The sequence below is a fragment of the Emys orbicularis genome, chromosome 1 (assembly GCF_028017835.1).
Source record: "Emys orbicularis isolate rEmyOrb1 chromosome 1, rEmyOrb1.hap1, whole genome shotgun sequence".
NCBI lineage: Eukaryota > Metazoa > Chordata > Testudines > Emydidae > Emys > Emys orbicularis.
This window is the reverse complement of record NC_088683.1, coordinates 330,111,481-330,255,659: the sequence shown is the minus strand read 5'-3', so window position 1 is coordinate 330,255,659 and position 144,179 is coordinate 330,111,481. Positions and strand designations below refer to the sequence as shown.

Genomic DNA, 144,179 nt, shown 5'->3' with positions numbered 1-144,179 from the left:
TGCAAACTTTTGCAAGCTGTATCTGTTGGTCTGTACCTGTGCCCTAGATCTCCTTGTGTTTCAAAACAAGTGTATAAGGGGCAGGATGGACCAACTGCCTCTCCAGTTCCTTCGCTACCACAAATCAGAGATTATCCGAAGCAGTGGAAGGAGGAGCAGGTAGTGGAATAAAAATAGGGACCACACATCTTTAAGTACACCTATTAAAATAAGTAATTTCCCATTGTTTTTGAGTGCTGGTCCTTATGTGTCCTCCTCTGTGGGTGGCCGATGAGCAGTACTCAGAGAGGAGTTAGTTGCAAGGATGCAGGTGGTAGAAATTCTGTCCCAAAAGAGTGTATCAGCAAAGGAGTGTTGGACCAGGGACAGGACCAGTGAATGTGTGAATAGAATGCTACATAGCTACCCCGCAAATGTGAAGCAGGGGTACCACTTGGAACAATGCCACTGAAGTCACTTGTACCCTGCTAGACTGAGCCCTTACCTATGTGGAAGAAGAAACTGTGCCAACTAAAGTAGCATACAACCAGAGATCCACTTCGATTCTCTGAGCATAGTTTGGCCCCAGATTCATTCTGCTATAGCAGCAAATAGTCTAGGTGATTTTTTGATGGGTTTTGTCCTTTGCAGGTAAAACACCAGTGCTTGTCACATGTTGAGGAAATAATGTCCCCTCTCCTCACGACACATGGGGCTTCAGAAAAAAACACAGGTAAATTAATCTGACTGGCTTACGTGAAAATCTGAAGCTATCTTAAAGAGAGAATTTTGGGTGTAGTCATAGCAAGACTTTGTTTTTATGGAATAGTGTGTATGGAGGACCAGCTGTTAGGGTCCTGAGTTTGCCTACCCTTCTGGTCAACGTGATGGCAATGAGGAAGGCAATCCTTCTTGACAGGAGGGACGGGGAACATGTAGCTAGTGGTTCAAAGGGTTGACTTAGTGAGTGCTGAAAGTACTAGGGTAAGGTCCCAGTGAGGAGTTGGTTTCTTCACTGGAGGGAAGGTTCTAATGAGATCCTTCAAGAATCTGTTTGTTACTGGGTGAATAAAAATTGAGTACCCATCCATTGATGGGTGACAGGTGGACCTGCAGGGAGTTCAGGGGAAATTGTTGTTTTGAGCAAAAGAAGATAGTGTAGAATAACGCGAATAGCCACTGCTGCTGGAGATGTATGCTTTTGCTGGGCCCAGATACCAGAAACATTTCACTTGGCTAAGTTGCATTTTCTGGTGGGGTCCTTTCTGCTCTTAAGGACAATTTACATGGCTTCGGAGCAGGGACATTCTGGGCTTGATGCCCAGCCAAATACCAAGCAAGGACATGAAATGTTGCGGTGTTGGGATGCTGGACCCTGCCACTCTCCTGGGTCAAGAAATACATGAAGGACTGACCATTGATCAGCAGGCAGGATGACCTTCGTAGAAGACTTGAAAACCAGAATTGCCTGGGCTGTCTGGGGGTAATGAGGATGACTCGTGCCTTATCCTGTTGAATCTTCTGTAGGATGTGAGGCAGTAGTGCAATGTGAAGGCATGATTCAAGGCATTAGGAGAACATTCCCTCTGGAGTGCTGCCTTTGAGCTCACCTGGAGCAGTAAATGCATTTCCTATTTGTCTGATAGGTAAACAAGTCCAAAGTGGGGCATTCCCCACTCAGAGAAAATGTTACACAATTCAGTAGTGAGCTAATGTCAGGGTGGCCCCCCCACTCATTCCCCCCACTTACTCCATCTCCCTAGAGCGTGGGAGGAGACACGACAGGGCTTAGGACAGAGGGAGCATGCTGGCAGCAGCTGCTGTCTCAACTTGCTGATCTACTTAAAAAGGCAGTGTACTTAAAGTGGGGTCAGCGTACTTAAAGGGGCAATGCGCATCTCTCTCTCTCTCACACACACAGGGTGTGTGTCTCCGTCTGTCTGTCTGCCATGCTGTCTCCCCTCCCTCCATTTGTGCTGCCTTGTAGAGTGTGAGGCTACATTAACAATGTGTTAACCCTTGAGGGCTCAGCTGTTCTAGTTCATCATTTAGTAGTAAGGCATTCCCTGGGAAATATCCCACCCTCTTACTTCACCACCTCAACCAAGCTTCACAATCATCATTGCTGTGTACAGTATTGTGTGTATACAACTTTGTGTGTGTGTGTGTGTGTGTATATATCTATCTATATCTATATATCTATATATATCTCTATCTATATCTATATATATATCTATCTATATCTATATATATATCTATATCGTTCCTCCTCTACCTTGGTGGGTCCTGCACTTATTGGTGGATTTGCTCACCTCAAAGATCTTCCCCTCTGGTGGAACCCACAGTCTGGGTTAACTCCTCCTGTGTCTGATCAGGAGTTGGGAGGTTTGGGGGGAACCCAGGCCCACCCGCTACTCCGGGTTCCAGCCCAGGGCCCTGTGGATTGCAGCTGTCTATAGTGCCTCCTGTATGACAGCTACAACTCCCTGGGCTACTTCCCCATGGGCCTCCTCCAAACACCTTCTTTATCCTCAGCACAGGACCTTCCTCCTGGTGTCTGATAATGCTTGTACTCCTCAGTCCTCCAGCAGCACACCCTCTCGCTCTCTGCTCCTTGCGCCTCTTGCTCCCAGCTCCTCACACGCGCACCACAAACTGAAGTGAGCTCCTTTTTAAACCCAGGTGCCCTGATTAGTCTGCCTGCCTTAATTGATTCTAGCAGCTTCTTGATTGGCTGCAGGTGTTCTAATCAGCCTGTCTGCCTTAATTGTTTCCAGAAAGTTCCTGATTGTTCTGGAACCTTCCCTGTTACCTTACCCAGGGAAAAGGGACCTACTTAACCTGGGGCTAATATATCTGCCTTCTATCACTCTCCTGTAGCCATCTGGCCTGACCCTGTCACAATAAAATATATATATAATAAAAAATATATAGTCTTTTGCCTGGTGAAAAAAATGTATATATGTAGTCTTTTGCCTGGTGAAAAAAATGTCCCTGGAACCTCCCCCCCTCCCCCCATTTACATTAATTCTAATGAGGAAATTGGATTCGCTTAACATCATTTCGCTTAAAAGCACATTTTTCGGAACATAACTACAATGTTAAGCAAGGAGTTACTGTGCTAGAAACACTTCGGTTGCTGGGCCAAATGGGAATACTCTTTATTGAAAGTGGTTGGTTGGTGCCCACCATAAACCTGAGGAACCTTCTTTGGGTAGGATGAATGTCCATGTGAAAGTAAACATCTTTCATAGCGAGAGTTGTGAACCATATGTCCCATTTCCTTAGAATGGTATTATTGATGCCAACAGAATCATACAAATCTCAGTTTACAAATAAAGATGCTGTTAGCGGAGATTGAGAATGGGTAACCCTTTTTTGGTACTAGGATATATGTCTAATAGTACCCCCTTTTCTTGATGTTGAAGAAATATCTACTCTATAGCTTACCGTTGAAGTATTCTACCTCCTGATGGAAGATCTCGTGAGAATGGTCACTGAAAAGGGGCAGGGGAGGTATTTTCATTTTGGAGGGGATAGGGAGATAAACTATTGTGTAGTTGGAATGGATAATATCTAAGGCTAAGATTGTCACAGAAGTCATGGGTTCCGTGACATTTTCTGCTTCAGCCCCAGGGCGGCGGGGCTGGAGCTCTCAACTGACAGGGGCCTTGGAGCTCTGAGCCACAGTTCCTAGCTACCGCCATGGGGGCCTGGACCTCCCCCCCCACCCCCTTCCCTCCTGCAGCAGGGCTCAGGCTCAGCCCCATTTTGTCAGGTTTTTTTAGTAAAAACTAGGGACAGGTCACTGGCTTCAGTGAATTTTTGATTATTGCCCGTGACCTGTCCTCACTTTTACTAAAAAGAACCATCACAAAATCGTAACCTTAATATCCAATACCTGTTTGTCCGTTGTAATTGCGCTCCAGTTGTGGAAAAAGAATGCTAGGAGCCACCAAAGGATATGTGGGGTTGATTGGGATGGCAAAACTAGTGGTTTGCAGCTCCTGAGTGTCCTGTCAAAAATTATATTTTAGCTTGGGGTGGGGAGGTGAGATGGAGTTGTTGGCTCAGGAGGAGCAGTGTATCATAATTTTTGTACGCTGTCTCTTATGAAGCAGTTCATAGGACTGCTGGTGGTAGAACTGTTGCATTATAGGCCTTGGTTTGTAGGGTGTTAGTGGTATTTCTTCTTTGGGGCAGGTGTGTGTATATATATTCTTAGGGAGCAGACGGTTGCCCTGGAGTCCTTTAGAGAATGCAAGGACTCATCAGTGTTTGTGTTGAAAAGGTTGGCCTCATCAAAGGGCAAATCCTCAACAGTGTTCTGGACCTCTCAGGGGAATGACTCGGTGCATCACAATGGTAGTTGCCATTGACTTTGGTGCTGTGTCTGCTGCATTAACCACTGATTGTAATGTGGTTCTAGTCACCAGTTTGCCACCCTTGATAAGGGCCTGGTATTTGGCCCTGTTGTCTTGGGGTAGCTTGTCCATGAAATCCAGATACTTCGAATAGTTCACGAAATCACACTTAGCCACAAGTGCCTGATACTTTGATAGTCTAAACTGAAGATAAGTAGATATCAAAACCTTCTTCCCCAACAAATCTAGACATTTGGAGGGGGTGGCCTCCTAGACCTCATTTAGGTAGCCTGAACAACCAAGGAGCTCAGTGCCACTAGAATTCTACTAGAATTATTTGAGGGGGTCAACAAGCATGCGGACAAAGGAGATATAGTATATTTAGATTTTCAGAAAGCTTTTGACAAGGCCCCTCACCAAAGGCTCTTAAGCAAAATAAGTAGTCATGGGATAAGAGGGAATGTTCTCTCATGGATTGGTAACTGGTTAAAAGATAGGAAACAAAGGGTAGGAATAAATGGTCAGTTTTCAGACTGGAGAGAGGTAAATAGTGGTGTCCCCCAGAGATCTGTACTGGGCCCAGTCCTATTTAACATATTCATAAACGATCTAGAAAAGGGGGTAAACAGTGAGGTGGCAAAATTTGCAGATGATACAAAACTACTCAAGATAGTTAAGTCCCAGGCAGACTGTGAAGAGCTACAAAAGGATCTCACAGAACTGGGTGACTGGGCAATAAAATGGCAGATGAAATTTAATGTTGATAAATGCAAAGTAATGCACATTGGAAAACATAATCCTAACTATACATTTACAATGATGGGGTCTAAATTAGCTGTTACCACTCAAGAAAGAGATCTTGGAGTCATTGTGGATAGTTCTCTGAAATCATCCACCCAATGTGCAGCGGCAGTCAAAAAAGCGAACAGAATGTTGGGAATCATCAAGAAAGGGATAGATATAAGACCGAAAATATATTGCCTCTATATAAATCCATGGTATGCCCACACCTTGAATACTGCATGCAGATGCGGTCACCCTATCTCAAAAAAGATATATTGGAATTGAAAAAGGTTCAGAAAAGGGCAACAAAAATGATTAGGGGTATAGAACGGCTTCCGTATGAGGAGAGATTAATAAGACTGGGACTTTTCAGCTTGGAAAAGAGGTGACTAAGGGAGGATATGATAGAGGTCTATAAAATCATGAGTGGTATAGCGAAAGTAAATAAGGAAGTGTTATTTACTCCTTCTCATAATACAAGAACAAGGGGCCACCAAATGAAATGAATAGGTAGCAGGTTTAAAACAAACACAAGAAAGTATTTTTTAATGCAATGCACTGTCAACCTCTGGAACTCCTTGCCAGAGGGTGTTGTGAAGGCCAATACTATAACGGGGTTCAAAAGGGAGCTAGATAGATTCATGGAAGATAGGTCCATCAATGGCTATTAGCCAGGATGGGCAGAAATGGTGTCCCTAGCCTCTGTTTGCAGAAGCTGGGATTGGGTGACAGGGCATGGATCACTTGATGATAATCTTTCTGTTCATTCTCTTTGGGGGACCTGCCATTGGCCACTGTCAGAGGACAGGATACTGGGCTTGATGGACTTTTGGTCTGACCCAGTATGGCCATTCTTATGTTCTTATGCCACATGAGTAAAAAGAAATTCTACTGCTTTAGCCGGGATGAAGTAGTGCTTCTCAGCCCTCTTTGGGGTGGGGGTACATTTAGCTGGTGTATGGCACACAGCTCTGGCAATCTCCAGAATGTCCTCATTTACTTGAAGTGCTGTGCAGCTGGACCCTATAGGTTTCAGAATGTCTAGGAGTTTGTGTCGTGTAGCCTGGACATCATCTAAGAAGATCAGGGTGCACAGGAGCTCCAGCATAATAGCTCCCAAAATTGTTACAGTTGTCTGGAGGAGATTGACATGCTGGGGTGGCTGTTTCATCTGGAGCTAAGGATAGCCTTGCTAGTTCCAGGAGAAGTGGTTTGTAGTCTCTCTTCTGTGGGATCAAGTGGAAGTTCTGGCTGTTCCCTAGGAGGGAAGGTATGGAGAGACTCCCTGATGGATCACACCCACCTGTGTGCCATGAGTATGGGTCCCATGATCTGCAGTATGGCCAGTAAGAGGGATTGAGGAGGGTCCCTGAGGTCTGGTACCACTGCCTGAGGGAAATGTCTCGACACAAAGTGATACCAGGAGGCTTTCAACCTCCTGCCTGTGCTGATGTCCTTCAGAGGAGATGATGACAGTTCCTCCTGTGACTGATTCTGCTGGAGCCAGTCCCATCAGAGTGAAGCTGTGATTGGTAGTGGGGATGGGGGATAAACTTCCCTCATAGCTCATGTCCCTTGATGGAGTCAAGGTCGCTCTGGTGAAGGACAGTCCCAATAGCAGGGGAGATTAAGGATATGGGAGGACAAATATGTTCTCTGGTGTGGTATATGTCTTCATTCTCCTTTTAGAGACTACGGTTCCATCTGCCCATACCAACGGAGCAAATATTGGGAGACTATGTGCTGATGATGTACAGGGTTGTGGTGGTACCATCAGTGGTTGAAGTTCCTGGTGGGTATTCTTCACTGGTGCTGTTGTCTCTCAGTTTTTTTACTTGAGTGATATCATTAGCATCGGTGAAGGAGGTGCAGAGTCTGTACTGATGGAGCCCTGCTCTTATGAGCCTTTTTATCATGGCTCTTAGACTTACGACATTCTGAGTACTTGGGGGCTTAGGGCAAAGACTTAGTTGATTTGGGCACGGTTGATTCCGTTCTCTTTAGAGTAGATATGGAGAGCTTTCCCTACCTTCCCAATGAGACCCTGAGAGTGAGTCTATGGGTGTATATACCCTCGCTCCTAAGTCAGACCTCATGGTAGGAGGCACGCTTCTTGCTGATTCTAGCCAATGCACAGGGGTGTGGGTCCACTGGCTTGGGTCACAGCCTCATAGCCTTCTCCAAGAGGTGCTTTTAAAGCTGGAATTCCCACACCTGGCAGGTGCAGCTAAGGAAGGAGTGACACATACTGCACCTGGCAGAGATATGCACTTCCCAAGCTATAAAGGCATTGGTAGTGGTAGTCACTGACTGAGAAGGAGCAGGAACAGGAAGCAGTTTTTAAAGCCTGGTGTTCTGGGCATAGTGTGATACCCATATTGGGGTACTGTGGGAAGAGGTGTTCCTTGGTGTGAGGACTCTAACTTCCCTTCCTATAATACTATTAAAAATTCATTGAAAATTGTTTACCGAAGCTATACTAAGGAAACAATGGAGATTAATTATCTGTAACTGGAGATTCAAGATGTGTGGTCCCTATTTGTTTTCTATATGTGGCTTCACTTGTGCACAATGCACTTGAGATCAGAGATTTGTACTAAGTAGTGTCCGTTGCTCCGTGTGTGTGCAGTTGCTCTTCGCATGCTCTGAATGGATGATATATGGGGCAGTGCGGATCAACGCATTTCCAATTCCTTCTCTTACCATGAATCCAGTTGTGATCCACAGCAGAGGGGGATGGAGGTTGGATAGTGGAATAGACAGGGACCACATATCTCTCAGAACCTCCAGTTACAGGTAAGTAACCTCATTTCTTCTTCTAGTGATGGTCCCTAAGTGTATTGCACATGTGGGACATAAGCAGTAGTCAAACAGGAGGTGGGTGTGAGGATGTCAATAGCATGGATGTCTGAAGTACTGCCATTCCCACAGCTATATATGCAGTAGAGGTTTGGACCAATCCAAAATGTTTTGTGAAAGCATGGACAGAGCTTCTACATATATCTAGTAGAGGTACATCTCAGAGATCCTGTAGAGGTTGCTTGCACTCTGGTAAAGTGGTCTCTTACTCCTCAGCGGGTTGGAGCAGGGCGTGCTTCAGGCTAGTTGGCAACAAAGAATGATGCAGCCAGAGATCCATTTAGAGAGGTTATGTGCAGGTAATGCATGATCTGTTGATCGCTCTGCTACAATGATAAATAGTCTAGGTGTTTTCTTAATTGCTTTCGTTCACTGCAGATAGAATGCCAGCACCTGTTGGATGTCTAGAGAACAATGCCTTCTCTCATCAGAAGCATGAGGTTTTGGGAAAAATACTGGTAAGCAGATGGTTTGATTTTGTGAGAAACTCGGAAGTTATTTTAGGAATGAATTTTGGATGAAGGTGAAGAGAGACCTTCTCTTTATGAAAAGTGGTATATAGTTGGATCTGCCATGAGGGCTCTGACTTTTCTCTGGGCTGTACATAAAGGTTCGCTTGGCAGAATTCACACCCTATTACTACTGTAAAAATCTTTGTACAAGGTATGCCTTGTATCATTCAAAATTTGCTGGTCAGTATTGTCCTAATAAAATGTGTGGCAACATTGTATGTGAAGTTATAAGATTTCCCTGTATGATATTAACGCATGTTCCAAACCCCACAGCCCTACCCATGCAGAAGTCAGGCCTGTCTTGAAGGAATGTGTGCTTGCCTTAATTTGCATTTAAGCAGGAAACATGGTCATCAAGCAGTGAGGGAAAACAAAAGAAGTACAAACTGGTGGGAAAAAAACAAACCAGCAGGGAATATTCTTCCACGTAAAGTTTGTCTCCTGGGTCTCAGATGGAAATATTTTTCCAGAGGGGGACTGAAACTATAAAAAGGAGGTACAAACACTCCAAAGGCACTCATCTCTTGCTCGCTCTCTCCCTGCCCATCACATTCTCTGCACCTGAGAAGATAAAAGAAAACAGCTGTTGAAAAGTTTGGTCAGTAACTTTTATGTCTCATTATTTATACTCTCTTTTTGTACTTAATAAACTTGTTTTACTGTTCTATCTAATCCAGTGTGTTTTAGTTGAAGTATATGGATAACCATTTAAGGTAATAAAGTGGCATATTGTTCCATTAAAGGAATAATGGGATTAATATATTTGTACTCCCAGCCCTCTCCTGGACAGTACAGGACATACATTTCTGGGGGGAAATCTGGGACTGGGGGTGTGTTGGGATCACCATGCAGTATAATCAAGGCTGGTGAGAGCCAGGGTGTAGCTGGCAGACTGCAGTTATATAGACACTCAGGGTGTGGCTTGTGGGAGCTACTTCAGCAAGGCATTGTAAGACATCCAAGGTTGCAGGGCAGGGGTAACATAGCCGCCCACTAGTCTAGGTTGTACCCCTGTATGTCACAGGCTCCAGCTCACTAACCCTTATGGCTGATGTGATGATGACTAGGAAGGCAACTTTCATCGAGAAGTGGGACATAGCACATGTGGCTATTGGTTTGAAGGGAGGTCTGTTAAATACTGAAAGGAAAAGATCAAAATCCCATTGTAATGTTGGTTTCATCACCAGTGCGAAAGTTCAGAGGAGTCTCTTCAGGAATCTAGTTGTTTGAGTGAAGATAGTATGGGCCTCAGGTGGCAAATGAAAGCCGCTGATTGCTGCAAGGTGGACCCATAAGGAGCTTATGATTAAGGCCTGATGTCTTAAGGGTGAGTAGGTAGTATAAAATGACAAGAATCCCTGTGGATTTTGGAGACGACTGTGCTGTTGTGACAAAGAGAAATGTCTCCTTTTGGCTAGATAGCATCTGCTAATAGAATCTGTGCTGCTTTGGTTGAGAGTGGATCCGACTGATACCGAACACGAGCGTTCTGTACCTGATGCCTATCCGAATACCAGGCCATGAGTTGTAGAGGGCCTGGGTTGGGATGCCTGGTTACATCAGTAGATCTGGAAGTGGTTGGATGCTGATGGGAGGATGGATTGAAATCCTCGGCAGGTCCGAGAACCAGAACTGAAGATGACCTGAGCTTTGTCACGACAAATCTTTTGCAGAGCTTGTGGTAGAATCATAGATTAGGGTTCGAAGAGACCTCAGCAGGTCATCTAGTCCAACCCCCTGCTCAAGGCAGGACCAACCCCAACTAAATCATCCCAGCCAGGGCTTTGTCAAGCCAGGCCTTAAAAACCTCTAAGGATGGAGATTCACCACCTCCCTAGGTGGCCCATTCCAGTGCTTCACCACCCTCCTAGTGAAATAGTTTTTCCCAATATCCAACCTAGACCTTCCCCAATGCAACTTGAGACGATTGCTCCTTGTTCTGTCATCTGCCACCACTGAGAACAGCCGAGCTCCATTCTCCTCAGGTAGTTGAAGGCTGCTATCAAATCCCCCCCTTACTCTTCTCTTCTGCAGACTAAATAAGCCCAGTTCCCTCAGCCTCTCCTCATAAGTCATGTGCCCTAGCCCCCTAATCATTTTCATTGCCCTTCGCTGGACTCTCTCCAATTTATGCACATCCTTTCTGCGGTGGGGGGCCCCAAACTGGATGCAATACTCCAGATGTGGCCTCACCAGTGCTGAATAGAGGGGAATAATCACTTCCCTCGATCTGCTGGCAAAGCTCCTACTAATGCAGCCCAATATACCATTAGCCTTCTTGGCAACCAGGGTACACTGTTGACTCATATCCACCTTCTCATCCACTGTAATCTCCAGGTCCTTTTCTGTAGCACTGCCGCTTAGTCGGTCCCCAGCCTGTAGCAGTGCATGAGATTCTTCCGTCCTAAGTGCAGGACTCTGCACTTGTCCTTGTTGAACCTCATCAGATTTCTTTTGGCTCAATCCTCCAATTTATCTAGGTCACTCTGGACCCTATCCCTACCCTCCAGCATATCTACCTCTCCCCAGTTTAGTGTCATCTGCAAGCTTGCTGGGGGTGCAATCCATCCCATCACCCAGATCATTAATGAAGATGTTGAACAAAACCGGTCCCAGGACCGACTCCGGGGGCACTCCGCTTGATACCGGCTGCCAACTAGACATCGATATTAGTGGGATGGGAGAAAAGGCATATCTGAGGTGCATCTGAAGAAGTGGGTTTTTTACCCACAAAAGCGTATGCCCAAATAAATCTGTTAATCTTTAAGGTGCCACCGGACTCCTTGTTGTTTTTGTGGATACAGACTAACACGGCTTCCCCTCTGATATCTGAGGTGGTCCATGCAAGGTAGCAGAAGGGCATTGCCCTTCGAGCCCCAGCCCAGAGCTGCTCTGGAGCACTATAGGAAGAGTTTCCTGTTCGCCTGTGAGACAGAGGTTCTAAGACACTGTTTCGCACAGGGTAAAAAAATCTCATTCGGGATGGAATCATGAATCTCCTATTGGTGGTCTATGGACAACGGTCTGTGCACCTGGTAGGTATACTGCCAAAAGAGTTATGTGGTTTCTGATGCACCAATTAACACAACTTCCATACACAAAGGAAGGAATCTTGTTCTCCATGTTTATGTAGAAGACAGTCATCATGTTGTCTGACATTAACTGGATATACTGAGATCAAATGAATGGAAAGAATGCATTGCAGGCTAGATGGATGACCCTTAATTCCAGTAGATTGATATGCATCCTGGTCTCTTAAGGGGTCCAGGTGCCTTGTGCAATGTGATCGTCCATGTGGACTACCCAACCTAAGAGGGAAGCATCTGTGATGATAGTTGCCTCGCCTATGGGTGGGAGAAAAGGAACTCACCTGAATGTTTTTCGTGGGTTGCCCACCATACAAGAGAAGGTGTGACATTGGCCAGGATTATTATTCTGCCATTTATGTTGTCTTTCTCTGGTGAGTAGTCGGACTGAAACCAGTTTTGTAGGCAGTGGAGGTGGAGCCTGGCAAACGTTATGTGGGTGCATGAGGCCATCTAGCCTAGAAGGGAAAGGCAGACCCTTACTGTAGTCTGAGGGTGACCTGTTTTATCAAATTACTCATGGCATGAAATCTCTCCATCAGGAGGTAGGCTCTTGCTGTAGTTGAGTCCAGTGTTATGTCTATAAAATCTGTGATCCTTGTGGGAATCAAAGTGGACTTCTCTTCATTGATGCAGATTCCCAGGAAAGATAATAGGTTGAGTAGGAATAAGGTTCCCAACTCGACTTCTTTGCTGGATCTGCCTGGCAGGAGCCAGTCGTTGAGATATGGAAAGCAGTGTCTTCTCATCTAAGCCACCACCGCTGAAAGGACTTTTGTAAAGATCCTTGCTGTTGCAACTAGTCGAAATGGGAGGACTCTGAATTGGTAATGGTTTTGCCTAAGGAGGAACCTCCTGTAGGATGGGTGAATGTCTGTGAAAGTAAGTGTCTTTCATGTCAAACCATGAACCATGTGCCCCCTTCCAGAGAAGGGATTATTGATGGGAATGTAACCATGCAGAATTTTAATGTTCGGAAGAGAATGTGTCTCCATCCTTTGTTCTTTTTGGAGACTAAGAAATAAGGGGAAAACCCTTACCCTGGATGTTGAGGTGGCACTCATTCGACAGCTCCTTGATGGAGAAGAGTCCATCTCCTCATGTTGGATTTCCTTGTGAGATTGGTCCCTGAAAAGCGGCAGGGAAGGGGGTTTGTAGGTAGGAGGTGACAAACTCAGTTGAATAGCTGGAATGAATAATTTCCTGCATCCACTTGTCTGTTGGTGTTGTTGCCCTCCAGTTTTGGAGAAGGGGGCATTAAAAACAAGGGGGGCAGAATAATGAGGCGTCAACAAAGGAGCATGGATCTCAAATGTCCCATTAAAAAAAATTCTTGAGGAGGGTGGAGGATGAGCTGTGGCAGTAGGTGTCAAAGAAGCTGTGTACATCTGTCTCTGTACCCTCTGTTGTTTGCGGGGTAATTTGTGACTGCGCTGATGGTGAAACAGTGGAGGAAACTGTGTTGGCCTGTGTGACGTTATGATTAAAATATGACTATGTAGATCATTGTTGCAACCACTATTATATATTTGCAACAAATCTTGTACAAAATGTGATATGTAAGGTATCTATGAAAAGGTTATGATTTGCTAGTTATGATTATGCTATCTGTATGTATGTATCATTTTTGTATTTGAAGTTATGAATATGGCTCTAATATCTGGATTTCAAATGTTTGCTCCTGGGGTAACGCCCATGAAGTAGTTAGCCAGCACATCTTGGAGGGACTATTCAAATTGAGTGGCCCATCAAAAGGATACTTAACTCACAATGGACCATGGGAAACGCCTATCTACATTGAGTGGGCTGTCATGTAAACATGCTGTCTGAAACATAGGTAATGGCTTCCTGCAAAGATTGAGCAAAACTGGGCATGAACATGTGACTTGCCCATGTGACTCAAAATACTATCTGGTCACCTGTGATTCTCCACTACTTGTGCTGAGGTTTTTGTTTGAAACAATGGGTTTCCCGCCACATGGCAGAGGATATAAATGGCCCTGGAAACCCATCCATTTTGCCTCTGTCCTGCTCAAATCTCTGGACTGTGGACTTACACTAATGGGAGCATTCTAACCAAGGGACTGAGGTCCTTCCAATGATTTGGAAGCAACCAGAGACTTATTAAGCCAGCAGTTTATTCCATCACTGCTACAAGCCTAAACCAAGAACTTTGCATTTATTATATGTATTTGAGTCCTTTAACCAATTTTAACTCTCACCCTTCTTTTTCTTTTTATAAATAAACCTTTAGATTTTAAATACTAAAGGATTGGCATCAGCATGAATTTTGGGTAAGATCTGAGTTATATATTGACCTGGGTGTGTGGCTGGTCCTTTGGGATCAGAAGAACCTATTATTTGATGAGTCTGATTATAAAGAACCACTCATCTCTAAACCCAGTATTTTTGGTGGTGACATAAGAACTGGAATGCCCAAGGAAACTGCCTTTATGACTTCTTGTTAGCCAGTGTAGTGAAACAGTTTACTTTTGTTGCTGGTTTGGTATATCCTATGGGAATTAGCCAGGGGGTGTATCTGCCCTATTTCTCAGCAGTTCGTCCTGAATTTGGCATCCTCAGTTGTTACCCACTGAGGCACGGTTACAGCCTGTACGCCTGTTTCTGGTGCTTACTTTTTGGGACAGGGTATAGATGCCCAGCAAATGAAGTGGTTGTTTGAGTCCTTAAAAGAGTGAAAAGATTCTGTCTTTTCATTAAACAAGTTAATTTTATCAAAGTGCTGGTGTTCGGTGGTACTTTGTACCTCCCCAGAAAAACCTGAGGACTGTAACTAGGATTCTCTCCTCCGAACAATTGGAGTAGTCTTCTCTCTGTAAGCAGTATCAGCAGCATCCACTGCTGCCTGAAGATGTTTTGGCCATGAGTTTATATCCTCATCAATTTGGTTCTGGAATCGGGCTCTATCGTCTTGGGGGATTTGTCTTTTTAAGTCCAAAATCGTCACATAATTGGTGAAATTGTATTTTGCTTACAGGGCCTGGTAGATAGCAATTGAAATTGAAGTCTTGTTAAGGAGAAACTTTTCTTCATAGGAGATGGAGGCATTTGAAGGTGTCATCTTGGAGTGCTGCAGCCTCAATCTCTGGCTGCTTGTACCATCAGGAAATTGGGTGCTGGGTGTGAGAACAAGAAAGAACACTGCTCCTTTAGATGGTACAAAGTAGTGCTTCTTAGCCTTTTTGGGGATAGGAGCACATAAGGCAGAAGTGTGCCCCACTATGCTGGCTGGAACCGTAACTGCCTTGTTGACCAGCAGAGACACTCAACTGGAACCCAAGAGTTGCAAAATGTCCAGTAGTCAATGTTGTGCTCTTGGAGGACTTCTTTGAACTAGATCTGGAACTCAAATGCCACTCTAAGAGCTCCTGATTTGAGCCTGTGATCATCAGGCAGAGATGATAAAGACAGGGTGAGCACCTCATCTGGGGAGGATGAGATAGCCACTGGAACCATTAGATCTGGCTCAACTTTCTCCTCCTCTTACTCAGGGTACAGTACGAAATTAATTCGAATTTTCGGAAGTGATTTTATAAATTCAGTGTTGTGTGTCCTCACTAAAGCACGTGAATTCGGCGGAGTGCATCCACAGTACCGAGGCTAGCATCGAATGTCGGAGCGGTGCACTGTGGGAAGCTATCCCACAGTTGCCGCAGTCCCCGCCGCCCATTGGAATTGTGGGTTAAGCTCCCAATGCATGATGGGGCAAAAACATTCTCACGGGTGTTTCTGGGTGTGTGCTGTCACTCGCTCCTCCCTCCGTGAAAGCTACGGCAGACGCCATACTGCCAGCAGACAGTGCAGTACGGTGCACCGCCTGTCTCCTGGTACTATGAATCCACCTTGCATGTCCTCTCGTCTGTCTATCTACTCTTCTATCTAACCATTTCCCGCCTTTTTTCGGCTACTGTGAACCGAGCAGCACAGCTTCTGCCGCAAAGTCTGCTCTCCTGCTCTTGCATCGCTAGCTAATTTTTCCATGTTGTCTGTCCTGGGCTTGCGTGCAAGCTACAGAAGGCAACAATTCCCCACCGTTTTTCGGCCATCATGACCTGAGCCGCACAGCTTCTGCCACAAACTCTGCTCTCCCACTCTTGCAGCTTTAGCGAGCTTCCCGACTCCATGAAAGCTACAGAAGACAACCATTTACCGCCTTTTATCGGCCATCTTGAACCAAACAGGTCTCCTACGTTTCGCGCCCTTTTTCCAGGATTACCCATGCAGGCGCCATAGCGTGGCAATCATGGAGCCCGCTCAGATCTCCGCTACAGTTTTGACCATTGTAAATACCTCACGCGTTATCCAGCAGTATGTGCAGTACCTGCAAAATCGGGTGAGGAAGCGACGACAGTGTGATTACTATACTGATGAAGACATGGACACAGACGTTCCTAGAAGCACAGCATGTGGCGATTGGGAGATCATGGTGGCATTGGGCCAGGTTCATGCTGTGGAACACCGATTCTGGGCCCGGGAAACAAGCACAGACTGGTGGGACCCACATAGTGTTGCAGGTCTGGGATGATTCCCTGTGGCTGCGAAACTTTTGTATGCTTAGGGCCACTTTCATGGAACTTTGTGACTTGCTGTCCCCTGCCCTGAAGCGCAAAGACACCAAAATGAGAGCAGCCCTCACAGTTGAGAAGCGAGTGGCCATAGCACTGTGGAAGCTTGCAACGCCCGACAACTGCCGGTCAGTCGGGAATCAGTTTGGAGTGGGCCAGGGTACGGTGTGACAGTTGTTTGTTTCTTTTGAAGTTACTTGCCCCCTATATATATATGAAAGGAAATAAAGTCAAAATTGTTTAAAAACTGTTCTTTATTATTTGTTGCACAACACATTGAGAGAAATCTGAAGGTAGACCGGGGGAGGGGAGGGGATTGAGCGTGGCTGGGTTTTCCCTCTGCCCTCCACCGCATGGCTCCAATCAGGCTCTCACTCACCAGAAGTACCTTCTCCAGGGTCATGGTCCCGGAGCCCACCTTGGGAGTGGGGGGAGGCTATTGGCTCCAGCGTTAAGAATAGTTCCTGGCTAGGGGAGAAAATGGATTCCCCACTTGCCGCCTGTGCACTGTCCTCCTCCTCCTCCTCACCCTTCAATGACTCTTCCTCCTCACTCCATGCAACTCCCCCCTTGCAGGTGTCCACAGACAGTGGTGGGGTAGTGGTGGCATCACCCCCCATAATTGCATGCAGCTCACGGTAGAAGCGGAATGTATGGGGCTGTGACCCAGAGTACCCATTCGCCTCCCTGGCTTTTTGGTACGCTTGCCTGAGCTTCTTGATTTTTGTACGACACTGCTCTGTGTCCCTGGAGTAGCCTCTTTCCGTCATGGCCCTGGAGACTTTAGCGTACGTATTTGCATTCCTTTTATTGGAACGTAGTTCTGCCATAACAGACTCATCTCCCCAACATGCAATGAGATCTAGTACCTCCCATTCGGACCATGCTGGAGCTTGTCTGCGAATCCGGGACTGCGTGATCTCCTGTGATGGTGGACTCTGCATGGTCGCCTGTGATGGTGGACTGTGCTGATGGTCACCTGTGCTGATGGTAACCAAACAGGAAATGAAATTCAAAAGTTCCCGGCGCTTTTCCTGCCCACCTGGCTAGTGCATCGGAGTTGAGAGTGTTGTCCAGAGCAGTCACAAGGGAGCATTCTGGGATAGCTCCCGGAGGCCAATAATGTCGAATTGTGTCCACAATACCTTTAACCCGGGATTGCGATCTCGATATAAGCGCTACTCCACTTGCCGAGGTGGAGTACAGAAATCGGATTAAAGAGCCCTTTAAATAAAAAAAAACCCGTTTGGTCGTGTGGACGGAATCTTTTTTTTTTTTTTTCCGAATTAACTCGGCTAATTCAGAAATAACAGAATAGTGTAGACCAGGCCTCAGATAGAGGTTGGTGTCAGGTAAGACAGGGTACAAAGGATTCATGCAGAGCCAAGGTGCCTAGAGTAAGGGCCCCTGGGAGCCACAGTAGTGCCAGTATGAGAGGTCCATGAGTTGGGGCGGACCCCATGGCATTGGGAACCCCAATCTCTCATGGAGCTTCTGTCCAGGCTTGCCTCCCTATGAATGGTAGAGGTTCATCTGGGTCTGCTGACTCATCCAGTGAAAGGGCTGGTTCCCAATAGACTGGCATAACCATTTGTACCAATGGATAGTGTGACAGACCCAGACCAGTGGGGTACAGGAGTCTGGTACAGGGCAAATATACTGGTCACTGGATGAGTAGTTTTCTGTTCCCTGAGTGACCAGAGCAGGGGCTGCACTAGAGGAATCAGGAACCTGCTAGAACCAGTTAAGGCAGGCAGGCTAATTAGGACACCTGGAGCCAATTAAGAAGAAGCTGCTAGAATCAATTAAGGCAGGCTAATCAGGGCACCTGGGTTTTAAAAAGGAGATCACTTCAGTTTGTGGTGCGAGTGTGAGGAGCTGGGAGCAAGAGGCGCAAGGAGCTGAGAGTGAGAGGGTGTGCTGCTGGAGGACTGAGGAGCACAAGCGTTATCAGACACCAGGAGGAAGATCCTGTGGTGAGACTAAGGAAGGTGTTTGGAGGAGGCCATGGGGAAGTAGCCCAGGGAGTTGTAGCTATCATACAGCTGTTACAGGAGGCACTATAGACAGCTGCAGTCCACAGGGCCCTGGGCTGGAACCCAGAGTAGAGGGTGGGCCCGGGTTCCCCCCAAACCTCCCAATTGACCTGGACTGTGGGTTCTTCCAGAGGGGAAGGCCTCTGGGCTGTTCCCCAACCCACATGGTGAATCTCTGAGGCAAGAAAATCCACCAATAAGCGCAGGACCCACCAAGATAGAGGAGGAACTTTGTCACACTGGTGTCAGGGGTGGGATCTTGGGGCGCACAGCGCGGCGGAAGGAGGGTGATTTAAAAAAAACAAAAACAACGACGACAACAAAACAAACAAAAAAGGAGAGGGTTTATTTTTTTTTCACCACAGTGGATGACGTAGTGCGGGCACTGATACAAGCTACGGCGGCCCAGCAGGAGGCTACCCGTGTCTAGGCAGCCGCCCAACAGGAGGCAGTGCGGCTGCAGCAAGAGACTAATCGTCTGCTGATGGACCAGGCTGCTCAAGACCGAGCTATGCTGCGGGAACTGGTAAACCAGGTAAAGTCCCTTACAGAGCTGAATCGCAGCTATGATGGGACGCGGCTCATACGGGCCAGCCATTGGCTGCAGAAAATGACACGGGAGGATGATGTAGAGGCATACCTTCTGGCCTTTGAGAGGACAGCCCTACGGGAGGCCTGGCCTCGAGATCAGTGGTCTGGCATCCTTGCCCCATTCCTGTGTGGGGAGGCCCAGAAGGCCTACCATGATCTGCCTGAAGAGGCTACCCCCAGCTGAAAGCAGAGATCCTGGCTAGATCCGGGGTGTCATAACTATAAAGGGAAGGGTAACAGCTCTCCTGTGTACAGTACTATAAAATCCCTCCTGGCCAGAGACTCCAAAATCCTTTTACCTGTAAAGGGTTAAGAAGCTCGGGTAACCTGGCTGACACCTGACCCAAAGGACCAATAAGGGGACAAGATACTTTCAAATCTTGGGGGGGTTGGATCTGTATTCACCAGGAGTTGGTGGGAAAAAGGAGGGGGATGGTTAATTTCTCCTTGTTTTAAGATCCAAGGGGGTTGGAACTGTATTCACCAGGAGTTGGTGGAAGGAAGGAGGGGGGATGGTTAATTTCTCCTTGTTTTAAGATCCAAGGGGTTTGGATCTGTATTCACCAGGGAATTGGTGAAAGGTTTCTCAAGGCTTCCCAGGGAAGGGTATTAGCTTTGGGAATGGTGGCAGCGGACCAGATCTAAGCTGGTAGTTAAGCTTAGAAGTTTTCATGCAGGCCTCCACATTTGTACCCTAAAGTTCAAAGTGGGGAAGCAGCCTTGACACGGGGTAACGACAGCAGTGCGGGCCCAGCAGTATCACGGTTGGAGGTACCAGGAAGACAAAACCCCACGGTCCCAATTGTATGACATCATCCATCTCGCACAAAAGTGGTTGCAAACAGAGTCCCGGAGTCCGGAAGAGATACTAGCGGTTCTGGTCATCGACCAATACATGAGGGGACTACCACCAGACCTTCGTGCCTGGGTAAGCCAGAACGAACCCTCCACCTATGACGAGGTTGTTGCCCTGGTAGAGAGGCGAAGGACAGCGAGGGAGCTGACCCGACCAGTAAAGGAAGAGGCACCCCGGGTTAAACTAGCAGCACCGAGCCCTAAAGTTCGGGTGACTGGGCCACCAGGAGGGCCCAGGTGGAAAAAGAGAGAGGCTGAAGGCCCATCAGAGTCCACAAAGAGTCGGAGCACTGAGGGAGAAGATCGTGATGTTAGACTGCCCAAACCAAGAGACCGGGGAACGCCTAGGGCTCCATACAGATGTTATGCCTGCAGGGAGTGGGGACACATAGCTGCACAGTGCCCCAATGCTGAGGAGCCTATGTAGTGTAACCTGGGGAACTGGGCAGATCCATGCTCCCTAATCCACCTTGTGGGGGTCTCACTAACCCCACATATGTATACCAGACCAGTGAAACTAAATGGGGTAGGGACCACGGCACTGGTTGATTCGGGGAGTGCTATCACGCTTATCTCAGGGAAGCTCGTGAAGCGTAGTCAGCTGCTGCAGGCTAAACGTACGGGGATAACATGTGTCCATGGGACAGTTAGTTACTACCCCACCATCCCAGTAAAAATCGAGATCCAAGGGAACACTACTGAGGTAGCAGCAGGTGTAGTCCCTAAACTCCCATACCCGGTGCTCATAGGGAGGGACTTCCCAGGGTTTGGAAACTTACCCCCAGTAGGGGGATTGGAGAAAGATGGGGACCCTAAAATTGGCGAGGCATCCACAGCAGACTGTCAACCCCCAATCTTCTCTGAAATATCCCCAGATTTGTTCTCCACTCCCAGACAGGGTAGAAAGACAAAAAGGGAAAGAAGGGCAGCTAAGGCCATGGGAATCCGAATACTGACCCAAAGCCAGAGGGTCGCTCTTGTAGGTAGGCGGACCCGCGCAGCTGAAAAGGAGGCCACGCAGGAGGGAGAAGCACCTGAGTCTGACCCCCACCCTAATGCTTCTGAACCAGTAGAGGCAACAGAGACTGGGCCCCTAGATCTTGGGCAGATTAGCCCCCGGAGAGGAAATTTCAGACGGGACCAGGCAGAAGACCCAAGGTATGACAACATTAGGAAGGAGATGACTGAAATAGATGGGGTCCCCGTGGAAGGGAAAACCCAGGGACCAGGACCCTACTTCATAATGAAGAAGGATCTCTTATACTGGGTTGCACCAGTACAGGGGCAGAAGGTACAGCAGATCCTACTACCTCAAAAACACCAGAACGCTGTATTAAGTCTTGCTCATAGTCATCTTTTTGGGGGGCATTTGGGGGTAGAGAAGACCCTGGCACGAGTCCTATGACAGTTCTTCTGGCCCGGAGTACATGAAGAAGTGTGGAGGTACTGTGCCTCCTGCCTGGAGTGTCAGCTGCACAGTCCCCGTCCCCACTTGAGGGCACCTTTAGTACCCCTTCCCATCATAGAGGTCCCCTTCGAGCGAATAGCCATGGACCTAGTGGGACCCCTGGAGAAGATGGCTCGGGGCCACCAATATATACTTGTTGTTTTGGACTATGCTACTCGCTACCCAGAAGCCATCCCCCTGTGGAACACGGCCTCTAAAACTATAGCCAAAGAGCTGGTGGGGATCTTTGCCCGAATGGGGCTACCGAAGGAGATATTAACCGACCAAGGAACCCCATTTATATCGAAGCTAATGAAGGACCTCTGTACGCTGCTCCATATACATACCCTGAGAACTTCGGTCTACCATCCGCAGACTGATGGGTTGGTAGAAAGGTTTAACCGAACCCTCAAGGCTATGACAAGGAAGGTGGTAAGTCGGGACGGGAAGGATTGGGACACCCTACTACCCTACCTTATGTTCGCTATCCGGGAGGTACCTCAGGCCTCAACTGGGTTTTCCCCCTTCGAATTATTATACAGGCGTCACCCCCGTGGCATACTAGATATCGCCAAAGAGATCTGGGAAGAGGAACCCAATGAGGGGAGAAATATAATAGAGCATGTAATGCAGATGCGAGACCGGATAGCCCGGGTTACCCCTATTGTACGGGAACATTTGGAGAAGGCACAGGAGGCCCAGCGAACCCATTACAATCGCCAGGCAAAAGTGAGACCGTTCCAACCAGGGGATCGGGTTATGGTGTTGGTACCCACGGCAGAAAGCAAGCTTCTGGCCCAATGGCAGGGGCCCTATGAGGTGGTTGAACCCGTGGGGGAAGTAACCTACAAGGTGCGGCAGCCAGGACGCAGAAAACAAGAACAGATTTATCACGTTAACCTTCTGAAACCCTGGCATGCACAAGAGGCGTGCACAACGGTCCAAAAAGACCTAACCCAGGAAAACAAGCCTTCCAAAGAGGTGAGTGTGTATCCCGATTTAACACCAGACCAGAAGAATGAGGTGTCTGAGATGATCTTCCGGAACCAAGATGTGTTCTTGACAAAACCGGGTCGAACAACCGAGACATATCACCACAGCGTCACGATCCCTGGGGCCAGAGTAACAATGAGGCCCTATCGGGTGCCAGCGGCAAAAAGGGAGGAAATAAAAGCAGAAGTAAAAAAAAATGCTGGAGTTGGGGATCATAGTCAGTGGTCCAGCCCAATCGTGCTGGTGCCCAAACCTGATGGCACCACAAGATTTTGCAACGACTTCCGGCGACTAAACGAAGTATCCCAGTTCGACACGTACCCCATACCTCTCATAGATGAGCTAGTGGACCATCTGGGTAATGCCCAGTACTTGACTACCCTAGACTTGACAAAGGGGTACTGGCAGATTCCCCCTTGCGGAAGACGCAAAGGAAAAGACTGCGTTCTCTACACCAGAGGGTCTTTTTCAATATACTGTCCTCCCTTTTGGACTACATGGGGCCCCAGCTACCTTCCAGCGCCTCAGGGATAAGCTATTACGCCCGCATAACAGTTATGCTATTGCCTACTTGGACGATGTGGTCATTCATACCCCAGACTGGGAAACCCACGTGGAGAAGGTGGAGGCAGTCCTCGATACCTTCAGGCGAGCTGGCCTTACAGCAAACCCTGCCAAGTGCGCTGTAGGGTTTACGGAGGCCAAATATCTTGGCTACATTGTGGGAAAAGGTCTGGTAAAACCCCAAGTGAACAAGTTAGAGGCCATCCAAAATTGGCCCCGACCAAGTCACAAGAAACAAGTCCGGGCGTTCCTAGGTGTGGTGGGGTATTACCGACGATTTATCCCCCACTTTGCCACAAGGGCAAGCCCCCTGACAGACCTAGTGAAAGCCCGTGGACCTGATCTGGTGAGATGGTCTGACGCAGCAGAGGAAGCATTCACAGACCTATGGACTGCCCTCTGCAGTAACCCCATACTGATAGCCCCTGATTTCACCAAGGAGTTTATCCTGCAGACGGATGCATCGGAAGTAGGGTTGGGGGCCGTTCTATCACAGATGGTCGGGGAGGAGGAACACCCAATTCTATACCTCAGTCGGAAACTCCTTCCAAGGGAACAAAAATATGTAGTGGTGGAGAGAGAATGCCTCGCTGTAAAATGGGCCATGGAAACATTGCGCTACTACCTGCTCGGGCGCAGATCTGTCCTCGTGACCGACCATGCCCCTCTTCAATGGATGCAGCGGAACAAGGAGAAGAACACAAGGGTGACCAGATGGTTCTTATCCCTCCAACCTTTCCAGTTCCGTGTGCAACACAGAGCAGGGAGCCGTCATGGCAACGCCGATGGCTTGTCACGTGTGCACTGTCTGGCGTCCCAAGCTGCCCAACCCCTTGGCATTGAGCAGGGGGGAGGGATATGTGACAGACCCAGACCAGTGGGGTACAGGAGTCTGGTACAGGGCAAATATACTGGTCACTGGATGAGTAGTTTTCTGTTCCGAGTGACCAGAGCAGGGGCTGCACTAGAGTAATCAGGAACCTGCTAGAACCAGTTAAGGCAGGCAGGCTAATTAGGACACCTGGAGCCAATTAAGAAGAAGCTGCTAGAATCAATTAAGGCAGGCTAATCAGGGCACCTGGGTTTTAAAAAGGAGCTCACTTCAGTTTGTGGTGCGAGTGTGAGGAGCTGGGAGCAAGAGGCGCAAGGAGCTGAGAGTGAGAGGGTGTGCTGCTGGAGGACTGAGGAGCACAAGCGTTATCAGACACCAGGAGGAAGATCTTGTGGTGAGAATAAGGAAGGTGTTTGGAGGAGGCCATGGGGAAGTAGGCCAGGGAGTTGTAGCTGTCATACAGCTGTTACAGGAGGCACTATAGACAGCTGCAGTCCACAGGGCCCTGGGCTGGAACCCGGAGTAGAGGGCGGGCCCGGGTTCCCCCCAAACCTCCCAACTGACCTGGACTGTGGGTTCTTCCAGAGGGGAAGGTCTCTGGGCTGTTCCCCAACTCACATGGTGAATCTCTGAGGCAAGAAAATCCACCAATAAGCGCAGGACCCACCAAGATAGAGGAGGAACTTTGTCACAATAGGTACCAGGGTTCGCAGCTGGGAGAAGAGATTGGCCCTATGTCTTTGTGATGGTTTCTTCCTTCAGTGTAACAATATCTCCAAATAAGGTCAGAGCTGAGAGGATTGAAGATAAGGGAGAGCAAAAATGTCCTCTGGGGAGACATAGGTCTTCGACTATCTTAGGATGCAGGTGGCAGTTGTTGGATCCAACACTTCCAATATGGCTGTTCTTAACCCAGGGTCGGACCAAAGGTCCATCTAGCCAAGTATTCTGTCCTCCGACAGTGGCCAATGCCAGGTGCCCCAGAGAGAGTGAATGGAACAGGTCATCATCAAGTGATCCATCCCGTCACCCATTCCCAGCTTCTGGCAAACAGAGACTAGGGACACCATCCCTGCCCATCCTGGGTATTGGTCATTGATGGACCTATCCTCCATTAACTTATCTAGTTCTTTTTTGAACCCTGTTATAGTCTTGGCCTTCACAACATCCTCTGGCAAGGAGTTCCACAGGTTGACTGTAAGTTGCGTGAAAAAATACTTCCTTTTGTTTATTTTTAAACCTGCTGCCTATTAATTTCATTTGGTGATCCCTAGTTCTTGTGTTATGAGAAGGAGTAAATAACACTTCCTTATTTACCTTCTTTGCACCCATCATGATTTTATAGACCTCTATCATATCCCCCCCTTAGTCATCTCTTTTCCAGGCTGAAAAGTCCCAGTTTTATTAATCTCTCCTCATATGGAAGCTGTTCCGTACCCCTAATTATTTTTGTTGCCCTTTTCTGTACTGTTTCCAATTCCAATATAACTTTTTTGAGATGGGGCTACCACATCTGCATGCAGTATTTAAGATGTGGATGTACCATGGATTTATATAGAGGCAATATGATACGTTCTGTCTTACTATCTATCGCTATCCTAATGATTCCCAACATTGTTAGCTTTTTTGACTGCCGCTGTGCATTGAGTGGATGTTTTCAGAGAACTATCCACAATGACTCCAAGATCTTTTTCTTGAGTGGTAACAGCTAATTTAGACCCCATCATTTTATATGTATAGTTGAGATTTTTCCCCAATGTGCATTACTTTGCATTGAATTTCATGTGCCATATTGTAGCCCAGTCAGCCAGTTTTGTGAGATCCCTTTGTAACTCTTCAGTCTGCTTTGGACTTCACTATCTTGAGTAGTTTTGTATCATCTGCAATTTTTGCCACCTGTTTACCCTTTTTTCCTGATCATTTATGAATATGTTGAATAGTACTGGTCCCATGGGGGACACCATTTACCTCTCTCCAAACTGACAATTTATTCCTACCCTTTGTTTCCTATCTTTTAACCAGTTACCGATTCGTGAGTGAGGACCTTCCCTCTTATCTCGTGACAGCTTACTTTGCTTAAGAGCCTTTGATGAGGGACTTTGTCAAAGGCTTTCTGGAAATCTAAGTACACTATATCCACTGGATTCCCCTTTGTCCACATGCTTTTGACCCCCTCAAAGAATTCTAGTAGATTGGTGAGGCATGATTTCCCTTTACAAAAACTAGGTTGACTCTTCCCCAACAAATCATGTTCATCTATGTATCTGATAATTCTGTTCTTTACTATAGTTTCAACCAATTTGCCTGGTACCGAAGTTAGGTTTACCAGCCTGTAATTGCTGGGATCACCTCTGGAGCCTTTTTAAAAAAATTGGCCTCACATTAGCTATTCTCCAGTCATCTGGTATAGAAGCTCATTTAAATGATAGGTTACATACTACAATTAGTAGTTCTGCAATTTCACATTTGAGTTCCTTTAGAACTCGAGTTCTGAAGGATCTCAGACCCTGAGTGTGGTGTGAGGTCTGAGGGTGACTTGATTCCATCAGGCTGCCAAAAAACTGAAATCTGTCTAGAGAGGGGTATCATTTTTCTGGTAGCTGCTCCTATGAAATCTGTAGTCCTTGTAGGAGTCAAAGTGGACTTTCTTTGTTTAAACAGACCTCCGAATGATAGAAGATGGAGTACGAATATGGTTGCTGACTGGCCCTCTTGGCTTGATTTGCCTGTTCCTAGCCCATCATCCACATACAGGAAGACCTGTAGCTATTGCATCTCATCTGGGCTACCACCACAGAGAAGACTTTCATGAAGACCATGGGTACTCTCACCAGCCTGAATTGGAATACTCTGAACTGACTGTGCTCTTGTCCTACCATGAATCTGAGAAACCTTTTGTGGGAGTGGTGAATATCCATATGAAAGCAAACACTTCATGTCAAGGGTCGTGATCCCTGTGTTCTGCTCCAGGGAGGGAATTATTGATGGCAGTGTTATCATGAAAATCTTGCAAATAAATACATTTAGTTGAATAGATTGAGAATTGGTCTCCATCCTCCATTTTTCTTGGGAACTGTGAAATATGGGGAGTAGAACCCCTTTGGTTGGGGTGATATGTGGTCTAGGGTCCCTCTCTGGCATCAAGTTATCCTCCTGATGAAGGATCTCCTCTTGAGAGGGGGCCAGGAAGGGAGTTTGTGGTGGGGAGGTGAGAAACTCAATTGTGTAGCCAGAGTAGATGATCTCTAGTACTTGTCTGTTGTTGTCACCCTCCCATTGAGTGTGTAAAGTGATTAAGGCACCCACCAAGATAAGGGGCAATACAGGATGCCATCAATAAGTACACAGTCCTTGGTGTCCTATCAAAAGAGAAACCCTTGGATGGGACTGGCAGAGGTCAAAGCTGCTGCGCAACCCTTTGTCATTTGCATGGTGGTTTGTAAAGATGCTGGAGATAAAATGCTGGGCAGAGGGAAGGTCTGTTTGCTTGTAGCTGTTTCTCTTTGGGGCTGGGTGTAAATGCCTAGAGAGAGGAGTGTGTGTAGTGACTTTATTCTCATTGAAGAGATTAAATTCATCAAAGGGGAAATCGCTCAAGGATACTCTGGATCTCCCTGCAGAATGCCTAACAATGAAGCCTCATGGCTCTAGCTGCGTTGTCAGCTGTGTCCCCTGGTGTCCAAAGTGATGTCTTAGATACCAACCTGCTTTCATCAGTGAGGGCTTTGTATGTTGAGGGTGTAAAGCTGCTGTTCCTCCTTTGAAGTGTGCTGTTTGGGAAAGAAGGTCAACAGATCTATGGATTGGTTGAGGAAGAAGCAAGAAACCATTGTCCGTAGAAATCTGGGATGCCAGTTCAGTGAGACGTTGTCCTGATGGAATGTGGAGAAAAAGTGATTTACTATCAGTTTGCCTGTCCTTCCTGCAGAGGTAATAGTGACGAGGAAAGCGAGAAGGAACAGCAGGCCAGAGGTTCAAAGGGCGAGTTCATCAGTGCGGTAAGGACAAGGTTGAGGAGCAACAGGCTGCATGGGCAGGTATTTGCATATAAGGCCCTTCCAGTATCAGGCAGTCAAAGGATGAGTGAAAACCGAATGTCCCTCCTCAGGCGGTTGCAAAGCGCTGATAGCTGCTACGTGCACTTTGCTGGAGCTGAGAGAGCTCTGAGGACTTCAGATGGGAAATAGTCTAAGAGCATTGGGATGGTAGGCCCAGGAAGTGAAACGTGTCCATTGGGGTTGGTGACAATGTGACCCTTGCCAAGGCACTAAAGGCCCTTACTTGTTTTTGTCAGACTGAGAAGGGACAGAGCAGGAGATTTTCTAGTTTTTACAACTTTCTCCATTGGAAATAGTTTTTTACATTATTGAAAACAGACAACTTCTAGTGGACCCAGAATTCTCTCTTACCGTGGCATAGTCTGAGCTGGAACTGAAGAGGGGTTAATCCATGCCAGGTGTTATGCCCTTTGGTTGGAGCATGAGAGCAACTGTATGTTGACCAATGGATACTACTTGCTCCAAACCTCTCATCTCAGTTGCACAGAGCACATGCATACCCAGAAGTGCACTACACATCTGGATCAGCACTCAAACAAGAATTAAGTTATTTCCTTCTTTAGGAAAGTGACTGCATTACCAACTTGGCCTGGAAGGAATTCCAGAAAACTCCAACTGTTATTTCAAGATTCAAAAAGGACCAGTGTGATGAGCTGACTAACCAACTGAGTTTATCTAACATTAAACCTGGGCAAAACAATGGAAAATTGACATGGTATTCAATTGAAAGAATAGAACTAATTAAAGCCAGTCAATCTGGTTGATGGAAAACAGCTCAGATCACACACTTCATTTAATTATTGGTGAGATTGTGATACCTTTAACCACAGTTGTAAATCAGCTGTCTTTGCAAGAGTGAGGATCCTGCAGTCTTTGAACTGGCTTTCTTTTCCCTTATGTGTAAGTGTTCTGATCTCTATGTGGATTTAATAAAGTCTAAATACTATAAATAAATCATCTGAGGCTATGAAAAGCAGCTCAGGTGTGTTACTATATCTATTCATCCTATACAAGTGAGAGTAGGAAACTTCTCCCATAGCCAGGCTACATCTACAGGGGGAGCCATGATTCCCTGGCTGCTGTACCGATATTCACACTAGCTCTCATCAAGGTAATGCAAGTATAAATAGCAGTGGAGTCCTGGTAGCACTTGTACATATGTACTTGGCCCAGTTCACCAGTGCTGCCACTGATACTGCTTGTACTATGTTGCTTTTTATACTCACATAAATACATGCAGGTGAGCTGGGGAAATAATACCCCTTGTAGCATAATCTCAGCCTGGAGGAGCAGAGTTCATTTTCCAGTGATACAGAAGAAGCCACACTGGAGCCATCTTTCATGGAAGGGGTGGGAAGGGAAGGAGAGAAGAAACCCCTTTGTCCATAGGGGTAGTCTGTTGTTTGATTCATGTTAAGGGATATTTCCTACTTTTAGTCAAGTTAAATTTGTAAATGTCAGCTAGTCTTTAACACATTGTTTAATGTAAAATAGTTTCTGATGTGAAAGTATGAAATGTTTATCAGAATGACAGCTCATTCAAAGCTGATGCCATCTGTAGTTTTGTCTTTTGCTGGAGCAGATTGCTAATATGACCAGAGTAACTATTGGAATTCCATCACCCTCTATTCATTTCCCTCCCCACAACATAAGTGGGAATAGCAACAAGTAGCAATTTTACTTTTATATTTGGTCTAACTTGCAATGAGCCTGTGACTAGAGTTGGTGTTTTTATAAACTCGTTACAGTTAAAGGGTAAGGAAATTCCATGCTATGGAAACTTTCTCCTTTGGGACTACATTTACTTACCCCAACTCTTCAATATATTGAAGCTCTCTGAATTTATCTAATAACCCCCTGAAACATTTTACATAATTTCCATAAGCCATCATATGACAACCTAACCACTTAACTGTACACTGTGACAGGATCAACAGGCTGCAACCAGGAACTGTGGGACAGCTGTCTCTCACAGTGCTTTGTCAGTGACAAGGAGAAAATCTCTCCAGGGACTGTTATCACTCAGCCACCAGCATGCAGAGGCAAACCAATCTAAGCTGCATGAATGCTCTCCAAGCCATTCATGAACCATACCTAGGGAAACATTAGCAAATCTTCCCAAGCCTTACACCCCAATAATATACCATTTTACACTGCTCAAGACCTTCTCTTGAACAGTTCAAGCTTATTAATTAGTATGCCACTTCATCCAAGGAAAGGGAACATGCAGCAGCCTTTGTAATCTGAGCAAATTCCCCCAGTACTTTAGACAAACTTGCTGGTAAGGGTAAAACAAGTTTACTGACTACAGAAAATAGATTTTTTTACGTGGCAGACATAAGTCAGAGAAAAACTAAACATTTTAAATGCTAAACTTTTACACTAAGGCCTGGTCCACACTACCCCCCCACTTCGGACTACGGTACGCAAATTCAGCTACGTTAATAACGTAGCTGAATTCGAAGTACCTTAGTCCAAACTTACCGCGGGTCCAGACGCTGCAGGCAGGCTCCCCCATCGATGCCGCGTACTCCTCTCGCTGAGCTGGAGTACCGGCGTCGACGGCGAGCACTTCCGGGATTGATCCGGGATCGATTTATCACGTCTAGACGAGACGCGATAAATCGATCCCAGAACACCGATTGCCTGCCGTCGGACCCGGAGGTAAGTGTAGACGTACCCTTTGACTACATCTACACTACAGACGACTTTACAGTGGTACAGATGTGCCGCTGTAAAGTCTCCCCTGTAGTTGCTCTTTGCCAGCAGGCAAGAGCTCTCCTGCCGGCATAATTAAACCACCCCCATTGAGCCATATTTAGCTATGTCAGCCAGGGGTGTGTTTGTTTTCATACCCCTGACCAACAAAAGTGGTAGTGTAGACAAAGCCTAAGCAAGAGTTGAATCTGCTTTTCTCAACCCACTGGATGTTGCAGGTAGGTTGCAGATCTTAATACAGTCTGAGTTTCCTTCTCAGTCTTTGTCTTCCCAGGATTCTTGTTGCCTTTGGCATAAGTGGGGGAGGAGACAGGTCATCTCATGATGTCATTGTCCCTTATTTTATACTCTTAGTCCATGTTCTTGGAAAGAAACTGGCCCAGGCATGCCTTGCTGAGTCAGAGAGTTGAACAATCCTAATTGTGTGGTTCTTGTGTAACTGTCTTATTGAATTGTAGATTTCTTGTTTACCATTCTGATCAATTGTAGTTTTAACACCCCCTTGGGTGTGGGTCACCACCCTCAGCCACTGGAGAGCTAGCAGTGGGCGAGTCCCAAACTCTCAACATATTTCAACCACAACCATACAGCAAAATCTCATAACTTCATACACAATAGTGATGCACACAGTTTGACAGAACAATGAGTTTCAGCAGATATGGCATCTTACATGGCATGCTTTTTATGAAAAATCACAATATACAAATGAATATGGGGGTTACAGGGTGCTACTTTGAGATATAGCACATAACTTATTCCAGACTTTGTATATCAGCAGGTGTCAAGTTTGCTGATTTTGCTGCAACTTCCATTAATTTTACCACACTTAACTCCCATCCTTTTCCTGATTATAAGAATTGATGGTGTCATTTAACTCAGTTACTTCTCTATCTTGGAGAAACACCATAAATGCAGTTCAGTCATATAATAAATTTAACCTGCCTTGGGTTATAGTGTCTACAAACTTGAAAACCCGGTTATCAATACTATGAATAAAAGTCTACCAGAACTTTCCATGCTTATAGCCCCCACATCATAAATCAAAAGTTATAAATCAATGTTGATTCAGAACCAATGTTTTATTTGAAAAAAACTGGCTTTTTTTTTTTTGGTGGAGGATGCTGATAGTGACAGACATGCTTCTGCTCTATCTCCTTCACACTGGGAGAACAGTATGGTTGTTGCTCAATGCTCTGCACAGTATTTCTCAGGGTGAAGCTGAAATTGACTTCATTGCTGCCTTTTTCCAACCTGCAAAACAATACATATTTTAAGTATAAACCTCTCCAGGTGAATGGTCACTATCTGGCTGCTCTCCACCATTTTACAAATAACTTATAATTTCCTCACTCTCCACCATCATTGCAGTACTATTTTAATATGTAGCAGCTGTTCAGAAGCAAAACAGAATAGGTCTTAAGCATGATGATCATTTCTGCTCTGTGAATTGAGCTGCAGAGGATGCCAATCATTATTTTGAAGATACTATTTTCTCTACAAAGTCTTCCTTTAATTCACTTGCAGTAGTGGAAGGAAGTATCAAAACATTTCATTCCACCTTGAAAAATTAATTAGAACTGGCTTAGATCGGAGTACTGTCCCAGAGCAGTTTTCAGACCAAGGGCCTTAAAAAGGATGATGAGGAAAAAAACCCAGACAGTGTAGTGAAGCACTGGGTAGGGGTTAATTTCACAGATTACAACAACACAGGAGGTTCTGCACACAAAAATAATGCAAAGGGAACGAGAGGAGTTGCTGGTCTACATTTAATTGCATGGGCACAAATAGCCACATCACAAAATGCACCAACAACTGCCAGCCCTATCAGCAGTCTCAGAGGGACCAGGACTGAACAGACACAGAAGCTAATTACCTTCTCACCCCCCAACCTGGTCCTTCTACTTCAGGTTTCAGGTACATGAGCATGGCATGCCCATTCTACCCGTAGAACGAGTACAGTTTTCTCCCCAACAGCCCTGGTAAGAGGTCAGAGAAGGTTATTTTCCCCTTCCACAATGTACCACAGTTAACATCAAATCAATCTGTCATGACTAAGGCTGTATGTCTGTCATGGAGGTTACGGATTCCGTGACTTTCCGTGACTTCTGCAGCTGCCCGAGCTGGGCAGCACCATAGCTAGCAGCAGTTTGGGTGTGTGGGAGGGGGTTAAGGGCTGGGACACAGGGTTGGGATGGCACTTACCTGGGGCGGGTCCCCGGCTCCCAACGGCATGTCCCTGCAACTTTTCCGCGGAGGGACCAGGGGGCTCCACGCGCTGCCCACGCCCACAGGCACCACCCCTGCAGCTCCCATTGGCAGCTGCGGAGCCGGTGCTTCTGGCAGGAGCAGCACACAGCGCGCCCCCTCCCCCCCGGCCGCTCCTCCCCCTAGGAGCTCCAGGGACATGTCAGTCGGAGCTGGGAAGGGAGCCTGCCAGCCCCATCAATCTCCCCCCACTCCCATCCCAGCACTCGCAGTGGCCCTACCTGCTCCCCTCCCTCCCTCCCCCCAGAGCACCCACAGCCCCCCGGCCCAAGTTTTAGTCAAGGGTATACAGTAAAAATCATGGGCAGGTCATGGGCCGTGAATTTTTGTTTACTGACTGTGACCTGTCCATAACTTTATTAAAAATACCCATGACTAAAACGTAGCCTTAGTCATTTCACTATTACTATTTTCCAGGCATTTTTCCTCTCATTGAGTATCTCTCTTCAGATTCTTTTTTAACTTGCAACTCCTCAGGTTGAATCTCATTTCCTATTAAATTTCCTGTTTGTTTTTTAATAGGGCTGTCAAGCAATGAAAAAAATTAATCGTGATTAATCGCGCTGTTAAACAATAGAATACCATTTATTTTAAATATTTTTGGATGTTTACTACATTTTCAAATATATTAATTTCAATTACAACACAGTGATCGCTTTATATTTATTTTTGATTACAAATATTTGCACTATAAAAAAATTTTTCAATTCACCTCATACTGTAGCGCAATCTCTTTATCATGAAAGTTGAACTTACAAATGTAGAATTATGTACAAAAAAACTGCATTCAAAAATAAAAATGTAAAACTTTAGAGCCTACAAGTCCAATCAGTCCTACTTATTGGTCAGCCAATCACTCAGACAAACAAGGTTGGTTACAATTTGCAGGAGATATTGCTGCCTGCTTCTTGTTTATGTCACCTGAAAGTGAGAACAGGCGTGAGCATGGCACTGTTGTAGCTGGCGTTGCAAGATATTTACGTGCCAGATGCACTAAAGATTCATATTTACCTTCATAATTCAACCACCATTCCAGAGGACATACTTCCATGCTGATGATGGGTTCTGCTTGATAACGATCCAAAGCAGTGCGGACTGACGCACGTTCATTTTCATCGTCTGAGTCAGATGCCACGAGCAGAAGGTTGATTTTCTTTTTTGGTGGTTTGGGTTCTGTAGTTTCTGCAGCAGAGTGTTGCTCTTTTAAGACTTCTGAAAGCATGCTCCACGTGTCATCCCTCTCAGATTTTGGATGGTACTTTAGATTCTTAAACCTTGGGTCAAGTGCTGTAGCTATTTTTAGAAATCTCACTTCGGTACCGTCTTTGCGTTTTGTCAAATCTGCTGTGAAAGTGTTCTTAAAACAAACGTGCTGGGTCATCATCCGAGACTGCTATAACATGGAATATATGCAGAATGCAGTTAAAACTGAGCAGGAGACATACAATTCTCCCCCCAAGGAGAACAGTCACAAATTTAATTGACGCATCATTTTTTTAATGAGCATCATCAGCATGGAAGCATGTCCATGGCGGCCAAACATGGAAGGGGCATACGAATGTTTAGCATATCTGGCATGTAAATATGTTGCCATGCCGACTACAAAAGTGCCATGCAAACATCTGTTCTCACTTTCAGGTGACGTAAATAAGGAACAGGCAGCAGTATCTCCCATCAATGTAAACAAACTTGTTTGCCTTAGCGATTAGCAGAATAAAAAAAGGGGACTGAGTGGACTTGTAGGCTCCAAAGTTTTACACAGTTTTATTTTTGAATGCAGTTATGTAACCAAAAAAAATAAAAAATCTGCATTTGTAAGTTACACTTTCACGATAAAGATATTGCACTTCAGTACTTGTAGGAGGTGAACTGAAAAATACTATTTCTTTTGTTTATCATTTTTACAGTGCATATATTTGTAATAAAAAATAATATAAAGCAAGCACTCTGCACTTTGTATTCTGTGTTGTAGTTGAAATCAATACTGAAAATGTAGAAAAACATCCAAAAATATTTAATAAATTTCAATTGGTATTCTATTAAGTGCGATTAATCGTGATTCATTTTTTTAAATTAATCCGGTGAGTTAACTGCGATTAATTGACAGCCCTATTTTTTACCCAGTGAATTAGGAGTTTATGAAAGATGATGCATATACAGCCCTGAAAACTGAAGTTCTCTCCCTAGGAGTGGTAGGGGCACATGGAAAAGCGGCAACTCCACAGGAGTGGTAGGAATAGGAGATTCAAGCTTATAGGGGGAAATAAGCAGGAGACGGATCCTGTATCAAAAGTCCTAATTTTCATTCCCAAAACAGAATAATTCTAGGATTCCATATGCGATTTTCCAATGCTTATATTCATTCATATACTTCGTGAATCAAATTTTCCAGCATGTTAGCTTGATTGTACAGGTTGTAGTGGGGTGCCTCAGTGTTCCTTAAAAACACCACCCTGGCTCTCACCCTATCCATTGCCCTAGAATTCTTCTCTTGTCCCTTTTTTTCCTTCTTGACATCTCCCTTCAGCTTCCCCTCCCTTTACAAACCCCATCCCAACAGAATCAGGAGTTAGAAATGGAGGGACCTGTTAGATCCATTCCCTGCCAATGCAACTTTCCCTAAATTTTACTTTTTCTCATCCACACCTCTTTTGTCCATAACCTTAATATACTGGCTTTAAAATCCTTGATCAGCCTCACCCTTTAACCTTATGTATTCCACTGCACCCCATATTCATGGTGCACTAGGCTATTCTTAATTCTCCTCTCCCTAACTACTTACTGAGGATGGCAAAACCACTGGGAAGGCTCTCTCACCCCACAGTGACAGGCAGAGTATAAAAACATAGACAGAGAAATAATTATCTATCTGAACTCATCCTGACTGATCATTTCAACCTTTGCAAATTTTGCTTAAGTTTTCTTAAGTAATGAAACATCAAACATCACTGTATCCAAGCAATCACAATGATCTCATCTCCATAATGTATTTTTTTTTGTAAAAATCTGGAATATTATGTTCTATTTTTATGGGAGATGCCATAACAGATAAAACTCCAGTTATCTTTCAACATATATGTGAATCAAACATTTGTTTGTTGAGTATCTTCAGAGATTAGACACATTTTAGAATGGATTAAATTTTCATAGAATCTATTTTAGGCCTTGTTTATATCACAAGTTGCAGCCGTTTAACTATATTGATCTTAAAAAAACAGACTTTCAGTTAAAGCAGTGCAAGCCTGCATGCTCTAAACCTGGTTTATACTGATTTAGTTTAATGAATTGATTTATGCTAAATTGAGGTGTCCACATAGGAGTTTGGACCACTTTAAATCAATTTAAAAAATACACCTTTAGTTAAAGTGGTGCAACCTGTAATATACACAAAGCTTCAGTTTTAGACCAAGTGGGAGAACTTGGTGCCACAACATGTATTTTACACATTGTGCGTTCCACAACACTAGCCTTATATATGTCCTGTATATGTATTAGATCAACATACTGTTACTCAAGCCCTCTCCTCGCAGAGGAAGCAAAGGGAAACACAAATTCAACAAAATATTAAAAGACTAAGTCTGTTAACATAATGGTTGATAGAAATGGTAAGTGTCAAAGGATATAGTAATTGTTACCTGAAGATAAGATTCAAAGGTATTGGTGGAAGTGTATTAACAAATTACTTCATCAAATTAAATGCAAAAACAAAAAAACCCAACAGTCTCATAACTGTCAGTAATTACTAAATAAAAAGTCAAAAGTGCAAATACATACCTGAAAGGAAAAAAAAAAAAATGGCTTCAGGATCTTGACCTTCTGTACTCTTAAGACAGAGCAGAACTTTTTTTTTAAAACCAATCTTCATCTGCATTTTAGCATTTTAATTTTAACCTAGAAAAAATAATAATATGTAGTTATAGTCAATTAAATATCTGTGGCATTTTAAGCAAAATAAAACAATTACCTACATGGTAGTGGGCCCCATATTGTTCAAAGTACAGTAATTCTTCCCTTCCCTAACATATGAACTTTTAAAAGGTAGAATTATTGTAGGATACAACTTGTGACCAAAATTGAAATTACCTCCTCACAAATTCATTTTCATCTCTAATCATTCTTATATTACCATTGCCTCCACTATAAGCAGTTTTCCCTACTCTTAATTACTAAGATCTTTAAAATCTGTTCTTGTACCAGTCAGCCAACAGCCAGTTGGTGTTTCATTATGAGTTCCTTTGTCATTATATTGCTATGAACATTTCAGCTCCAAGTGCAGTTCTACTATGAAAAATGTGTATGACATTAGTTCCCTTTGTTCACTCAAACACACTGAAGGATTTGAGAATAAAACTAGGTTCTTTCCTTCTCATGTTACCACTAGTAGAAGATTCTGCCAAAGCAAGCCCTCAGTAATATCTGTGCAATCCCAGTGCCTTCGGTGGAATTTCACAAGTGTATTGCAATGTTGTACATAATTCTGCTGCTAGTGTGCAAGCAGGAATAGAATTCAGCTCCCTCCCCTCTAGCGCCGCAGAATGAATATAACTAGCAGATATACCAAGCAGTAAACACTATCTAAAATCAGCAGATTTCTCTGAATTACAAACAGGAAGCAAATCTGTGGCATAAGGAACCACCATATTTTTTGCAACATTTCAGAGCAGAATCATATTTTAATATGTTTAAATATGATGCATTTAATCCATGCAGATCTTTAATATTAAACTGTAAAGATTAATACTCAAGTTTAAGACATTTGTGGTTTAAAATTCTTTAGAAAAATATATATTCAACTTAAATACAAGATTTGCTCACTTTAAATATAAATGCAGCCACAACTTTAAAGAGCAATTCATAATACAAGTTAGTACTTTTAACAGAAATAAAATTATAATTAATATTTTACAATGAATGTTACCATAAAGCACAAAAGAGTCAAAGTAATTAGTTATTTAAAAAACTAACAGGGGTATGCATCCCAAACTCTGGGTGCCCCTTAGAACACTTAACATTCAGAATCATCAAAAATTCAGACCGTTTAAATCCACCGCCTCCACAAATCAATCTGGCCCCAAAACTTAATTAGAAAAAAAAAGAGCCCCATTTAACCCTCATCTTCTTTATTTCTGCGTGATCTAGACTGATCCTCAGCTAGCTAGTCTTCATTCACATCCCATTCTCCATAGACATCTGGCCATCCATTCCACTACACCAGTGAGACTAGCCATAATGTAATTATTCAGCTGGGTATCCTCTGCCTACTGCAGACACTATAGCCCATATACTCTTACTAGCACTTCTAAAGGGCTCATATTACTAAGAACTACCGCTACTATCTAGCAGCACTATCTCATGATCAAGTGTATCAAAAGTAGACTATATACATACATCTCTCTAATAAAATCAGCCTGGGCATGCCTTCAATACTCTACCCACAAGAACACCAACTAACAACACTAGTGCAGTTTCTATCCCACATCCAGGTCTAAACCCAGACTGACCAGGGTTATGCCAAATAAATCTGTTAGTTTTTAAGGTGCCACCAGACTCCTTGTTGTTTTTGTGGATACAGACTAACACAGCTACTCCTCTGATATTGGAAATATTGGCATTCTGCTTCACTGCCACCTTCTGTAAACTTTTCCATACATGGGAGATTCAATTGCATCCTGGATGAGATTATCAGGGTCAAAATTTGATTTCCTTTCTATGTAGCAGTCCCAACTCCATCCTCAGATAAGGAGGAATTGACAATCTCCATTAACGAAGTACCCATTTCTCACTACTGACTTTTATCAGACAGAGGGGACAGTGGTGCAATAAGCTGGTGCCCCAACATTTCCAGGTGTTTAGTGAGTAACACTGGTCAAAACTCAATCAAGCAGAGAAGACTTGGCTTTTGAATACTAAGACACTGCTCTGCACCCTCAGATATGGCAAGTTCCACGTGAAATCCCAGGGTTTTTTTTTTTTATCTTCAATGTAACCAGAAAAATCCTTGCTAAGAAAAACTCAACTGGTCCCAGATGAAGACAGCTCACATTTACCAAACTATCCACTGCCGCTGTAGAATTTGGCTGAGAGAGACTTTGCAGTGTTGCCCTGGATTTGAGGGGTCTGTGGACCCCAGAATGTGATTACTAATTGCAACCATATTATGCACATTCACCCACGGTGAATTAATAGAATAGAACCCACCCAGCATTGGAATAAGCAGGCTTTTGAAGGCAAGATCAAATGCTAGCTGTATGCTGGCAGGTTCTGCTAATCAGAATTGGGGAGAGGGTTAGAAGGGGGAGGAGGGGAGGGAGAAAAGTTATTAAAACTGAGACTGAAATAAAATAAGTGGACAAAACCCCTTAAATCTGGGCACCTCCAATATAGGTTTATTATGACTAAGATTGTTAGGAATGTTTGTTGATACATAGTTTTCTGAAAAGTGATGACCCAGTAGAGGTCACTATGACCTATGTGTTTTGTAAAAGTTAGTTATAAAAAATTAGCTAATGTAGTGTATTTTAGAGCAGTCCTCTGGAGCTATCTGAGGAGAGACTTTTTTTCTGACACCTTTACTCCCTGAGGTGGAAGCGAATGGCCATCATGGACCTGCTGTTAATTACTCAATATTGTACCAGAATTTAGGTAAATATTTGGGCTGTTCTAAACCTATTGCTTATGTCTGTGTGCGCTTAAATCTAATAAACTGCAGTTTTAGACAAGAGCACACTTGTATCAATTACCATCAAACGGAATGGCTGCATTCCCACTGATTTATTTCTGACATCACCTGAAGTGAAACCGCGAAGCTACCACTGCTGTGGGTTCTGAAAACCTCAGATAACAACAGATCTATAGTTAAAGCAAAGGAACTCTTGCCTGCACAGCCATGGATTAAGTGTTTTAAAATTATTTATATCATATGTGGTTGGTCTCCACTCAGGACTTCCAGTACTGACACTGTCTGTGCTCCCTCATTTCACCCACTGCGAGCTATCTGAAAACCAGGATGACATGTAAGGACAAAACTATAGGAGAAGGCATTTAGGAGCCTTCTATCACTAGTCATGGAGAAAGTATCTCCCATCAAAGACTTTCAAGTATGCCCATTGTCTGTACAACACATGCCCACAGAGCCCATGAATCCTATCCAGTTTCATTGATCTCCTTGAATGGACCATCAAATCATTTCCCTTTCCCGCAGTGGAATAAAGGAGAACCCCAACCTCAAACCACAGGAGGTAATGGCTGTCCCATAAGGACATAAATGTTACATCTCCAACCTCCAAACATTAGTTATATTGCTATACATATAGAGCCAAAAACTATGTGGGATAATTCCCATAACTGTCTCAAACTCCTGGATCCATCTAGATGAATTGTCATTTGGACAGATATTGAAGTCTCTGAGCATCATCACTATTCGCCATCACTTCCAACACCATTTTAGTGAGGTACCTAAAATTCAGCTAAGGAATAATGGGGTGCAGTAGGGAAATCTATACACCAACTTTAAGTAAAGACAAAGCTCCTTGTGAGCCATCATTTGATGTTTCCATGTCTATACTTAGCAAAGCTAATAAAACAGAGATTTTCTTTTTGCTATTACCTGCCTGATCTTCCCACTACCCACCACCACAAAGCCTGAGGAACCCAAAGCCTGCAGAGAGTTCCCCTCAACTTCCTATCAGATTCTCAGTGCACGATGGCATTGTTACACTTACTTAGCCACCTAGAAGTAGTTATTGAAGGAACAAAGCTGCTGGAACTAGGCTCCCACATTTCCTGGTCAAGCTTCAAAAGACCATTTCAACACTTGCCCAATACACACCTCCGATCCTGTTCATCAACCTCCCCATCTCATTTAATCTTTAAAACCTCTCTCTCCATCTGGAAACAACCAAACAAATCCCTCCCGCATTCCACCTAACCAAATCTTAGTCCTTTTCCATAAACCTCCTTAATCTTAAGGATATCACACCCAGGATATATGTATCCTATTCAAATTAGTAGTAGACCCTTATTCTGGATTCTCATAATCAGCCATTTTTGTTTCATTTTCAAATGCACAGTTGAAATAATTTACCCTTCCATTGTAGATGTTTACATTCAGATATTATTTTAAAATCCTCCAAAATACATTAAATGCAGCAGGATCAGAATAAAGAGCTGTCAGAAGTAGCTGTCACATATATCTGATACATGAAAGGGTCTGGATGTGATTTAAAAAAGAAATGCTGTGTATCTCAGCACAGGTTCAACTGGGCCACAAGGTCAAGTTACGGAGGCCAGTGATGCTGGTGAAGGCTGGCTGAAGCATGAGGGGTTCAGAGATAGGTGATAGGAAAGGAGGAGGAAGGGTGAAAGGTCTAAGACACAATGACAAGTAACTTTCCCAATATGAACCAGCCTCCAAAAGACGCCGTAGCAAACCTCCAAATTTTACTACCCTCCCAGCTTCAAAAACTATCCTGTACACTCATTACAAGCAATGCAATCTTCACAACTTCCACATTCTCATGTACCACACTAACAGATAAGAGCCCTCAATCTGCCTTCCTCCATAATAGCCAATCTCCATCTGAGGCCCCAGTTAATAGTTCACCTACTATATATGGGCCAATGTTGGTCAGTCCTGCTTTAGAACTGTTCTTTTTGGCCAAAAGTGAGGCTTAGCTAAAACTGGATTAACCACAAGGGCAAAATAAATAGGTAGGTATCATCCTTGTAACCATAGCAAACCAACAGAGAGTCCTGTGGCACCTTTAAGACTAACAGATGTACTGGAGCATAAGCTTTCGTGGGTGAATGCCCACTTCGTCGGATTTCCTCTCATAGCAAACCAGTGTCAGTGGCTTTCAGCAATCTGAATCCCAATAAACAAATTTGTAAGAAGTGATGTTTTATAGAGTGCATTTTTCCATCATTAAATTGATTACACAAAATGTATTTAATTACACTTATTTTAATTAAAAAGCATGTATAATACTGAAACAGAATTGTCTCAGCTAGTGAGAGCACAGGGATATTACAGTGCTAGTGATCCCTACACTCTGATTCACATAATAGCCATACAGTTCAATAACTATGATTATATCCCTTTGTGCTCTGACTGGCTACTCTCATCAGAACCAAATCCCCATAATAAACTATGCCCTCTCAACTCTGGCCCCTCCCTGTCACTCTAACCTAAACTGTGGGGTAGAATTTAATTAAAAAGTAATTACTCTTTGTTAGTGAGGACTGGATGGAGTATTCTGATGGCAACAGCTGAGCTCAGAGATTTATACTAGCTAGATGGAGTGTACAGATGAGGAAAGATCACTTTTCGGTATAACAACTGGAAGTTTCATCATGTTAATTAAGCTAAAGAGGTTTGTTTTTGGTTTTTAATACCAGGATGTGGTTACTTACTCAATAAGTAGTAATACTTAAATATTATTTAAACACGTATGAAGTTGACAGCACGAAAAATATGCTCTATGTGAAGAGAGTAGAATGAATATAAGATCTAAACACTCTTGACTCTTTGCAAGCATACTACTGCAGCAAAATATTACTTCCTTCTAAGGCTCAGGGAGATATGGTGTTATTCTCTTCGGTAATCTAATGAAAGCATTAGCTCTTCAGTGCATGAGTTGCACATAATTAAACTAAACATACCAATATTTGAAGTTAAGAACTTCTTTAAAATATATTATTTCCTTAAAAATTAATACACAATTTTGGTATGAATCTCTTAGTTAAAATCCCAAACACATAGCAGAAGTCTATCTATGATTTTATACCACACTCATCACTTACAGCCAAGCACCTTCTGAATCTTGTATTTCTGTTTTAACATTTGTACTTTGCCCTCATTCTCCCCGGACATAATTCCTTACACAGCTTCATTAGCTTGGTTGAGTGCACAGGCCGAGGTTGCTTCCTACTTTTTTCTTAACATAAATGACAATGTTAATTGTAATCTTTATATCTGGTCTCCCCTTCCATCCTGACCCACCTCTTTACTGTGTGTCTAGTTAAAATTTACCTAAAGATACAGAACTGCAGAGTAAATAGACTTCCATTGAAGTGGGCCATATAGCACTTTGACTTAGCCAGCAGGAAAAACAATCACTTTATGATACCCACTCTCCACCACACAGAAAGGAAGAACTCCATTTTTGAGATGCACTCAGGACATGTACTCCTTTGTGATTATATATTTGGGGAAACAGATGTTATCCAAAAGAAACCTTCAGCCAGATATTCCGCACAGCTGTGTTCGTATTTGCATTTGTCCATTTGATTTCCTAGCAAAAGGTGACAGAGAACAACACTGGTTGCTGAAGTATCAATAAAAAAATACAATATACATTTTAAAAATTGTCAACCATTGACTGTTTCCCTTAGCTTTCTATCACTTTCACTTAAGTATTTCTTATTCATTCAGGGCTGAATCCTGCTCAACTTAAACATGAGTATAGACCCTACTGAAACCAACTGGTGCATTACTGTCAATAAAACAAGCATAATTTGTTCCTTAAGAAGAACAAATGTATCTCAGCAGACAGCTGAGAGAAGGCGGGATATCTGAAGGAATAATTAAAACAATTACACAGTACAGACCAAAATTAAACTGTTGTATATACCAAGGGTAAATACTGTGTCAACTGATGCCAAAGAAGGCATTTTTATTGGCAGAGAAGGGCTTATGAGTTGAAAAGACATTTTCCATCTGTTTTACAGTTTTCAGTTTACAGATTAGGAGATATCTGCAAAATTATCATTCTTGAAAGGAATGAGGAAATGTGAATATAGTACTATTTTCTTTCTAGGGGAACTTTTAATCATAAGGAAAAATGGTGGGAGATTTAATAGTGTTAAAGCAAATGGCAGTGGGGATAAAAGACAGCATGCTCAAGTGGAAGATTTCATTCTCTATATTTAGTCTTTTATTAGATCCTATTTTATTCATGCCAGGATTTAAAGCAATTACTTTCTGAAGGATATTTGGAATTACTTGAAAATATTTATGAAACCTGAAACACAGCAGCTGCAGAGCTTTACGCAACGTAATTCAACTGAAATGTAAATCTGAAGATGGAATGGAATTTACAGCACCCTGTACATTTTTGGACATTAAAAATAATAATTCTTGAAAAGTCCCACAATTTATTTACTTGTAGTCAGGTGTTTCTAGATGCTAGACCATGTATCTTACAATTGTTAGCAAAAACTACTTTGCCTAAATTTAGAGCCTGATCTAAAGCCCACTGAAGTCAATGCAAAGCCTCCCAATGTATTCAATGGGCTTTGGATCTGACCAGCAAAAATAAACTGTTAAAAAAATTGACTTTAATAGATCAGTGAAAAAGCAAAGACAATGCAGTTTGTATCACAAAGATTTCCATTTGCCATGTGATGTGTAATGAAGATGTGATACAAGACATAATATTTATAAAACGCTTTATGGATTTTAAGTTGTAGAATCATAAAATATCATGGTTGGAAGGGACCTCAGGAGGTCATCTAGTCCAACCCCCTGTTCAAAGGGGGACCAATTCCCAGACAGATTTTTACCCCAGTTCCCTAAATGGCCCCCTCAAGAATTGAACTGATAACCCTGGGTTTAGCAGGCCAATGCTCAAACCACTGAGCTATCCCTCCCCTAAAAATATATCTGAAATGGTATATTTTAAAATAAATGTATATGAAACAACTGGTCTTAAATGGGTAAATTTTGAATCTGGGTCTAACTAGATCTCAAGATTGGCAGAAATGAGTCTGAATTGTTGGTTTATTCTGCTGAGTCAATGAAATTTGTGGTCAGACTGTTGATTTAAAATATGTATCAGTGGAATACTTTGATGTATCACCAAGTGATTTTTGTAAGAATTCATTACAAATATCTGTTGGAATTATTAGAAAACAGCAGTGTGTATTTACAATAGTTCTTTATACACTTTACATATGAACAAGGGGACTTTGACACAATTTCCACACTATCAATGTGAGATAATGGTATCTTGAAAGGAATAGGAGGGTTTCTCCATTCAAAAAGGTCACACACAGTGATTAATACCAATCAATTTTACACTTAACTGCTAAGTGTACACAAGCATATCATTATATTTTATATTATTATTAGATAGCTATGAAATACAAAGTTGCTCAAAGAGGGAGACTGAGAATATACAACCTTCTCCCCAACATGGTAATCTCTCACTTGCAAGCATTCTGAGGTGTAGCTGTGACATAATTAGATTCAAATGAAAAATAAATCAGTAAATTTTAGAACGAAAAGGACCTAAAGTCAGTGCAATCAATCATGGTCTTAAAATTGTGCTTATAAACTTAAGGAATTTTTTAAAAATTATGTTCCAACAGTATTTTGAATGATAGATTTTTCCAGTTACAGAAACATAGATTAAAGTGTGATCTACAAACAGAACTTGCACTGATTTACCTAAAGTCTGTTTTGAAATAGATTTAGTTAAACTAGGACAAACATGGATCTACTTAAATTATTATTTGTATTATAGTAGTTCCTAGGAGCCCTAGTCATGGCTAGGCCTCCACTGGTAGGCACTGTACAAACAGCAAACTTGACCTACAACTGATTTCCACATTATAATTTAAAACAATCCCTTATCAAATTAAACTATATTGATATAAGCTACTCGGCAAACAGATTTAAGTCATTCCATGAAAAGTTTTGTACCAGTTTACATGAATTTTAAAACTGATTTTAGTTAAACTAGTGCAAGATTTGTATGTAGACCAAGTCTAGGAGAAGGTTTACTTGTATTTACACTTTAGTAACACTATGTAAAAAATTACAAAACAAGCACAAATTTTCCAGCATACAAAAAGTATTTAAGTGTAGCTGAACCCTGGATATCTTAATTGCTAAGAGGACATATTTGAATTTCAGCAAACTATAAAATTTGGGAAAACAAAATTATAGTTCAGGAGATAGTTCTGAATTTTGCATAATCTGAATTACCGATAATCTGAGTTTATCCGTATTTCATAAATCAGGTCAGCATTTCAAAGTAAGCAATATTTAAGTTATTTAAATGCATTCCTTATGTTAAAGTATTAAAATAATTTTCAGAATATTTTAATATTGCTGCTTTATACACAAACTCAATGCTTCCCATTCCCTCCTGTGTATTTTTTCTTACCTGTCATTTTGCAGCAGGTACCAAGTAAGGGCAGTGTTCTAACATCCTCTTCCAAAATAATGACAGCAGATTTGAAAAGTCTTTGTAGGGCTACAACTTCTTAAACCATGACATGAATGTTCTAGGGGAAGGGCAAGGAAGGGCCGTGTTGCATGTCTTTGTAAAGATCAACAAATTTCAAGAAGTTTTATTCAAAGAACCCACATCTTTTAAATCCTTAATTTAAAATTATAACACTGAGAATACATACATATATGCATGAAAAGGAAAACAGGTAGGAAACACATTTAGCAGCAGGCGTATAATTTATGCCAATTCACATAGGTCAAAAAATTAGACCAAATTTTATTTTATCTCAGTTGATCTATATTTTGAAAGAAATTATTTCCATTGCAGTGAAGTCCTGTACTCCCGTCACTGCTTCACTAGAGTATGCAGTCTCTTCCATTTCATAAGAATTCATTTCTTTATCATGATATAAGCACACAATAACTATTTAAAGCTTCTACTATAATCTTGAAAGAAAAAAATTCTAAATTTGATCTGAAACAAGGAACTAAGCCAGTATTTCAAGATAGCCACAGAAAATACACAAGCATCTTTAATAAATGGCAGCGTATGCCACAAATGCTTTACATCTTATAGGTCCATCTAGATGTAAATATATATATATATGAAATATATGTTTCAAATAAATAGTCAAAATACATATTTTGTTGGGATGGAGGCATATATGTGTTTCTGTTAAGACTTCCCAGGGGACAAAACCTGCACTAGTACAAAATCTGGGACAACTGATATTCAGCCTTGGACCATCATCTAAACAGCACTACTAAAAGCAAGGAACAAGTGATAAAGTTAAGTCTGGATATCTTCTGAAATATTAGGGCTAGAATTTAATGACCCACGTAACATTAGAAAGAAGCGGTTGGCTCTCAGGTTTACTATTATGCTACATCCATTTACAGCCTGGCAAGTTGTGAGCTATCAGAGTAACATCACAACAGTTTATCATCTTGCTTTTTTTTCCTATACGAATTCTGACAGAATTGCCACTATCTTTAGAACCAGAAATCAATGTTCAAACTATTTTAGAAATATTTTTAAAATAGGTGTAAACTGTTAACTATAAATTAGGAATAACTTTTGAAATCCATTTTTAAAAATCTGACCCTTAGTCTTTAGTTTCTGGAGTTTGAGACATAATCACTAATATCAAGTCATAATTGATAGCAATAAAGTGAGTTTAAGTTCTGATAATAGTAAAGTAGTAATATTAGTAACATTATTATGCATCTCAATGCATTTTGCAGACATGAATTAAGACATGTTTGATGACTTTCTAAAAGATACACTCTAGTTCAAGCACAAATTACTGGGGTCGATGCAAGAATTACTTGATAAAATTCTAGAACCATAATGGCCCATTCTCACCTTAAAAGCTATCAGTCTATGAAAAAAGGCTCAACGCAGCAATGTGGTACGTTTTATCCCCATTTTACAGCTGGCAAAAGCGGAAGCAAAAGGACTGATTTGCCCAAGATTAACCAGCAAGTCAGTGGCAGAACTGGGAACAGAAGTCTCTTGACTCCCGGTCTGATGCCATTAACCACAAAATCATCCTTCAACCAACAGCAACTTACCATGCCTACATATGCCTTGGCAGACCAAGTCAAGTGCTTTCATGGCAAAACAACCTTCCCCAGCACTAGCCCTGGATGTATGGTCTGAAAGAGGCAAAAATACCTGATTTCCCCTCTTACCACCCTATCACACCCAAGTGCAGATCAGCTGATACCAGTTTCAAGATTAAACTATTATTTGTAAAACTGTTACCCTGACTGAAATATTTCAAGCAAAAGGTACAGAACTGCTGTAAGCATTATTTGGTACTGGATATAGCACTCAACAAAATTTCACTTTCAAAATATTAGAAGTTCTCAATATAACGCTCAAGTATTAGTGCGTCAAATCAATTATATAGCTCGCGTCTGTATCAGCTACATAGCAGAGGAAGGAGGGAGAGGTTACTCATCGTGAGCAGTAACTGGAGTTCTTTGAGGTATGTCCCCTTGTTGGCGCTCCACTTCAGGTGCGCTTGTACCGTGCACCTTTGATCAGAGATTTCTGGTAGCAGTGCCCATTCAGCCTGCACGTGTACCCCACACATTCCTGTGCCAAGATTCTATGTGCCTGAACAGGTAAGCCACCCTCAGTTCCTTCTCCACCATGAAGACCCATAACAGAGACTCCGAAACAGAGGGGAAGGAGGGCAGGTAGTGCAGCACCAAAGGGGGACACATCTCAAACTCCAGTTATTGCACAAGGTGAGAAAGTGTCCAAGATTTTTACCTAAGGTGTCCTCAGAATTTCTCCTTCGAGTAGTGTCCCTGTGGGTTCTCCGCTTGAGGTGACTTGTGAGCAATACCCCCATTAAGGAGGTGGCAGGTTCGGAGCAGAGTCCAACACGAAGAGAGAACTGCATTGTGGGATAGCTCAATGGTTTGAGCATTGGCCTGCTAAACCCAGGGTTGTGAGCTCAATCCTTGAGGGGGCCACTTAGGGATCTGGGGCAAAAATCTGTCTGGGGATTGGTCCTGCTTTGAGCAGGGGGTTGGACTAGATGACCTCCTGAGGTCCCTTCCAATCCTGATATTCTATGCCTACAGCAGCATCTGATCTTGCTGCAGGTACCAAAGCATAATGATTAGACAAAATATGATCAGATGACCAAGTTGCCACCCTACAGACATATGCAATTGGTACATCCTTAAGTAAGGCTATAGATGTAGATCGTGCTCTTGTGGAATGTGCTACCACTCTCAAAGGGGGTTGAACACGAGTTCTGTCATAACAAATCTTAATACAACCGGAGATCAATTTTGATAACCTGTTCTGAAGTTACTGAATCTTTGTTTTTGTCTGCAATGGATATAAATAGTCTAAGGGATCTTCTAAATGGTTTGATCCTAACCATGTAGAAGGCTAACACCCTCATGACATCTAGGCTATCAAATATGGTTTCCTGAGTAGTCCAGTGTGGTTTGGGCGGGGCGGGGGAAAGCTAAGAGATGAATGGTTTGATTAATACAAAATTCTGAGGACACTGTAGGTACAAAAAACCTGGGAAGTACCTGTAGTGACACTTTCTCTCTCGTGAATACTGTAAATATTGTGTCTGCCATTAAGGCCCCCAATTCTCTCACCCTTCAGGCAGAAGTTATTGCTATCAAGAAGATTGTCTTATTTGATAAATCTAACAAAGAAGATGTAGCTAGTGGCTAAAAAGGGTGTTTCATAAGGCAAGTAAGTACTAGCTTCAAGTCCCAGCTTGGAGTAGGATCTCTGTTTTGTGGGGAGATATTTGATAAACCTCTTAGACATCTTGCCATAGCTGGGTAAGTGAAGAGTGAAAAAACCCCTATGGGTATGTGAAAAGCTTTTATGGAATTTAGAGAAAGACCCAATGTTTTCAGTTCCAATAGGGAATCCAATACCCTGGGAAGAGGAGAGCGAGTTGGCAACATCTGGTGAATGTTACACCAAAGATAATATTGTTTCCATTTTCTAGAGGTATTTCTTGTAGATTCTTTTCTACTATTTAATAAAACATGTTTTACCTCTGACAAAGAGGGTATCACTATTACCGAGAACCACTGAGGAACCATGCTTGTAACCTCAAAATCTGCAGGTTGGGGTGAAGTATTCGACTGGCATCGTGGGTCAGTAGATGAGCACTGACCAATAGCCTCCACAAAGTGCAAGAGATGAATCTGATCAAATAGGGATACCAGACCTGTCTTGGCCACATTGGTGCGATCAGTATGACTCTGGCTTGATCTTGTTGAGAACCTTTAATAAATGGTATCAGTGGTTATGTACCGAGAAGTCCTTTTGTCCATGAGATGAGGAACATACCTCTTATGCATTGAGGATCGAGCCCTCTTATGGAGCAATACCTGATGCATTTTGTATTGGCTGCTATGGCAAACAGATTGACCTACGGGAACCCCCAGGGTAAGAATATCTTGTGGAGGACTCTTCAGTTCCCATTCGTAATTTAGAAATGTATGCTGAGGTCGTCTGCCATGGTGTTCTGAATACCTGGGAAGTAAGATGCTGAGGTGACTGTGTTGTTGGTTAGGCACCAATTCCAGAGTTCTACTGCTACCGCACCGACAGTTGGGAAAAGTGCACCTCCTTGACGATTGATATAATACATGAATGCCTAGTTGTCTGTCACTCTCTTTACTGACTTCAAATTGATTAGCGGTAGAAAGCGTAAGGAAGCATTTTTGATGGCTCTCAATTCCAAAAGATTGATGTGGAGAAGCTGTTCTTAGAATGACCCTTTTCCCTATACCTTATGAGGTCCCAGATGTGCCCACCCAACCCAAAAGTGAAGCATCTGCTATCACTCCAGTAGGCGGAATTTGCAAGAGCGGAACACCTACACAGGGTTTTGGTCTGGATTTTACACCAATTGAGTGATTGGAGAACCCACTGGAGAACAGACACTAACCTGTGTTTGCTTGGTTTGAAAACTGAAACCATCCCTGTCGACTTTGGAGGTGTAATCAGGCATGCTGTACTACAATGACACAAGCTGACATGTCCCAGCAGTTGGAGACAATCTCTTACTGTTACTTGAGGTATACCCTGAATCTTTGAGATGAGATTCACTAGTGTGAGAAATCTGCTCAACAGTAGATATGTTCTGCCTGTCATTGCATCCAGGAAAGCTCCTGTGAAATCTAGACATGGTAGTGGAGTCAAAATGGACTTTTCAAGGTTGATTTGAAGGCCCTGGCTGTGAAACAGGGAACACATGATCTTTACTGACATCAACACTTCCTGATACAATCCGCCCCGATCAACCAATTGTCTAGGATGGGAGAACGAGTATACCCAAATGACGTAGGTGAGCGGCAACTACTGCCAGAATCTTTGAAAATATCCTCAGTGCCGAAGATAGGCCTAAAGGGAGCACCCTGTATCGGTAGTGTTTGTTATTAGAAAATGAAAAGGGTGAATAGTGACATGACAATATGCTTCTTGTAGGTTGAAAGTTGCAAACCAATCTCCTACTTCTAATGAAGGAATTATTGCTGCCAGGGTCACCATCCTGAATTTTTGTTGCTTTACATATTTGTCAAGAGACCTGAAATCTAAAATTGGCTTCCACCCTCCATTCTGTTGATTGGATGGTTGAGACTCTCAACCAAGCCATCAAAACTGTCATTTGGTGGACATAACATCTGATCATCTCTTGGCTGTGGGTTCAAAGGGTCTAGGGCAGAGGTAGTCAAACAGGCGGACCATGGACCAAATCCAGACTGCCAGATGCATTTGTATAGACCCCCCAAATTTTTTATTTACCTATTTTTATTATTTTCTCTGCAGACAGGACTTTTACTATACCTTCACCAAGAAATGTGAACTCTGACAAAAAATAATTGAATATCCCTGGCCTATGGTATGTTGAATACAGGGCTTGGTATGCTCTTTGTGCAGTACCAGACCTACTAAATCTTTTATTTACAGATCTTTAAATCCCTAGGGATCACAGTGTGGCTCTTGGGTCTTTTAAAACGTGGAGAGATGCATCCATCAAGTCTGCAAAGAGACTGCAACTGTGAAAGGGGATTCGACAGTACTATGAACCTCTCTTGGAAAGCCCGACAGCTATAGCCAAGATGCTCTTCTCATAACCACTGCAGTGGAATCAGACTATGCTGTCTTATGTGCCCCATCCCAGGGGGCCTGGAGTAATGTCTTTGCCAGGAGCTGACCCTCTTGTATAATGGATTTAAATTGGTCTTGATGTTCTTCTGGCAGATGCTCATTAAATAATATAATTTGTTATAATTTAAATAGCCATATTTGCGCATGAGATTTATTCCTTTCTTCCTCCTTGGTAGAGCCAGATGTAGATAAGGACCATAGATGTACTCTGTGCCACAGTACCACCTACCTCCAGTGACTGAGACATTGATGTGAACGGAGCACTAGCTATACTGGGAGTTCTATGTATGGGGGGGGGGGGGTCCTCCTCCACTCCTACATCCAAAGCAGGACCTAGAGCTTGCTCCATCATTAGGAGTTGATACTTACTTTCTCTATTTTTTTAAATCTATCTTTGAAGGAAGTGCAGATCCTGCACTTACTGGGGATACGAGTATCATCCAGACAGCAGAGGCACTGAGAATGTCCATCACTTAGTGGAATAGCCTCACCATAGGAGAGGCACCTCTTGAATGGGAGCCCAGCAGGCCCAAGAAAAACTAATGAAAATTTAACCCCTGGAAGGGGAAAATCTCTGAACTATAACTGTCTCTGTGAATAAAACACTTGGCTTTTTTACGGGAAAAAAGCCCAAAGGGAACAATTGTTCCAACAACTATCACTATAAGGTAATTAAGTGAGAAAAAGCTAAATATTAGAGAACAGGCACACAGTAGACGCCAAAGGGAACTCTGAAGGAACCGAGGGCAGTTTGCCTACACAGCCTCAGCACCAGGCATGAGAATGTGTGCGGTGTAAATGAGCAGGCAGGACAGGCACTACTACCAAAAATGGTCAATCAAAGGCATAGGGCTCAGGTGCACCTGAAGTGGAGCACATACAGGGACACTACTCAAAAAAAGTATCGACTATACATTTAAAATAAACATATATATGAAGCAGTATGTAGAATAGACAGTGAAGTGAGAGCTAATGCTTAATAGCTATCTTTTTCTAACCTTCACTGTATACTGCCATCATGCAAAACAAGGAATGCTCTCCAATCTTATGTTTGATTCTAGTATAATTTAGCATGCATTGCGATCCATCTTGAAAACTTCTCTGTTATGAGGGCACACAGAGTTTTCAATTCAGAAGTTTATCTCAGGCTGAGTCATAAGAGCAAATGAAATCTACAGACTTGTTTAACTTGATACATTGGTTTGTTTGGAAACTGAATAGAACATAAAGCTGTTATCAAGATTACAGCATGGTTTGTTTTTGTGACATCAGTCTCTCCCCGAGTGGTGCTAAAATAGCAAATCTTTCAATGAACTTTATGCTTCCTTCACTCTACATTCATATTCCTGCTCACCTTTAACAGGTTTACTCTTAAGTGGTAATTAAGACTTGTTTCTGCTCTGTCTCTTGTGAAGGCAGTATAAAATCTTGTAACAGCAAATGACCAGAAAAAGCCCCATCACCACCAAGATCTTATATAAACTAAAATTATAATAAATATAGATGTCAACACAGTCTAGGATTGTATTTTGGAGAATGAAAGGTAAGGATTGTTTTAATCCTAACTCTGACCTCACTTTTTTATTGGAAGACTTGAGAGATGTATCTAGTGAGGAACATTCATCCAGTCTGGCTCCATTTCTTTACTTGTATAAGGTGTTTTTAAAACTTAAAAAGAGTTGATAAAATTGGTAATACTAGCTTAACATAAGTTGTCAACTTTAAATAGGTTTGTTTTTTAAAAAAAATCTGTATAAATTTAATTTTAAATCCAATTTAAATACAAATCTGATTTTTTAAATAATCAATGTTTTATCCATCCTCAGGTGCAATAAATTCAACATCCACAAAATGTACATTGTTCAAAGGAAAAAGGAAAGCAAGTTTAGCAATAAAAACCTCATAGTTACTAGTACAGTAAGTCCTAGTAGGAGAATTGAAATAAATGCTCTAACAACCTGATCCCACACTGGTGTATTAACATTCAAAACTATGGGTGAGTAGGATGTATGTACACTGGACACAGTGTATATCAGTTAATTGTGCTGAAATTGTATTAATGCAAAAATGCAAACATAAAATCAGAGACCTCAGATGGACATAACATGGCAACAGTAAACTGACATTATAAAGGTTCTACAAGAATATTCACAGCTCATGCCAACATGAAGTTAAATTGTATATCACTTTCATTACTGTAAATCAAAATACTTAAAATATGAATATTTGTTAATGTGATTATTGTAATAATTTACAAGTTGATATACCATTGTAATTCTCTTATAAATTAGATTTCTGATCTCTAAATATTGTACTTTGAAAAGTGAAAATCACATTGCCCAACACTAAATCAAAAATATTATTCTTTGTATTACTTCTAACAGCACTGGTTATTCCAAACAGGTTCAGATGCAGAACAGTTACTGATAATGCAGTAAATTCTAGGAGTCTGAAGTCTAAATTGCATCAAAAATAGAGGACATAAAACTATTGCTTCATATTATACTCCGTTCTCTTCTTGTAACTTTTCCTTTAAATGTTTTTGCTTCAAACTGATTAAAACTGTATCTTACCTGTTACATACTTTATCCCCCTAAGTGATTACATACATATCGTGTCAGACTAGATGATCACAATGATCCCTTCTGGCCTGGAGTCTATGAATCATTCATTTGTTAACATTACTATATTTCTTACACAAAAAATTATTTCACATGAATTTTAGCATTCTTGACAAATAATATATTGCGAACTTTGAATATCAAGGCTTTCCCCCCCCCCCCCCCAGATAGAATAAAAGTGCAGGCAGTGAATAGGCAAGCTCCCACAGCTAGCACACAAGCAAATTCTGGAGGGACCATTTATAGGTTAAGTTAATTAACTCTCCACACCAGGGGTAGGCAACCTGCAGCACGCGAGCTGATTTTCAGTGGGACTCACACTGCCCGGGTCCTGGCCACTGGTCTGGGGGGCTCTGCATTTTAATTTAATTTTAAATGAAGCTTCTTAAACATTTTAAAAACCTTATTTATATACAATAATAGTTTAGTTATATATTATAGACTTATAGAAAGAGACCTTCTAAAAATGTTAAAATGTATTACTGGCATGCAAAATCTTAAATTAGAGTGAATAAATGAAGACTCGGCACACCACTTCTGAAAGGTTGCCGACCCCTGCTCCACACCTTCAATTCTTGACCTCTGCTGAGACCGACATTAACAGTACCACTTATGATTTTTCTGTAATGTGGACATTTGAAGATGAAGAATGGGACAAACTCCCAACTCATTCTCATCCACTCATTTCTAAGCCAAGTATTTGTCTGATAGTACTGAAAAGACACTTAAACAGGACATGATAGCAATGAATATTTATTTATTTTCATAGTTCCTATTGCACAATAGGCGCTGAACCAGAAAAAGATTAACACACAAAGTTGGCAGTTACTCATAAAATATTTATTTACTGTGGACAGAGGACACTTACAGGCAAAAAGCTTCTTACCTATGACTGAAAACAGCTTTCTTACAGTTTCAGTCAAACAGATGGACGATCTACCCAGAAATAAAAATTAGTAATAGCTGATAAGCAGCTCACTCATGCTATCTAGGCTGATCTATGAATATTTAGATTTTAGATGTCCATGTTGCTTAATCATTTCTAATTAACAGAAAAATCTTTACATGAAGCACATGTACTAGCAGTTTATGAGGCCACTTATGTTTGGGACTATATTGGAACTACATTTTGACAGTGAAGTAGCTGGTTTACATGGAACTCTTTCAATTTTATGCTAGACAAATATCTAGGCTTGCCAGGAGCACAATTCCAGCCAGAGAATATCTTTTTTTAAAATATGAAGTACTAAAGAAAAAGAGGAGGGAAGTAACAACATGGATGGCGGACGCAGATGATGCTGGGGAGGGTGGTTATAGACATTTGAGATGTTTGTAAGTAAAATGTCTGATTTAACTCCTTGGGAAATAACAAAATAGAAAAACTGTAAAACAATAATCATATGGACTATTGGACCATCAAGATCGAACAGTCTGATTAAAATATGCCAGTCAAACATATATCTTTTTAACCCCAGAGGAAGTATTAATATTCACTAATCAAAGAATTAATGTAGCCAGTATGGATACTAAGAAAACCAAGAGAGCAGGCATAGTGGGGAGCTCAAAATGAGTAAGGATAATTAGCCACAGAAATAACTTATTTTATAATGAACATTCATGTATCCTTTTTAAATCTTCTATGGCTCAGACTATTGATAACACATTTTCCCTGCTACCTAGGTTAACTGGTAAACATGTATGGGTAATGCAGAAAGCTGAAATTTTACTTATCTTTAGTTTGCCTCTTTCAAACATCCTCACTTGAAATAATATTGTAGCTTCCCCCTTTAACCATATGATTAGAATTTATAGGCTGAAGAGCTGGGCTTGGGCATTTGCAGACCCTGGCTACAAAACATCCCAGCTCTATTCAGTATCCAGATTTAAAATTTTTTTAACTCCGGAGTTATATTCTTGTACCCCATTCTGTTCACATTTTTTCAACTATAATAAGGTCAGTAGGGACAGTCTTATATTCCATACTATTTGGACATGACAGTGAGAGGGTTCAAATTACATTTTCTGAATCTTTTGTTACTCTTGTGGGCAAAAAACTTTCAGCCATGAAACTGAGTCTGACCCACCAGCCCCTTAAGAGTGATGTGTAAGAACTTCTTTTAAATGTAACCAAGTATTTTAGACACTAACAGGAAAAGTATCCCCGACAGTAATTGGTTCAATTTTTTCCCCTATAAACTTTCATGTATGACAAACTTCAAAAAGTATATGGTGGTATATTTGATATAAATACAAAATTAAACCACAGTCCTGGTTTATTTTCATTGCATGTTTGTTTATTTTTCACTTTTTGCAGTTTACACACAGAACTGTTTGTGCTTATGTTATTCTCAAGATATTCAACCTTTTTCATCGGGGCAATAACAATATCCCCATATTCACCGCATTTTTAAAAAAATTAAACACTTATGCCCACATCCAGCAGGATAGCAGAAATAAGTACTCTCAGTCAATGAAGGAATCAAATGACACAGCAATGTACTACACAAGAACATCCATACGGAGTCAGACCAATGGTCCATCTAACCCAGTATCCTGTCTTCTGACAGTGGTCAGATCTACAAGAGTTAGATATGAAAGCACTAAAATAATTAAGCAGTTAGAAGTTTTTAGATCAATAAATTCACTACGCACCAGTAAAATATATTAACTCACAGATGTGTGTGCATGAAATACCAAGGTTATGTTTGTTCTGATTACTGCTGGAGATTACAGCAGCATTTTGTTCCAATTAATGGGACAGCACAAAAGACAAAGGGATTTTTCACCATGTCAACCAGCTGTTTAATGCTGCATGACTTAAATGTAGAACCATTCTATAAAACAGGAACATAAAAAATGCTTTAAAATATAAACTTTAAATCTGATTTTACCTTTTACTGTAGATAAAAGTACATTTAAGATGGAAAAGACCTATTAAATCTATCCTCCTGAAAACGCAGATAAAAGATGTATCTATATTAAAGGTTTCTTTCTGTATGTTCAGAATGTATTCATAAGTATTGTTCATGACAGAATTCAAAATTCAGTTTATTATATTTAAGAAAGTTACAACAGAAGTTTTACTAGTTAAAAGTTCGTCATGGATTGATTAATCATGGTAAAAGTATCACATCTCATGGATTGTCACAGAAGTGAAATGAAGCTCTGAAATTTATATAGCTGAAGTGAGGCTTTTAAGATTATAGATGTTTTATGAAAAAATCTATTGATAAACCTATGCTTTAATTCTTCATATCAGCACAATGCATTGGTGAGAAGACATTCCCTGCTATTAAAAAAATCCATAAAAGATAAAAAGTCTATCATTTATGTTGAGAGTTACAAGAATCAAAATTACACATTCAATACAAGTTATAGACAAGATTAAATAATACCGCAAGTTTCTTTATGCAATTCTCTGACTGTTACATTTGTACATATCATTTCAAATGGATTTTAGTAAAAATTATTGAATCTAAATAATGAAAAGTCTCTGAGACATTTGCTATAAAGGTAACATATGATAGTTGGTAGCCTAGAAAGAAGATACAAGACACTTATTTCACTTTGTGACTCAGAAGCCTACTTCACAATTTGTTTAAAATGTGAAAACAGGATTTCAAAGGAATTTTCATTCTCCTTGTTGTATAAACACAACATATACATAGTAGATTAAACAGTTGTATCAAAAAGTTGCTTTCCTACAACCTGCTCATTACATAAAATTTTCCCATTCCCCATCACAAGCAAATCACAGTAATATTATCACATCTTACCTAGCTCTTGCATTATGTAGCAGGAGTCAGATGAGCATACCTCTTCTAAAAACGTGCATTACTTTTGCAAGTATGGAGCACGTTTTAACAATAGACTTCCTACTTTCTATCACACAAAGTTACTGCTGCGTCTCTCATAACTCCTGAGGTTATTTCCAGTTAGAATACAAGAATTATTTAAGAAAGTAGTGCTTCACAAAAACTATTTGAAACCAACTGAAAGGCCAATTAAAATGGTTCTATTTTTTCAAGCCAGGAAGATGATTAAGAAATAAAAGTGAAGATTAGGTAAGGGGCAACAGTGAAATATATTGAAAAATATCTTTAAGAGTAGGGCTGAAACAAAAGAGTATATGTTATAATGAGTTAAGTAATTATGTCAGTGAACTATGTAAAAACTTCATATTTTGAATTTCTATTCAGATTACTTGATCTTATTACAAAGCTTGTATTATATTCAGGAGGACACGTTCTTAGTACAATATTCTTATTAGTACAATATTCAAAATGGTAAATAAGAGAAGGAGAAAAGGTCAGTCATTTAGAAAATTTGGTTTCAACTTCTATTGCATCTCTATGTCCGACTGGATCTCTTCTGTCTGAAAGACATGTAGCCAATAAAAAAGCATGATAGGTTCAGGAACTTTCACTCATCTGGACAGGTCTTCAGGATGTTCTTCTAAATATTTTGTTTTGTGAGAAATCCAGCCTAGTGGATCTCAATCACAAAAATTAATTTCCAAATAAAAAAATTATTTTTTCTAAGAACCAGAAAGCTGGGCAGGTAGGTACTAAATAGTAATGAACTCAAAAATGAAAATCCAAGTCGCAATATGTACACCAGATAGTCCTCCTTAAACCAAAGTAACTGAGACTCAAATGTGGCATCTGCATTCCACACATTGTCATGCATCAAGGCCTGTGATAGTTGGGAAAAAATGGTGTTACAATAAGAATAATTGAAATATTTCTTCCAAAACCTGTACATATGTACTGTGTCCTCTTCTGCATGGATGCTATCTTTCCTTTTCTTTCCAGAGCAGCAAATTAAATATTACTAACAGTTTTCAGCACAATAGTACAGAGAATAGCTTTCAATGACTCCAAAATCTCTCAAGTTTGTTGTATTCTATCAAAATGAAATGTGTGGTAGTTTCACCCAAGTTTTGTGACTTGTTTAAATAGAACGTTAATGCCGTCCAAACCTCTGGACAACACTACAGGAAGATAAACTAAGTCATTGTGGGAAGAAATTTCAGGAACATCTTTCTGATTCCTCATGTATAATTCAAGGACATTACAGTAGACAACTATTATGTGAATTACATAAATTCTCATTTCCTTTACAGAATAAAAATATATATTACTACTATTTATTGCTTATATTACCGTAGAGCCTAGGAGCCATAGTCATGAAGCAGGACCCCATTGTGTTGCAAAAACACAGAACAAAATGACAGTCCCTGCCTCCAAAAGCTTACAATCTAAGTATAAAACAAGAGACAATAGACGGATAGACAGGGTAGTAAAAGGAAACAATGAGACAACACTGATAAGCATGACAGGCAGTCAACACACCAGCAGCCTTAGCCATCTCTACTTACCATTTTAAACAAATACTTTAGGACCCCCACTTTACAACTGGCCTTAGTTATACCTGCTTTTATCATCTTCCCAAAGGACTACAGAATGATACCTTCCTGGGCATGAAGCAGTCAGCATTCAGGAAATTCCAGGTGGCACAGAATGCATCAGCCTGTCTCAACAACCCAGGTACTGCACACACTTCAAACCTGTGTTCTATTCTCTAATATAGCTTCTCATAGAATAATGTGTCAAATTCAAGATCTATGTTATTTTTAAGGCAGTCAATGGTTTTGGCCCAGGATACCTAAAAGTTCACGTAAGATCACTATTGTTCGGGCACACATACAGCAGACAACAGCTCTACTCCTCAGGCACCACGGAACTACCCACCACAAAGGTGTGCAGGAGACTTTTTTGGGGGGACCAGTTCAAGACACTGGAACTAACTCCCACTGGAATTGAAATGTACCATAAACCTCACTTCTAAGTGCAAGGTGAACTTCTTTGACCTAACGTTTGCTAATAAAGACAGTACAATCAGTGTAACACCACATATTGAAAAAAAGACAATTTCTCCTTGTGGAAGAAGAAAAAACGAACGAACCACATGACAGATTATTGTTACACTGCTTTATGTGCTTCTGGAAGATGTTCAGATACTACAGTTACAATGGCCATACAAGAGTCTGAATAATACATAAGGATTTGGCCAGGACACTCAGAATGAAACCCCCTACTGGGGGGAAAAAACAACAAAAAACTCTTGGATCTTTATCAATTGATGAAGATCTCACTACGCCTCTCATTCAAATTATAAATTTAAACAAGCACTTGAAAAATATTTATCATTGGCCAGATTAAATGTAAAAATAATATATTTCTTAATCTCTAGGCAAATTTGCAATCTTCAACTAATGCAGCCTGAAAGGATGGGATAAAGTTAATCTCCAACACTGGTCCCCTACAATTGTTACAAATGTCATTTTCCATCATGAATGAGTGCCAACTAGGAAAGCTTTTACATTTAATTTAAGGACAAGTAGTAATGTTTCTCACCGTGTTAAGTTTAAGGATAATATGCTCAGTAAATTGGGCGCAGCTTACTTTTAAGAATGGGTATTCTTTTTTGCAATTTGTAGCATGCAACAAAAAATATACCAAACTTTTAACCAAACTAATCGTTTTGCATAGCAAACTCTAAGAAACTGAATCAAGTTTGTGCTGTTAGACAAAATACAGCACTAGCCTAAGAGAAAGGAAGTTGCTAATGGATTTAGCTACACCGGTCATAAATTACATAGCTGTAAATTTGCTGAGCAGTATTCTTGATTTTTGTGTTATGTTTGTGGCAATCAGTTAATATCTCCCTTAAGCAACTCAATAACACGGTGTGTATAAAAGTATTTTTCAATTCCCAGCACTACTTCTAATTTTAAATGGTTATCCATTTATTTACAAAGAAATTCAACAAGATCACCACACCTCTATATCGAAAGTTTACATGACATAGAGCCTTTGGGCCCAATTATCAGCTGCCCTGTACCCTTGGCCTGGTCTACATACAGAAATTGCACTGATTTATCTAAAAGGTATGATGTTGAATTAAAAGTGTTTAACTTAATCTGTGTAACACCATACCTTTAAACCAGTGCAACTTGTGTGTACACAAATCCCCATGTAGTCAGTTCTACCTGTGCAAAATGGGTGCAAATCATCCCAAATCAAAATGGTAGGATTTTATACCCATTCTGCACAGGTGAAAGTGACAAAAAAGTGCAAGGCAGCCAAGATTTAGACCCACTTGCCTTTACAGAGGACTAGATAATCTAATAGGTCGTTCCAGTTGTTTATCATAACAGACTTTCCCAATAATTCTGTCACATTACTTGCTCTCGGGTACTTGTGCTGGAAGTGTGGGTTTTAAGTCTTACACTTCGATAAATCATTTTTATCCAGAATAAATTTAATTAAATGATCAAATTGTAATTATTCATTTCAAAATCTAGAATAACTGGTATTAAGATTTAGTTATTTCTAAATAAAAAATACTTGATGCTCCACTGGAGGCAAATACCAGTAATTGCAATAATAAATTGGAAAAACAAAGATGATTTCCCCCTCTGAAATAAACAAGGGAAAGTCACTGATACTGATAGTGTCTTCTTACAAGCCATTGGTAGAAGATTCTTATTTGCTATATGGACCAGCTGCTAGAAGGGGAAACACATTTGCCCAGTGTGTAACTTGGTAAAAGGCCTTAAATAAACTAGATGTAAATAATGTAGCATTATCTGTTATAACAGGATACTTTAACACTATTCACTAATGCTCACCATATTTCACAAATGCACAGAAATTACAACTTAATTTTTATAAAACCTTATTTTGTGTCAAGTATCCTTAATACCATTGTTGCATTTTATGAATGAATAAGCACAGGTAAAGATTTACCTTCTGATAGAAGTTATTTTCCAAGGTTCAAAATATTTATTTGAAAAATTCAACACAACATATTTTGTTGACAATCCTATTGTGACTAAATTCGTACAAGGAAGGTGAGAAATAGGTTAACAGTATTTTTTACAGATCATTAAGGGTTTATATATAATGGGATACCATTCAAAAATTGCATTAGCTTCAATCACTTGTTATAACAAGTATTCATAACATGTATTGAAACTTACAGTTCTATTTCCACACATTTACAGTTGATTAAGTATGGAATTTTCTTCACACTTAAGGTGGGAATTCCTAAGTATTAAGATGAATGAAAATGAAGCGGTTTACAATTAAACTTAAAATTCCCCATCAGTATTTGTAATAACATTTCCAAAATCCTTTTAAGTAATTTGTTTTATATTTTATTGTGATCAAATAACTGCACAAGTTTTACAGCATGGTCACACATTGATATTTTATGGAAGTCACAAACACAGCTGACTTACATAATGATGCGCATTATTTCTGCTCTACACTACAAAGCCTAAGATGGAATACAAAAAAGTTTAGGAATTACAAAAGAAATTGTTTTAAAGACTACATTAACAATAAAACTGCTTTCCAGATAACAGCTAAAAATTATAAAGGCATACCACCCGATATTTGTACTGAATTTTCTAAACAGTAAGGAATGAAAGAAAGTTTTAATATCTGCGACGTTTGTTAGGTCCTTCAAAGTTGCCCCCTGGATTTCCTCTACCAAAGCCACCAGGTCCACCACTCACGGCACCTACACCACTCATTGGCGGCTGAGGAGTTTCGGAGCCTGCTCTACTAACCAGAGGTGAACCCATCTGTGATGGGCCTCCTTGTGGGAATCTCTCATTATGCTAACAACATACAATGAATATTAAGTCCATTTGGAATGCGCCAAATGTAAATTATAACAAAAATGGCAAAACCCCAAGTGGTGTTGTCATGAAGTTCGGCAGATAGTCCAGCAGAATCAGGATCATACATAGAAGGAAGAAAGGAGCAATTAAATTAGTTATTATTCAAAAAGGAGCTGAAAATAAAAGCTTATTAAATGCTATGCTCCAACTTTGTAAAATTAAGACAAAGGTACATTAAACAAATAAATACTAAAGAGCTGCATCCCACTCAGACTGCATCAGCAACCACTTCTACAGAATATATAATTTAAATTTACACTCTAAAGCTTGCCTCTCCACAAAGCTGTACTTATCCTCCATGTAACAGTAAACATATTTTTTTAGTCTATTAGAAGACAGGGAGCAAACATTTTATGTGAATCTTCCCGTATTTTAATGCTCCTGTATTCACTAGCTTGTTCAGAAACTGAAGCATTGTCAAAGTAGAAAAAAAAATGAGATTGTGAGTTGTAGCTTCAATGTTTCCAAAGATTATTGACTCAAGGAATAAAGCTTCTCCCATCAGAGAATATTATACATTTAAGTCTCTTCAGACAGATTTAAATGTAGCCCAACTTGAAATACAGATGTAAGATAAAAATCAGATTAGTGTTCTAGGCCACATATTTTATTTATCTCCCTGAACCATATTAAAGTTAAATATAAACTAATACAGATGTGGGTACCATAATCCTCCTTTAAAAGTCTTCTCTTAGGCCCCAATTCTGCAAATATTTATACATCTAAGTACTCTAATTTAAACAAACATAAGCATTTGCAAGATAAGGACTCTAGTCACTAACATTTTAAAAGTTTTATCTAAATATGATGTGGATATAATATGTACTGTTACATATTGGGTCAGACTTTCCGAAAGAGCTCAGCCCCTTTAGACACCTAAATGAAGTGGCCTGATTTTGGGTGCTAACCACTTCTGAAAATCTAGCCCCTAATTCTTAATGCTGTAGTGCTCCATTTTTTCCCCTTCTAGGTAATTTTTGGGAGATAATTATTTACACAGGTATTTAATTTTAAAATATAACAGTACTTTCAATAAAATCTTGTTTCTAATCAATGCAAATTTGCCAACATTGAATATACCCAGACATGAAAGAATGACTTGTCTAATGCAAAGTTCCCATACTCCTAATAATGTAACTCTTACTGCTGGTTTAATTTTCAGATAATTATAAGCTAATGATGGGTATTTTAATTAGGGTTTCTACTTCTAGACTGAAAAATGAACTATGACTATTATCTATGGTAAAGGTCTGAGCCAAGCTAGGACATTTTAAAGTGATTTTTCCAATGACAATCTGGATCTTAAATTTAGTTGTGCATGAAGAAAAAATGGCGTCCAACAGTTATGGAAGCCAAAGTGAGGTGTTTTATTTTAAATGAAATTATGGTTATATGTCTACATCAATAACAAGATGTTGATATGACCTGCACTTAAAAAAAAAAATTCTAGGTGCATGTCCATCTGAAATTGAAAATGAAAACTGGATTCCCCTCCCTCCATCTCCCATTCTCTGTTTTCTTGTACCCACCAAACAGCAAATACTCTATATTACAGTCCTTTGAGGAGAACACAAGGATTAGCCAGCTACATTCTTTTCACCATCTAACAAAAAACCCCCAAATGTCTGAGCAAAGCCAAAAGAGGAATTATTAAAATTAGAGGGCCAGATGAGCAAATCATCCACTTAATCTGCTCTTTAAACTCCCATTTCCTTCGAAATGTCAGCAGTTTTAATTTTCAGCTTTAGGCTGGTCAAGCTGATGCGTCATTATATCCAGCAGTTTTTATTATGCAACCCTAAGGGTGTGTTCTAGAGGTGAACTGAGCAAGCAGAATAAGGACTTTTCTGTGTTCAACAGTTTTGCTGAATCACTGCAATAGTTAATATACCCTTTTTTCTCCTTTGCTCTCCCTCTTTAAGAAACCAGTTTGGAGAAGATGACTTCAGTGAGCACAATGAAGCAAAAACTTTGGCAAATGCATGAAAGGCCCATTTAATCAGTGCAGTAGTTACCAGCAACAGTCTGTTATCTTGGGGCACTGATAGTAAAAGTCCTGAAGGTGAAAGAGGTTTCTCCATACACACTAGAAAAGATTAGGTTCAGTGCACATTATGCACTAAGCCAAAAATGTGAGTCTAGTATTGAAGGAGCATGCATTCTTGTCAGCATCTACCTCTCCAAATCAGCTGTTGAGACAGTGATATATTGTTTCCTCAAGTTAATTTTCCTTTGAGGAGACAGATAGAGGAAGGAAAAAATTCAGCTACATGTTTCAGTGCTCCAGCAAAGCCATCATGGAATACTGTAAGCTGCCTGTTCTACTCTTCATATAGTGCCACCAGAACATCCCCTCAGACATGCACTCACCCAGAAACACAGAAAATATGTAATATTAAAAAGTTATTAAAAACAGATGGCTGTTTCTCTCCAAAAGATATTAGATAGGAAAAGAGGGTGCACTGGTTAATGGGCAAAGCCAAGATAACCATCCCTTTTAAGTGCAGGCCAGGAGCTCTGCTGTTGTTCAGTAAGTAAATTCCAACTGTCCAGACCAGGTTTTTGGTCACCCTGAACTTCTGGACAATAGAACTTTTCGTAGCCTGGTACATCTATTATTCCACATAATTTTTGCTGGTGTAACTATTCTACAATGATATGTAATCACCGCCATAACTCTTACGGGTGCTTTAGCCAGTGCCCTTGTAATAATGTGTTTATATACTAAAATAATTTTTAAAAGTATTTTACACAAAGATATCTTCACACTATGTACATCTTTAATCACAATTGTATTTGGTGTTATTGAAAAATAAACCTCATAACAGAGTAAAATTAATAAATACATTTTAGTTTCATAATTAACAGAATAGAGAACAGGTAACATAATATACACCTCTACCCCGATATAACGCGACCCAATATAACACGAATTCTGATATAACGCGGTAAAGCAGTGCTCCAGGGGGGCGGGGCTGCACACTCCGGCGGATCAAAGCAAGTTAGATATAAGGCGGTTTCACCTATAACGCGGTAAGATTTTTTTGGCTCCCAAGGACAGCGTTATATCGAGGTAGAGGTGTAGTGATTTAAGTATATTTAACACATGCAGGATACCCTATAAGAAAATTAAGATTTTGCTAGATTAAATGTATTTTTACATGATAGATTTTACATTCACAGTTCTACTACAAGTGACAATTTTAGACTAAGTAAGGACCAGACAACTTAGAAGACTGGTCCACTGATAGCTACATTTCCATTTGAAGATAATCATCCCTGTTCCAGGGGGGGGAATTAATTCTGGATTTTCAATATTCCTAGTTTATATCCTCAACAGATTTTAAAGTGAAAAAGATTCTCCTTGTGCAAAAATATTTAATTTAAGCATATAAAAGATTTACCTATCAGTTGCTTTTAACAGACCCAAAACATTTTTTTAAAAAACTTCCTAAAAATGTTTTTAGGTAAGTATCATCACTAGATTAAAAATGTGTGATACTATAAAGTCACTTTAGTGTGAAGTTAACTTTGGTGCAAAAGATGTGCCATGAGACATGACAACTGTTCAAAGTAATTAAGTTTTATAATGATACATTACCACTGCTCCATTATCTGGCATCATTGGTGTTCCCATATTTGCAGCTCCTTCTGGTCCCATGGAAGGACCAGGACCCAGTGCAGGGCCAGGTAAAGTTCCTCTGTTGTTCATATTCATACCCATCATTGGAGGAGGACCTTGGTTACCAGCAGGTGCTGGGCTAAACGCATCTATGCAAAACAATCTATACTTAGAGCTGTCCTATCTGAATTTTCCAAGAAGCAACAAACAATTTATAATATTTAAGAAACCAACTATACAAGACTTCCATTACTTGAAATATAGAAGTTGTTTTTATTCTTTGAGACTGTACATTTATCTCAATCTACTTTTAAATTGATCTTCATTTTCAAGTTATTGCTCAAGTGTTTTTTATTCTACAACTTGCTTTCTGAACGAAAACATTTTCTTCCTTTAATTTGAGAACCTCACGGTATGCAAATAAATGTACTTCTACTGGTTTTGCACAAAAGTTTACTAAATGTATTAATATTTTGTGAGTAATATACACAATTACAATAGACAAGAAAAATTAGTCAATTTGCAACTGGCCAACTTTTAGACAACTTGGCCATTTAGGTTTCAAGCACCTTACATCAGAAAAGGCAACACTTTACTTTATTCCATATTGCAATACTGAAACCCTAGGTTTTCCAATCCTTTTTAAAATGTGGTCTTTTACAGAAGTATTAGATAGTGGAAAGTTAAGAAAAGGATTGTAAAGAGATTTATGGCTAATATTATAAACATCATTAGATTCTGAAATTAAGAAGATACAACAAAATAAATGGAACATTTAACACTAAACCATTAAAACTTTTGATCCATGGTTGGAACAGTAAGAGGTAAGAAAGCAGAAGCAAAAACAAAAGAAGCAGAAATCTGAGGTGAACAGGAAGTTTATCTATAATAAAAATTCAGCTACCATATATGATTCATTTGTCAGTAACAACTAAACTAATCAGCAGATACAGTAAGACTAATTGTATACATTTGCAAAGTGCATTATAAGGAAGAAAAAACTTGGGTATGTAAATTAGACATATGAGATGTAATGTAAAAAAATCCAAATAGAATGGGAATGAAACAGTATTGTTCAGATGGACAATCCATCCTGTTCAGCCAACTATATGTATCCATTTTCTTTGACAAACAAAACAGAAGAAAATATGCCAAATTCCAGGGTTTTACACCATGTCCATCATTGTAGTATGTGAATACAATCCAAGGATCAAACATGTTGGATGGACTGAAATGCCTAGTAAAGTCCTTCCCATACTTCATTAGATTACCACTTTTCATGTTAGGAAGAAATTATAATAAATGCATTAACTGTAAATAGGTCATTCAGAACTATTATCATACTGCTACTACTATACATACGTACATGACACTTCCTTTGTCCTATTAGCACTGACTGCTCGTTATCACAGTGATCAACTAGTGAATCATTGCCCCCAAAGATGTATGTGCATGATTCTGATACTAGAGGAGTGCTAAAATCAGCCTCACCCTGACCCTCTTATATTAGTTCTGCTGGAGGGAAAGGTTTTGCAAAGGATCTGTGGTACTAGGGCTAAGTGCTACAGGACTTTCTGTTAGAAGATTTGGAGGAGAGGCACTAGTCTTTAATTAAAGAAAAGTTTGAACTCATCACAGTTCTGAAGGGTTGTTCCTCCACATGAACTTCGGCAAATGTCTCCCTGATCCACTACAGACAGATGCTGCACTAGAGGGCAGGGAATAAGAGGAGCGTAAGGAGCTTCTCACTCAACCATCAGCATGACTAGTTCATGGGATGGAGAGAAGCAGACATCTCTGTCCATAAGAACAGTCTGCTCGGAGTATCCATCCTTGTGAGCATACCATGGATCCCCTGCTAACTCTTGCCATTCCAGAGGAGCAGATAGAAAAAGAAAAGGGGAGGGGCTAATACTACTGCTTGAGTCATAACAGGCACACACATGCATCTTCGGACAGTAGCAGCAAACTGCCTATAGTACTGGCAGTGCTCAGTGCTGGTATCACAGCTGACTCAATAGGTGCATATACAACTAGGACTGTGGTTTCAGCACAGAGCATCACTATTGCAACGCTACTAAGAAAACAGACTATGCTTTTCTAGTATAAGTCTATGAGCTACACCGTGGGAAGTTGTAGCTCTTATTTAAGAAACTGAAGAATATTCAGTTTAATAAATATAAGCAGAATCCCTTTTAAAATGTAATTATATATTCAATGATTTGAGTATTAGATCCAAGACTAATGGTCTTTTAGGTATGTTACGTTTCTAGCTCATTATTTTTCTGAACTGTCCTTCTTGAATTTCTTATTATTCACTTCTTGGATGATACATTTTTAATGGCAAATGAGGTTATGTTAAAGTTGTAAATCTTTTTTTCTATTGGTGTATGTGACAATAGGCACTAATATATTTAGAACTTGGATTAGATATTAATGTAAATCTATGATTCAAGTTTAGAGTATACTTGTCAAATTTAATTTTTCAAGCCTGTTATATTTAAAAAGGCACTATAGAGAAGATGTAAAATACAACTTATTTTGAAAATGAAAAGAATGTTTCTTTACCAAGTGTCAAAAGGTATTAAAAGCCATAAGATGAATGATATACAGATCAGACATAATTTAAAATTAAAAAGGTATGACAATTTTATTCCTTAACGAATACTATTCAAGTTTATTTCAAGATTTGTTTTAATCAAAGATTATGAAGCTCAGTGAAAATACATATTCATGATTAATATATTTTAATAGAATTGATTCTTCAAGAGATATACTACTTGAATTTTAGTGTAGTTTAAAAGCAGATATTCTGCTTAGTCTAACTGAACACTTTTTCCACGTTGACTGATTCAGTATGAAATATAAGTGGTGATTACCCATGCTATATATACACAAAATAGTTTTATATTTGTAGCCTGAACATTCAGTTAATAAAAACACGTTTGTAAATTGTGACAATATCACTGATGGCAACAATGAAAATGCAAGACAATTTGCAGCTATTACTTGGGATAAAATTATTAAAGTTTAGTCCCCAACAAGTATTTAACTTCTTGTTAAGTAACATAGCACCAAGAAGTGATCTAACAAAGCCATGAACGGAATTATTCTAAATCCGTTTAACTAAATATACATTAAATTTTTGTATTCAGATACAAAATGTTTTTTTTCCACAAGACTTATTATAAACAGCAGAAACTGTTTCACGTTTTCCATCAAACAACATTTTTCAGGATATCATCTTCAGTGCCTTCTCCTGTTTTCCTACTTGGTAAATATCTAAATTTTTCTTCCACACAGAGACTAAAATAATAAAATGCAAGTACAGTAAATAGATACTTACTGCAAGAATCAGTTATTCGGAAACAAAATGGATGAGATTTTATATTACCTATCATTAAAATGTTTTTTCCTTACTACTAGCTGGTCACTAATGTATAATACCAATGAGTAACATGTACAGTCCCAAAGAATTGTAGTCTTACATTACAGAAGCCTATTTGCTTCAGATCCCTACCTCCCATGTTTATTGCTCCACGAGGACCCATATCACCCATTCTCATTTCCTGTTCTCTCTGAAAGTAAACATAGTTTTCATGGTCAACCTATCATGATTATTTTAACATTCCCATCTACTACAAAAAAAGCACAATTTTTTTTTAAGTTTTAATTTCTTTAGTCATATTTAGAAAAAATACAGGAAATACAATTAAATATATTCTTCAATTGATATGAATTGGGATTATTTGGTAATAAACAAACAAGACAAAAGTGCATAAGTCTTATTAAAAGTTTCCCGTAAACCTAATATAAATCTTACAGAGAAATTTCATTAAACGGAAGCAAAGGTCTAATGATGCTAAAGTAATTCTATTTTTAGACCACTGCTTTAGAGTATTCTCTCAAAATAGTTTGCGCTATTGTTAAAAAAAAATTAAGAAATGTTTTTTATTTTTTAATCAGGCTGTGAGGTCTGATTACCTTGTAGCCTGAGATTCCCAGTATTCAAAACTAAAGGTAGTACCAATAAAAAAGGGGGAAAAAACACATAACTGAAAACACAAGTGTGTTGTCTATCACAGATCACTAGCACTCAAGAGGATTTACACATTGCCATTTACATTTTGGGAAGACAAAAAGTATTGAAATACTCCTGGGGGAATTTTGCCTCACTGTGTGTGCGCAGAATTCATGTCCCCCACACATTTTTTGCTTCCCCACAGAAAAATGATTTCTGATGGGAAAGCAAAGGGAAGCTGCAAGAGTGGTCATGCACCCCTCACAGGCAGCACAGGCAGGTTGGCTCGGGTGCCCAGAGCAGCCGATAGAGACATAAACCACCACCGGAAGGGAGGGACTCGGCAATTGTGCAAGTGAGAGAGAGAGAGACACTCTGTCCCTCTGGCTTGCTATTGCAGCATGCTCAGTGTGGAGGAGCAGGGTTTCAGGGTGTTTCTGAGGAGGTAGGCATGGGGCAGGCTCTGTCCCCTCAGGCAGAGAAGAACGTAGCAGCCTGCCTGCTTAGTGAATTGTTCCCATTGTTTTTGTGAATTCCCACAGGAGCATAAAACAGGTGTAAAAGTTTTAAGGCTCCTTCACATTGCCAGAGGGGTGTAAAGGACAGTATGGCCTTATAAATGCTTGCGGAGCTTTTGTGATTAGAACTGGTCTAAATTTTTGGACTGAAAAAATTTCCTATCAAAATGTGCTCCAGGAACTATTTGCTACTGAACTTTCTGGAGATGGTCAGTAGCCAATATAAATTATGAGTTTGATTCCCCAGCCCTCACTTGCCTGTGATGTAACATTGAGCATATGGCTGCATATATTTGTTGACTAATAACTAGCAATAAAGGGTCAAATCTAGCTACATTACTATTAAGCAAGGGGGTTTGGGGATTTCCTCCAATGCTCCCCACTCGCATTCTCCATCCATTCTATTGTAGTTTAAATAAATTACCAAAATAATTGAAACCAGAATGATTATATTGTGTTATTTTTTCAAATAAAACATGCAAAATTTTAAAATATAGTGCGCAGAATTTTTAACCTTTTGGTGGAGAATTCCCCCAGGAGTATTGAAAGAACAGCACACACAGTTAGTTAAATATTAAACCAATCAACAAATTTTCAGGAGAAGAAAACAAAATCTAGTGACAGACAACTAGCCTTTTTCCCCCATGAGGAAAGCAGATTCCATAAATTTAAACATGTATTCTTGGTAGATATGCATGACTCTTGAGAATTAGAGTTACATACAAACAGAAGGGAAAATGTACTTGACGTTTTAAAATACAGTCGGTAAATATTCAAGGATGTATTTTACCTTCTGAAAACCAGACCACTTATTAAGGATTTGGAAATCTAACTTTAGGCATTGATTTTTTTAAAGCAGTCTTGGCAACAGGTAACAAAGAGTAAAGGCTCCATTATCCCAATATCAGAGAGCTGTTCAGTCTCCCACATATGCAATGTGAACTTAAAGTTGCTGACTTCAGTTGCTCTAGTGCAGGAATCACCAACATTTAATAGTACAGGGCAACTATTCCTGTAATGTCCAGATGTGGGAACTTGTTATGAGCAGGGTCCAAACGAGAGTTTTAACTGAGGTCAGGACATTGTCATTGGCAGTTCTGAACTTGGAAAGTGCAGGGTTTGGATGGACAACTCCTGTAAACTGATGAGAGTACAAGGATTTGGCCGTTTATTTTGGATGAGTCATGATTTAGTGAGGTGACGAAGAGTTAGGATGCTCATCAATAAAGGATGTAGGCATATTTGGGTAACTGGAATGGAAGACTGGTCAATGAGCATTTGTCATAAGGGCAGGAGCTATTACCCTTCTCTCCTTACCACTGCATCCATCTTCCAGCCTTTATCCTGTATAACCCTATCACCAGGTTTTGGAGCCCCAAAGCGCCTCCTGGCCCTTCCCCTGCAATTACTGCTGCCTATCTTAAAAAAAAAAAAGGGGGGGGGGTGAGGGCACACGGGAAGGACAGGCAGAGGGGCAAAATTAGTGTTCCTACAAGGTGACAATTCATATACTGAAACACTGTTAACCACTTATCCATAGAAGCAGTACCACACTGCTCTGTTAATATGCCTCACTACTGAGCTGAAAAGATCATCACAAGGAGTGAGAGTAGTTCAGTCTCTATGCCCGTTCAATCCTTAGTCTAATATGGGAAAATGCCAGCAGGGATGTAAATTTGTGCCCATCGTATTAATATTTTTTGGTTTTGTAACCTGTTAGGAACTAGACATAGACCACCAATACATAAAGGCCACAAAACACCGAGCAGAAAATGACTTTCAGTTACACCTGACTCAGGTGCCAGCTTAGACTGAAGCAGGTGACCTAGAGATGAAATGGCCCACATTTCATTACCAATCCCAACCCATTTTATTTTGCCCTTAAAGACAAACTTGGAAGTGAGCAACATCTAGGTAAACTACCACACACAATCTAGTATGAGGCATTCCCAATTCCCACAGCACGCAAGACCAGAATTTACAGCATCTCAGACTCCATTGCACATAGCAAGTCTGATGAAAGGTTCTGTGCCAGAGCCAAATGTAGAGCCCAAATGTTTAGTTAAAGCAAGCTGCAATGGTACTGAACACTGAACTACACCAAAAACAGTGAATATCCAAAAACAACCAGTTTTTGGTGTTTGGTTTTGAGGGGTATTTTTTTTTGGGGGGGGGGCGCTGAGGGGGGGTGATTTTGGAGATAGGAAGCATTTAACATATACATATGTTTTAATTTATGCTTTAAAAAAATCTTTTTGTCCCCACTCAAACACCACTTGGCTTGCTACGTAATACTGCATGTCTTCAGTAAAGCAATTAATGCTAAAGGATTTCACTTAAGGTGGTGGTTTAGGGTGGGTTTTTTTTGTTTGTTTTTTTAAAGTAACTCCCCTTCCCCCCCAAAAAAAACTGGTTAGTGAGAGTACTCAACTGGTTCTACTGGGTTTTATTCAACTTTCATTTTAGCTTTGCTGCTGACTTTTAAAGGAGAGATGTAATATTTCAGGTTGCAGACCAAAGAACCACAAAATTTGCCTGCAGATTGATGTCCATTTGTTTGCCACCATTTCAACAAATCTATTCTTCCATCTTCCCCAGTTGTGTCTGGTTATAACTAACTTTTAGTGTCTTGTTAAATTTTAGTTTTTATACTCTTCAGAGCCGGGACATTCTCTTCTTCACTTGTTTTGTGAGGTACTCACAAATAAAACACAAGGACCAAAAAAAACCACATTAATGTGTCAAAAGGAGGCATTTAACTTCACCAAAAAATCACTAAATATTAACTGTTACTCTATTGCTTGGCTGATATAATTCTTAACAGCCATACTATCCTTAAAAATCATTTATTCAGAATAAGACTACCTACTGAAATACGAACAGTAATCTGGGTTTGGCCATGAAAGTCAAAAAAAAATTATCCCACATAAATGGTGTCCCAGAATATCTTATGACAGTACAAAAGCAGGACTAAATAGCTCCTTTCCAGATCACTGGGCCCTTTTCTCACACTCTGGAAGCTTGTCCATTTGCTAGCAGCAACCAGCTCCAGCCCCTGCAGCCACCTCTCAGCTGTGCACAGCAGGGGATTAAAGTGGAGCCAGCTGATACTGAGAAGGAAAGATGGGCAGAAACATCTGAGCTGCCAACACAGGAGCCTGCATGGGATAGGAGTCACTGGGGAGAAGATGGGAAAAGAGAGCTGAGAAACTGAAGTAGCAACCAAGAGATTGGGAGGGAACAGAGTGTGCAATCCTATGGGACACTGGGAGCCATGGAAGACTACAATTAAGAAGCGACGGGAAGAGAAGGCTGAAACATGGGGAGCATAATAGGAGTCATATAGAGTGCACAGAATGAATAACGGGGACAGAAGGGAGCAACACAATTTTCAAAGGACAACTCTTCAAATAAACCAAGGGTCAGGAGTGATTTATCTGCAAATGTTTTGTCCCTAGAAAACTTCTTGGTATGTTGGCAATTATGGTTATAGTCCTGGGCAACTGTAAGGGTCACATGAACCCAAAACACAGAGTTTTTCTTGTAGATTTTGACTTTCTTATTTCAACGCTGTAGAAATTATATTGTATTCCCTGCATTCAAAATGTTTGTATCTTCATAAAATTTTAATTTTATACATTCTCCCTCTTTAGGATTTTATGCAAAAGAAATTCCTGTAGCATGTACCAAATGTGTACCCTCAGATACAACTTAAAATCTACTTGTAGCTTGCCATTCCTCTACATTCATTACAAAAAAAGAGATCTTTAAGGGCAGGAATATCAGTATCATTGAGCTAAATAAATACACTAACAATCTTTAAAAATATACACATTTTTAAAATATAAAAATATTAAAATAATATTTTGAAGTCCATTGCTACAAAACTTCATGAAATTAAGAAATAGGGGGAAAAGTTTGTTGAGATGAGGGATGAAAGCATTTCCATCATCATTAGATGTCATTTCTCCTTTACTATTAAAAAAGCATCAGAATGCAAGAGTTAAGGTACAGACAAAACAAGGTAATCACATTTTTTTCCTAGGAAATTTGCCTTCCAATTTCAGTAGCCTAAAGAACCACAAAAATTCAAGTCTACATATGCTACACTATTCATCATAATAAAGTTGTAAATAGAAATATATTTGAAATGGAATATTCTGTTGAATAACAATGGCAGAAAGCAAGAACACCAGCAATGTAATATTTATATTGGGTTTATATCAGAAGGCAAACCACGTAATCCTCGTCAGCACCCAGTGGCAGGGAATGCAAATCTTACTTCATGTAAGACCAATCACTCACCTTCCCAGCTGAGATTAGTGATCACAAGAGTAGCAAAATGAAAAGAAAGGAATTCAAAAAGAAACACTGCAATTTTGGTCCCAGAACATTTCTTGTGAAGTCACTTTAAATGTTATCCATTAAAATCAGGTTATTTTTTCTAAATATGGATGCTGTTATCAAAAATAGCGGACCATTTTAATTTTTCAAGCAAAACAAAACTCAAGTGACATCGTGTTTTTCTCACTTTAAGGCTATTTCATGTGTTAAATAGGCAATAGGATTCGTTCCACAACAGAGGGGACTTTGACTACAATGTCAGAGAAGTACAGATCTTTAGCACTTCACTATCTCCCACCAAGTTTAAAAGAAAAACTCTGGAAAAAGTTGTCAATATTCCATTATAAAACTGAACGTAATCCTTTGTGCACTAGCATGTATTGTTTAGTAGGAAAATGACCAGCTCAGAAGCTTGCAGTCCATTTCATTCAAAACTTCAATGTAGAGTGGCAATATTAACTCCATTCCAGAGACCACACTGGGCAGCACATAAATTCTATTTTGGTGTTACTGCTCCTAAAAAGGAGCCATTCCCCCCTTCCCTCCCAACCCAGATTGTTGGAGATAGAACAGCAAATATTAACTGTTGTATTACACCAAATTTTAGATTAGGTCAGCTTTTAAGACCAAACAGATGAAGGAGACTTGAAAGGATTAGATTTTTATCAGTAAATATTGGTAAACATCGATTTCACCACACACGAAAAATATTTCCACCAATGTTAATTAAAATTTACAGATAAGCAAAAGAAAGAAAAATTTTGTTTAAGAACTTACCGAGTTCGATTTAAGGATATTTATACTTTGTCAACATCACATGTCAAAATATACAATTTGTGTTTTAACTTTTTGAATTTTAATATCTGTTGTCATTAAGAACTATTGTCTGACATCCCCCCAGAATTTCCCACAATTATGAAAATTTAAATCAAAGTCTAATTTTTCCCCCCACAAATAAACACTGATATCTGTTGAAATTATAAAAAATTAATTCTGCCAAGCCTGCCTTTAAGAATTAAATTCAACCAATTTACAAACTACTGCAAATGCTGATACTGTAAAAATCAAATCAATGAAACCTATAACAAATAACGTACACTTTATATAAAATATACACATATAGACATCCCATGAAATCTTCATGTTAGGAAAAATACTATTAATGTTAGTAATAAGAGTAAAGATAGCTGGCCAAAAATTTTGATCTCTTTTAGGGAAAAAAGATACATTAATAATCTGTCCTAAGAGTTATACACACACACACACACACATATATACACACATGAAGAGAGAGAATTGAAATGTAACAACTTCCTTAAAATCAGGTGGGCAGGAATAGCAGAAAAACCAGTACAAGTTATTTAGGCCTGCACTTTTACCGAGGAGCTCATCATTCCCCAAAAGTTATCACTTTTAAGGAAACCTCCATGCTAAACTCCCTTGTCCTGTACGTTTTATTTTGGGAGGTACATACGTGGGGTACGTCACCCACTTTTGTGAAACCTTCCCTTACTCCCCAGTCTAGACTTTAGCGGAGATAGAACTTTAATCACGTAAGCCCCACAGAACATAGAAGACCAGTTAATGCTGCCTAAGGTATTTAGTGTTCAGTCTTCAGCTATTCTTAAAAACAGAAGTTAAAAATCACACAAGGATATTTCCTTGACCAGAAAGAGTACAACATATTTTAACACTTCCCAACAGAAAATTTTCTAAAAAGTTACAATGTAATTGAAAATACACGTTGATATTTAATTCTAACACCATGCAACTCAAGTAAGGATAGTGTTGTATAAAAATACACAGTAAAAATATGGGTTACAATTTAAATGTTAAATAATGCTAAAAATACACTATGCACATGACCAACCCAAAAGCTAGATCGGGTTTCATTAGTAGTGTACTATTTCATTAATAAACCCTTCATAAATTAATCCTAGTGTCTCATCCATTGGCAGGCCATTAAAGATTGAACAGGAATATACAAATTAATGAAATTCAATATATTATCTTATGGGTTTGGTAAGACAAATATCTACTTTCTTGGAAAGCATCTACTTTAAAAGTCCACAGCTTTTTTTTAAAAAATTCACCAATTCTCATTTTAAAAACTATAGGTTGTTAAATGCCTCTAGATGGGGGGGAAGATATTAAAGTAAAACTGACTTCTTTATCTTGTAAAAACATTTAAATATTTTGAATATACTGAAACCAACAGAAAGTGCAAATTGTTTTCCAAAACTCTGAAGGCTTTGCTCACAAATTTCCACTTTTTATTCTATAATAAAAACAAATGATTTGGGCTATTTTAGTTGAAGACGTTATCCACTTTTGAAAAACACACTGATTACTGCTCTTCAGCGTGGCTCACTACCCTTTCCTAAAATACTGGAATAAATTTTAGAAAGCTTTAAAAATATTATTGCATTGGCTCAGCTCCCAGGAAACAATAGAACCATTTGGGAGAGGGCAAGCTTAATAATTATATCTAAATGAATTAATGGAGCATCAGCTGAAACAAGAAATCAGCCAGCACACTAATTCCATTAACACTAGGTTTAAAGGGCAGTGGTTTTCAACCTGTGTTTCGCAGACCATTGGGGGCAGCAGACTATGGCTAGGATTTCCAAAGGGATCCACACTTCCATTTGAAATATTTTTAGGGGTCTGCAAATGAAAAAAGGATGAAAACCACTGGTTTAGGGTCTTCTTGCTGACTTTAAGTATCAGAGGGGTAGCCATGTTAGTCTGGATCTGTAAAAAGCGACAGAGTCCTGTGGCACCTTATAGACCAGGGGTTGGCAACCTTTCAGAAGTGGTGTGCCGAATTTAAGGTTTCGCATGCCAGTAATACATTTTAACCTTTTTAGAAGGTCTCTTTCTCTAAGTCTATAATATATACAACAATAGTTTAGTTATATAAGTAAATAAGGTTTTTAAAATGTTTAAGAAACTTCATTTAAAATTAAATTAAATTAAAATGCAGAGCCCCCGGACCGGTGGCCAGGACCCGGGCAGTGTGAATTACACTGAAAATCAGCTCGCGTGCCACCTTTGGCACACTGCCATAGGTTGCCTACCCCGTTATAGACTAACGGATGTATTGGAGCATAAGCTTTCGTCGGTGAATACCCACTTTGTCGGATACATGCATCCGACAAAGTGGGTATTCACCCAGGAAAGCTTATGCTCCAATACGTCTGTTAGTCTATAAGGTGCCACAGGGACTCTTTGTCGCTTCTTGCTGACTTTGTGTATCCATAGAAATCTAAGTTTTTATTTAATCTCCTGAGTGGAATACCTGCCCTGACCATGAAAAACAAATGCAATGTTTTTTCTTACTACTTGGGTTCCCTTAAATACACCCAACATTGAAAAGTGTTAACTTCCTCTAATTGTGATCACTTAAGTCTTGACTACACTAGGAAATTTGCAAAAAATTATCACTATTGCCAAGTCTGGTTCAGTTCCACTAATGTTAGCACATTACCAGCCCTAGTGCATATGAGCCAAACCTGTTGTAATCTAACCATGGAGAGAGCAGATGTAATGAATAGTAGCCAACAACTCACCTACAGGAGGGTAGCAGCAGCTCAACAGAAAGGCTCCCATCCTTGTTAACACCACTGATACCGAACAATTCTAGCCCCAATGAGAAATTTTTGCAAACTGTCCTTAATGTATGCCAGGCTTTACATGCCAACACTACTAACCATCATAAAAAAAAAAAAAAAAAATACACCTCAGCTAATGTGATTATTTGGGTCATTGGACAGCCTATCAGTGTAACCTTCCACTTATTTGAAAGCAGATTTGATTGGATGGTTGCAAATTTTGAATAAGCAAAGAATAGAAATTTATTGACTAGTATAAGAGATATAATTGCTGATGTGAGCAGTGTTTTTCATTGCTATCTATTTTTTAAAAGGCTGAATCTCATTATCTGATTTATGAGATTTCATAGGTTTTCCATAAAACCTGATCCAGCAAGTGTAACGGCAGTTCAAATTCTTTTTAGAACATACTTGTTTTTGTGCCTTGGCAAGGAAAGAAAATATTCCTATTTTCCAGGTAATATGCTTTCGGTGGATCATTCAAGACAACACAGATGCTGGGCTCTTTCTTCTCATTTGTTTTGCCAAGCAGGGTAACAAGCAATCACCACCCATGATTTTCCTGCTCACAGGGTTCCCGCATTCCTGCTTCTCCACTGTGATGCCTTCCAATTGGAAAAAAGTCTGTTGGCCAGCTACACCTTGGTAACAGAGTGGGCAATTCTCTTACTGAAGTGAGGAAGAATGGGAGCATCTAGAATCACAATGAGCAATAAAAGTGGAAATATAATTTGTCTTTTTATGACTTGGTCCACAACAGCACAGGAATTGGTTTCTGATCGGAAAGATGTTACGAAAAAACATTAGGGCTGTCAAATTATTTCTTTTTTAAAAATTGCAATTCATCGTGAGAATAAAAAAAAAGTCACAACATACATTAACTCTGATTAATTGACAGCCCTAGAAAACATCAAAGGAGAACAAGAGACAAGGCTGAACTAGAAAAATCCTGAGGAAAAGGGAGGGGAAGAGAAACAGGAATCTGTAGCCCCTTTGCCTATTCTACAAAAAAAGCAGCTTCTCACAGAAGCCCAGCTGTAAGCACTCCGTGGTCAATTACTCTATCTGGAGTCGCCTCTGCATTCAGACCATAGTATCTAGCCAAGTGAGCCAAGGATGTTAGCGGAAATCCTGAGGGGGTTCTGGATAATATTTGTCAGGCTCCTAACTGTGAAAGGACCTCCTGGAGAGTTTTAATTTTTTAGCCTAGGTGCAAGGTTTGTGTGCAGCTTTCTAGGAGACTCCTTATTCCTACCCTTAATATCCTTTCAGCTGATGTTAGAGTACACACGAATGCCTGAGTTTATAGACAAAGTGGGTGAGGTAGTATCTTTTTTTGGACCAACTTCTTTTGGTCAGACACACAAGCTTTTGAGCTTACACAGAGCTCTTCTTCATGTCATAAGCAAGAAATGTGGAATTTACTTTAAGGAAGCAGATCTAATTATTTCCAAAATTCTCTGGAAGGATACACAGTACCTGAGAGCAGATTTAGCAAAAACTTGAGAAGCTCACCACCAGAAACTTAGAAGATCCTTTCACTAAGAAAAGGGTTTACATATGACCTAAACAGGGCTAAGATGACTGAGTAGCCCAACAAGCCTCTCTCCGACTTTAGGCAATACCTGGAAGAAGTTAATGCCTCCTACTAAAAATCAGTAGCTGGGAAGGATTCAAAGTACTTCACAGTTTGTTGTGAATTTTTTTTGGTAGGGGGACAGCAGGAGAGTTCTCTCTTTTACTATTCCAGAAACTGCCTCTGTCCACTGCTGCGTTAAGCAGAGCTTCTCTACCTTTTAGACAAACCGAGTGCTTGTTTTAGGTGCTTTTTTTTTTTTTTTTTCCAGTCATAGCTCCAGAAATTGCTTCAGTCACTGAGCAAGAGACCACAGAAAACACTTTAGACCCTTGCAGGAAAGTAAGTAGCAGTTCAGGAGAAGGTTCTTCTTTTTCTCTAGCCTTCTCTGATCAAAAGACAAATGCTGGTCACATGGGAAGTAGAGCTGGTCAGGAATATTTCAACAAAAATGTTATTCCTCAGAAAATGCTGATTTGCTAATACCAAAAGGGTTGGTTTTGACAAATTTCCAGTTTAAAACTTTTGTAAAGTTTCAAAATTGTCAAAATGTCCCATTTTGGTATCTTCTAAATGAAAAAGTTTTTCAGATCAAATAACTTTCAATATTTAAGTTAATTTACAGTAAAAAATAAAAGCATAAAAAAACGCTGATTTTTGATTCGCAAAAAAATGAGATTTTGATGTGATAAGGGATGGGGAAAATGTTCAAAATCTCGTATCACAGGATAGGAAAAATACTTCTTGCTGAGTTCGAGTCAGAAGCAGCCAGAGAGGTCACTTTCCCGTGTTGTTCTAAGTGAGGCAGGAAAAGACCAAACTCAGAGCAGGAAAATTGTGGACAATGACTGGACATCATCGTGCTTGCTTGGGCAAGTGAAGGGTGGGGGAGCCCAATGACAGCACTGGCAGTCTGAGCCAAAAATATTTACCATGACAACATACTGGGGTATAAGTCTCTCCCCTGACTATGCAAGGAGGTTTCTCATTGATCCGGCAAAATTTCCCCTCAGATTAAAAATAGTCAAATATAAAAACTTTTGACAACAAAATGCAACTCTTCTGAACAAGGGCTCAGTCCTACTACAGTATATACCCCACTTAGGCCTGGTCTACACTCGGGGGGGGAGGGGGGGGGGCTGTCGATGTAAGATACGCAACGTCAGCTACGGGAATACTATAGCTGAAGTTGATGTATCTTATTCCGACTTACCTCCCGTCCTCACGGCGCGGGATCAACGGCCGTGGCTCCCCCGTCGACTCCGCTACCACCGCTCGCTCCGGTGGAGTTCCGGAGTCAACGGGGAGCGCGTTCGGGACGCGATATATCGGTCCCCGATAAATCGATCTCTACCCGCCGATACAGCGGGTAGTCTGGACGTACCCTTAGTGAGGGAAAAGGAGCCTATTTTAGTGTACAATGGCAATAACTGCTTTTTAATTAAGGAGAACTAGTTACTGTCTTCACAAGGAGATTTTTTCCTCTGACCACTTTGAAATAAACTTGACTCTTAAACAACATACTGTTTTGTATGACTGTGCTGAAGAGGCACCCAAGAAAAAATCTACTGTGGGAGCACTGGAGAAATTCAGTCAGACTATTGCTTAAGTGCCTCTTGCCTATTCAAAGACAACTCTCATCCAGCACCACAGAAGACCAGGCAAACTTAACTCTACATTCTTGCCCAAGGTCTTTTTGAATTCTTAACCTGGAGTCTCCTTTGACAGTCTTAATCAAAAATCTTTCATTTGGACAATGCCATATCCCAAACCAAAAATGCAAGTGATAATGGATGGCAAGAATTTCCTTATATTCTTATTTTGATGATGCTTAGAACTTTGTTGATGCAAACCCAAAACTTGTAGCCTAAAACTAGGAAAGATTTAAAATCTGTTGATCTATTACAAAACTTCATTCCAAATTTGGCAATTTTTATATATTCTTTGTCGATTGACATTTCAGTCTTTTTTCTGTAACTGTATATGCTTTCCTGCATTTGTGAAAAGTATATTCAGGATTAGCCTTAAAAATTTGGAGTTTTCGGGAGTAAATTTTTATTCCTGGTCTTTTTACATTATAATAATAAATATTTTCCTTTCCTTCATAGGGTATCACAGTGCTTTACAAAAGATGGGTATTTACAGATGGAGAAGATTAGGCACAGACACATTAAAAGCCAGATTCTGCCATCTTTACTCAAGTTGTTTTCAATGGTCTGAGTACTCACAAAACAAGGTTATACTGTCCATAAATATGGGTGGAAGAATCTCCCGCTCCATGAACTGCTCATGATCACACAGTCTACTCAGGAGTAGAATACCTGTTTCCCCAATTTTCAGCTCCCTGCTCTAGCCTCACTGTCCCCCTCTTCTAGACTCACTGTCACTAGAATCTAATCTAAGAAAATCCCCCAGCTCTAAAGGTTTTTTAATGTCCATTGTGCAGGACTTCATAGATCTGGTCCTCACTAAGTGGAACAATGATTTTATGGAGCTGAAGGGTTTTTGTTTTGTTTTTTTTAAAAACAGACCTTATGTTTACCACTTATCTTGGCAAATATCTAAGTATACATATTGATTTTGAAAAAAACAGTTAATTTTTAAACTACAACTTTTTAAACCAAAAGATATATATTGGAACCCTCAAATACTAAAACTGTAAAATGTATCCTAACTTTTTTGATTTAAGCCTTTTGGAGCAGGGACTCAGTTTTCCTTCTCTCTTTGGAAAGCATTTAGCACACTTTCTGAGGCATATCATTACAATAATAGCATAAATCTGAACTACAGAATTTAATTTTCACTTTTAGTCCATTGATCAAAATTTCAAGGAATAAGAAAGAACACCAATGCATTAAGCTCCTCAGACGACAACTGCAACCACCTTTATGTGCTAAATTTGTTACAGAATACTTACAAGTCTTTACTCTCCTTCCAAATTACATGTATAAAACAAAAATACAGATGGTAAACTCTTTTAAAAGGTGTGTGTGTGTGTGTGTGTGTGTGTGTGTGTGTGTATGTATGTGTATATATACACACACACACAATGTTTAACTGTGGGTGTATATATACATACTTATAGAGAAGACAACTTGTGTTATTTGTACAGAAACACTGGTTATTTACACTCCTTTTTCAATCAAAGGTTTTGATTAATAGTATCATATTTCCTTAAGTGCCACCTGGCCTAGTTAGCAATCTGTCTCTCAATGAACAATTTATCTAGGAGTAAACAGACCATCCTAACAACACAGGTACTTTTAGAGTAGTGGTTCACTAAAGGGGAAGGGACAGTTGTTAGTATGGAACTTCCATGATTATGGGTACCTCAGTTCCCTGTAAGTTGTACAGCTGGGGCCACCCAGCAGACTATCAAGTGCTGCGCACTACAGGTGTCCCTCCCCCCCACTGCCATGTGCTGCTCCTGCCTTCGAGCTGCTCCAGGGAGCCTCCTGTTCACTGTGCGGGGGGGAGGGTGCTGATGTCAGGGTCTCCTCTCCCCCCGCCCCTGTACCCCATCTCCACAGAGCGGGGGGGAGGAGAGAGACATGACAGGGCTCAGGATGGAGGCAGCTTGCTGGCAGCTGCTGCTGCTGTTTGAACTTGCTGATCTACTTAAAAGGGCACTGTACTGAAAATGGAGTCAGAGTACTTAAAGGAGCAACGAGCCTCTGTCTCTGTCACACACACACACACACACACACACACACACACACACGGTCACACTGTCTTTCACACTCACCTCTCAACACATACTTGTATTGTTGTTATTACTTCTGGATACTTCTTTCAGTGTGTTATTTTAGTTTTTTTGACTGGTCTATGCATTTCATAATTTTTATTCCTCTCTTATGCTTAAATTTAATTATTTGAGTAGTGAGTTCTAAAATGCCTAACCTATCCTTGCTGGAGTAATTACCCCTATGTTAACTTTTTTAAAATGTATATTATATCTAGGTTTCTGGTTTCTACTGGTGGCGCACATCACCTCGATATGGTGCACATAACAAAATTCATTCCGCACACGGATGGAAAAAATTAGAGGGAACACTGATGGGTACTTCCTCATAAAAAACAGAAGTTAATATCACTCAGGCATTTCCATTCTTTCCCCCCTCTCCTCCCATTATTCAAAGCACCATTCAAAATAGGCTCCTTCTCCCCCAGAGGATACCGCACCCCAAGCTCACAAAGCAGCCTGTGCTGCCTGGCTCTCCTTGGCTTCTGGGAACTACTTCAAGATAACCTCGCAAAGGAAAAAATAGGACCCTTTTTTGCTTCTTAATTGGGGATAAAGCAGGACTGAAAGGGTTTATTTAAAAAAAATTGCTTTTTAATTAGAAATTCAGGATCTATCTAGATTAGAAGACTATGTTGACGGGGGGAAGGGATAGCTCAGTGGTTTGAGCATTGGCCTGCTAAACCCAGTGTTGTAAGTTCAATCCTTGAGGGAGCCACCTAGGGATCTGGGGCAAAATCAGTACTTGGTCCTGCTAGTGAAGGCAGGGGGCTGGACTCGATGACCTTTCAAGGTCCCTTCCAGTTCTAGGAGATTGGAGATATCCTAATGCTAATGAAATTACATCACCACAAGAGCCCAGAGAATTTTAGTACTGTGTTTGTTATCAATCCAACTTTAACAGCTAACCTTTTCAATAACGAAAGTCTTGATTCAACACCCTCAAAACTTCAATTAAGATATAAAGAGCTCACATTAAACATCTCTTAGAGCTCCTGCTGATCTACTGGACCTATCCATCAAAACAAGAGAAGTTTAGATTTTACATTCCTGGTGTAAATCTTTTTATGCTTTTTGTCTTAAACAACTAAGTCTTTCAGGCCTTCTTTATATATCAGATAAACTAAGAGGGCATACGCTCAAATTTTATTTTATTTTTTAAAGTGTTTGCAAGCCACTTTAAAAATATATATATTTTTAAAAGCAAATGAGAAACAGTTCCTGCATTTTATTCCTAGTTCCCAGGAGCTGTCAAGCACAGCTTAAGAACTAAGGAAGCAGCAGGCATGAAAAAAATCTAGCTTCATGTTCCTCACTACATTTTTGAGAGTAATTGAAATGATAAACTTATGGGGAAAAAAATCTAATTTAATAATAACCCATATTACCATATTTGTTGCTATTTAAACACAGGATAAACATCATGACAATTTGTGACCAGAGTTTCATACATACTTATTGCTTACAATGTATTAGTGACAGAAAATAACTATTTCTGAGAAATAAAATACTACTTACCTGTAAAAATAGTTATTTAAAAGCAATATTCACCTTATCCAAGCTCATGGTGTGTCCTTATGTTCAAATGTCCAGCAATGGATATTAAAGGATTTTATGCAGTAAGTTATCCTCCAGTCATTTACTTACATTTGATATAACTAACAGTAGTAGTTTAACATCATAGTAGTTGACTCTCAAGGAAAACTGGAGGATGTGTGGCAATATGGAGGATATATTACCTTCATAGAACCTCAGTTACAAACTTTTCCTTTAATTCCATACTCCACAAATCCCCACTTGTGGAGGCTGCAGAGATGAAGAGCTGTCTTACCCAGTAAGAGAGAAAGCTGGACTAATTGTACCACCTGTACATGTAGAAATACAGCAAAAAATTCTTAACTTTAAAGTTACAAAATTTTAAAACAATGCAATTTTTAATACATTACATACATTAACAATTTCCATAATGCATATGACAAAGGAGCTAATTAAATCTTTGGACCCAGATAGAGGGGGCATTAGATACTTGAAAAGAACTGTATCTTCTGAAGATTAAATTTAAGATATGAGATGCCATGACAGAAGATAGAAAAATTGAATTAAAAAAGTATACAATATAGTCCCAATTGGTTCCAGGAAGAACAACAACAACAACAAAATAAATTAAAAAAAGCATTTCTCTTGGTTAAAGTGCAACAGACATATAAAATGAAATTCTGGTACTATTTTTAGATAGAATACGAAATACAACCCCAGTGCCATATCTTTACAAAATTTTGAAAGAGAGGAACAGCGGCAGAGCCAATTTCAAAGCCTGGCAAACACAATGTTTCTTTTCAGCAGAAATCTTAACTTTTTTTTCCAGTTTAAATGCTTTTATTGCAACGGAACATGTGCTGTTTCACAGTATATGCTGGTAATTAGTTATATATTTCTAATATGTTTTAGCATACAATCAATGTGGTAAGTGCCAAGCATTTTGGACATCAGCATCACAACCAAATTATTTATTGTATACCACAATATACCCGAAAGCCAAATTTTCAAACAGAGGTGGAAACACAGCAATTCTCAATCATATTGAAGTTCTTATAAGGATACTTTCAGCATAAATCTTTATATTCAGAACTGGTAACTTGCATATAAATAGGGCCCTACCAAATTCACAGCCATGAAAAACACATCACGGACCGTGAAATCTGGTCTTTTGTGTGCTTTTATCCTATACTATACAGATTTCCCGGGGCAGACCAGCGTCTCTCAAATTGGGGGTTCTGCCCAAAAGGGAGTTGGGGGGGGATCACAAGGTTCTTTTAGGGGGATCGCGGTATTGCACCGTTACTTCTGCACTGCCTTCAGAGCTCAGTGGCTGGAGAGTGGCAACTGTTGGCCAGGCGCCCAGCTCTGAAAGCAGCGCCCCACCAGCAGCAGTGCAGAAGTAAGGGTGGAAATACCATACCATGCTACCCTTACTTCTGCAATGCTGCCTTCAAAGCTGGGTGGCCTGAGAGTGGCAGCTGCTAAGGGCCCAGCTCTGCAGGTAGCAGCACAGAAGTAAGGGTGGCCATACCATACCATGCCATCCTTACTTCTATGCTGCTGCTGGCAGCAGCTCTGCCTTCAGAGTTGGGCACCTGGCCAGCAGCCGCCGCTCTCCAGTTGCCCAACTCTGAAGGCAGCGCTGCTGCGAGCAACAGCGTAGAAGGATAGCAGTACCGCAACCCCCCTTATAACAACCTTGTGACACCTCCCCACACAGAACTCCTTTTTGGGTCAGGACCCCTACAATTACAACACTATGAAATTTCAGATTTAAATAGCTGAAATAATTAAATTTACTATTTTTAAAATCCTATGACCATAAAATTGACCAAAATGGACTGTGAATTTGGTAGGGACCTACATATAAAATAATGTTGCAGACTGAAAGGACGTGTACCTGTTTGGGGAAGTAAAAATATTTTACTTGCAAATTATATTTCTCTGACAGGTTTCAGGTCAGTCCATACATACACCACCTTTATCTACACCACATGCTGTAAAGCGGAAAGAAGCACCAATGACGTGGCAAATTTTACTGGCACAAAGCCAGGCACTATCCCATCTCTCCCTAAATTTCCAACAACCCCTGCCATACAGATTAGAAGATCATTATTAACTACTCAAATTGAGAGAGAAGGGCGTATAACACAAGTCTCAGCAAACGAGGAAGCAAATTATATGAACGAAACTAAAACAGAAGAGGGTTTTAATTTATTCACTAGACAAAAATGCAATATATCAAATTGAACTGACTATATGGTAAGCAAAAACTATACCAAAATAGAGGTGAATACTAAAAAAAAAAAAAAAAAAAAGTAAGTTGATCATTTGGACTAATCCAAATGAAGTGAAACACTATTTACAATTTTAAAACGACATCCTCACTGATTCAGACCAGTCTATACAATCTTTCTTAAGCGTGAAATCAGCACGTTTCATCCAAACATCTGAAGTAGTTTTACAAAGGAGAAGTTAAGTATTGAGATCTCTGCTCTGATTGCTGATGCTTGCAGGCCTGCTTTAACAAATTCCATGTATGCATTGGAGCCAAACTTACTGTATATACTTGATCATAAGCCGGTTTGTTTATAAGCCGACCCCGCCCCTCCCAAGACGGATAAGTAAAAATGGAAAAATTTTATAACCCGTTCATAAGCCGACCCTATAATTCAGGGGTCAGCAAACTTTGTCTCCCGGGCCATCAGGATAAGCCGCTGGTGGGCCGAGATGGTTTGTTTACCTCGAGCGTCCACAGGCACGGAGGTAAACCTGAGTAAACAAAATGCCCCGGCGTCCCAGCTGCTTACCCTGATGGGCCAGGACAGCAACTGGTGAGGAAATTTTTTTGGGGGGGGAGAAGCTGGGAGTCAGGGGAGTAACCCCTGTGACCACCCCCCACATGACCCCACCCCTAGCCCAGGAGCCCCACACTCTCCCCATCCCATCCCTTCCCACCTTATCTGGGGAGGGCCAGGGGAGGATGTCTCTGACTTGGCTGGAGCTGCTCCGGCAGGCTGGGCGGCGCGGCCACAGCGTGTTCCAGCAGGCTGGGCCAGGCGGCACGGCCGCAGCGTGCTTCGGCGGGCCACAGGCTGCTCTGTGGGGTGGGGCCGAGTGGCACGGATGCAGCCTGCTGGCTCCGGAGCTGCAGCTGCTTCGGAGGCTAGGGGGGAGAGCAGCCTGGCCAGAAGTGGAGACACTCCGGCCCCGCCTCTTCCCTTCTGTCTCTGCTGGCTGTGCTGTCTCTCCTTGCTCCATCTGTTGGGGGAGGGGTGGTCTCCCACCTTTCCCTCTCTATACCCCTTGATAAGCCGACCCCCTTCTCTGGTGCTTCCCTTTTTTACTAAAAAAATTCGGCTTATGAACGAGTATATAGGGATTCCGTTAGGAATTACTGTTAGATGTTTAAGAATATTGTATAGTGTGTGTGATGTATATATAATTGGGAGAGGAGAGTGGAGGGGGAAGGGAGCAGCTGCTCAAAATTCTTGAGTGAGTTCAGCCAAACCCAGAGGGAAACAGCCATTATGGAGGGGAGGTGAAGTTCTTTGTCCTGAGGGCTAATGGTGATAGACCTGCTTTTACTAGCTGCAGTAAGAAGATAACTACAAGGAGAAGGATTCCAGCCTATTCAAAGAACTGGGCACCTGTCTGTCACTTGTTCAGCGCAGGATGGTGCAGCGACAAATGCCAAAACAGCAGATCATGGTTTTAAATGCATAGGATTCGTGTCCTGCGTACCGTTTGGTACAGAAGAAATCTGTATGTTTGATACTGTTTTTGTTTGCACGGTATTTACTGTACTGCTGTAATAACATCATACTTAAATTTATGAGGAGTCTTAATTAACCTGCAAACTGTCTTCCTATACTTTTTAGTCTGAGCAGTTTTACTACATTGTTGTGTGTTTATTCCAAACTGGAACAACTCAGGATATGGACATCCACTACTGTCCAAATCTGCATATTTATCTTGTGTGTTACTATTTACAGTTGGGCGTTCCACTGTCAAAATAGACTGAACCCACTTGCTATTCCTGCAGTTAAATGGAATTATTGGGGTACTTGTATAATCAAACTTTAGTGGGTTACACCTGGCATTATGCAAACATACAGAAAAACATAATCCCTGTCACAAAGCATTTACAATTAACCTAATTAAAGATATGACATAAGTGTAATACATAAGCAAGGGCAAGATATCAGGACGCAAGTAGTAGTGTCAATAAAGTGAGGGTAGGATTCTAATCTCTGTCATAGGCTGAGCTGAGGACCAAAATGCAGCTCTGTAGGTCTCATCCATGAAAGGCTCCACTGTCTGGATTGGTCTTTGTTAGAAAATTTTATGTTTTAACTTGGAGCACTCAAGTCAGATGACAATACTGAACAGAACATATCCTGATCTATATTGATTACCAAGATGCATTCAGCAACATGTTCTCTAATCCAAGTGCTCCCAACTGTGTTCTAGCATAAAATTCTATAATGTAGGCCCTTTTAGCTTACAAGACAGCTGTTGATCTCATTGAGTGACCCTTAACACTACAGTGGGCACCTTCTAAAAACAAGCTTCTTTAAATTGCAGACTTCAATCCATTTGGTTGACAGCCTTTGGAAGCTTTAAAACTATTTCTGGATTCATCAAGCCAGTCAGCCATTCATCTGAACACTTAGAAAAAAGAACTAGTACACAAACTTACTTTGTTTTTCTTAATAATCATGTAAAAGTCTGCTAGAAGAAAAGAGCAGCTCACTCATCTAGGGAAAACAATGGCAACTAGAACTAAATTTAAAGTGGTGCCAACAGGCTCAAAGGGAGACATACACAGAGTTGCAAGTACTAATTTCAGTATTTTTTATGAGAGGTCTGAGATTAAAATTATCAGACCATAAGAGCATTAGCCTCTACTGAATAACCGGTTACAGCATAAAGCTTAGGTTTGTAAAGCACAGAACTGAAGCTTGAGTAATTCTCATTGTTAATCAAAACACTTTTACAAAAGATAAAGGATTTTTACTTAAAAGGACAGCACTCACCTTGACATCAAGAGACACTCACAAAATCGTCATATAATGCAAATCCTGGTTCTCCTAAAATTTAAGTAATTTAACCCCATTGTTACTGAATAGTTCAACTTTCACACATCAAGCCTTAGCGCTGGAGTCTGTAAATCCAAGAGGAGGTCCATGTCCCAGGGAACAAAAGATGGGAATCTGTGGGAGAGTCTACACCTGTATCTAAACAGGTAACCCAGATCTGCAAACCAGGTTTCCTTGTATTCACTGCGAATGTTAATAGTTCCATCGATGGGTGCCAAAACTGAATTCTAGAGATGTGAATATTGACAAGAAAAAGATACCATTCCCCTGGATATACTTATCCTACCTGCTAGATGGTTTATCCCTCACTCTAGATAATTAGAACTCTCAGAACAATTATAAACTTTCCTAGCCACAGAAACAGGAGACTGGATTGTTAATCTAGCCAGGAATTCTCAATCTCAAGAGAATCTGCACAGATATGATTTCTATGGCTCAGAAAGATGGACAAATCGGGCTAAAACTGAAAAGTTTCTCTCTTCTCAGCTTAAGTAAATATATATGGGGTCTTCAAAGGAAACTGATCCTCACTAATGGGAGGGAGGGGGGAGAAAAGGGCTGGGTGAATAAATAACTAATTTTGGTCCCTTTTAAAAAATAGATTTACACTTTCTAGTGACAGACCAACTGGTCCTCATCTCTTCAAAAAAGCTTCCCTAATTTGCTGACGAAGTCCTGGAAGCAGTGTTATCCTCAGAGAAAAAAGATTTGCTGGAGCAGTTTGCTATTACAGGAGTCCAATGTTGGGAATCAGACTTTTCTGGTGGTCACTTGTGGAGAGCTTCATAACTGGCAATGTAAATTTAGTGTCCAGGACTTGAGCATTAACAGTAAGTGGTGGAATGAAACTACATCATTTGATTTCATCTGCCCCACAGAAAAGGACGGGGCTTCATCATTATCAGACATAAAATGGATGAAGCATTTATTTACATAAGTAAATAAAATCATGTGATAGTATAAAATGAGCATACAAACTACAATTAAGTCCAAAAATTTGTGTCAGCTGTATTTAAGGTCTCTGTTGGCATGCTAGTGCTGTCTAGGGCTCTAAACAAGATGCTTATCAACTTCTGAGTTGCATTTCCATACACAAGAAATACATTTACAAGAGTTTTTCCTTCAGTTTCTTGATTTGTCAACCATATTCAAAGAACTAAACTAGATATAAAAGTCTAGAAAAAAGGAACAACAGGTAAGAGAATATGCTCTGCGCCCTCTGCAAGACTCAACAGAACTGTGAGTCTGAAGAAACAACAATTGCATCGATTCACACTAGTGATTTCTGCTTATTTCACTGTGATCCTGCCCACTGCATGATGCAGACAAAAGCTTAGTATGTATGGACTGACAAGTCTTCTAAATTCTATTTTATAAAATTACCTACTGTTTGTATGTTCTTATGAAAAAATTGAAATTGAATGTAGATTTTGTTCAAACACTGAAAATTTGACTGCAACATTAAAATATACAATTTTAATCTTGTTAGTTTTTTTACTGTATACCTCCAAATAACCTGGGTAAGACTATTTTTGCACATATCAAAGGAAAATCAAAACCTTTTTGCTCAACACTATGTTCTAAAGCAGTGGTAGGCAAACTCTGGCACGCGAGCTGATTTTCAGTTGCATTCACACTGCCCGGGTCCTGGCCACCAGTCCGGGGGGCTCTGCATTTTAATTTAATTTTAAATTAAGCTTCTTAAACATTTTAAAAACCTTATTTACTTTACATACAATAGTTTAGTTATATATTATAGACTTAGAGAAAGAGACCTTCTAAAAACGTTAAAATGTATTACTGGCACGCGAAACCTTAAAATAGAGTGAATAAATAAAGACTCGGCACACCACTTCTGAAAGGTTGCCGACCCCTGTTCTAAAGAATCTAAACATTCCTACTTCATCCTGTATGAAGTGCAAGTTACAACTAAAATTCAAGTTTTTCTTTAAATGAGCACATCTGAGCCAAAGTTGGTGGCTACTATATTATTGAAAAATGACATTAATGACACGTGTTTAGGAGCCGAATATAAGATTAGAAATCAGTTCCCAACCTTTACAAAATACTATCTGAGCAGGGGAAAAAATTCTGCTTGATTTGTTTTTGAAAGTTTTCCTACCACAAAGCAGGATGCTGGAATTCTCTTACTGACCTATTCCAGACGTTCCCAAATTGTGTACATAACCTTGTTTGAAGTGGTACACTGGAACAGGGTGGTCTGTCCCCTTTAAGGGGAAGTGAGGCCCAAGGCCAGCCAAACCCTGTTCCATTACATAGCCCCTTTAAGGAAAAAGATATTCAGGAGAGCAGCAGACTGAGGCATGGGAGCCAGGTGTCAGATAGCTACCTCCTTAATACCATAAAACCCAGTTATTAAGTGACTTCCAAGAAGATTAAGGAGAGGGTAGACAGCTTGGAGAGCAGAACTGCAGGGGAGCACTGAGTCAGGAGAGACACTCCCCGATAGGGGAACCAGAATCAGACGGGAAGCTGGTAGGCTGGGGAAGCCTGCCTGAATCACCACCCAAACCCATGGCATGGCCAAACAGTGGCTCGTGAGCAGCATGTGGTTCTTTACAGTTAAAGTTTGGCTCCCAGAACCCCCCATGTACCCCCTCCCCATTCTCCACCTACAAGATTGGGCAGGGGGGAGCTAGGGGCTTCTGCCCTGCAGCGGAGTGGTAAGACATGGGGCTTTTTCCCCTGTGGTGGGACCAAGGGCTTTTGCCCTAAGGGCTTTAAGAGAGAGAGAGAGAGAGAGAGAGAGAGAGAGAGTGTGTGTGTGTGTGTCATTGGGGAAAAAAAAACCCACTCTGGCGTGCACCGCCCAGTGGGACAGGCTGTGCGTGTCTTGCGGGTCTCCAACTTCTGAAGATTATTGTATGTGACTCGGAGGGTCAGTAAGTTTGGCCACTCCTGCCAGAGAGGACAACTGTGGGGGCCTGAGACAAAGAGGACAAAGTGTGTCAGTCCAAGGACCAAGGGAGGTTCTGTGGAAAAGGCGGTAACCTAGATACTGGTGGACTGGGGAAACCTGCTTGAATCCGGGTATAATCCAGTGAAGGAGGGCTACGGAATCCCTTAAGCAAGAGGAAGGAATTGTGAGTCCAGGGACCAGGGCAAGAGGAAATCTGTGGGAAACTCTCCACAGAAGCCTAGGGCTGCAGTAGAATTGGCAGAAATCTCTGGTTCAAAGAACTGGATGGGAACCAGGAACAGGCTGAAGCTGCCTGTTTCCCAGGTAAAGCATTCCCCACCACCACCTCTCTGCTCCTCCCTTCTTAGCCCTCCTTGGACTCCCCACATACCCACCATCAGAGCCTTCCCTGCTCTCCAACCAAAATAACTACACTCAGTCTAACCTCTGACTTCAAAAAATTCTCCCATTGTGCATCAGGACAAAAATTAAAGCTTTTGAAGTTTTTCACAAAAACAAACAGAAGAGAGACAAATCCCAGAATAGCCAATAGCCTGGTGTTAAAGGCACTCATCTAAACTAGGCAGAGCAGGGAACTGAACCAGTGTCTCCCACATCCCAGGAGAGTGCCCTGACCACCAAGTTATTCAGGGATGGGTGAGAGTCTGGTTTTTACCAGAAATTCCATTTTGAACCCGAGAAACCTTTTTCCAACAGAAGTTTCGTCAAAGCAGGTGGGTTCCTGCAAAATTTCAATTTCAACAAATTGGCATTTTCCAACAAAAAATGTTTTGTCAAAAAATTCCTGACCAACTGTCCTCTAACTCTCCCACCCAAACTGCCCCCCCCCCCCCGCAGCTAACCCCCCTTCTCTTCTAATTTTTTCCCCAGGCAGATCTCCACCAGCCAAATTCAAAAATTTATTTTAGTACGAGTTTGTGAATATTCAAGTAAACCTATTAAGGCCAAAAATAAATTTGCACAAAAGGAATAAAATTGCATGTGGTACTTCAAATATATATATATATTTGATATATATATATATCAAATATATATATAATATATATATATTAAAATAAGGAGGTATGTCAACCAGTAGTTTTGGAACCACTGATCTTAGCAGGTGTGGGAAACCTGTAAGAAATTGCAGGCTAATTATTGACTCCATCTTGAATATATGGAATGTGGGAATAAACCTTTGGCAGAGGGGAATAGAGTCTACAACAGACAGGTCCTGGTGATAGGAACTTCAGAAGCACCCAGTTCTAAAGAAAAGGCTCAGACTGGAGTTCACAGTGTTATTTTGGAATTACATTTTTGTTAATAAAAGCAGGCTCTCTCTATGAACATGCAGCTTTTCCGTGTAGCTGGGTGGTGACTACCTGCTTTACACCCCTCCCACTGCAGAAACAATGAGAAAAGGAGAGAAACAGGTTAAGAATTTCAGACAGTACCCTCCCATACTAATACTCAAAAAAATGTTTAGTTTCATTAATATAGCTGCTCTCCGCAAAACTGGAAGACAACTTTCATACAGCTTTGCTAAAGAAAAAAAAAATATATATATATATATATATATTATATATATATATGAAAAATATCAAATGTTTTATAAACATGGCTAAACACAAATAGACATTTTGCTGTAACAAGTGGGATCTGCACTATGCATGCAGTGTTTTCCTACTGTAAGAAAATGCAATACCTGCACCATTTACAGACTTTAATTATTTTGTAGTCTGAAAACAGATGTTTTGTTTCTGAAAATAAAGCTGATGTATTCTTAATGTTTGTTTAATAGCTGTTGCAGAATTGTGTCCATTACCATCTACGGGCTGCAGTATATATTTCAGTGGGAGTTTTGCGCATGGAGGAAGTGTAAGGGCAAAAAAAAGTAAGTGCTTTCCCTACAGCGTGCATCACCACCATTTTTTTGAAAGAAAACTTTTTAATGGTATTGCCAAACCCAATTTAACACAGTTACAAAGAAATGCAGAAATATGCCACACATTTTAAAAAAACATTTGCCCTACCCCCAACCTACAGAACTTTATTACGGGAAATAACTTGATCCACCACTGAATAAAAAGCCACAGCAGGGAAGTATCACAGTCATGACTTTTGTTCATTTAGTTTTATCAGTTTCATTTAGTCAAATTTGTCTTTTCAGAACCTGGTTTTACATTAAAAGACCTATAAAAGCTATTAAAGTGTCAAACAAACAACTTATTACATGCATTCGTATGTATACTGGATTACAATGAGAAAATTTCTAAGTGAAACACTTCAATAAATTTTTTATAAAGCAGTTTGTTTAATTTACAGCAGTTTATGCTGAGGAACAGAGACTATCTTCATGGACTACTGGGATGAGTCAGGGTCTGAAAAGCACACTAAAAGTTGACCAAATTATTATAGAAACTAATTGGCATTTAGTTAGCTCGCTGTCACACACTGGTTTGAACAGACATATTCAGTTGACCTTGTTTACTTAAAGTATTTATGTGGCACAAGAGACAATTTCTTCAAAAGACAACAAAAGGTTAAGAGAAGAAAAGAATATTAGTTTTATCACAAGTGCCCAATCCTGCATTCAAAATTCTCAAAGTTAGCACGGCCTTTAGATGTACAAGGAAACCAGAATGATTGAAGTGCAGTTCTATTCACTGTCTTTTTTCTTTTTTTTTTTAAATAAGGGCCAGGGTGTGTAACCTGACCAACCCTGGTTTTCATATTTAGGGGCCCTCAACTGACCCTCTGCTTTTCTATCTCATCACAAGTAGAACTCATGCTTATTACTGGTGTTTATTTGTACATCAGCATGAGACAGGGCCAGCCACAACAGCAGCACCTTCAAGAGAGAAAAGAAATAGGGAAACAAGTTCTTTCCCTACTCTCAGTTTTGGAATGGAGTTGGAAGGAAAAAATCCTTAAAAAACACTCACCACCATTTGTTTGTGGGGGGAGAGGGGAAGAGGAGAGGATTGCACTACAAGTTCTTTTTCTCTGTTCTGCTCCCAGCTCTTTTAGGGCTTCTGCATTTTGAAGCTACTAGAGACTCTTCTATTCAAGCAACCTCTGCTGTGGCAGACACCTTACTCTGAAGCCTATGGAACATAGGTAGAAGCCCCACTGTTCAGGTAAGAAAACAAATGGGAAGTCAACTAAACAGCTACAATTAACAATTTTTTAAAAAACCAAGGGATAAAATTCTTAGAAGAGTAAGTGACTTAGGAGCCTAAATCTCATTGACTTTCTATGACACTTCAGTTAAATGCCTCTGTCAATTTGAAAACGGAACTTGGGATAAAATTTTCAAAAACACCGAAGTCTATACCATGATTTCCTCTTTTAAAGATCAGTACATAGATCTTAAGTGTGATGGCCCTGTTCAATCCTTGTAACTAGTGTTTTATCAGGTTACAATACTCCATTTGATCTTATTATATATACTTTATTTTATGTTGCTGCTGCAGAACCACCATATCTCTAAGAACACAATTCCTGCATTTCTGCCTATTTTTGGTAGACCTGCCCAGAAAGCTCAATATTTTTGTTAGTACTGGTTCAGAATGATGATCTCCACGTCTCCCACCCAAATGGAGGAAAGTGAATTAAAAGAACAGATTCTAAGCACTGAAACGAACATTTGGGGAAATGGTTTTGATACACATGCACACAATGTTCACTTTAGCATCCAACGGAGTGGTTTTTAAACATTATGTAATTTGAATAGCTTTACTAAGTATAACTTTTGAAGTTATTTGTGCTCGAGAGTAAGAAATATCACATTAAAAAGCAAATATTTATGTGGCTAGTAAATAAAATGCTGCATTTGTTATCCACTGTAGACAAGTTCCCCTTCTAGCAAGGAACAGTATTTATGCAAAGTGATAGTTGTCTGAAGAGATTAAGTAGGAAAAAGGTAACAATTTCCAAACTAAATTAGAACAAAACTTGATAACTGAAAATTGTATAGAATTTATATAGTGATCTTTGAGCTATAAAGGCAGACTTCTGTGAGCGCCAACCTTTAAACATTAAGAAAACAGAATCCTAAACAGTATAAAAAAGGGATTTAAGGGTAACTGTCACTGCATTACAGGTAACAATAATTACCGAAGAAAATCCTTAGACATCCCTCGGAAAAAGTCGTCCATTAAGGCAGAGAGCAAGCAGATTCCTAATTTTGTAAATTCAATATTACTTCTTTGAGTAAGCAGGCCGAATCAACCTTTCAAAGACTTAAAACAGCTTAAATTAGAAACTTTTGTTGTTTGGCTTATATTTTTGTCAGTTAAAAATAAAACTGAGAAACACTGACTAGTAACTGAATCAAATGCAATTAGTAGAGTATATTAAAAAATAGCAATCAAACTCTTTTCAAAGTAAGTGCTCTTTTCAAAATTAGTCAAACATATTGAAAATCAAAGTTTAAGAGAGTTAAAAAATAATTAAAGATATGGAAAGTAACCTTAATGAATGAAGATAGCCTGATATAAGATCCTTGCATGAAGGGTTCCAATTCTGGTAATCATTACACTTACCATTAGGTCCTTCTTTAAAACTGAACAGTGAAAAGGATAGGATATAAGTGAAGGAAGCTTATATTTTCAAAGCTTTTAAGAAACAAAAACAAGTATTAGAAACAATTACTAATTTCTTTCCATATACAAAAGTGATATTAGAGTGTATGATCTTCTAAGGATTAAAGAAACATGCCAAAATTAGAGTTTGCTGGCAAAGATTGGATACAGTGAAAACCATCCATGAATATATTCATATATTATAGAAATTACTGTTTCAACCATGACAATCAAAGTTTGAGGCTTCAAATACAGAAGTAAACATTCTCAATATTGATAAAAGGGCAGTCTAATGCTAAGACAAATTAGCAGATCAAATCTGCTTACAATCAACAAGTCTGAGCTAGAAACTGATCACTAAAAGGGAATATGATCATAGAAAAAAATCCTATTCATTAATCTGATGGCAGAAATTCATTAGATACACCACTTCTCAATATCCTGAAATTAGTTGTTCATCTTTCTGATTTACTCCAAAACCAGATGTTTTTAATAAAGAAGCTCTCATTCACACTTTAAAATTACTGTTACTTATAGTTATCTATAGATGTGCTGTAATGTACATATATGAAATTGGTTTCATCTGCTACATTCAAAAGTAAAAGTTGTGTAAGTATAATATGGATTCCTTCCATTAGAAACCACTGTTAGAGGAAAAGTTCCATAATCATGTAAATTACTGTATTTTAATTTTTGCACAGCTTTAAAAATGCTATTGGAATGAAAGCCAACTTATCACTACAATACTAGAATCATTAAACCTGACCTGAAAACCATGAGATAGTTAAATAGTAGTATTTGGAATCTGCCATTTCAAGTTCACATGACATATCCCAATTTAAAATAAATAAATTTATATGCAACCATTTTTAGTGTAACTCATACCAGTTTTAGCAGATTCATACTTGTATGACTATTTCAAAATATACATACAATTTCCTGCAGCAGCACTGTTTCAGGCGATCACAAATTACTCAGAGTGGAACTCAATGGAACATTTATACAAGTTTATCCGAAAAGAGTTTACAGTAAGTACACCACCACTTTGCTCCCCAAAAAAGGCATCCTGACCACTTCAATGTGTGAAGCAGCATAAATTATTAACAGAAATTAAAATGCTTTCCACTTGAACCATCCTTTTCCCTTCTCATGCTATATTTTTGTGTTTGTTCAGGACATCAGCTTTAACAGAGGGTCAAATTTCAGTGAAATGACAGGATCTGACTTTCACATTCATACAGCCTTAAAGAGGATAGGTAAAATACATGCTGTATGTAAGAGATTATATGCTATAGGTCTTTAAACACTAATGTGAACTAGAGTGTAAAATTTGGCATTTCAAGTACAGTCTCAAGATCAATCATAAAATACTTAATCCCTATATTTAAATATAATTATGTAAGTTTTATAATACATAAATCCTATATAACCCTACGTTAAAAACTACATACGAAGGGGCAATAGCAATATTTTAACCTTCCAGACTTCTGAAATCTCTTTTTCTTCTATCGCTTCCCTCACCCAAAACATGCACAATGCTTACACATTTTCTTTTTCACAATGCAAGCACGTATGGAAATGAAGGAAAAAATCTGAAATATTTTCTGCAGCAAGCTTTTTAGAGAGGTGTAATCAAATATAGGTCTGGCCAAAACCTCTAAAAGCACTTGGCAATGCCACACAGAAAACTATAACCCATACCTTTTTTTACTCCATTCCTATCACCACCACCCTGGGGGGAAAAGTGTAAAAAGGGGGTTCTGCTTGGAATAGCAAACGTGGTTTTGTATAGTTTTGCTAAAGAACCTCCTGGGATGACTCAGAACGTACATGTTGTGTTCTCTTCAACCTTAATAGCTAGTGCGATGGTGCTGAATATTTAACAATGATATTCTTTCTCCAAAATGTGAAATCATTGAGGAACGTGCTAAAAACAACCCAAAGCTAAGGCCTTGTCTATACATAAATTGTACTGCTTTAAATATACTGGATATTTAAAGTGGCACAAGCCCCATAATGCAGACGCAGATATATCAGAATAAAGATGATTTATATGTGCATACCTTATTCCCCTTCCCAAAGAGAATAGCTATAACTTAACAACATTACAACTGTGTCCACACTAGGTGTACTGATTTAACTATTTCTGTAGAAAAGTCACCCCTCACCCAACTGAAAGATCAGTACAATAATTGTCAATAGACCAGACCTAAGAGTCTAAAATTGTCTAAAACTCTCCCTCTCTCTCATGATGTCATCATTTCACTAGTGCTCCAGACATCAGTATCTTCCAAATGTGATGGAGTATACAAACTCCATACTGGGCCAGAAGGGGTAAAAAGACAGGACTGGGCCCAGGTTTCCACGCCCCTCCAGAGCATGCTCCAACTAGAGAAAGGATTGAAAAGAGAACAACCCAGCTCAGGAGGGAGGCAGACAGACCTACTCTGAAGGCTCCTGACAAGGGAGCTGGAGAAGACTCCCAGAGGGAAAAAGATTGTGTGCAGGGATTCCTGCTAGGGATGATAGTTTGGTTGCCTTTTCTTTTTCTTTTCACTTTATACTGGACTGGAGGGGGGGCGGGAGAAAAGCAGAAGGTAGGAAGTGATCCACAAAAGGTAACTTGGAAGGCACCTTTGTGGGCCACATACTATTGACTCTCCTAGGGCCCCTAGGTCGGAGCCCGGTGGAGTGGGCAGGCCCAGGCCCCCTACTATTGCCGCTACTACAGGAGGAATCCAAGCCATGTGCCCACCTCACTGCACCTCTAATTAAAAGAGGGCCTGAACTGTAAGACCTACCCACTGGGTGGTGACACTAGTGCGCTAACCACTAGGCCACCTAACCCAGTTCATGAAAACGGATATATGCCCTTTTTTTCTTTGCAGGTTATCTTTAGGCCTAATTTAGAAAATATTCTCCTTTTTCCACCCACAGTGATAGAATCAAGATGGGCTGTAATCTTAGGATTTGTCTACAGACAAACTTTTACCAATTTAGTTAAACCATGCAAGCCACTGTGTAAACACTCTTATTTCTGTTTAAAAGTGGCTTATTTTAACTGACAGACTTAATCTAAAACAAAATAAACCACTCAAACTAAAGTAAGAGAGTTCAGGGGTTTGCACCACTTTAAACTTAAGTGATTTAAAATTAATGCCTTTAATAAAACCAGTGCAACTCTCGATGTAGACATGACCTTTGCTATTATCTATATTTCCATTCATAAGGGAAACACTGTCATCTGACCTTGGAAAATAGTAGAAGTGTGTTTAAATTGTGGGATTATACAGGAGATAATACTTCCTGAATGTACAAAATATATGAATATCTAAAAACCTTCAGTTAGTTAAAATTCTGAATAACTGACTTGGAGGAATAAGAGCACTATCAATACATACCCTAGGCAAAATCATGGGGGATAAAATGAGACCATACTATTGATCACTGTGGTCTCTCTGCTACAGAAATAAGAGCATTCACAGGAAAGTAGTTCAAGTAGCCCGGAGAGGAAGACATTTCAATCTGGTCATTCTTGAAAATACAGGAAAAGAACCAAAGGTTCTTCTGCACTTCAGATTTTAATCAAATAGAATTCTACTTACATTGTCCAAGAAATTTGGCTTAAATCCTCCTTCCTGCTGTCGTCTCAGTTCTTCCTGTTCTCTCTGCCGTAGCATCTCTTCTTCACGACGTCGATGTTCTTCTTCATGTCTAAAAGTATTCATAAACTTGTGTAAATTATGTTCATGACCTCTTCATACAAGTGTTTCAATAGACTTTTAGGGCGAAACTGAATGAATTTCAAGTTAATTAAAAAAAACTTCTTATAGCTTAAATCAGTGGTCCCCAACCTTTTTCGTCTGGCGCGGAGGACCGTGGCGGCAGACGAGCATCCGCCAAAATGCCGCCGACAAGCAGCAACGTCAATAGGCGTCGCCGCCAAAATGCCGCCGACAAGCAGCGTCATCCAGAGGTGTCGCTGCCGAAATGCCGCTGACTGGCGGCATTTCGGCGGCAACGCCTCTGGATGATGCTGCTTGTCGGCGGCATTTAGGCGGATGCTTGTACGCCGGCCAGTACGCGGGCGCACTTAGATGTCCCGGTGGGCGCCATGGTGCCCGTGGGCACCACGTTGGGGACCCCTGGCTTAAATCATTATATAGCATCATAACATTTTACTACTAGTCCTCCACTCCACCTTTTGAGCTTTGACATTTCACTGAAGTATTTTGGTACACACCTGGTATATACCTAACAGCATTATAGGTGTGTTCTCTGATTGCCATGGTTATGATAGTTTAAGCCTGGATAACTGAGAATTTTTTTAACAACATTAAAAACTACAATTTATCAATAACTCCTGCAATTTGTTTTTTGCATTCTGGTACATATTTCACTGCAGTAAATTATTTTGAAATGCAAAATTAAGCAATAGGAGCATCAGAAAACAGTTCTTCCAAAAGGCATTGGTAAACTCAATTCAAGTAACTAAGCCCCTTCTCCAATTTTATTGAATCTTAGTACATTAATAAAATATCATCCACGTTTGTAAAAATAGATCTTAAAAAAGAATGTTTATTTTAGTATTCAGAGACAGATGTCACAGAGCACACAGATGCATATGAGAAAGTTATAACTGGGTAATTATTGCAGAAAAATCTCTATCATAAATTAAAGAGACTGCATCATTTTGTATCATGATTTTAATCTAACTGAAGAACAGTGCCCCAAAATGGGTCAAATTCAACTTCATATAGTCAAATGCATCTCCTACATAATCTTAAAAGAAACTGGCACAAGGAATGTAGAAAACAAATTAATATAATCCTACGCTATTTAGACTGAACGCAGCTGACCATAATAAATAATAAACCCACAGAATTATTAAACATACCACTTTCTAATTGGTGTAAGCCTTCTGTTTCATATTCTGTTTATTTTTAAGTATATCTGGATTGAAACATCATATATTTATATTCTTCTGCACCTGCAGAGAAGCATTATTGTTGCATTCTTTAAAAAAAAAAAAAAAAAAAACTGCTTGCACTAGATTTCATAATCAGTCCCTCTAAACTAGAATACCTACATTCATTCACTTAGACCTACAATATCAGTTACATATTTAGAATGTTTAGCACATTGCTGGATCAATACCAAATAAAACAAAATACCTCAATTGTATTTGCTTGCGTTTCTGTAGCTCTTGATTTCTAAGTTCTTCCAAACGTCTCAGTTCTTCCTGGCGCCTCATGAGATCTGCAAAAATTAGATATTATATAAGACCCTTAATTATTATTTTTACTTCAGTGGTTGCACGTGTTCCATTGTCAGTAGTGGAATGCACATAGCAAAATGTTCACTACCCAAGGTGGATAAAAATCAATTATTTTTAAAAAAGAATAAAAATCAGATTTTTTTAATTTAAATCGGAATTTTTTGAGAAAATGCTTTTTGAGGGAAAAAACCTATCTAAAGATAGTTTTAATTAAGATACATTATAGCTCAAAGATATTCTTATTATGGAATAGGGATTATAAATTCTAATTCTATAGTATGAGACAATATATTCATGTAATGTTTAAGAAGTTTTGTAAATGAGTTCCAATAGTTCATGGATTAGGGACCCAATCTTATGGAGTTCCAAGGGTTTCTGTATAGATTATTTAGGTTAATCTTTCTATCTACCCAATGGGACTCAGTGCTCAGTCTAGAAAATACCTTCAGAGATGCTTAGTTTTGCAGTTCTCAAACTGTGAATTTGTGTGTCCAGAGATCACGGGCTTGTTAACATCAAAAATGTTTTAAAATAAATACATACATACATACATACATACATAGAGGTGAGAAATAACAGACCTCAACCCTACTGTCCCTCTGCAAATTTGTGTACACAGAGTCAATCCCTCCCCTCTCTCTAAAAGTGCAAAGTTTCAGAAAGTTTAATGAGTAGATTGTTGGGGGCGGAATAGAGCTGGACAAGGAGAAGTCTGGAGATAAATGTGAGAAGGGAGGGACAGGCAGTAGAAACAAAAGTGAAACTGTTTGAGCAGCATATTCCAGAAGTCTTGAGGTCTTTCTGAGTGCAGCCTTCACTGATTTGATATCTACCATACCATTCTCTCACTAGAAAGGAAAACCTGTAATGGCAGCAGACCGTAAGAGAGACCCAGTTTGGGAATAAAAAACGTTCTAGAAATATATGTTTGCTGATGATGTTTTAAAGAAAGTCACACCCGTGAAGTGGTGGAAGTCCCTTAAGCACTTGGATTCAGAGACTGTTGAAGTGATAATCTCACTTTTAACAGCAGTAGCTTCTTCTGCCAGTGTAGAAAGAACATTTTCTTCCTTTGGACTAATTCATTCCAAATTAAGAAATCATTTGGGACTTGAAAAAGCAGGAAAGCTTGTTTTTCTTTTCCAGATTATGAACAAACAGGAAAATGAAGGTGAAGACGACTGAGTTAGCTGCAGAAGTCAGTATTTTAAGTTTCTCATGTTGACCTGGCTGACATAGTGGATTTAATTTTTTTTTTTTTAAATATTTCATTTAACTATTTTAGTTAAAAACAACAAAAACAAACCTGATTTTAAAAAACTTGAATGTTTAACTAAATTCAAAAATTCATATGCTTGTTTTGTTAAAATATCATATGTTTGCTGTTGAAGAAAAAAATCCAGAATACATAACATCGTTGTTTTAGTTAAATAAAACAATTTAAATGTCTGTCTGGTGATATTCTCCTCCTAATGCAGCATGGCAAGAAAATCCTCCAAATATTAATGATTAACCTGTTGAATTGGAGATATTTATGAAGTCATTGAGAGGTGAACTATCTGCTTCAATTACCTTTGATAAATGAAATAACCAATCATTCATTTTCTGATATAGCTGTAAAACTAATCTGAAAAGTTTTCAAAATAAATCACTTTAAAAATGTATAGTGTATACCTTCTAAAAATGAAACCTACATCTATCTCTGAATTGTGAAGAATATGTATTAAGGTTATAAAAACCAACAAGAATGCACTTTTATGTAGAAATCCATGATTAAATCAAGTCTTCCTGACTAGTGATTTAAATCAAATTGATTTAAATCAAATCCACCCTGTCAGCACTATTACAAAGTGATTTCATTTTTAAATTAGAAAATTACCATTCTATTACTTAATCTGAATGTGATTAAGGAATGAGCTACTAACTCATATCAAAATGGTCAATGCATTTAACTAATGTCATTTACCTTTACGGTCATGAGCACGTAGGATACTGGACTAATGGACCATGGGTCTTATCCAATACAGCAATTCCTGTCTCCAGCAGTAGCCAGCATTAGATAGTTCAAAGGAACGTACAAGAACCCCCAAAACAGGCAGATGTAAAGTAATTGGCCCTCAATGAAGGACTCATCTTAATCCCGAACAGAGAATGATTTAAAACCTGAGGTTTTATCTCCCTTACAGTACTCTTTTAGTTCATCATCATGTTCCCCATTAACTACAACTCTGGATACTCTTGTTCGTATAAATATCCAGTCCTTTCCTAATACAAAGAAGTTCTTGGACTCAACAACATCCTGTGGCAATGAGTTCCATGGTCTAATTACACAGTGTGTGAAAAATCATTCCCTTTTATCTGTTTTGAATTTGAAACTTTCAATTTCACTGAATGTCCCCTCCCTTGCCTTCTTCTTGTGCTATGAGAGAATATAAGCTCTCAATCTACCTTATCTATTCCATTCATTAGAGGAAATATGTTGAAAGTGTATAAATTAAACAAACAATCGGCCTTTTCAATCCCTCCTCATGTGAGTTTTTCCATGCCCCTAATCATTCTCAATGCACTTCTCAGAACTCATTTTAATTCTGCAACATTCATTTGAGATGAGGAAACCAGTACTTCATGCAGTATTTCAGATGAGGCCTGACCATGAATTTATATGATGACATATTTTTCTCATATTTACTGTTCCTTTTCTTAATGTTCAAAGTGCAATAGATAATTTTTTTTTATTTTTTTTTAAAAGAGAGGTGCTTGATCAACTTTTTAAAAAACATCCTCATCAAGCATAGTATATAGCCGATCTGCGACTTCTAGCAACAAATATCCCCAATGGCCAGTCATGGGACGCTAGATGGAAAGGGCTCTGAGTTACTTCTGAGTTACTACAGAGAATTCTTTCTGGGAGTCTTGCCGAAATGCTCAGGATCCAACTGACTGCCATATTTGAGGTCAGGAAGGGATTTTCCCCCAGGTCAGACTGGCGGAGACCCTGGGTTGTTGGGTTTTTTTGCCCTACTCTGTCGCATGGGGCATAGGTCACTTGCAAGTTTAAACTAATATAAAGGGTGGATTCTCAGTAACTTAAATCATGATTTGTAGACTTCAGTAACTCACACAGAGGTTATGAGTCTTATTAAAGGAGTGGGTGGGTGGCCTGCAACATACAGGAGATCAGACTAAATGATCATTTTAAAGAATCCTTATTGAGGTTGCAGGAACAAACCATCCCGATGTGTAGAAAGAATAGTAAATATGGCAGGCGACCAGCTTGGCTTAACAGTGAAATTCTTGCTGATCTTAAACACAAAAAGGAAGCTTAAGAAGTGGAAGATTGGACAAATGACCAGGAAGGAGTATAAAAGTATTGCTCAGGCATGCAAGAGTGAAATCAGGAAGGCCAAATCACACTTGGAGTTGCAGCTAGCAAGAGATGTTAAAAGTAATAAGAAGGGTTTCTTCAGGTATGTTAGCAACAAGAAGAAAGTCAAGGAAAGTGTGGCCCCTTACTGAATGAGGGAGGCAGCCTAGTGACAGAGGATGTGGAAAAAGCTAATGTACTCAATGCTTTTTTGCCTCTGTTTTCACGAACAAGGTCAGCTCCCAAACTACTGCACTGGGCAGCACAGCATGGGGAGGAGGTGACCAGCCCTCTGTGGAGAAAGAAGTGGTTCCGGACTATTTAGAAAAGCTGGGCAAGCATAAGTCCATGGGGCTGGATGCGCTGCATCCGAGGGTGTGAAAGGAGTTGGCAGATGTGATTGCAGAGCCATTGGCCATTATCTTTGAAAACTCATAGTGATTGGTGGAGGTCCCGGATGACTGGAAAAAGGCTAATGTAGTGCCCATCTTTAAAAAAGGGAAGGAGGAGGATCCGGGGAACTACAGGCCAGCCAGCCTCACCTCAGTCCCTGGAAAAATCATGGAGCAGGTCCTCAAGGAATCAATTCTGAAGCACTTAGAGGAGAGGAAAGTGATCAGGAACAGTCAGCATGGATTCACCAAGGGCAAGTCATGCCTGACTAACCTAATTGCCTTCTATGACGAGATAACTGGCTCTGTGGATGAGGGGAAAGCAGTGGACATGTTATTCCTTGACTTTAGCAAAGCTTTTGATACAGTTTCCCACAGTATTCTTGCCAGCAATTTAAAGTATGGGCTGGATGAATGGACTATAAGGTGGATAGAAAGCTGGCTAGATCGTCGGGCTCAACGGGTAGTGATCAATGGCTCCATGTCTAGTTGGCAGCCGGTATCAAGTGGAGTGCCCCCAAGGGTTGGTCCTGGGGCCAATTTTGTTCAATATCTTCATTAATGATCTAGAGGATGGTGTGGACTGCACCCTCAGCAAATTTGCAGATGACACTAAACTGGGAGGAGTGGTAGATACACTGGAGGATAGGGATAGGATACAGAGGGACCTAGACAAATTAGAGGATTGGGCCAAAAGAAATCTGATGAGGTTCAACAAGGACAAGTGAAGAGTCCTGCACTTAGGACGGAAGAATCCTATGCACTGCTACAGACTAGGGACCGAATGGCTAGGCAGCAGTTCTGCAGAAAAGGACCTAGGGGTTACAGTGGATGAGAAGCTGGATATGAGTCAACAGTATGCCCTTGTTGCCAAGAAGGCTAAAGGCATTTTGGGCTGTATAAGTAGGGGCATTGCCAGCAGATCGAGGGATGTGATCATTCTCCTCTATTCGACATCGGTGAGGCCTCATCTGGAGTACTATGTCCAGTTTTGGGCCCCACACTACAAGAAGGATGTGGAAAAATTGGAAAGAGTCCAGCGAAGGGCAACAAAAATGATTAGGGGTCTGGAGCACATGACTTATGAGGAGAGGCTGAGGGAACTGGGATTGTTTAGTCTGCAGAAGAGAAGAATATGAGGGGATTTGATAGCTGCTTTCAACTACCTGAAAGGGGGTTCCAAAGAGGATGGATCTAGACTGTTCTCAGTGGTAGCAGATGACAGAACAAGGAGTAGTGGTCTCAAGTTGCAGTGGGGGAGGTTTAGGATGGATATTAGGAAAAACTTTTTCACTAGGAGGGTGGTTAAGCACTGGAATGGGTTATCTAGGGAGGTGGTGGAATCTCCATCCTTAGAGGTTTTTAAGGTCAGGCTTGACAAAGCCCTGGCTGGGATGATTTAGTTGGGGATTGGTCCTGCTTTGAGCAGGGGGTTGGACTAGATGACCTCCTGAGGTCCCTTCTAACCCTGATATTCTATGATTCTATGATCATGGTGGTCCCTTCTGGCCTTAAAGTCAATGAGATATGTTGTGGAGAGAGTTGATAAACCAACCTGCCTTAGACAAAGGAATGTGGATTTGCCTGTCTGGGTCAAGCTTTGTAAGCCAGAGGACAATGAAAATACATTTACAGATAAGGTAAGCAAAGCAATTAAGCTAGCAAGCGGCACCCCACCGCCAGAAAGTCTTCTTGGCTCTTGAGGTAGACACAATGGACTCTGGGTAATATAAGCAGAGCAAAAAAACACTTTAGTTATCCAGCACTTAGGGGAAAGCACCCTTTGAAACTGCAAATGTTGGATCCTCTTGCCTGAAAGGCAGAAAATGCTGGGAACTTGATGTGAAAAATCTGCTTAGGCAAAGATTGTAACTTGCTAACGTTAAGTTTTAGTCGCAAGACATTGCATTCTGTTTTGTTTGTAACTATACCTGTCTTTTATTCTTGCTAGTATCACATAAATCTCTGTTCCTTGTTAATAAACTTTTTCTTAGTTTGTAAACTATCTCAGTGCTGTTATATTGAAGTAAGTGTGAGTCTTCAGAAAACCTAACAGGCTGATGTGTACACTATCTCTTCGGAGGCAGCAAACTTAATTTCTGTTAGTGGGATTGGACACTGCAAGGAGACTTCTCTGGGGAACTGGGGTTCACTGATTATCTTCAAGGAAAGATTTAGACTAGGAGAGCCTTATGGAGTTTGCTGGCAAGGCAGTCAATGCTAGTATGTCAGAGAGCTGACACACAGCTTAACAGCAGCAAAGTTCTCACTTACTGAGGCAGTGGGGTAACACAGTGGTTTACACTTCTCGGTGTCCTAAGCAGAACATCACATAAGGAGACCTAGAGGGGACTTCTTCCCCTTGCATAACAGATAATGCCAGATTAAGGCCTAAGTGAGACATTTGCCATTGTATCAACTCTTACTTATAACAGCAGATAAAAATATTAAACAAAAATGTGATTTTAAGCTGCTGTGTCTCTTTAAAACACTCTTTAAAAGCAAACTTTTAAAAAATAACCAAATTGGAAGTTTTAGCTCCAAAGGAACTATTTATATAAAAAGTGACCTATTTAACAGTACCCACTTTTCAAAGCATTTGTCGGTAAAGCCACTTGGGAAATATCTTTAGTCTACCCCAGTCATGAAAGTCTTAGATGTGAAAAAAAATGGAATAACCAAATCTACAGAAAAATCACAAGAAACAAGAAAATCTTGTTCTTTGAAGAGGGGGGAAATTATATTGTCATGGCATGATTACCTGTTAAAACTAAACATGTGACAGAGGGGACATATTAGTTGCCTAGGCTTAAGGTTTGAAACACCTACACGCTCTGAAACCTTGGAGGTTCAAATCCCTTAAGTGTTGACACAGACCGTCAGCCTATCCAGGTAAACAGAGAATAAAACTGCATGATGCTCAGTGTACTGGTCTTTTGGATAAGAACTTGAAAATCCAGCTATCATCTCCCCAATGTGGATATCAGAAGATCCCACAACACTTTTTGTAGGGCTTACCCAGATGCACTTGGCCAGTTTCCCCTACTTCCACTGTGGTGCATTGTGCTGGTGGCCTGCCACTATCCAACAGGTTTCAGTGTTGTATGTGTCTGGTTTGTTAAAAGCTTTTGGATCCTTTGTAATGAAAGACGCTATTGTATTATTTACTCAGAAGTCTGACAGTCCTTCCAACTGTGCAGAAAAAAATAAACTAAAAATCAAGAAGGTGAGGATGGAATACTCCTTGACTCATACATGCACTAGCCTCCTAAATTGGGCATCAAAGCAAAAGGCTTTCAGCTATTAAAACTATAAAATTATCTCCCTCAACACTCTTATTTGTATACGAAAAGGAAAACAAAAGAGCAGTGCCAATCACACAATTTCTCTATACACAGTGTGCAAAATTAATTTATTTCAGCCCAGGATCACAATCAACATTAACACACTCAAAAAACCTTCCTACTGAATTTGTGAAGCTACCCAGCCTCTCCACACACAATATTTAGATGTAAGTGGAGTTAGAAAACAAGAATATGGCCATGGGCACCAGCAAAGCTCACTTTTTTTAATTTGTAGAAGTCTGTTTTATGTCTGATTATATTGTACTCTGAAAGTAAAAGATGAGTAGACTTGATTTTGGTTCAAATGAAAAACTGTTTCCCACCTCTAAGTATTTTCTTAAAAAGCCAATAAATATTTAGTCTAACAAAATCTCAAACATTTACATGTGTCATACACAACTGAGATTCATCACTCAATATGTTATGCAAAGGAACCTTTTTAGAGAAACAGGTTCTTTTTATAGTAGGCGGAGTATCTGATTTTTACCTTGCCTCATCAGCATTAACTGATGTTCATGTCTAGCTGCTTCCATTTCTGCCTCTAGTTTCTCTTTGGCTTCTCTAATATTCCTGTCAACCTGTTCTCGCTGCTGCTTTTCCATCTCATCAAGAGCCTTCCATCGGGAAGCATACTCAAATTCAAATGTTCCAGGTTGAGCAAAACGTGGAGGCTGCTCTCTTTCCCTAATAAAAATGTACACAGTTAAAATGTACAGAAATATGTATTTATAACCAGCTGCAGTAGCAAAATATATTCCTAATCAAACATTCCGGTTTAATTTCTAACTTTAAATCAAGTAGGCAATTTCTGTAATTATAAAATATTAGCTCATTTTCAGAACTCAGTCCCAAAACTTTATGGTAGGACTCTGCAGTAAGATTACTCTGCATGACCAGAGAAATAGTCCAAATCAAGCCACCTTAAAATTTATTCCTTTTTAAGGAAGACTTGTTTTGCATTATATTGAAAATTTCTGATGCTTTAGCGGAAGACTATGCAACTAAACTAATAATTATTAGGCTGCTAAGAAAGTGACTTATAAACATGATTTTTTTAATACCAATGTTTGAAAAAGTGTCAAGGCTTGCTGTATTAAAATATTACTCAAAGACTTCAAAAACTAAAGCCCATCAAAATTTTAGTTCACAGTATCCTTTTCGAATGCTTGTGCTATTGTAATAATTCATTAAAGAGCAATGAACCAAAATATTTATCTCATACATTATTTTAAAAATAAATCGTTCTATTTTTGCTTGTCATCGGAGTAAGCATTTTGGCTCCAGCAATCAGGATTTCTTGGGGACAGTCTCAAATTTCAACACTAAAAGTTCTAAATTAAAAGAACTTTGGTTTCTCCTGACACTCAAGACTCTCCGTTTACTTTATTGCACCGATCACTGCGGTATTTGAAGCCCTGATCCTGCAGGGACTTATATACAGAGTCAATGGGACTGCTCAGAGTAAAAATAAACGTGCACAAATCTTTTCAGGATCAGGGACTGAGTGCCTATTATCTGAGTTTGCACTTCGTAATCAGGAAAGCCTAACATCTAATCTCAGAAAGTTTAACAATTGTATGTATATTTAAAAACAAAAACAAAAAATCTGCTTATTATACAAACAGCACTCTCCCATCCTCACTCCACACATCAAGATAAAATTTAATAAACTTTTGTTCACCAAGCTAACCTAATAATGTTTAATGAAATCTGAATCTAAATCCAACTTACTTATGATACTGTTGTGTTTTTTGCATTAATTTCTCTGGTAGCCCATCTTCATCATCAAATTGTTCCATGGGTTCTACAACAACAGGTCGAGGTGTTCTGAAAGAAATATTGAAGGTTGTGTGTATTAATATTTTTGTTCATTAATTAAAACAAGGAAATCTACATTGAAACAAGTTACATTTTGTAATATTGTTGGAAAACGTTCTAAAAAATTTCTTAGGGTCTGTTAGCTACAATTCCTTCATGTTTAATGAAATTTTTAAAAAAAGCATTGTCTGAGGGAATACAATAAATTTGTCTTACACATAAGCCAACTATTTTATCTAGAAAACACTACTGCCCTTCTCCTGATGGAAAAATAAATTGAGCAATTTAAAGAATGTATAAAAAACTAAAAATAACTGTTTACAGGCGACTTTAAACTCTTTAGTGCAGGAACCATGTTTTTATTATGCATTTGTACAAATGTAGCAAAATGGGTCTGGGTCCACAAGAGGGGCTCCTAGAAGCTATCACAATACCAATAAACAACAGCAGCTTTGTTCAAATTTACAAGAAATACAGAGATGCTTTTGAAAGTTACCTGTACAATTAAAAATAGAATTGATAAGTACAGTGGAGTTGCATCAAACGCGCATTTAATTTACGCGAATTCAACTATACGCGCGCAATGAGCGTATGCCCCGGAGTGAGAGTGAGATGGGAGACGTGAATCTGCTGTTCCCTCAGTTGGTCTCAGTTCCTGCGTGCCTCCCATAGTGTGAGCATCTCGCCGATTCTAATGTTTAAAGATACGTATTTTTCGTACAACATGGCCCCTAAACGCAAGCCAACTACTTCATCTGGTGCTCAACCGAAGAAACAGTGATCTGTTCCAACGCTGGAGGAAAAACTGGCTGTGTTGGACTTATTGAGAGATGGTATGTCGGTCTCCAACGAATCTAGCATCCGTGCCATCAAGATTCGAGAGAGAAATTCGTCAAGCCGTGGCATCAAGTGCTCCAATAACTGCTACGGTGACGAGCCAGGTGCATGATAAGACTTTAGTGAAGACTGAAAAGGCATTAAACTTATGGCTGGAAGACATGAACCATAAACATGTGCCTATCGATGACAACACGTTGCGAGAAAAGGCTTTTAGCTTCTACACGCTGTTCAAACCTCCCGCCGAAGAGGGACAGCCTTCTGATGAGAAGGAATTCAAAGCCAGCCAAGTTTGGCTTAACAGTTTTAGGAACCGCTTCAACCTCAAAAACGTGCAGACTACTGGTGAAGCTGCATCTGCCGATGAAGAGGCAGCAAAAGCCTACCCCAAACAATTAAAGAAAATCATAGAAGAAAAGGGCTATCTTCTGGAACAAGTTTTTAATGCTGACGAGACTGGGCTCTTATGGAAAAAAATGCCCAACCGCACTTACATTTCGAAATTAGAAAGACAAGCCCCTGGCTTCAAAGCAGCTAAAGACCGTGTGACTGTGCTGTTTTGTAGCAATGCGGCTGGGCATTTAATAAAGCCGAGCTTGCTCTACAGGGCTGCAAATCCCCGTGCCCTAAAAGGCAAGAACAAAAATCTCCTGCCTGTGTTCTGGCAATCAAATAAAAAGGCTTGGATATTATTTCTGGATTGGTTCCACAAGTGTTTCATTCCGGAGGTCAAGTGGTACCTCGAAGAGAAAGGACTTGACTTTAAAGTGCTGCTGATTGTAGACCATGCTCCTGGCCACCGAGGCACTCCGGTTTGCGCATAATGACATTAAAGTTGTCTTTCTCCCCCCCAATACCACCTCCATCCTCCAACCTCTCAACCAAGGCGTGATTTGCTGTTTCAAGGCCACGTACACAAGGCTTACATTCTCACAGATACGTAACGCTATGGATGCTGATCCCAATCTTAATGTGATGGAGCGTTGGAAGTCCTTCAACATTGCCAATTGCATCACTTATATTAAACGGGCAATGGATGCAATCAAGCCTGAAACAGTCAATGCATGTTGGTGAAACCTATGGAAAGAATGTGTGAATGATTTTAAAGGGTTTCCCGACCATTGACAAAGAAGTGAAACACATTGTTCAGGGGGCCAGGCAAGTGGGTGGTGCTGGCTTCATCGACATCCTCGAGGAAGAAATTGAAGAATTAATTGAGAACTAAAAAGAAACATTGACTAACGAAGCCTTAGAGGAACTGATAAAATCGTCTACAGAAGACAAAGATGATGACGATGAATAGGAAGAGCCAGCAAGTTGGAATCTTCATAAATTTGCTGAAGTGTTCGAAGCAGCGAAACACTTGAATGATTTAATTTCTGAATACGATCCCTCTATGGAACGAAGCCTCAAAATCACACGTAGTATCACAGACGATTTGAGACAGTATCAAGAAATGTTTGAGCAGCTCAAGAGACAACAGCAACAGTTGCCGATCACCATGTTTTTCAAGAAAAAACAACCAGCAGCAGATGAGCCTGGCCCATTGTCTCCTGGATTGACATCAAGCCCTGACAACCCCCCCAATAGTGTCATTGTCGTCGTAGACTAGCAAGAATATCCAGAATGAATGGTGGTTTACTGTTTTCCTTTTTTATTCTTTCATTCTTCCATCTCTCTCTCTCTTATGTAATTAAAAATACAGTACTGTAAAATTATATTTTGCATATGTACTCTATTATATACTGTGCATTACTGTATACATTATACATATTACTGTACAGGGTTATATACTGTACACAAAACCATGTATACTGTACTTTATGGGTGATTTAAGGGATTTTCAAGGGCAATTTTGACTATACGCGATTTTCGCCTTACGCGCTGACTTTAGAACCCACGTAAGATGCAACTCCACTGTAGACATCAGAGTTCCCATTACAATTAGAAAATAATTTCAGCATAACTGACTTTTTAAATGTCCTGTTCCGTAAAGTGCCATATTCTTAGAAATCAACATCTTCCCTTCATGAGCTATACCTCAATAGCATGCACACCAGAGTATCAAACACAAACAAGCAACAAATTATAGAGACTTGCTTTTGTGGGAAAGCCAATTCCATTCAGGGCCGCCCGGTGGGGGCAAGTGGGGCAATTTGCCCCAGGCCCTGCAGGGGCCCCCACAAGAATATAGTATTGCAACTTTATTTTTATGGAAGGGGCCCCTGAAATTGCTTTGCCCCAGGCCCCCTGAATCCTCTGGGCAGCCCTGATTCCATTACTTTCCCAACATCGTCAGTTCTATACTTTTTAATATTGTTATTTTACATACACAGTAGAGAGGCTTCAAATAATGAAAAACTTACAGGACTGCACAATACTATTCAAAGTGATATGATGGTATAGCCATTACAACATAGCATACGCTCATGTTCAACTTATGAAGAGAATCAAATGTTAATGGAAGAAAGAACTCATTTAATTAAAAAAGAATAAATTAAACCATGAGTACCTGATTCTGTCACCCTTACTCAAATTGAGTAGTACCTTGCTTCATGAAAATATGACTATTTTCAATGGAAATAGTCGCAGAGCAAGATATCAACACAAGGCAGAATCTGGCCCTCAATGGTCTGAAAAGCACCCTCGATCCCTGATTATTAAGGGCATTCAACATATAATACAAGAGTTTTTCAATACAATTGCATAAACCAATCAGGATGGGTAAAAAATGTGAAAAATCTCATCCCATTATGTAGATCTTCACAAAGAACCCCAAAAGCTACATAGAGTGTAACAAATTGTTTCATTGTATGATAGTTTTCTGGAATACTAAAACTGGTAATGTAAAGTTCTGGTGGCCACACTGTTCTTTCCATGGCGCTTCTTCTTTCCCTATCTTACATCTTTGTAGCACAGCAGTTTGCACAAAAGTATATTTACAAAACAGTTGCATAATGATTCCATTATCAGTTACATCCCGTAATGAGTGCCATATGTAATGTGCCTGCAACACAATGTAGTAGCCACAACGGGGACCTACTAAATATGCCTGTAATTTAGTCCATTAGGGAATATTTCAGATTTTTAATTCAGGCCAAAATCATGTGTTTTTATTCACTCAAACACTATGACACTCACCCAAATGAGAAAAGTTACAGATAATCGCACAATACATTTTTCCTAAGCAGTTGCAATTTCAACCATAATCAGCAAAGCAGCATGAAACTGCTGCTAGCAAATGCATGTAGGCGAGCAGTCACAACAACACTGATAGTCCTCTGCCATTATGGCAAAGTGTGAAAAGGCGGAATTACAAAAGTATGAAGGAAGAGATTAAAAAAAAGGTGATAAGGTGCTATCAATAATAGCAAGACATGAAAATTTTACCTGCCCACAGTTAGTAGGAAGCAATACAGTTGCAAACATAACCTTCAAAATATGAACAGATGCAGGGTCATGTTCCTCCTAAATCCTAAGTCTGCAAATAGAAAACTTCAATGCTTCTGCTTATGGTTTTGCCAAGATACCGCAAAGTAAACACCAACTAGAGTCTTGTCAGTTTTCACTACTGTTACTGGAAACTTCATGGTCAGGAGTGAAACCAAAAAGAATCTAATTACCTTTGGAGAATTCTGAATAGCTATGGAGAAAGTAAAAGTTACTGGCAAATAATTAAAGAATCTACAAAGAAAATAATACCACCTACCCATGAAAATACTGTATTTACATATAATCAAATAAATCTTATGGCTGTAGATATAATTCATAACTAGCTTGTTTTCAGAGAAAAATTCTTGAGCAAAGTAAGATGCTTGGTGTGAATACTCAAAACGACCTTCCAGCTGACATCTATTTCACAACAAATCTGGTGTCCCAGTTCTGAGAAAATAATAAAAGGTACGGCCATGCTTGTGGTTGCAGTTTTCTATACATTATAAAAACACTCACCCACGAATCTGACCAGAAAAAAAAAACCCGTTAACTTACGTTGTTAGTAAGAATGCCCCATCACTGCATCTCTCTAGAGCCTTCCTTGCCGGAGGTTTTGCTGCAAACTCTACAAAACCTTTTCCTGTAGCTCTGCCACGGTCATCTACAACAACAACAGCCCTCTCCACTGGACCAAATTGAGAAAAAGCTTGTTCCAGAAGCTCATTGGAAACCACAGGTGAAAGATTCTTGACTGTTAAGGCAGCTCCATGTGTAGCAAATCGAATACGAAGTGGTCTACTCTTCAAAATAGTACCATCAAGTTCTGTCTTTGCTATTTCAGCCAGTGTTCTAGATTCCTTTCCAAGAGGGAAAAAAAAAAAAACATTTTATATGCATCCATTCTATACTTTCCTCAAGGATACTGAGTCAATTTATTAGTTTTCAGCTATTTTACCATTACTTAAAACATTTTTTTTAAATTATGAGCATATTAAAATTAGGGGGGGATTGGTCAACATTCAAAGTATCCTCTTCCCAAAGCAAGAATATTTCAGATTCCATTTGTTCAATGATTTCAGCAATCTGCATTTGTTTTTCCATACAATTCATTCTAATAATATGTCATAAGAACATAAGAATGGCCGTACTGGGTCAGACCAAAGGTCCATATAGCCCAGTATCCTGTCTACCGACAGTGGCCAATGCCAGGTGCCCCAGAGGTAGTGAACCCAACAGGCAATGATCAAGTGATCTCTCTCCTGCCATCCATCTCCACCCTCTGACAGACAGAGGCTAGGGACACCATTCCTTACCCATCCTGGCTAATAGCCATCAACGGACCCAACCTCCATGAATCCATCCAGTTCTCTTTTAAACGCTGTTATAGTCCTAGCCTTCACAACTTCCTCAGGCAAGGAGTTCCACAAATTGACTGTGCACTGTGTGAAGAAGAACTTCCTTTTATTTGTTTTAAACCTGCTGCCCATTAATTTCATTTGGTGGCCCCTAGTTCTTGTATTATGGGAACAAGTAAATAACTTTTCCTTATTTACTTTCTCCACATCACTCATGATTTTATATACCTCTATCATATCCCCCCTTAGTCTCCTCTTTTCCAAGCTGAAAAGTCCTAGCCTCTTTAATCTCTCCTCATATGGGACCCATTCCAAACCCCTAATCATTTTAGTTGCCCTTCTCTGAACCTTTTCTAGTGCCAGTATATATTTTTTGAGATGAGGAGACCACATCTGTACGCAGTATTCGAGATGTGGGCGTACCATGGATTTATACAAGGGCAATAAGATACTTTCCATCTTATTTTCTATCCCCTTTTTAATGATTCCTAACATCCTGTTAGCTTTTTTGACCGCCGCTGCACATTGCGTGGACGTCTTCAGAGAACTATCCACGATGACTCCAGGATGTTTTTCCTGATTCATTGTAGCTAAATTAGCCCCCATCATATTGTATATATAGTTGGGGCTATTTTTTCCAATGTGCATTACTTTACATTTATCCACATTAAATTTCATTTGCCATTTTGTTGCCCAATCACTTAGTTTTGTGAGATCTTTTTGAAGTTCTTCACAGTTTGCTTTGGTCTTAACTATCTTGAGCAGTTTAGTATCATCGGCAAAGTTTGCCACCTCACTTTTTACCCCTTTCTCCAGATCATTTATGAATAAGTTGAATAGGACTGGTCCTAGGACTGACCCTTCAGGGACACCACTTGTTACCCCTCTCCATTCTGAGAATTTACCATTTATTCCTACCCTTTGTTTCCTGTCTTTTAACCAGTTCTCAATCCATGAAAGGACCCTTCCCTCTTACCCCATAACAACTTAATTTACGTAAGAGCCTTTGGTGAGGGACCTTGTCAAAGGCTTTCTGGAAATTAACTATCCCTTCAAAGAACTCTAATAGATTAGTAAGACACGATTTCCCTTTACAGAAACCATGTTGACTTTTGCCCAACAATTTATGTTCTTCTATGTGTCTGACAATTTTATTCTTTACTATTGTTTCAACTAATTTGCCCGGTACTGACCGGTCTGCAATTGCTGGGATCACCTCTAGAATCTTTTTTAAATACACCTCTACCCCGATATAACGCTGTCCTCGGGAACCAAAAAAGCTTACCGCGTTATAGGTGAAACCGCGTTATATCGAACTTGCTTTGATCCGCCGAAGCGCGCAGCCCCCACCCCCGAGCGCTGCTTTACCGCGTTATATCCGAATTCGTGTTATATTGGGTCGAGTTATATCGGGGTAGAGGTGTATTGGCGTTACATTAGCTATCTTCCAGTCATTGGGTACAGAAGCCGATTTAAAAGACAAGTTACAAACCATAGTTAATAGTTCTGCAACTTCACATTTGAGTTCTTTCAGAACTCTTGGGTGAATGCCATCTGGTCCCGATGACTTAGAATAGAACATCAGGGTTGGAAGGGGCCTCAGGAGGTCATCTAGTCCAACGCCCTGCTCAAAGCAGGACCAATCCCCAGACAGCTTTTTACCCCAGTTCCCTAAGTGGCCCCCTCAAGGACTGAACTCACAACCCTGGGTTTAGCAGGACAATGCTCAAACCACTTGTTACTGTTAAGTTTATCAATTAATTCTAAAATCTCCTCTAGTGACACCTCAAGCTGTGACAATTCCTCCGATGTCGTACTTTAAATTCATGAGTTTTGCTTGCACGTGTTAGAAGATGATTCCCCTAACACATTCCTACTGCAGAAAAGTATGCAACTCTTTATATGACAGTCAAAGTGAGTTCAGAACTTTCACACAACTTTTTTTCCATAGGGATATATATATTATTTTCATTTCTGCATCTGTGATGGGGTGGGATGGGGGGGGGGGGGGGAGTTTCCCTCATTCACTCTTTGACAGAAATTTTTAAATTTATAGGGAATTTTTTTTTGTTACCATTCTTTTTATCCACTATCACTTTTGATTGAACTGTTTTCAGAGTAGCAGCCGTGTTAGTCTGTATCCGCAAAAAGAACAGGAGTACTTGTGGCACCTTAGAGACTAACAAATTTATTAGAGCATAAGCTTTCGGCATCCGAAGAAATGGGTTGTAGCCCACGAAAGCTTATGCTCTAATAAATTTGTTAGTCTCTAAGGTGCCACAAGTACTCCTGTTCTTTTTGATTGAACTGATAGCTGAAATAAAGTAAAATACAAGCTACATCCTAGAAGCAAAGAGTTTTGTTTTCTCTAGGGATTTTCATTATGCCTGTTGTATTTATTACCCTTCACTTGTTTTTGTGTCTTTTGCATCTATCTAACCCAAGTGTCAGTCTTCCCTGATGTTGCCCTCCCATTCTTATCCTGGAGTGTTTCCTTTAACTTCTTTCACCTATACCCCAAGTTATTGTACTAAAGGAATCATTCCTCAAACCAAGGAAAGTGGGATACAGCTTTCTCCACAACCTCTGCAAAATTGTTCAGTTGGCCAAAAAGGCTGCAAAAAAGAGTGACATGAGATGCTCCATTTCTTAATCTTCTCAGCAACTACTAGCAAAGGGACTGTATTCTTTCCCAGTTATATAGTCAAGAAAAAAAGCCTATGTATAGCAACATTTTTAAAAAATACAAGTGTTTAGACATTAGAAAAATCAATGGCAAAGTTACAATTTAAAACAAATCTAAAATACTGTAAATTATGGAAACTGACAATTTAAGTACCCCAAAAAAATCTTAACTCTGCCTTTCTATGCCCACCACCCTGTGCATTCTCTATTTACAGCCGATTTGGCTATGAAAAGCATCTCAGCATAGCAAGCAGACGAACATGTTAAAACCTATGGCCAATAACCTAGTTTTGACTGCCTCAATTTTTTCATGAGATACCAGAAACCAGATCCTCAGAAATGATGAGCACATATCATCCAAAAACCAGGCAGGCCCCTTTAAGGTTTCTTAAAGTGGAGACCACTAAGTGGGGCATGCAAAAACACTGGTACACCTCTACCCGGATATAACGCTGTCCTTGGGAGCCAAAAAAATCTTACCGCGTTATAGGTGAAACCACATTATATCAAACTTGCTTTGATCCGCCGGAATGCGCAGCCCCCCCCAAGTGCAGCTTTACTGCGTTATATCCGAATTCATGTTATATTGGGCCGCGTTATATCAGGGTAGAGGTGTACTAGCAACTTTTGAAAATGTAGGCCCTTCTTTTCAAAAGGATCTCAAGGAAACAGCAATTGTATCTAACAACAATATATTTCACTAAAATGCAAATGGTATAACTCCGTATACCTCAGTATACCTCTGAAATTGATGTTCATGCTTTCATGAATGGAAGCCTACAGCAAATAATCCTACCGGGCTCAGACTGTGCATATTTGGCTTTCAAAGAACTAAAGTACAAAAGGAGGGGAGAAGTATCCAGAGTCTCCTCCTTAAAGTATAATAAAACGTTAATTCATGCTACATCATAAACAGGAAAAATCCAATTAGTCACACAAAGAAACTTCTGGAAATAATGCAGTGCAAGGATGGGCCAACCATCTCAACCCAACTAAACATGCTTTCTTACTCAAAGCAGCATTTTCCACTATTGAAAATTAAAAGGTCAGTATCAGGTTATCTGTGTAGAACATGGGTAGGCAACCTATGGCACGTGTGCCAAAGGCAGCACGCGAGCCCATTTTCAGTGGCACTCACACTGTCCGGGTCCGGGCCACCGGTCCGGGGGGGCTCTGCATTTTTAATTTAATTTTAAATGAAGCTTCTTAAACATTTTAAAAACCTTATTTACTTTACATACAACAATAGTTTAGTTATATATTATACACTTATAGAAAGAGACCTTCTAAAAACGTTAAAATGTATGACTGGCACACGAAACCTTAAATTAGAGTGAATAAATGAAGACTCGGCACACCACTTCTGAAAGGTTGCCAACCCCTGGTGTAGAAGAAGTGGGACTGTTGGGTGGGACATGAAGGCAGCTGGACATGCAGGTGGACAGGCAGCAGTGTGCACTACTGGGGCTAGAAATGGAGGCGATAAGGCAGATGGCAATCAGTGTATGGAAGCGGGACCATGACAAGGTATGGAAGAAAGAACTGTACCAGGCGGAGGAGCAGAAGAGAAGCAATAAGGCTGGTGGCAGTAACACTAGCACTGAGCGTACTGACAAGGGAAAGGAGACGAGGCTGCAGAGAAACATCTGTCCCACTCCGCCCCCAACACGCACACAGAGGCCGGGGGGGAGGGGTGGGGGAACGACACAAGCACTGTCCCTCTCCCCCCCACACACACACCGTGTCAGGGGGGTGTAATTTAGGCGACTGTAGGGGCCAGGTCCGTCCCAGTCCCACCCACAATGCCTGTGCGGGATGCAAACACCGAGACGAGACCTGTCCCACTGCCCCCCACACGGTGCCTGTACCGGAGCGGGGAGGCCTGTCCGACTCCCTCGCAGACACGTACGGGGGACGAGGTCCTTACCAGGCGGATGAAGCCGAAGCCGCGGTCGCGGTTGATGAAGACCTCGCTGGGCTCCCCGTAGCGCTCGAAGAGGCGCTTGAAGTCCTCCTCGGTGATGTCGGTGGGCAGGTTCCCCACGAAGAGACGGCAGCGCTGCGTGTAGCTCTTTTCGCCGGGCTTGAGGAAGCTCTTGATGTCGATGGTGAACCCGACCTCCTGCTCCTCGTCGCCAGCCTCTTTGACCTGCGCCAGCGCCATGGCCCCTACCTCGTTGTCCGCCTCCAGGCCCCGCATCCCCTTCAGGCCGCCGCCCCCCACCATGCCGAGCGGGGCCGCCGGGGAGCTGTTTTCGATCCGCACTTGTTTCAAGTTCCGGCTGTTCGCTGCCATGTTTCGTCTTCCCTCGGTCTCTCTCGCGCTCTCAGGGGGTCACGGAGCCGCACTTAGCCGCCGCAGCTACCGACCGGACCACCAGCGAGCGAATTCAAAATGGCGGCGGCGCCAACCCCAACGAGTTAATGTCTCTAAGGAAAGCCCCTCCCTCCAGCTGCCCAGCCGTTGCGCCTGCGCAGTGACTCCCACCGGCGGGAGGAAGGGAGCGTGGGGACCGTAGGAGCCGGGCGTGTGGAAGCTGGGACTAGTCGGGGACTGTGTGGGCTGGAGCGCGCGCGCCGTGGCGTACTCCAATGGGGTGGGGGCAGGTTTGCTTGTGTCCCCGAATGCCCCGTTCGCTGTGCTGGGACGTTCATCCCATGGCGCTTTTCAGAAGAGCAGGGGGTTGCCCTTTTAAATCCTGCCGCACCCTTCTTGGCAGCCACCCTCTATCGAAACGGCTGTGGTTTAGTGGATCTCTACAGCGAGTGAAGCAGTTTTGGGTCCTTCATCGTAAAGCTACGTTATATCTAAAGGCTTGAAAAAGTCTGGTGTTTCATTATAGTAATCACTGCCCTAAAGTGCTTACTCGCTTAGACCATAATCCTGCAAACACACGTGCAGAACATTACTAGCAGTACCCCCCTAATTTGCATGTGTATATTTGGAGGATCAGGCCCTTGAAATAAACAAGATTCAAAACAAACAAGCGGGGTAGGGAGAGAGGGGATGCATGACTGCTACTTAAGCATGTTTTCACACAAGCAGTTTATTTGTTCTTAATTTTGAGACAAGGTTCTGCTGCACTAGATAGAGATCTGTGCTGTATTCCCAATTTGTATAACCTGTCACTTTGTGATCAGTAATAAGGATTGTGAAAGGCACAGAATTAACAACGACCGGTTAGTAAAACAGGTGAGTCTAGATTAGAATCTGTGGTTGCCTAGGGCTAGGCCTTAGTACATTATATATTCTCCTGGACCTAGACCAAAATGTATCGGGATAGGGAAAAGCTGCAGCAGGTTGAAGAGGATAATGACCGTCATCATGCATTTTTGTCTGTCCCATCTGAAGGTTCGGCTCTGAGTGGAAAATGCTGAAGTACCAGGGAGCTGCATGTGCCATGGTAATGGCATGTTATGGGATTTTGGTGTATTTCCAAAAATAGCATGTGCTGTGTCAGACAAAGACGGGCAGTGGCAATTGTCAAAACCTTTAACTTGGAAAAATCTGAATGGATTTGCATGAGGCCAATAAAGAGCCCTTCCCAGAACTATCTCCCTGCCAAAGTTCAAAGTAAAACTGCAAATAATGGAGGTGTTAGAACTCTTTTTAAAAAGTTGCAATAATTTTTCATTGTAGACAACGTTATGGGTCACTTCAAATTAAACCTCAGCTATTCAGAGAGGATTACAAGAGAATATCATTACAGTGCCATCTGGTGACTAAATCCAGGATTGTCTCAAGAATTTTAATCAAATCAAGTGGAAAGAAAAAATGGGAAACCTAGAATAAATTGTCTATCCTTTGTGGTCTTAGAGAAATCAGATGGCGAGAACTTCTAATTTAAAATGTATTAGTGGGCTTCCTTTCTCTGTTCAATTCACTACTAAGCATAATTATACAATGTAAGGCTGCTGGGTCTAAATGGAGAAAGTAATCTTCTAAACATACCACATTTACAAGATGCTTCATCAAATCTAACCAAACGTAATTAGTACAACATTTATTTGCAGGCCATGTCATTAGAATCTGGAAAAAGTGAGGGGAAAAGCCAATGTCTCTGAATATATCTTCCCTTTTACTCCTATAGGTAATGCTGATCTTAGTCAAGGAAACAAAGGCTGCCAGAAATTTGATTGTCAGACTCACCAGTTTGAGCTTGAGGAAAGCATCCTTGAGGAAAGCATTCTAAAGGAGTAACTTTGAAAGCTGTATCCCTCACAAACATTGCTAGGTCACAGAATATATGTTTGGCAATATTTTCCAACTAAAGTACTTTGCCTGTACTCCAGCTTACAAGAAAGATATACTCAGACTCCCAACTAAAATAGAAAGCAGTGTACTAATCCTTCCACTGTGTAATGCAGCAACATCTGAAATATAATATGCCCTCAGCTATTTCTTACCAGTCACTTAAACTGTGTTTAAAAATAGGAGATGGACTTGGGCAGGCAGTTTACCCAAACAAACAAATAAGTGATCTGGAACTTTTTGTGCAGCTGTATCCCAGTCAAGCAGGGAAATGTGTGGTACAATCAGAAATGTAGGGCTGGAAGGACCGTAAGAGGTCATCTAGTCCATCCCTCTGCTGAGGCAGGATCAAATATACCTAGGCCATCTTTGACATGTTTGTCTAACCTGTTCTTAAAAACCTCCAATGACTGGGATTCCACAAATCACCCTTGGAAGCCTATTCCAGTACTTAACTATCCTTATAGTTAGAAATTTTTTCCTAATATGTAACCTAAATCACCCTTCCTGCACATTAAGCCCGTTACTTCTTGTCCTGCCTTCAGTGGACATAGAGAACAATTGCTCACCATCCTTTTTATAACAGCCCTTAATATATTTGAAGACTGTTATCAGATCCCCCCCTTAATCTTCTTTTCTCAAGACTAAACATGCCCAGTTTTTTTAACCCTTCATCATAGGTCATGTTTTCTAAACCTGTTATTTTTGTTGCTCTCCTCTTGGCTCTCTCTAATTTCTCCACATCTTTCCTAAAGTGTGGTGTCAAAACTGGACACAGTACTCCAGCTGAGGCTTCACCAGTGCTGAGCAGAGTGGGACAATTACTTACCATGTCTTACATACAACAATCCTGTTAATATACCCCACAATTATATAAGTCTGTTTCACAACTGCATCACATTGTTGGCTCATATTCAATTTGTGTTCCACTACCACCTCCAGATCCTTTTCAGCAGTACCACTGCCTAGCCCGTTATTCCCCATTTTGTATTTGTGCATTTGATTTTTCCTTCGTAAATGAAGTACTTTGCACTTGTCTTTTCTGAATTGCATCTTGTTGATTTTAGATCAATTCTCCAATTTGTCAAGGTCATTTTGAATTCTAATCCTGTCCTCCAAAGTGCTTGCAACCTCATCCAGCCTGGAATCATTCACAAATCTTATAAGCATACTCTCTACTCCTTTATCCAAGTCATGAATGAAAATTGAATATTACTAGACCCAGGACAGACCCCGCAGGCCGCAGGGATGTGTTGGCCGCCACTTCCCACAGCTCCCATTGGCCAGGAACGGCGAACCGTGGCCACTGGTAGCTGCGGGGGGTCATGCCTGCCACAAAATGTCTCGCAGCCCACAATCAGCTTACCTTGATGGGCCGCAGGTTGCCCCCACTGCTCTAAATGCTTGCAAACTTATTGTTGAATAATTTGGTCCAGTATTTTTCCAAGTATTGAAGTTAGACTGACTGGTTTATAATTCCCCTGATCCTCTTTGTTACCCTTTGAAAGATAGGCATTATGTTTGCCCTTCTTCAGTCCACTAGGATCTCACCGTGCTCCGAGTTCTCATAGATAAAACACTGCTCTACAGCCAAAATGCTTCTGAAATAAATGTAGTCGAACTTTACTAATTTTGGGTCACTGAGAACGAAAATGATGCTTAAAATTGTTGATTGGCTCTAGTTTTCAAGATATGCTATTGGGTCAGTATATACGACCCTTGACTTGGGAATGGCGGAGGATAAGTGAGTTATAAAGGGAAGGGATCTCAATTTAAACCAGAAAGGACTAAAATACATCTTTGACTGGATCTATGAATAAATCTATGACTGGGTTTGGACAGTACTTGCTTTTTAGGCAAAACAATGAATGATGCAATCTGAAGCTGGTATTGCATCATACATGATAGGAATTGCATCATGTTATTCCTAGAAGTCATGGATGATGCAATCATAACGAAGCTTACATCACTCTGCTGAACAAATTGCCCTATATCAGCTCTAGAAATCATACAGTGTCGTGCTCTCTTATTTGTCAGTGTTTGATTTTGCAAAGGGACACATTTCTGTTTAGCCAAAGTGAGCAGAGATGCCTCGTACTTGTGTGAACAGTGCAGATAACTTCGGCTATGTTTGTGGTGAAGTGACTTTTGCATCACAAAAGCGCAGTATAACCACTATGGTTAAGAAAGCCTATCACCTTTATTTTGGCTGCAAAATTGGAGATCAGGGCAAGAGGTGGGCCCCACACATATGCTGCAACACTTGTGCAACAAATCTTCGCCAGTGGTTGAACAGGAAAAGGAAATCTATGCCTTTTGCAGTGCCAATGATTTGGAGAGAGCCAACAGATCATACCAGCAATTGTTACTTCTGCATGGTGCCTCCAGTTGGGAAAGGTGTGTCAAAGAAGAAAAAGTGGACTGTGCATTATCCAAACATTCCATCAGCTATACGCCCAGTACCCCACGGAGAAGGACTGCCGGTTCCTGATGCACCAGAATCATTCTCACTTGAGTCAGACGAGGAAGAGGAAGAGGATGAAACTTCTGGTCCTGAACCATCAATGTCACAGGACCCACATTTTCTCCCATCCTCCTCCTCTGAACCACACCTCATAACACAAGGTGAACTGAATGACCTTGTCAGGGATTTGGAACTACCCAAGAGTAAGGCAGAGCTGTTGGGCTCCAGACTACTGCAGTGGAATCTCCTGGCAGGTGATGTTAGGGTTTCCATGTTCCGTGACCATCAAAAGAATCTTGTCCCATTCTTCTTCATGGAAGGTGATCTTGTAGCCTGCAACAACATCGATGGTGTGATGGCAGCCCTCAACATCGTTCACGATCCAGATGAGTGGAGACTGTTCATTGATTCATCGAAGACGAGTCTTAAAGCTGTAGTACTGCATAATGGCAATGTTTTGCCATCAATTCCAGTTGGTCATGCAGTCCATATGAAGGAAACCTATGACAACATGAAACAACTTTTGAGGTGCATAAACTATGACCAACATCAGTGGCAGCTTTGTGGCGATTTGAAGGTTGTTGCTCTCTTGCTTGGTCTGCAGACTGGATACACAAAGTACTGCTGTTTTCTCTGCGAATGGGATAGTCGTGCAAGAGATTCCCGCTACATCAAGAAAGATTGGCCACTCCGACAGTCATTGGAGCCTGGGAGGAAAAGTGTTCAGCATCCACCACTTGTTGAATCAAGGAAGATTTTGTTCCCACCCTTACACATCAAGCTGGGTCTGATGAAGAACTTTGTCAAGGCCATTGACCAAACACAAGCAGCTTTCAAGTACCTCCGTGGAAAATTTCCAAGGTTAAGTGAAGCTAAGATAAAGGAAGGGGTCTTTGTTGGTCCTCAGATTCGTGAACTTCTTCGAGATGATGCATTTGACCATGCACTGCGTGGCAAGGAAAAGACGGCATGGAAAGCCTTCCAGTTAGTGGCAATAAATTTTCTCGGAAACAACAAGGCAGACAACTACAGGTTGTTGGTGGAAAACCTCCTCAAGGCATACAAAAGCCTTGGTTGCAACATGTCACTAAAGATACATTTTTTGCACTCTCATCTAGATTTTTTTCCACCGAACTGCGGAGCAGTGAGCGACGAGCACGGCGAGCGATTTCACCAGGACATTGCAACAATGGAGAAACTCTATCAGGGCAAATGGAGCCCATCAATGCTTGCGGACTATTGCTGGACAGTGACAAGAGATGCTCCATTTAATGAATACAAGAGACAAGCCAAGAAGCACCGAGTAGACACTGAATAGGACTAAACTATGTACAGAATAGTTTTTTGCCTTTTGTTTTATAATAAATTGTATTTATATAACCCTTTTGCTGATTTTTAAAGTGTTACATAAACAGGACAGGTGAAATATTATCATGTAAAGCAACCATAAACACATGAAAAGACCTAGGTTTACAATTTATGATTAAAACTCTACTATCTACACAATATACATAGACATAAAATGTAAAAACTTAAATATCTTAGAAATAGTAGCCAATCAGTTGTTTTAATTGTCATATTTGAATTCAGCACATCAAAATACATAATAAATAGCACATTTTATCTTTGAAGCAGACGACTTCTCAAAAATTGTAGACCAGTGTAATTACTAATGGTTCAGATGCTTTACCTAGTTCCTTAAATACCCTAGGGTGAATTTTGTCAAGCCCTGCCAATTTGAATACATCTAACTTATGTAAACTTTCATTAATCTGTCCTTTCTGTCGTGTTAGAATTAATTGTGTTAAGCACCTGATCATAATTAACTTTTTTAGTGAAGACTGAAGCAAAATAGGTATGTCAGAATACTCACTGCAATGTATTAACCCCTTCCAGATTAAATGCAACCAAAAGCAGTTATTTTCCTGTACCTGTTTGCCTCTGATATCCAGTCTTCTGGAGCAGAAGAGGAGAAAATCTCTGAGACCTTGATTTCTCAGCTAGTGGCCACAGCAGTTGCTGAGAAACAAAGGATGGTTTATGTAGAAAAAAGGAGTCCCTCTCTGGGGCACTCAGTATAGGTATGGCCCTACCAAATTCATGGTCATGAAAAATGTGTCACGGACCATGATATCTGGTCTCCCACCGTGAAATCTGGTCTTGTGTGTGCTTTTACTCTATACTATAGAGATTTCACAGGGGAGACCAGTGTTTCTCAAATTGAGGGTTTTGACCCAAAAGGGAGTTTCAAGGGGGCTGCATAGTTATTTTAGGGGGGCTGCAGTACTGCCACCCTTACTTCTGCGCTGCCTTCAGAGCTGGGTGGCCAGAGAGCAGCGGCTGGTGGCCGGGTGCCCAGCTCTGAAGGCGGCGCCCCCCCCAGCAGCAGCACAGAAGTAAGGGTAGAAATACCGCAACCCCCCTTACAATAGCCTTTGCGATCTCCACACAACTTCTTTTTGGGTCAGGACCCCTACAATTACAACACCATGAAATTTCAGATTTAAATAGCTGAAATCATGAAATTAATGATTTTTAAAATCCCATGACTGTAAAATTGACCAAAATGGACCCTGAATTTGGTAGGGCCCTTAGTATAGGCAATCAGCCTTGTTCGTGTGTTGCAGTCATGGTAACAGGTGAAAGCCAGATGAATTTGGCCAAGTTTAATAATCCATCAGGGATAGGGAGCATCGCCTTCCTCTTCTCTTTAACTACAAGATGTCAGAAATTATCTTTTCCTTCTGCTAGATAAAAGTAGACTGAAGCCCCAAAGTATCAATCATTCTGTCAGGTTGTGGCAGGACTACAGGACTGTGCCTAGGACCCAGCTCCAGGAGTCATGTGATTACATCAGAATCTCAGATTACATTTTAAAAAAAGGTTTTAGCTCTCCTGTTTTCAAGCTTTGCTTCCTAAACATGAACACAGGATGACACAACTGATGCAGCAATGTCTGCAGACAACCTAAAACAGTAGATCTGAGGGGAGAAATTGCCCTGTTCAAATTAATGAGATGCTAACTCAAGATGCACTGCTCGAGGAGGTTCCAACAACACCACCCCACCAGAGGACTCTGCATATGACCAGAGAAGAATGCAGCAGGTCTGGCCCACCAACCCTAACAGATACACCTCAACTGCTGGTGTAAGTTCTGGGGGACTCCCTGCTGCCAAATTTGACATAGACTGGGACACGTTTCAGAGGTTCCTGAACCAATGTTGGCTGCTGTTTCTCCTCCACCATTAATCATTTCCCATGGATAAGGCCCCTGTGGGCTCATCTTAAATTTGTTGATTCAGGCCTTGGCTTCCTGAAAACAGTCCATCTCCCTCTTGTGACAATTAGAGGAATTTATTCAAGCTATGTCCATCATCTTCGGTGATCCCAACTATGTGCAGACCACCAAGGCAGCCCTTCACACCTTATGGCAAGGAGGCCAGGCCATACCAACTATGCTGCTGAATTTCATCATTTTTTCTTCTGACACTGAGTGGAATGAGGCAGCACAGCATCACCATTTCCACTTGGGCTTAAATGAGGATATAAAGGACGATTTTGCATGGATGGAGCCTCTGTCCAGTTTGAACAATCTGATTGATTTGTGCATCAGAATCAACTTCCACCTCATGGAACATTGTCATTAGCATACCCCGATTTTCTGGAAGCCGCCATTCACCCTGCCCCGACATCGCAAATAGGCAGGTCTTCCCTGGCATCAGAGCTCCTGCAAACCAACCAGGTTCATCCACACCTCTCCAACTTGGAGAAGCACCAATGCTGGGCATTAGGTTTGTGCTTATATTCTGAAGAACCTGGCCATCTTGCCTTGACATGTCCAGTGAAGACTAAGGCAGAACCGGGGCCAGGAAAGACCAGATCCCCAGCCCTTAGGAGTGGGTCCAAGCCGAGTTGGTCTTCTCCCAACTTCGGTGGTTCCCAGCATCTATGGGCCACAGTTGGCACAACAGGATCCCTGAGTCAGTTTCTCTGAATATCTCTATTAATCTGACTACCAGTAAGCCCCGAGATCCCTCTACAGACCCTAGACAACTCGGGGGCCTCAGGTAATTTTATGGACCTAAACTTTGCCAAGATCCATGCTGTTCCCACCATATCCAAGGACTTCTATATTTGGGAGGGACTCAGTGGGGGGAGGGGGGCTCTGGATGCAGAGGGTGAGGCTCAGTGGGGTGGGGATTCAGGTGTGGGGGGGTTCATTGGGGAGGTCTGGGTGTGAGGGGCTCTGGATGCAGGGGGTGAGACTCGGCGGTGTGGGGATTCAGGTGTGGGGAGCTCAGTGGGAGGATTCCAGGGGCTGGGGGTCCAGATGCACTGGGGTTGGGCAAATGGGAGGGTAGCTCCCTATAGAGTGACCCCTCCCCCCACAGCTGAGGAGTGATGGGGTCAGGAGATGTGAAGCTTCCTGGAGCCGGGCGAGTTTGCTGAGGGTGGGTTTGACCCGGCCCCAGTGGCTCCCTGCAGGGGTAGTCCCGTCATCCTCTTCACCACCCCCCATGCACTGGGACGAGCAGCTAAGCACACACCTGGATTGGGAAGCAGTTCAGCTGCCTGGCTCTTATTGAAAACGGCCCAAAGCTGGAGTTCTACTGTGAGGTCAGTGCTCTCTTGCCCTCCCCTTACACAGCCCACGTGAGGAAATTGCCCAGCAGGCACAGAGCTCCTGGCACCACCCCTCGCCCCACTTCCCCCCAACATTCCTCCATGAGGAGATAGCAGGACCAACTACAAGGGAGAAATCTTGGCGCACGACCCACACGTCGCCTCTGCGTCATATCCAGTTTGGGGCCATCAAAGCAGACTTTGAAGAATGGTTCCATCTTCTGGAGGGTGCTAGGTTCCCAGTCCAAGTCCTGACAGACCATAAAAATTTGCAATACCTAAAAATGGCCAGGCACCTGAACCAGTGGCAGGCATGCTGGTCTCTCTTATTCATGCTATTTGAGTTTGTTGTCACCTACTGGCCAGGGACAAGGAACAAGAAGGCAGATGCATGGTCACAAAAAAATGAGTACTACAAACCTGGTGAGGAGACTATGTCCATGATTCTCAAGCCCTCAAACTTCATTTCTGAAGTTATCTGGCCTCTGACCTCCATCTGCTCTCAGTTACCAAGTGATCCCTTTGCAATCCAAACCCATCAAGACTTAGACCAGGACCAGTCCTCCACAGGCTTCACATTCCAGGACATGATCCTATACCACAAGGAATGCATCTATGTGCCCGAAGGGGCCACTTGGCTTTGAGTCCTATAACTTTGCCTCAGAGCTCTCCTAGCAGGCCACTTTGGCCATTTCAAGACCCAAGAACTGGTTTCCAGGAACTTTCGGTGGGTGCTATGCACACTTCTGTTGGGTCTTACCCAGAGTCCTTTGACCTTTGCACCTGAACCAATACCCCCCATTCAAGACTGCTGGTCTTCTCCAGCCCTTACCCACTCCACCTTGGCCTTGGGTCATCATCATATCAATAGATTTTATCGTGGAATTACCACCCTCCCAAGCTCACACTACCATTCTAATGGAGGTTGACCATTTAACTAAGATGGGCTATTTTGTTCCATGTCGAGCACTTCCCTCTGCTGAGCAGACAGCCTACCTGTTTGTGAGCAACATCTTTTATCTGTATGGCTTGCCTATAGGTTTGGTGTCTGACTGAGGACCCCAGTTTATTTCCCACTTCTAGTGAGAATTTCTATGATGCCTGAGTGTTCAGATCTTAACCTTGTAATAGGGTCAGGCCAGATGGCTACAAGAGAGTGGTCGAAGGTAGATACATTAGTTCCAGGTTAAGCAGGTCCCTTTTCCCTGGGTAAGATAACAGGGACTATTCCTTAACACTCAGGAACTTTCTAGAACTAATTAAGGCAGGTAGGCTAATTAGGACACCTGTAGCCAATTGGGAAGCTGCTAGAATTAATTAAGGCTAATCAGGACACCTGGTTTAAAAAGGCTCTCACTCCAGTTAGTGAGATGTCCGTAAGGAGCTGGGAGTGAGAGGATGTGCTGCTGGAGGACTGAGGAGTATAAGCGTTAACAGACATCAGGAGGAAGTTCCTGTGGTAAAGACAAAGAAGGTGTTGGGAGGAGGCCATAGGGAAATAGCACAGGGAATTGTAGCTGTCGTGCAGCTGTTCCAGAAGGCACTCTAGACAGCTGCAGTCCACAGGGCCCTGGGCTGGAACCGGGGTAGAGGGTGGGCCCGGATTCCCCCCAAACCTCTCAACTCCTGATCCAACACAGGAGGTTCCACCAGAGGGGAAGGTCTCTGGGCTGTTCCCCGACCCACATGGTGGATCAGCAGAAACTGTGGGGATTGTTCTTACTCTTTTTCCCCCATACTGGCCAGTGATGAGGTTATCTGAGTGAACAGCAGATTTGAGCCATGAAAGTGGCCAAACTGAGAGCTACTGTGAATCTCTGAGGCAAGCAAAATCTGACAATAAGTGCAGGACCCACCAAGGTAGAGGAGGAACTTTATCACAACCTCAACAGCCTATGATCCCAGCACCAATGGGCAGGAGGCGCGGGTCAGTCAGGTCCTTGAACAGTACCTACATTGCATCCTAAACTGTCATCAGGATGATTGGCTGTCCCTATAAGTGCTGGAACTAGGCTTGCTGGGGGTGCTGCCACACCCGCCCCCCCGGCTTGAAGTGGTTTCCATTATATACAAGGTTTACAGTTTGGTTAAATGGCTCTCAGCACCCCCACTATAAAAATTGTTCCAACACTCGTGGCTGTCCCTGATCCCTTATGCCGAGTTTGCGTTAACAACAATGCCATATACGCCTCCACCAAGCAGACGCTCTTCTTTGCTAACTATGGTTTCCATCTTCATGCTCATCCAGAGATCCCCTCCGAATTGCTGATGCCTGCTGTTACCAAACTCAAAACCCACATCCAGCATGTACACTAAGAACTCCAGAGGCAATTAGAAGTCACCAAGGCAACCTACAAATGGTATGCCACATGGTCCTGCCAGCCAACACCTGGCTAAGGGATAAGGTGTGCTTGTCCACCTGGAATCTGCGATCAATTCACCCCTCCACAAAGCTGGACCATAAGTACCCGGGGCCTTTCCAGATCATGAAACAAATTAACCTGGTCACTTTCAAGTTACAGTTCCCAGATTCCCTCAAGATTCACCCAGTCTTCCATAAAAAGCAACAAAGAGTCCTGTGGCACCTTATAGACTAACAGATGTATTGGAGCATAAGCTTTCGTGGGTGAATACCCACTTCGTCAGACACATGAAAGCTTATGCTCCAATACATCTGTTAGTCTATAAGGTGCCACAGGACTCTTAGTCTGGATCTGTAAAAAGCAACAAACACGGCTACCCCTTTGATACCAGTCTTCCATGTCTCTCTTCTAAAACCATTAGTCAAGAACCCCTTCCCAATCCATACTACTCCCCCTCCTCTGCCTATAACTGTTCAGGGCCAAGAAGAATATGTGGTTTGGCAGATTCCAGACTCTTGTCAGATTTGAGGAAAACTACAGTATCTAATTAAATGGGATGGATATGGCCCTGGTGAACGTTCATGGGAACCTGCAGAACACATCCATGCCCTGAATTGCCTACACACCTTTCACCATACTTACCCCTGAGAAATCAGGTCTCAAGGCCTCTGGGGAGGTACTGTCAGTAATCAGGGCCCGCAGCAGAGCTAGTCTCCAAGCAGCCTCATCAGTACAGCTGGCCTGCAGTAAGCTGCCTGATTAGCCACACCACCTGATCAGCTGCAGAAGCCAGCAATAGCAGCAGCTCACTGGCTTCTCAACACTCATGCCCACCACTGTGCCTGCTCCTGTGTTGCTCCCAGCCTTGCCTCTGTCCTGCCCCTGCCTCGAACCCCTCCTTGCCTGTTACCCTGCTTGCTCCAGTTCCTGCCTCCGTTTTGACTCTTGGCTCTGACTCCTGACTACTGACTCTAGCTTGACCTAGCCCTTGAGTGCTGATGCCCACTCTGACCACTAGGCTAGACTTCCCTCATCCTGGTTGACTGGTAGAGGGTATATAAAATCCTCCTAGGGAGGTATGTAATGCTGAGTGGAGGAAGTTCTGTAGGAAACAGTAGGGGCAGGATAATGTCTGCTCTTTCTCAATTCCATTTTATGGACATTATCAGCAGAAACCTCAAAACCCACCTGTGATGGAGTCATGGCATGTCTTGGCAAGCCACAATACCAATTAGTTGTGCAACAAGTTTACGTATTTGGTGCTGAGGCAATGCAGTCCCACTTACCTTTTTCTGGTCCTTTTCTTCAGCCCTGCAGAGCCATTTTCAGTACACTTTCTGTCCTCCCTGTGATCCTGAGGAGTAGGAGATTGAACTGAAGGCAGAGAGGAAGTCTGGAGATGTTGATGTTATAACAGCAGTGTCAGAACCAGGGTTAGAAGACTTAGCTGCTTTAGGCTTGGGACATGAGCCGTGGAGTCATAGATGGCTTAGGAACTGAAGAATGTTTCAATATTGGCTAGTGAGAGCAGGAATTGAGATCCGTACAGGGGACTAAGTTGAAGAAACAGCTCTGGTGAACGTCTGCTTTCCCATTATCACATGCAAGAGTTTCTTTAAGCTTGCATTCTTCACAGATCATTCTGAGGTCAGTTGTTGAATCCAGAGGTAAGGGGGAAATAGGTAAAGTTACCCCAAAATATGACTCTATTCTAAAACGTTTCTAAAAACTATGTTAAACGCTAGTTAAATTCTAAAACTAACTATATACAAGGTAAAAATTAGAGTTAGTTGTCTCGGAGGGTCAGACAGGGACCATAAACTGAACTCCTTTAGCTTCCTCCTCCTTGAGCACTGAACATTCAGTGATGTGAGGCAGCCCTCATGCAACTCCCAAAGGGCCCAACTTCCCAGAACAGTCTGGATCATTGTGGTGCAGGCACTTTGAATTCCACGAGTGGGAGTATGCAGAGGCTCCCTATAACAGGGTTCTCTGACCTCTAGGGCACCTCCTCCTGGTTGCTCTGGGAATTAATTCCTTCCATCACTCATTCACACACCCTGTAGCATCCCCCCCTCACTCTCTGGGACTTAGGGTGCTCTCTTATCATGGCTTGGCCCTTCAGCCAGGTCACTATGTATTTTCCCCCTTCTGGGGTATCAAAGTCCCACAGGATGAACCATCCCAGGCAGTCTTCAAATCCACTGTCCTGATTGTGCCACTTCCCCAGCAGCTGGTAGGGGAACCCAGGCCCACCTCCGGGTTCCTGCACAGGGACCATCTAATCAGTGGCCAAGGTCTGTACCATCTTAAACCTCAGCCTTTTCCTAAACCTTCTCCCCTTAGGTTTGTTTCCTTGTTTCCTTCCTTCTCTAATGTCCAAAGAACTTCTGCAGGCTCCCGAGCTGTAGCACTCTTCTGCTGCCAACTTCCTGGCATATAGTAACCCTACCTGTTCCTTCTCAAGTGGGCTATATCATCTGTCTGGGGTTACTTAGACCACCTAATTCTCTTCAGGTTTGGCCTGTCTGGTTAATTGGCCCCTTCAGAGCCTCATTAACCCTTTCCAGGCTACTATGGGGGTAAACACCCCATCACACTCCCTAAAAAATAACCCCCGTTAATTAAATAAGTTTATGAGTATATTATAATATTATCACCTTCTACAGAGTTGCATAATCACTTCATATAAGTGTGCCATATTACAGGATCTCAAGTGAAGTGACCTAATAATGGATGCAGCTTTGGACAGCCATGGTTTAGTTGTGAAAACTTCTAGTATAGCAGCATTCAAGGGAGGCACACAGGCACACCTGACATTTTTCCTAAAACAGTTATATTTTAAATGAAAAATACACTGACAGAACAAGCAGAGAATACTTGATCAGTGTAACAGCCACTGCACTTGATCCTGAAGTGCTTAGTATGTAAAACCCATTGCAATGTGCCTACTGAAACCTTAAAAAAAAAAAAAAAAAAAAAAAAAACCACCACCCACACACCAACAAGTGCTAAATCAGATCACTTGTAGTCAAAAGGCAGCTCCCATTATGGACTGTTATGAAAAGGAGCTTCTCAATCAGCCAATGTTGAAGGGATGAAATGAGAGAGTTTAACTGTGCAATAAAAGCTGGTTCAAGCTGATGTTTAAAAGATTGTAAAGTGCCAACAGTACTGCAGTCAGTGCTATACATATTTTTAAAAGATTAAATAAAGTTGCGTGAAGATTTACTTGATAACCACTAAAATGTAATAGAAATCCAGTGACTTCATGATTTTTTTGTTGGGTTTTTTACTTTCCTCCCGTCGCCACCTCCCCCTGTCCAGGAGAATTCGCTTCTTGCATCTTGATCTTTGCATCACAGAGTATGCTTTTTTATCTCCGTTCAAGCTGCCTAGAACATTTCTTGCCTACTTTTTCCTACAGTCTTTGCACAATAACTTATTCCTATAATTTTCCAAACAAATGAGGCACCAGGACTTTTTTTTGTGTGTGTGTGTGTGTGAATGGATTCACACTCCAAAACTTTATTGAGGCTGTAAATGTCCAATAAGACTAAAGAGTTTGATTAAACAAGACAAATAGGCTTATAGATAGACAGTGGACTACTGTCCTGGAACATATGATGCATCTTTACATGTTTTGTTCCTTCCTCTTCTTCAAGTCTAGGCTCAATGCGTTTTTCTGCTTGGTGAGGGAGGGCATTTGTATTTGAGTCAGGAAAGTCTGAACTCTCCTTTTTTGGAAGTTTAACTAATACTTTGTCTTAAACATCTTTGGGTTTACTGATGTCTGTCAATGGGAGGTGCCTGACAAAGCTGGCTGGGAAATGGTTTTCCCGTCCTGTGAGATTTTGACATGTTGACTATTTTTCCAGTCCCAAATTGCCAATTCGAAGAGTCAAATTTTTGTTGAAAAGCAAAAACTTTCAGATTTGGGTCAATCCAAATATTTCATTTTGATAAATTCTTAATGTTTCAGTTTTGACATTTTTTTTGATGTTTTAAATTATAAATTAATTTAAATTTCAATACAAGAAGTTATTTTGACATGAAAAACAGAACTTTGTTTAGAAAATGTTGAAACAGGATATTTCAACAATTCTGAAACTCCCCCCCCCCCCCCCCCGAAATGTTTTGGAAACAGAACGTTTGTCAAAATCAACCCTTTTCTGGGAAAAGTTTAATTTTTGACAAATTGGTATTTTCCAGCAGAAAAATGTTTTATAAAATAAATCCCAACCAGCTCTAATGCCTGTAAAATTCAGCTGCAGCAGCAAACCTCATAGTCCAGTTAGTATAAGTAAGTAGTGTAATAACCAGGTGGGAGAATAGCTCACTACAGGAAACTCTGGTTCCCATACTCTCCACAGTTCTGTGCTACAGAGGTCAGCATAAGGAGTAGAATTTGAGGTAAAATGGAGTTATAACCCAGGATGGTTGGAGCCGGGGGGCAAGTCTATGGAACATGTTCTCCAATTGCTATGAACCCACAGAAGCCTTTCTATGTGAAGACTGTGAGGTTGGGCTCCATGAGTATTGGGGGATGTTTGGCCAGAAGCAGGGAAAAGAGAGGAGCTGCTGTTCTATGCTGCATGCTCACTAAATCAATTCCCTGACATTGCAGGCACCTCAGGCCTTGGTACACCTGGGTCCCCCCCTGTTCACAGCCTATGGCACATAACAGCTTAGCTTCCTGAGGGCCGTAATACTTTGGTCAATTCTGGTTGTTGGATTTGGTGTGGAGTGGCTGGGTGGTGTTTAGTGGCCTGTAATATTCAGGAAGTCATACTTGATGCTCTGGTGGTCCCATCAGGCCTTAAACTCTATGATTATGTTTCTCTCTCACACACACATGCATTCCCCAAAAACAAAAAGACCCAGCAGATTTTCTAGCAAAAATCTGCACAGATATTAATTGTCCTTTAAGTAGTAACCTCTCCTCCATGGTATCTCATCCCTGCTCACAACTTGAGGACAGGGATAGCATGCAACCATGGTGGGGGAGCAATATGAATGAAATGACTTTCCATGCAGATACCTTCAGATATGCCAGGATGGAACCAAAATGTCCTTGTAATTCTTAATGATCCATACCAGGTACACTCAGAATGTCACACCCATTGCACTCAAATCGTTGTATCTGTAAGGATTCTCCAGGTAGGTTACCAAACTGAATTCTCTGCTTACTTTTTCTTTCTCATAGGTTCTTCTGGAGGACAGAATATAGGCATCTATTTTTATAACATTTTCTCTGTGCTTAAGCAGAATTGCAATTATTTATTCATTTGAGAAGATCTACTTAACTGTATAGAGGTAATATTAAAAGTCTTTAGATATTTATGACATAACAAGAAAGATATTACATCAGGCAAGGGTTGGAAAGGAGGTTTACACTAGAATATATTTGTCTACTTTGGGAAATTACATTATGCAAGAACACAACCCTGAGGAGTAGTTGCAATGTTAAACAATGATGTGGTGGTCAGTGTAGAAAGGGAGTGTCATGTTTAATGGTGTGTTAGTGGTTGAGGTTAACTAGAGTAAAGTGGCATGATAGTGGACATAGTGTACCAGAGAATCTGGCCTTCAATGTATAACGCTGTATTATTTATGAGTCTTCAAGGATGTGTTATAAAATGATATAGTTTCCCAGTTTAGACAAGCCAAACAAAGTTATGATAGTGATGGTTTTTGCAAGGTACATGGCATGTTAATTCCTTATGTCTTAATTTTTTGTTGGCGGTGACATAGGATTATTGAGTTAGCATGGTAGTATGGGTTATTGGTGGAGAGATTTTAGAATGAAGAGGGTTTTGAGGAGAGTTTAGAGGAGGAGAGGGAAAATGTGAGGCATACAGAATCTAGAAGGACATTCCAGGTGTAGGTGAGAAAGCAAAGCAGTGCTTATGGGAGAAAGATGTGAAAAGCAAGTGTAGGGAAGTAAAACAGCAGAGCTCTGTCCAATTTGGAATGTGGGGATGCATATTTGAACATGAAAGATTTTAGGTTGCATATGGGTATGCACAATAGTAAATTTTTCATTCATTTTTGGACCTGTGCTCTATGTGCCCAAGGGGAGCCTTTGATAGGTGTACTACTGCCTCAGTTTCCCCTCCTGTGCTTCTGAGATAATCATATGCCACACAGTTAGCGTTACAAATATCCCCTTCTGGGCTCTGGCTTATTGATATACAGATTAAATTTCCTACTTGCACAGGAAACTCCCCTCTTGTTCATACCTTGGCTTCAGGTTTCCCTGCCCTTTCATTAGGGTCTATGTGTAGTTCTCTCTTCCCATGTATAAGGCTTCACTACAGTCCTTCAACCTCTTGGTTGCAAGGATCCTGCATAGCCCTAATCCTAGAGGCTGTGAAAAATTCTAGGAAGTTCCAGGCGTCTCACTAGCTTCTGACCATAGGCCCACGTGGGCTCTTTTCCCAGGCCCTTGCTAGGTGAGACCTAATAGCCAATGTCCCCCCTTGAATCTTCTAGTGGAACAACTCCCTACTATCTTCCTTGACTCCCCAAAACTAATAACAGGCCTTGCTTTGATCACATGACCAATCATATGGCCTTTGGGCTACATATCCCCATCAGCCTCTGATTATATCAACCAGAATTCTGGGCCTTAAACAGTCTTCAACAAGCAGAACGAGTCATGCCTGCACTTACAAAATCAGCACAATATTATGGTTCATAAGAGCAAACAATTTCACATGGAAATCTTTCACGAAAAAATCATATCTGCCACAGTACACAATATTTTTAATCACACTTACACATTTTGCTGTATTTTCTATGCTGGAACACAATTTTGCATGAAAGATATTTTGGAAAATAATTTGTTACTTTAAAATTTGGCAAGACATGTAAATGCAGTTTAAATAAAAGTTTGTTCCTGCAGATGAGATATCACATGAAAAATCTTTCATATAGAATCATGTCTACTAGAGGAAAATGTGGCTTAACTGTACAGTTTTGTCTAAGTATTGCATTTTCTTTTTTCTTGCGGTCTCTTTCTTTCTTTAAAAATAAAGTAATTGAATTTACAGTCAACATCAATGCAATGTTAAGTCTGAAAAAGTAAACATATAACAGTCAGGGCATTTTACAGTGTAAGCGTAGCCAGCATTACTACTCTTACTTTGTTTAAAAAGAGAGAGTGTGTGTGTGTTGTGGTGTGATTCAGGCTAAGTAAGTCTTTAAAGAAAACAAGAACAGCAGCACTCAATCTTAAAAAAACAAAAACAAAAACAAAAAAGTTACCTCTTTTTGGCATCCCCTTCTAATTTTGTCCCTTTTTTCCTGGTTCTTGCAAGAAGCAGCTCCACCCCTTCTAATGATAAACTCCAGCAGCAGTCAATTGTTCAGACTTAAAGGGGTTCAATCAATTCTTTGAACAGTGAATTTGTTTAGTGTTGATAAAACTATTAAGTTATTAGCATGCTGCAGGGTTTCTTCTAAGAACCAGGAAGAAAAGGAAAAAATTAAATGGCAAAGACTGGGGTAAAGTAAGGTAGAATACAAGCAGATTTAAAAAGACTAAGATTTGTTTACAGTATAACACCTAGGAGTTGCCCCATTGGATCAGACCCTGGGTCCATCTACTCTACTGTCCTGTCTCCAGCAATGTCCAATACCAGATGCTTCTGAGGAAGGGATAAGTACACACTAGTAGGCAGATGTATGATAAACTGAGAACACACTTTACAAAGTGAAGGTCAAAAAAAAAAAAAAAAAAAGCCAGATGTGTGTTAAAGTTAGAACACCAAGGTGGCCAAGTTAAAGTTCCTGCCAGTATATATATTTGCATTTTAAATTGTAACCATTTAAAATTGCATTAAACATTTTTCCATTTCCAATAGTTATCACTTTCTATAGATTTTAATAAATACATTGCATATCTGATAACTTAAGATAAACATTTCATGTGTTATTATGGATGTAAACCAGTGGTCTGAATGAGCTCTCTCTTACCATCTAGTGATGAACTAGAGTAAAAGACCCCATGTGCATAGACATACCTACTTTGCCAAGATGATCAATTTTGCCCATTTTGGATTAAAATTCACCTAAGTGTGGAATGCAAGGCTAATGAAATGTTATCTTTGTTGTGTGACTAAAGGGCATCAGAACTGTACTTAATATGCCCTAAATGAGGGGTCACAATGTCTACACTGCAAGCAAAAAACAAAAACAAAAACTACCTATGGCAGAGAGTCTCAGAACTCATGTCCACAAACTCAGGCTCATGGGGCTCATACTACGGTGCTAAAAATAGCGGTGTAGATGCTCCTGCTTGGGCTCTGAAACCCTGTGAGAGAAGTGTGGGCCAAATCCAAGTTAAAGTCACAAGGGGTGGAATAGATGTTCCGATTGGTGGTGAGGACTATTTTAGATGCTATTTGACTCTCCAGTGTTTAAAGGAAGAGCTAAATAGACTTAATTGAGGGGCTTTTTCTCATTGACCACTGGAGCTGAAGTCACTGATAAGCCTTAGACCCAGTATGGAGATAGTGTTTTGGTGGAAGACAATGCTGAGATGGCAATGAGGTACTCTGGGGAATTCTGCACCAAAAAAATTAAAAATTCAGCGCACAATATTTTAAAATTCTGTAAAATTCTGCAAATTTTATTTGTCAAAATAACACTACATAATCATGCCAGTTTCAATTATTTTAGTAATTTATTTCAAAATACCTGTCAGCAAGTATGTCTGTAACAATACAGACACACACAAAAATTCCCCCAGGAGTAGAGAGATAAAGAAACCCCTATGACAACCCAGTTCCTGTTTCTCTGCTCCATCCCTCCACAGAGCTCAGCCAGGAGGCCAGATATCCACAACCCCTACCCCCTCACCCCCAGGGGCCCACCACCCGGCCTTCCCCCAGCCAATTAGGGTGACCAGATCACCCAGGTCAAATATCGGGACGCGGGGGGGGGGGGGGGCAGGGCAAAACAAAAAACAAAACAAAAAAACCCTCCTCCACAAGCGCTGGAGGGAGGCCCAGGAGACACAGGGGAAGCGCGGGGCCGAGGTGAGTGAGAGTCTGGCCTGGCCCCGAGCGCAGGCAGGACTCAGTCGGGTGGTAGGGAGAGTAGGGGGGCAGCTCCCACTGCCGCGGGGGGAGGAAGCGACTGATGGCCAAGCTCGGCAGCTGCGGCTCTGGCGCCCCGGCCCGAACCCCCCGAGCCCGGGCCTGCTGCGGGGACCCAGCAGCGCGCACGCTGCGCCCAGCCCCTGGCCAGTCGCGTCTGGGCTGGCTGCCCGCCCAGCTGGTGCAATCCCGCGGCGGCCCCGGAGTGGGGGCAGCAGGCCTCAGCCCCCTGTCCTGCTCGGGTCCCGCAGGGGAACGAACGGGGCTGGGCTGCCGATGCCTCCGCCCCGGGGCCGCCGCGGGATAGCACCAGCTGGGCAGCCAGCCCAGATGCGACTGGCCAGGGGCTGGGCGCAGCGTGCGCGCTGCTGGGTCCCCGCAGCAGGCCCGGGCTCGGGGGGTTCGGGAGCGCCAGAGCTGCAGCCACCAAGCTTGGCCATCGGCCGCTTCCTCCCCCCGCGGC

General features: G+C 40.9%; 1 protein-coding gene and 1 long non-coding RNA gene across 2 annotated transcripts; both read right to left on the bottom strand.

Moving 5' to 3' along the window:
* Positions 1-31,327: 31,327 nt before the first annotated feature.
* Positions 31,328-32,236, bottom strand: LOC135894321 (uncharacterized). The gene is made up of 2 exons (XR_010562364.1): positions 32,137-32,236; positions 31,328-31,514 (listed from the first exon to the last, which is right to left on the bottom strand). It is a non-coding gene; the product is annotated as an uncharacterized LOC135894321 (long non-coding RNA).
* Positions 32,237-62,569: 30,333 nt separating this feature from the next.
* On the bottom strand, positions 62,570-123,206 carry PSPC1 (paraspeckle component 1). Its single transcript, XM_065420894.1, has 9 exons — positions 122,838-123,206; positions 117,426-117,727; positions 112,512-112,607; positions 111,268-111,464; positions 103,577-103,661; positions 102,008-102,116; positions 69,961-70,018; positions 66,420-66,589; positions 62,570-62,755 (listed from the first exon to the last, which is right to left on the bottom strand). Exons 1-9 carry the CDS (start codon positions 123,204-123,206, stop codon positions 62,570-62,572), a joined length of 1,572 nt encoding a protein of 523 aa, XP_065276966.1.
* Between the last annotated feature and the right edge of the window lie 20,973 nt (positions 123,207-144,179).

What these genes read in the sequence shown, in the direction of transcription:
- PSPC1 (XM_065420894.1), bottom strand. Translation starts at nt 123,206, where the DNA reads ATGGCAGCGAACAGCCGGAACTTGAAACAAGTGCGGATCGAAAACAGC. An exon ending in GCTTCGGCTTCATCCGCCTG is followed by an intron (nt 117,728 to 122,837) that starts GTAAGGACCTCG and finishes CCTCTTGGAAAG; the next exon opens with GAATCTAGAACACTGGCTGA. An exon ending in TGGAGCAATAAACATGGGAG is followed by an intron (nt 66,590 to 69,960) that starts GTAGGGATCTGA and finishes TGTTTTGCATAG; the next exon opens with ATGCGTTTAGCCCAGCACCT.